Genomic DNA, 141013 nt, shown 5'->3' on the forward strand with positions numbered 1-141013 from the left:
AGAGAATTGCACTGTGAAAGTCCTTCAGGTCAGTCAAAACATATTTGTAGACTACTACTGCAAGTCTGCTCATTTTTATCAGGAAACATTGGTGCAGCAGCCGTATTTGGCTACTTGGGTTGAATTCCAATATTGCCTACGTTATTTGTAGGACACCGCCAACACATTTCTGGTTATGACACCACTTTTCACAATAACAGCCCATCCCATGCTTGCCTACTCAGAAGTAAGTAACTTTCATGGGACTAAGGTTGCAACCCCGTCGCCACTTTGTTGCACATAAGACACCTTTGAACTGACTTCTGTGAGGCGTAACATTTTGCTGGCATTCTCAGGTAAATGTGCACAGCATTGCAGCCTAAATAACACCGTCAACGAATTTGCACAGCACACCGTTCGGCTGATCAGTCACATGCAACTCGTCAATTCTGCGGAAGGTATCCCACACCATAATCGGGGGTCATGCTGCAGTTTGTTTTTTAATGTTTATTTCCTTTGGGAAGAAGCCCAGTGAAGCTTTCCTATCTGTGGTGTCCTCTAACTGTAACACTTTCCATGGATCTTGGGAGGGGGCTGTAGCTCTGTGATAGATCCCCTGCTCTGTATGCAGATATTCCCAGGTTTTTTATTTTTATTGTTTTTTATTTAGAAAATTTCTATGCCGCCCCATTCGCCGAAGCCTGGTTCACACCAGGGAGTCTTCAGATGGGTTTGGAAGGGCTTCTGCCTGGAACCCAGTTCCTGTAGGCTGCAGTGGGGGTGTTTGACTAAGAATGAGATAGAAATGCTTTGAGTGAGTGAGTGAATTAACATTGAGATAGAGGAAATCAGTATTATTCATGTATTTAGTCGATCTATCCACCACCTTTCTACCAAGAAAATGCCACCCAAGGTGGCACTTATACCCAGAAACCGAGTGATAGCCAATGAAACTGCTGTAACGTGGAGTCATGTACTCCCTGTATAATGCAGCTTGCTGTGATCTTACCAAGAAATAGGAAACTTGTCTAGCTAAACTAGATTGCCTTAACTTCCGATTGTTTCATGCTGTCTTCCCTGAACTAAGGCTGCCAGTCTGTCCAAGTGTGAGTCTGCCTGCCTGCCTTCACAAGAGACGAAGAAAAGCCAGTGAAAGTGGTAGGCCTTATAAGTGTCATCTTGTCAGAAAATTGTCTACAATTTATTACCTGCCAGAACTGTAAAATGTTCGCCTTCTGCTGATTCACTCAATTCTGTTGTCAGCTACTGCTCACTACTGAAAAGGTGTGCAAGAAGACTACAGAGCGATATGTGGCAGGAAAACATAAATTAAACACGATAGCTGGGCAAGCCTTCCTGAGCAATTACACGCTAAGACTGGTCTGTGGCAATGTCCTTTCTACATTATTATAGGCAAGAGAGGTGATGGTTTCATACTCTACTTCTCTCTACTACAGATACTTTAGTTATGCCTATTGGCTGGTTGACTGATTGATAGATTTGATTTATATGGTCACCCATCAGCTTGTATTTTCTGGGAGGCTTACAGCTCAAGCTAAGCAAAACAAAATGCTCACAATATATGAAATGACATCACTGAAAACCAAATAAAATGAAAAGAAATGTAACGTAAAGAAAAGAAATGTAAATGCAATGTAAAGAGTCTAACATTATTTTAAAAAAGAATAATTGGCACAGCAGCGGGGGCCTGTAGACTACAGCTGTCATTACCCCATCCAGTTTAGCAATGGCCAGGGATTGTAGAACTATAGCCCAAAATATCTGGAGGCAGCAAGGCTGCCTAGCTCGGAATTAGCATTTTGGATTAAATATGCCACCAGTGGCCCAAGCAGTGCTTAAAAGACTCGTGTGAACAAAACCCGACATCTGGCACTACAAAGGGCATAAAGGAGGTACCAGGAAAGCCTTCCTGGTGAGGCTGTTCCACAGCTGGGGTGCCACGACTGAGGAGTCTTTCTCTACAGTAGCCACCTGCCTGCTGCACTTGGCAGGGGCACATAAAGAAGGGCTTCTGAAGAGGGTGCTAATGTTCAGGTGGGCAGATGCGGCAGAGAGAGCCTTCAGGTAACCTGGGCCCAGTCCAGGCAGGGCTTTCTAGCAGCACTTCAGAGTGGGCCTGGAAATGGGCTGGGAGCCAGCACAGCTGGGAAGACATGGGCACAACCTGCCTGACACAAGCCACCTCTGCTGAGAATCTTGTGCTCCTGTTCTGAACCAACAGCCATTTCTGGGTCATTTAAAAAGGCAGCTTCACAGACGATACTTCGCAACAATCTACTCTGCAGGCTCATTTGTTTGATATCTTAATGCTCATATTACTATGGATTTTCACTGTGGGGTGAGCAGTACCTGCTGAATGAGAGGTTTGCCTGCAATCCACTAGCAGACGGCGCCAGATTGACGTGGTTTGTTGTCATCTTGGTTTCATTACGTTTAACCTCCATGAGTTTGTTTACGTTGTGCTTCATTTCTCCCAGATACTTTAAAGTGATGTGTGTCCAGACTGTGACTTAGGTCGTTGATTCACAGCCTAATGAATTTCCAGTCTAATTAATTTCCTATTCATTGTTCCTTAGAATGGCAGGTTGCTAGTTTGTCTGCCAAAATAGTTTAAGACAACCCATTGTGGGAAAGGAAGCAGCATCTGTTTTAATTTGCTTAGTTTCTTCCTTGAGTTGCAGTTTACCAGGCTGCAGTCCTGAAAGCTCTTATTTTGCAGTAAGCTTTCTGAAAGAGCAGAACTAGTTCTCCTACCCTTTCCCTCCCACTCCGGAAGAGAAATGCCTTTGCCATTCCGATAAGGGCCCTGGCACCCTGATGGGACACATGCTCTGCATGCTAAGGGCACCGGGCTCGGTTCCTGTCACCTCTGCATGGAAGAATGGCTAGTAGCAAGGCTGGGAGCAGCAGCCTTTGCCTCCCGATTTTGAGATCTGCTGTGACTTGCCACTGGCCACTGGCATCAGGATTTAGCTAATGGGCATTTTTGCATGTTGCGATGCCTGCCAAGTAGGGATGGATGGATCAGTCTGTTTTCAGTCCGTGGCAGTTTTGTATGTATTCATTCATGGATCGATTCCATTCTGTTTCTGCATCCATCTGCAGTTAAATGTTCTTTTTAGAAAAGAAGTGCAGATTTTTTTCATATATTACCCCAAAATGCACATTTTTAGCACACTCTGCTAAATTGTACTTTTTTGTATGCAACTGGAACTTGCATTTATCTAGACATCTTTTGATCTAAAGAGCCGGATCACAGAATTCAGAGAAATCTGAAAGCTAAAGGAGAACTGCATTCTGATCCCTACCTAAGTCCAGAATTGGGAACCTGAATCTAGCTTGGGCCTAGCTTTGCAGCAGCAGGGGTCCATGGCCAGGTCCCCTACATGCTTCTCTTCACGCCGGCACAGCATTAACTGATTGTATAACTGATGCTGCGGCTTGGCCATCAGTGAGACTGTTTCCTAGCTACTGCTGCTGTAGTTAACTCTGCCATGATTGTTTCAATATTAATGTGCCTGCATTACAGCAGGGAAAAAATTGCCTCAGCCAGGAACAGCAAGGAAGGAAATAACACTGGGAGCCGACCTGGAACAGGGCTGGTGAGTTATTGCTATTCCACTGATAAGAACACTCCTGTCTGTTGGAATCCATTAACTTAAGGTGCAATCTTATAATCTTTAGACAGAAAAGGACCTACAACTGGGATGGAATGGGAGTTGAAGGGAAAGGTTGTGTGTGTGTGTGTGTGTGTGTGTGTGTGTGTGTGAGAGAGAGAGAGAGAGAGAGAGAGAGAGAGAGAGAGAGAGAGAGAGAGAGAGAGAGAGAGAAGATGCATAGGATTCATCCTTAGAAGACTCATTTATGGGGAACTGTATGTTTAGTCATTCTGGAATATCTTAGCCATTTTATCTTCTTATGCAGCTCATCAAGTAACTAAAGAGTCAACTCAGTCAGATTTATGTTGTTCCTTATGCAGGATTCTGACAGAAAATAGCCATAATTAAGGCCATAATATTAAGGCCCAAAACAACAATATACCTAAGCCTTACTGTAACTTATTTTTCAGATATAGATGGATATAGGATTGTAGTATACATTTATTCAGACTGGATGACTATCATCCTACTGAGCAGCTTCAAAAGTTTGACTAGAGTAGATCCTTTGTGACTTATAAACCCATTAGATAGTCCTTAGAAATGTTAATTCCCCTGAACTTTTAGACATGGATGTTTAGCAATATTCCACCTATGTTTAGCAATATTCCACTCCCCATTCCTGAATATATGGGGAGAATATATTCCAAATGGATACTAACTTGTATACAAAAAACATGTTCTGGCTGTTCATAGCTGTGCTTTTTGTATAATCCATATGGAACATGTTTTGCTCATTCTTTTCATCATTAGGTTCTGATTATAAGCTTTTAATTGGTTGGCTCCCTCTGTGTGTGTGTGTGTGTGTGTGTGTGTGTGTGTGGTTTTTATTTTTGGTTTTGTTTTTGGTTTTTTGCAAAAAGGACTTTCAAATCATCATGAAATAATTTCAACAATATTCTAAAGTTGTGAGGTTGGATCCAGATACAGGCATGCGCCACAGTTGTGGTAGAAGCAGCAATATCTGCCCCCACTCCCTCACAGTAGCCCCTCCAACCCCCTAAAAATGCTGCACAAAGACCAGCCTTGCATGGTGAAGCACCTCATGGTTTGTTAACTGTGGGTCACATGTGATTGTCAAGGGGGAAAATGCATGCTGTCATCACCTGTTCTTTCACTTTTGCTTTCAGTTAACAACTCAGGAATACCCTGTTGCTGGGTCGTTTCTTGATAGAATCCCTGCACCTGGGCTGCTTAGAGAGTAAACAGTACAAGGATTACCCATGGTTTGTGACTGGGTTAATTCTGGGTTATTCAACCCAGAACTACATTGAGTTTCCAAGTTCAGTCATCATGAATTAACATCAATTGTCTCGCTCCCCCACCAGTTCCTGGGTTAAACAATCCAGGAGTTGGCTATGACAGATGAAGCAGGTCAGATGAAGCTGCGAAATGATGTGATCTATGATATGATGAAGAGAGAAGAAGGGAATCTCCAAATATCAGAAGAAGGCACCTTCCCTTCAGCTTCAGCTCCTAGAAGGTACAATGTGAATCCAACCACAGCCATTCAGTGGAGCAAAGCTCAGGCAACCAAGATTCAAAGTGGATGCCAGGAAGTACTTCCTGATGCTTAGGAGCCCTAGGGTATGGAATGGGCTTTCACGGGAGGTGGTCAAAGCCCCATCAGTGTTCAAGGATAGGCTGGAAAAGCACATGGTAGACATGTCATGAGCAGAGCCAGCTGGAGCCAGGGGTCAGACTAGATGGCCCAGGAGACCCCTTCAGACTCATTCTGTTTCTATGTTTCTATATTAGTGCACTACTTTTTTTGAAGGGAGGAGGAGGGTCCCAAATGATCTGGCTTTCTGAAGAGGCAAAAATGAAGGGCTGCAAGGCGAACGTCTTGAATTCATTGCCAAAATGTTTATTGGAGTTCCTGATTACATAGAATGCAGGTATGCTGTTTGCCTTCCAGTAAATGTCCTTCTGAATGTGGGAAGTTCAGGGACATGGGGTAGTGCAGATGGTGTGCCCCGTGACCTGGTACATGGTCTTGCACCATAACACCTGAATGCCTCTTTAAACATCACAGAATCCCACTGACAGCAACAGCACTTACATTAATTAGACTTAAGGTGACCTTCTCACTGTGCTTTTCTATGCAAGACTGTTAACTAGCTGTTAACCTAATACCTCTCTTTATGGTTTAATCACAGAACAGATTGGAGCACTGCAAGAAGAGCATTTCCTTTCTCGTTACCTAACTTCTAAGTGGCACTGTGGTATAGCAGAATAACACAAATGCACTCGAAAAAATGCCACGTTTTTCACTTTCAGAATTAAATGCCACACCCCCAGCTCTGAAGATCTCCACAAGTGCAGAACTGAAACTGCAGGCTCATGCCCAAAGAGCCCGCAAGCAACCATGAGCAGGCAATAATGAGTATAATTATGATGAATATCTTGCACAGAAAAAGCACACAATTACCATTAGCTGAACTGTGGCCTCAGTCTCTCATCTGAAAGGGTCTTCATCTGAAAAATGCAAATAATAATTAGTGCTTCACATGGTACAGAATGAGTTAGTCTCGTTGGTCATTAAAACTGTTCTGTAAAACAACAAGCGGCAGCAACACTTACCACAAAGGGTGGCGTGGCGTGGCGGGACCCTTCAGCATCCCCATTAAATGCCCCTCGTCATTCTAACTTGTGCTGCTCATTCTCCTTTCCTCTTGTTTTGTGCTGGTTGCCATAGTGACCAGCTACTGCACCGCTCTAGTCACTTTTGTAGACTGTCATCTTAATTATATTTTTCAAGCTTATTTTTGCCCCTTTGTGACTTTGTCATGACTGCTAGGCACCCAGCATGGTAACTGGTACACTTCCAATGAACTGAGTATATTCTAGCAGCATGACGTTCATTGACTTTAATGGGAATCTGAAGGCTGAACTGTTGCTTTGATATGTGCGGTAAATGTTAAAGTCTGTACCAACAATAACCCAGCAAGTCACCATGCTTGTTAAATATATTCTTCATAAGTAATCATTTCAACATTTACTCTTTGAAACTGCTGCAGTGATCCTTTTCAGTGCTGATCATGTAACATCTCTGCCAGGCAACGGAGAATGGTTGAAATCCAGGAAATAATCCTCCCGCTATTGTTCTGGAAATGGAGAAATTCTTAACATCTGGGACATACTGGAATGCCGGCTTTCAGTTTTTGTTTATTCATGCCTCGCTTCGCCTCAACTCGCCTCGCCTCTCCTCTCCCCTTCCCTTTTTAAGAGAGGTCCTCTTATTGTTTTAAAGTGATTTCTGGCTGCATACTATTGGCTGCCATGGATAGGGTTGCCCTAAATTGGAAACGACTTGATGGCACATAACAACAAAAATGACTCACTTGCATTCAAGGACACTCTTCCTGCTCGGTCTAATTATTTTTGCCTTGGCTCTGGGTTTAAGACTGGTGTACGAAGAGTGAGATCCACAGGGCCATTCTGGTTACTAGGGTGGCTGTGCCCTTATGCTTTGCCAAAAAGAGGGCTCAGGTATGCCTTTAAAAAGGCAGGTGCAAATTTCTATGCAAAGATGCAAGTTGAGATGGTACTTCTGTGATTTCCATAAAAATACTCTCCCTCTAGTAGGGAAGATGGTGACCAGACAAGCTGTAGGCCTACTCAATCTGCTATTTAGTAGCTGCTGTTGGGGGGCCAATTCAAGGCCTTGTTTGTGCTTCCTCTTGATGGCAGGCAAAGTCCTTTCCACAAGCTATTTAGCCCTTTTAGCTTCATTTTATTTTTTTAAATGTGTTAATGCATTTTGAGATCTTTGTGCCACTGCTGGCTTTTATCTTGGTTTCTACTGTGACTTTATTCAGTTTAAAGTTTTTTTATAATTTTTACTCTGTTATGCTATGGCTTTAAGTTTGGCTAATGCTCAGGACAGATATGTGATAAATAAATCAATACAAACTGGACATGAACTGGAGAACACTTTGAATAGGGAAGACTCTCAGAGTGAGGGCCTTGAGATGCGACTGCGCCCAGATCTGGGCTTTGCAGCCCTCTTCCCCCTGCTACTCTCACGACTTCCTGAGGGACCCTCCAAAGCTCTGCGGCTGCTGCCATCGTCATCATGCTCTTCAAAGCAGCCACCAAAGCCACGCAGATCACCTCTGCCCCCCACAGGGCTCCTCAGATCACAGCCCTGCATGTCAGGCGAGCCTGGAAATGCACAATTGTGCCAACTCCACTCAGCTTCTCTGGCACATCTCTCGACATTTGCTGTTTACAGTCACAACGGGCTGATCTCAGTTCAGCTTGTCAGAGTTACAGTCAAGTCACAGTACTTCGCCATTTGCATACATTTCTTGCCACACTGATAGAGCCAGGATGCTTGCCTGATGGAGGGTCCCTAGCAGGATCGAGCAAAAGGCACCAGGCAGCTATTCTGTTTCGCTTCCCTTAGCTGATTTTCCACATTAAGAAAAGAGGCAGAAGAAGCAGTGGGAAAACAGGGAGGACTACTGTGGAACATACTGTCATCCTGGACAGCATCTTACATTCTCTGAATGGGGGACGTGACCACATGATAGAAGCCTCTTCTGGAAGCACCCACAACTGCTTCCTTCTGAAATCTTAGCAGTGGGAACAAAGGGCAACCTTGTTATTTTGATTCTCCAACACCCACTGACTGCATAGAAAACTTGACCCAAGTTTAAAACCCAGATCCTATATTATTAGCAGCAAAAAAACTATGGAAGCAACTCTTTGACAATCCATCTGTCGTCATCTCTCATCAAGGGCAATTTTGGCCCATTTAACTCCTTTTTCTATTCTTTGCAGGAGGAGGACCGTCACATCAGCTGGGCCCTGATCCTTCTTCTTGGGGAATGCCAGGGACTGAATGAAGGGCCTTCCACATACCTGACCAAGATACCGCTATGTACCTCCCCTTGGAAGGCACTGGGCACCAGCCACCTATTCCATGCTGGTTCCTATATCCTTTTTTTATTAAAGTCAGACAACCCATCACATACTTCTAAGGCAAGTCGTCCACCATCACGTTCAGTTTGAACTGTAATGCTTCCTATCTTCAGAAGTTCCTATCTTTAAGCTCAGATGTATTGACCTGCCTTTGCTAACACATTCCTTAAACAAAAACCTTGCCTAAAGAAAGATAGATTGACAGAGGAGATTACGCAAGTGATACGGCATGTTACATTTAATGGAAAATTAAGGAAGAAAACCTTGAATTATATCATTGCAGGAGCTGTTGTTGCTGCTTCATAACAATTGAGAAATCACTTTCCACAGAGAGAAGGCTTCGCCAGACTCACTTCCAGAAGGGTGAAGTGACCTTGAGAACAACACCAAGCACATTGGTTGGTGTGATGGGATTTCAGTGGGGAAGCCCAGTGCGCCAGCAAATGTTGCTGCCGCCGCCATGCTAGAAGCTACGCCCGGTGCAACTCATGCATTTCTCTGCTGAAGCACACCCAGCATAATGCACATCAGTGGCAGTGTCACATTGGATACCATCCATTGATCTAAGGGAGAAAGTGTCCCAATGTTTCCTATCAGGTGAACTTGTGATGCTGGTACGGTTTTCTGTAAACATCCCTTTTGTATGACAAAAAGGAAAATGGTGGCCAGAAAATAAAAGAATGAAGATGATGAAGCAGTAAAATGAGCATATACTCACAAAGGGGAGCAAATCATTCCAGTGGGATTTTTACTTTTTATTTATTATTAATTTATTTGTTGGTGTGGAGGGAAGAGTTTAAAATATCTGTTCCTGAAAAGAAAATTAACTTGATAGCTCACTGAAGGGTGGCCTTCTCTCTCTCCAGTAAGAAATAGCTTCTGATACACTATAAAGTAGTGCAGATTTTGGCTGGGTCCAAGTGGACTCAATGCCAAATGAGACTTGTAGCTTAATCCTTTAACATCTTCTATTGCACTAGCAGCCAAAAATGCTGAGATCATTGAAATGGGATAAAATCCCCATCCCTCCCCCACTTTTTGTAAGTGGTCAGCACGATTAATCCCTTCATCCTGCAAGAAGGTAATGGGGCAAGCACTCAGAATGGTGGCCTGCAAGATGAAAAGAAACAACACATGTACCATGCATTTATTCAAATATAAATACAAATGTGCAGTGCATTTATTCAAACATTGTACATATAAATTGTAGTTCTTAGAATGCCAGTAGATTTCATTCCCAAGGAAAGATATTCATGGAATATAAATCTCACTCATTCTGAAGGGGCATGGAGGGCTCTGTGCTACAAAAGAGTAACAGAAGCTGCATTTGCACATCATAAATGGAAGCAGCTCCATTGGCTCTGCATGATTTCCAGAATGTTGCTGGCTAGTCATCCCCGGAGGCCATGCAAGGGCAGGACATGGAATACAGAGGGCAACTGATGCCAGAGGAGACCCTCGCTGTAGAGCAAAGCAGAATCCAAAGCTGGAGCAAAGCCACGGAACGGCTCCAGTAAGGAACAGTGCTGCTCTCTCCAAGCATCAGGTGGGAGAACTGAGTTGCTTCTTGGCTGGTGAAGGAAGGAAGGGCCATTTGGTACAGGGCATGGCAGAGCACTCTTTGCAGAAGGCAGTGAGGGACTGGCTTCCCAGTCCAAGGAAGATACATGTTTGAAATACATACTCTGAGCCTTGTAAGTGTATTCATTTACCCTGTTTTGAAAATCAAAGGCTGAACCCGATCAACAGGTAAGGCAGTAGAATAAGACATGATCCATAGATGTTGTGGCATAAAGCATTGGGCCATGCTTCCCAGAACTTCTCTGTAGGGCTGGCCCTACCATAGGCAGCTGCTTCTGCTTCTGCTGGTAGATGGTGGAGGACCCCTTGTGGGACCCAGAAGCCAGAGCTGGATGTGCCGCAGAGCCTACGCAGCCCAGAACATGGACGACGATGCCCAGCTGCAGCAGGGGGTGCTATCTTACCACTGGCCTCAAAGTCAGCTTCTGTTTGGAACTGGGCGACACCATCTAGTCCTTCACTTCAGGCATCAAATAGTCTTAGAGCAGCCTGCCTCTCTGCACTGCTCACCCAGCCTTTTACCCTCACCCCCCACTCACCTTTAGGCAGGACCAGCCATCCTGGGACAATGCTGCGTTGCTGCACTGTGCCTGCTTCATCCCGGCCATGGAGAGGCTGAGCAGACCCTGGAAGCCAGTGCAACGAGGCGGAGGCAGAGAAGGGCAGGGCTTCGAGGCACCTCGGTGAATCGGTCTTGTGGTTCCTCTACCCTGGGACAGGAGGACATGGGCTGCATCAGGAAGTGGTCAGTTGCCTCCAGAAACCCTCCTCTGAAAGGCAGGCTACTGGGACAAGTAGGAGGACACAGCTCGAGGGATGAGGAACTGCTTGAAGGGAAACAGTGGAAGAAGGTGAGGTGTCCTTTCACTGCAACACACCTCCCGTGTGCTGGTTTAGGCTTCTGCTACACCAGCCTGAGCCCCTCAGAGAAGAACTACCATGACAACAGAACGCAGCAGATAGCTCCACAGTGCATTCCCACCTTCCTGAGCTGAGTCACAGCCACCTTAGCTAAAACCTAAAACAGTTTGGTAAATTACACTCAAAAAGTCTGCAGCGTTTGCAGCAGCCAACCCAATTCCAGGCTGATTCCCCTGCAGAACGAATCCCACAATCGTGCCAGTGATTCAGGGTCCACCACATATCGATTTAACCTTCTGAAGGGAAACACTGGATCACAGATGTGTGCCGTGCATTGCGTGATGACTGGAACACCGAGGGATGACCTGAGTGCCTCAACGGGCGACTCCTGATGTGATGCCACAGAAGGAGCCATCCCATCATCCTAAACACAGAGCACTTCGGAAAAGTGCAAGCACTCATCTGCCAGTGTTCAAGAACACTGTCAAGTACACTTCAAGGGCAGGAGAATCAGCTCTCATGCATGAACAGGTGAGCCAGAGACTTGCCCATTGTTCTTGCACCTCCGGCAACGACACCTGCCCGCTCTTTTATAGGATACTGCGTCAGGTGCAGACTACCTTATTTGACCCTCTGCATGGCTCCATTTCAGCAGTGGGTGAAACGATCCTTTATAAATATACATTAGAGGGAAGTTGTGACTGGCTTAATTAGGCAATTCTTTTAAGAAGCTTGTGATATACTTGCATTAAAATCCTTACATAACCACACACTAATTATTATTAACAACACTGTGTTGATCTAAAAGGCAATTTGAATAAAGGGGGGGGAAGCATAATAAGAGACTGTGTGAGTCATATGAAATACGGATACAAACTTCACCATATGAAGTAGTTTCTGCACTGTATTGAGAACTCTTCTGTGAGGTTGAAACGAAATGGCAGGCCCCTGAAAGTGGCTGTGGCGCATGATGCCCATCGGGGTGCCAACATACAATTTTCTGTGTACATTCACAGGCACCAAAATACACTGCACTTGAGAAAGACGACCCTCCATCACCACCATTTAAAGCATTTTAAATCCTTGGCCTCCCGGGCAATCTTCATGAATAAACTTGGTGGGGGGATACATAACATTCATTCAAATATTAATGTCTGCTATTTGATAAAGGGCTGCTTTCAGATGTAGTTGTTTGATGGAGGATGCTGCAGAATTCACAAGTGCTGAATAACCTGAAGCTTGGTTAATGGCCTGTCTGCTGAATATAATCTTTTCATAGCTGTTGGCCTGATTGTACTGGGGAAACATGTTCCCTCAGATGAAAACAGATGCAAGGCCTAGCCCTTGGCATATTCTGAATCCTCACAGAAACACCGCGGTTTAAATGCAGCAAAGAATGTCACCTGTTGCTCCAGTTTAAGATTTAAGATTGTTTCCTGTTTGTTACCATTTCTGACTATGATTTAAAAATGTATCAGATGCTGGCTGGATTAGGCTCTGTAGAATGGACAGCTTTTTGAGTGTTCAAGGCACCTTGCGATCATTATTTCCATCATCCACTATAGCTCTGACGGTTGAGCCAGTATGATAAATAAATGACAAATTACTGTGTTGGGAATGGAGTGCTCAGGTTGATAATGGAGTGGCTTACTGAAGGCAACCTATCAACCAGATTCAGACATCCTCAATGGGGCATCCAGACCACATGATCTTCCCTAATCTCTCCCCTTGCCTCACATACTAATCCTGGCACAGCGATCCTGGTTTGTTTTAAAGCGGAGGTTCCCTAGTAGGAAGCCAGGGGCCCTCTGGAAAAAGCTGGGGTGAGCAGAAGTGTGAGGGGTAGGAGAGCAAGGAAGACGAGTGCAGCTCAGACTCATAAACTAAACCAGGCTACAGATTCAACAGCTAAGACTTGAACGCAGAACTACCAAGCTCACAGTTTTCCTTCTGAGCCACGATATGCCTTTATTAGGCTTACAGCATCTTTGCTTTCCTGTTAACTCTTTATTCAGCCAGTCAGACAAGCAGAAGGGAGTGAAATGAATGTGATATGAGAGAGCAAATGCAGGGTTACTTAATACCTTACAACTTTACATGAAAGCCACTGATAATGGTGAGGCCACTGTTTCCATCATGAGGAAAAGTATCTGTATTGCCCTCATGCATTTGCCAATCTTACCATGGAGGACATTTCTGCAGGAGCATCAGACGCCAGGAACATGCTGGGTGAGGACGGGAAATGCTGACACGCGCAAAAAGCATGATGAAAGACAAATGCATTGCCATGTGGGCTTCCACCATGTGGAAGCATCTTTATTGTAGTCCTCATGTGAGAGCAGGAAAGCATGTAGCTCACAGCAAGAATTAGGCGAGGAGTGATAACATGAAATGTAAGAGTTAGCTAATCAAAACCACTTCAGAGGAAAGAAATGGAATGCAATGATAATGCCGGGTAAAAAGAAGTGATTTCCCAGTAACAGCTTAGGATGGAGTTGGGGTAAGATGGAAACTGGGCAGGCGAACAAAAAACAGAGGAGACTCCATAGCTCTGGTGTGCATGCAGAATTCCTAGGTTGAATCCTTAGCATTGCCAGAAAGAAATAAGCTAATATGAATGTCCTCTTCCTGAGACATTGCCAGGAGCAGAACTGGGCCAGATGGGCCAAAGCTGGCCTGGATGAGAGGCAGGGACTGTTCCCATAATGAATAGGCCTGGGATTTCAAAGGCAGGCCCAAGGTGCCATCACTGTCTAGAACACATTGACAAGAGAATTCCATTGTTATCAAAATCCGGTTTCAATGCACTCCTGCATCTGCTGATACTGCTGCCCGAATATTCCTAACTTCTTCAGTACAGAAGATCCAGTGTGAGCAGTGGTTAGAGTGTTGCATTAAGACATGGGAGAGCCAGATTCCAGTCCCTGCTTGGCCATGAAGTTCATTGGATGACTTTGGAGCAGTCATTAACCTTACAGGGTTCTTGTGAAGATAAATTGAAGAAAAGGAGGATAGTATAAGCTGCCATGGGTTTTTCAAGAGGGGAAAAGTGGGATATAAATGTAATAGTAGTAGCAGTGGCAGTGATAATGAAATTTCTCAAAATTGGTTAGAATTTTTGGTTTGCGGGGAGGTTCAGAATCAAGCCATCCGTTGTTGCTGTGTAATCCCAAAATGCCAGGCTACTGTCACCTCTAATCAAAGCTTGTCCTTCATTGTGGCCACATGAACAGGGGCTTGACAGTGCTAATTGCCTGGCCTCCAGCAGGGTGCCCAAAGTGCACTGCAGAGGGCACATGGAGCCCTTCAGGTGGTTGTGTGTGCCCTCCATAACCTCCAGAGCTGCCAAAGGGGCTGCCTTCCCCGCCACACTCACGGCTTTGCTGCCACTAATGGTGCTATCAAGGTAGCGATCAGCATCGCTGGGGTGAATCCTCAAAGCTACGTGCTCCAACTGGTTTGTATTTGCTAGGCTTGTGTCTGCTAGGCTTTGAAGGTAATTAAAAGTCAACATATATACAGAGATGCTTCTTCGAAGCTGCATATTGCTTTGATGATGTTTGGGGACCATTTATTGAATATGGATTAATAAAAGGGAAAAGGTTTGAACTTTCATAAGATTTATTGCAATTTTGGAAGGGGAAGGGGACTTCCTGAAAGGATGAATGATTTAACGGCACCTAATGGTCCTGGTGGACTGCAGGTGGCGCAGTGGTTTAAACCGCTGTGCTGCTGGGCTGGTTGATTGAAAGGTCGCCGGTTTGAATCTGCACAATGGGGTGAGTTCCCATTGCTCCGTCCCAGCTCCTGCCAACCTTGCAGTTTGAAAGCATGCAAATGGAAGTAGATAAAGAGGTACCACTTCGGTGGGCAGGTAACAGCATTCCGTGCACTTCGGTGTTTAGTCATTGACCAGTCTTCATGTCAAGGGGAAACCTTTACCTTTACCTTTAATGGTCCTGGTGGTGGGTGCACTCTTTTTGTTATGGCTTATTGCAATTTGTTTTTTTTTTTTTTTGTTCAAATTGTTTAATTTTATGAAAGTTCTTTTTAAACCTGCATATTGCAAGTTATCATTGCTTAATGAATCTCTCCTAAGTATGAGCAATTCAGCTTACACTACCTTAGTTATAATTGTACTCATGCTCATACCTCTGCTAAGAGGAGAGTATAATTTATTACTGATTACTGGCTCAAAGCAAGAACTAGACTAGTCTGTCTGACACAAGACATGACTTCTGCATTCTAATTTTTTTCCCTTCCCTGGGAACACAGAAGAGGCCTCTTGAATGACTTCTTATTTTTCCAAGGAATTAAAAAAATAAAGACCTGTGTGGACTTCTATTTTCACACAAGCAAGAAAAAAAATACGTTACAATTACTATGGAAAGTTCTTCTACCTGTTTTCAGTTTGCATGCACTCACCTACATTTGCCAGATTGTGCATACTCGGAGAACATTGTGGGTAAACCGGCAGGATGAGACTGACTGCGAAGTGTGGCGTTGCTGGTGCAGGGCTCCGATGGGACGGCGCCTCACGATCTGGCTTGCAGCGGTGCATTGCCCCAGATGCTTTCCGCGGCCAGCCATGCCCAGCAATTCACAATGCTCCACCCCAGAACGATCATGCAAAACAGCCTTGCTGTTGTATTGTCCTTTACTTGCACAATACGCATGGTGCATTACAAATCTGTGTCATTGTTGCATTCCATAAAGTTGTCTCTGGCTCCTGGTTAACCCTATGAATAAGCCCTCCAGACTTCCTGCCCTTGACAGCCCTGCTTAGCATCTGTAAACTAAAGGCTGGAGCTTCCTTTATGGAATGGATCTATCTCATAGTTAGTCTTCCTCTTCTTCTGTCCTTGACCTTCCTGAGCATGACTGCCTTCTCCAAGGAGTCTTTCCTTCTCATGATGCACCTGAAGTAGAGAGAACTATGTGCATGATACTCAATGAAAGGAAAATGGCTGCTCTTACGCTAACATTGCGCCAAGATGGCCGAAAGATTATGAAAAAACACTGTTGAATAAAAGTGATGTAGCAGGTGAGACTGATATGTATGTATACAGTGGTGGATTTTGAAAGACAATAATAAAAGAAGTTTCTTTAGGGAAGAAAATAATTGGCCTCAGTGTTATGTGAAGGAGCACATAAATAGGTGGGTGAAGAAATGTTCTCTTTAATCAGAGAAATCAGCTAAGAGTAGCTAAAAAGGAAAGAAAGTGGGGCTTTCTGGAAGGGGAAGAGAAGTATAGCAGGGACCTTTGACTAGCATAGAAAATACAATCAAAGGCAGGCAGGCTAAAAAGAACATTTTGGAAAGGCAAAGACAAGGACTTGATTAATCTTTGGCTATACTTCTTCTGTTTGCCTAATGACTATAAGAACAATTGGACTTTATTCACAGACCAGAATTTCACTGCAAGCCTTAATGTATTCCAGTCCAATTGTACCTCGCTGCACTTTACCCATTTTGTACTTTTAATTGGCTCCTTGACTTAAAAGCTGCTGTTGGGGAAAATTAACCGTCATTACTGCATATTACACAAACTCAGGAATCTAGCAACATTGCATTTGGAAAGAGGCGGCTTTTACTTCTGCAGGCCAAGCCACTGATTCTTTTTTCAAAATGGTTTATGAGCAGAATGAACAAGTGACACGCAACAATTTGTAATTATTTTGGGCAGGTTGTTTTCATTTCATGCTAAGCAGCACATTTCTTTGCAAGCCTAGAGATGAATAGGAAGGATGGAGATTCTCACCAGGGACTAGTGTCCTAGTGTGATGTCCATGCCCCTGCACTCTCATAGGGGTCCTATCAATATGGTATCTCACCTCTGTACAGATGAGATAAAAACTTTATTGCGGTCAAATACCAGCTCCATTCAATAAATACATAGATTTTTAAAAAGAAGAAAATACATTAAAGATTGACTGTCTTAAAACCCCACTCAGACTAATAAATACTTCGACACAGTATCAGCCATCTTAAATTGGTGACATTTCCAGACTTTGTCCTTGTCCAACTAGGTAGGGCCACACTCACCTCTGTACTGTAGCAGAAGGCAGAGAGAGTCTTGCTGTGTGGGAGACTGCTCTCTCCCAAGGTGTGTGTGCACGCACACACACAGATGGGCTGTGCAAAACTCTGTGATTATTTGTCTGCACAGTTCCCCGATCCGTGTAATCAGCACCGCACTGCGGCACGATTCCTGGCCATCCTCTGCTTTGTACCTCAAGAAGAAACTGCTGCATCCTGCTGGGCCATCTGCTGCCCCCCACTTGCACCCAGGGCCGTGCCAGCACTGGCGCGAAGAACCGGGTTTCATTCTGTTCTCATTTCAGATCCAGTGCCTTCAGCTCATGAAGGCAACACTTGATCAACGGGAACGTGTCTTTCAGCATCCTGTTTTGTTGTACTCGAGTTTTAGGTTCACTTGTATTGATGTGGGTCTTACATTTCCAATAGCTGAATAAGTACTAAATAAGGAAAAACAGAACACTATAAATAGTGAACAGTATAAAACAGGTGACAATATAAGGACTGGGGACAAGGAAGATGTGGGTTCAGATGTTTGGGGCTCATGAAATAAGGCTATCAGTGACTACTAATCCTGCTAGCTATATGCTGCCTCCAGCTTTAGGGAGAAGATGTGGGGATCTTGTACAAGAGGGGGTGCTGCATTTGAGTCCTGCTTATACATTTCTTGTGGGCAGCTGGTTGACTGCTGGGTGAACAGAAAGCCTGACCAGATGGAAACTTGGACTAATCCAGCTTTCCTCTTCTTATACTCTGTAATGGGAAACAGTGTACACTAGTGTATGAGCTACTTACCCAAAGTTCAACGCCAAATGACCCCAATGCCCTCCTATGCTCACATCGAACCCACCGCATTCAAAATGAAATAGAGAAGGCATGTTTACTCATTCTTCCCCCCTGCTTCTTTGCTTTTCTTTGGATGCCCAGTCATGCTCAGTATGTTACTTAATAGCAATGTCCCAGATGCCACATCCTGTATACAGAAAGCATTAGAGAAAGTCAGCAACCACAACAAAGAAGGATCCTCTTGCCATATATGTTAATTTAGATGAGCACAGATTTTCAGACTTGGAAACATTTCTTTCAGGAAAAAAATGATTTCATCCAGAGATTCTAGAGAGAAATTCAACATACCTCAGTCTGGAAGGTAACATATAACATCTCACCTAGGTATTTAATATATTTCTCAAACATATCTTGCATCAGAGTGTAAATGGCTGAAGTCACCTTCCTAAGCATTCTTTCCATCAACGGTAGCCTTACACTTAGCACTTAACCAGCTGCAGAAATATTACAGACTTTCCCAAGATGGAGGCTGAATTGTCAAACTATGTTTCAAGCTTTTGCCTTGCCTCTTTTCCTTTTTTTGGTTAGCAACTTATTTGCACATGCATATATTGTGAAAGTCACTGCAAAGAAACTGCAACAGACAAGCCTTCTTATATGAGCCTCTTGCTCCATCTGTTCGCACAGCGTGCTGCTGTAACCACCCCATGCAACCGGCCTTTGTGCTGTCACACCTGCTCTCGCAGGACTGGGGCACTACATGCAAACAGGCCAGCTCAAGCAGGTTTTTGGTTCAGAGCCAATTTCTCATTCATTTTAGGCCAGCTCTTTCAGCGACTTCTCCAATAATGATGGTAACAAATGGAAGCCACGTGCAAGCACCTCTCCACTATTTAAAATGGTAACTATTCATATTCCATTGCATGCATTACAATTATATATCTGTGTACTACACACAGGTGCAGATGCAATGTTACGGTGGCTGGTGGTTGTTTCATGTTTCCTAAATAAAAAACTTTAAATAAAAAAAAAAGCTGTAGAAGACTAAGAATGTCAGGATATGGGCAGCTCCAGGGCTCCATCTGATGGCCTAGCAGGAGAATGACCCTGGGAGTTGCAGGATAGGTCCCATACTCTGCTGCAGCTGTCAGGAACTTCATGGAGACCACCTGGGAGCCCTGAGGAGGAGCTCTTTAAGAGCTATCTCTTCCCTCCAGCAGCTGCCTTAGCAACCCCATTCTCCAGTGTCTCAAACCCTTCTCTGCGTTTTGCATCTTGCCTATTGCCTTGCCAGTTCCGATCTCTGGTCTGCCCTGACTACACGTCTCCTTGCTCCACTGTCTCTTCCCAGTTCTGACCATGGATTAGGGCTCGGATTTGTTCCTGGCCTGGCTGCTGGATGCAGGAGTAGCTTCACCTTGGCTCCACTTGCCTGGGTCCTGCTGTGTCCGCCTCATACCCTGCTGTCAATGCCATGGACCCCTACAAAGAGGACAGTGGTGTGGTAGAGTATTACATATTACTGGCGTGTTGCTTGGATTTGCAAGTGCGAAGCGCACGATTGTCACCACTTCCTGTGGCAGCTGCTCCTGAGAAATTGCTCCCATATGGAGAACTGCAATTACTGCAAGAGGGCACACTACCCCAGGGCCCCAAGTGAAGCCGTCTGAGCTCTTAGAAGAGACTCCCATTGTGTTGGCAAGCCCTCCAGTGGGACAGGAACCAAAGGGCGGGAGCACCTAGATTCATTCTGGGACCCACAGCTTCTTCTGGGTGCTGGATGTCAACATACAGCAATTTGTTGCATGCTGATCAGATCAAATCCATGCACATACAGTAGTCTGTTCCAATGCATGGTTCACTCTTGCGAAATGGCAGCAAATATGCCATTTATTTTAAATGATCAATCTTTAATTAAAATGAAAGGAATTGACTTGGGAAAGGTGATGAAGAAGAACTGACTCCATTGTCAGCTCAGTTTCTGCCTGTGGTTTTCTGTTAGGATGCTCATGGCATGCACGTCCATCCTGGTATTCAGTTCATTTTTTCTAGCATTTATTTAAAACATTTATATACCACTCCACAGCTAAACAGACCCCACAGATTTATAAATTGCCTTTCCTCTGTGGTAATCAAGGTAGATAGCAATGGCTTAATAAAATATAGATATGTAGGAAAAGAAGAATGGACTTCTAAAATTAACTTAAAAGCAAATCAATAATCTCTAACCAGAGTTAGGAAATGGCTACAGATACATTTCACTCAAAAGCACCGGCTATGGAGGAAGCCCATGGAACCAAAGCACTCTTTTCTACCTGGTAAATGATCGTGTTACTAAGAAGCATAGCCATGATGGCTTTCTTACAGGCACAGTTTCCTTTTTGCATTCCCTTTAGTATCAGTCTCACATCTTTTCTAGTATCTCTTTTGTTCTGAGAAAGACTTCCTTGGTATGAGACTCACATAAGGTAAGAGCAAGAGGGTACCTACCCCCAGTGTGGGGCAAAGTGAAACTAGCAAAGACCAGAAAATAATCATTCTTCACTTCCTCCCACGGGAAGGAAGCAAAGTTCCCTGATCCAACTGACTTCTGCAAACAAAAGGAGCCCTTCCAACCAGATCTCACACTATCTGCCATGCATTTCAGGGCAGGGGAACTCTGACCAGGGTGCATCACAGGGCTTGGCCAGGTTCATATGAGAGGAAACAGTTCCGTAAATGGCATCTGCTTACAGCTTTAAAGGAAGAACTGGATCCTTGAACAATACTCGCAAGCCAAGGATATAAAAGCCCAGTCTGATATAGGCATTACGAACCAGAGCTGCAGAACCTCAGGCCAAGGCACCCAGTCTAGGTCCAGGGACCATATCCCCGTCTCCAGGCCCACCATCTTTTCAGCAAGCAACAACATAGTGTTTTCCTGGCTTTCCTGGCTTCACCCCCACCCCACCCCATCTAAAAGGTTCAAATGAGTGTGCTTAGGCCTCGTCACTGGCAGAAAGAGCTAAAACACTAACATATTTTGTTACTTTTGGTATTTTGGTCATGCCTGTTTCACTTTTGGCTGCACCCAGTGCTTGGATGCATACCTATGAAAGTTTCAACAGAATGGTGAAAGAGGGGCTGAAAGAGGTTTTGCAGCCCTGATTGTACCCTGTTACAAGCACAAGATTCAATTATTAAGAGCAGTGAGTTCTGCTATATGTATCAGCTTATGATTTTGATCAAGCCCAGCACACAGTATGTTGGACAGGGACAAGAAAAACCCAGGAAAGCTTGTCAGATGAGCTGCTGCAGTCACGGAACAGCTTTCAGAAACTTGCATTGTCTCCTAAACTTTGGGGAAGTTGTGAACTGTCATTCTTGTACAAAATGGAGAAGGCAACAGACCATCACATATATTAATAAGATGATGACAAAGTATGCTAAAAATAATTAATCAAGATCAATAATAATTTGAAGTGATGAATGAAAAACAAAATGGCAAAACGTAAGAGTAGAAAAGTAATCGGGATCTAACGCGCACTCTGCCTAGCAAAGCACTTACTTACTGGAACACTTAAATATTCTGGTCACCCTTCTGAACGCTAACCACGCGTCTTGTAATACAATTGTGTGAATCAGATCCCAGTGCTCAGGATGACATTAACAACAGGGCTATGTGTGTTCTCATAACTTTCCAACAGGTCTTTGTACTTCCTGTTTAGTGTGCCCAGATTAAATACAGCCATTTTCATTTGAATGCAGTCGTACTTGCTAATGCTAGTAATCTTTAGGAAAGAGCAGACAACAGTTTTGGTTTATTATCTGCTATTCATTTGCTAGAAAAGAGCAGCTTAAGACAGCACTCTTTTATTCTCACAACCATCCTGTGAGGTAGCTTAAACTGAGAAATTGTCTGGCCTGAGGTCATTCAATGAACTTCATAGCTGCATTTGAACATCTGGGTCCCCAAAGTCTATTACTGGAAGCACTATTACAGTGGCTCTTTTGTACTTTCAACGTACTGAAGCAACTGACAGATAAAAATGATATTATAAGATGTGGATACAGATAGTATTCCAAAGGGTTTAAAGCAACAACAGGAACCAAGAAGAATAATAGGCATTTTATTAAATAATGGAGAGAATTCAAATTTGGAAAACTTTTTCTAAAAAAAAACCCATTAAATTGAAATATTAACCAAGATTCATATGGTGCTTAATGCAAAAGTTTGGTTGGCTGGGTTGGGAAAATTCGGATAAATCCTGGTAGAAAAAGGTTGCTTATGTGTGCCTTTGTGTTATAAAATCAAACCTGTGCCTCTTTCTCAGAAAGCAGCAGAATCCCAAGTCAGGTTACTGTTTAGCATTGCTGTTCCTTTAAGAAGGTGGAATTCTTAGCTGGACTGAAAAGCTGCTAATACTATCAATAGGGAAATACCTGTGTCCAGACCACTGAGACCATTAATTTGTTTCTGAATGGACCCATTTAATCACCTAGTTCCACAGAGGCAAATGCCTGCACAGTGCAGTTGTCAAACCAGTTTTCCGGAATGGTTCCTCAATCAGACACATTTGCATGTTTAAGCAGACATGCAGGCTGACCTGAACTGTCAGGGATTTATTGTAAACAATCAGTAATATTTTCCATACTATTGTTACCAGTATTTCTGATCAGTTTAGAACATTATGTCATGCCTAGAGACATCAGGATGCTATTGTACTAGCATTATCTGGAAACCTAACACTCTGTATTCGTGCATGTGACTAGCAGGTTATAAACGTGTCTGTATACGGGTTATGATTTTGTAGTTGAGTTTACCTCTACCCAGGAATGAATTGTCATTAGTTACTGCAGGAACTGGGGCACTGATCAATAAAGCCACAGAGGTTCAACCGTTTTGATCTTCCCCATGAATCCAATTGTTCATTCCTTGCAAATTGAAATTCCAGATTCTGTCAGCTGAAATCACAAACCATGGGCAAAAGCCATATCCGGATAAGACACAATTCCTTAAGTGTCAATGCAAAAGAAAGCCCCACTGAATTCACTGGGACGTGTTCCCTGAATACATAGCAGGGTTGCAGACAGAGGATGCAATGCTAAGCACACACCGGCTGTGGTGTTCTTGGAACCGTAGGCCTCCTTTTTGTCTAAACATGCAATGGATTTCCTCAGTTAACTGCACATTCATTTTGGCCGGATCGTGTATTCTTTTCAGTAGAACTACAACAGCAGGTATTTCTAACAAGCAAAGAAATATCGACCACATCACATGCACAAAGGAGGTCTTCCGAACTGGCATTTTAGCTTGAAGGAAAATGAGCAATGTGCTCTTTTGACTTTTCCCCAAATGTGATATGCATTTAAATGTCATGCATTTAAGCAGAGTTCACGTTAAGAAGCAGTCCAGTTCAGCTGAAGCCTCAAACTCCAAGTATTTCACTTGGAGCCCTAAATCTGCCTCTCCATCCAGCTGTCTATGGGCAATAAAGGCACATGGGCCCAGAGGATCTCTGTTGCACCTGATCCCCTCGGATTAGCTCTCTGCCCACATGTGCTTCACTTCCTGCCTCTTGTTCCCGAATGTTTTTGCCTGAGGCTTTTTTTCTGAAATCAAATCCCTTCCCTGTCCATACAGCAATACAGGGAATAGTCCCTAGGTGACACGGCCCTTCACACAAACACAAACAACACAAACACACACACACACACACACACACACACAGAGAGAGAGAGAGAGAAAGAGAGAGAGAGAGAGAGATTAGCACATATGTAAATTAGTACATGCATATTTCTGGGTGTGATTTGGTTTTGTTCATTTGTTTAGGCAATATAGTCCTAAATCAGAGGGTACAGCGCTTGGTTCCTATTCATCTTTTACAGCCCACATTTCATAATGTGAAATTATCAATCAGAAGATTTTTAGAGTTCTTATAAATACAAGGACATGTTTACTTTTGAGACAAAGAAGTTCAGCAAGGCATTTTGCAAATGCAGAAAGCATCGTGTATGTTTGGGCCTGCTCCACTGAATTATAAGATGCAAATTAACAAACTAGGTCAGTTAGCTGTTTCAAGCATACATTATTAAGATTATTTTTAAAATAATGTATTATAGCTACTGAATAAAATACAAGATTATTTCCTCTGTCAAATAATTAAAAAATGATCGATATATTTTAAATCATAAATGCATTACAATATCAATGTTACATTTTTGTTTCTCATAATCAATCAATGGACAACAGCTAAGATTTTCCCTCATTTCTGTCTTCCTAGATTTTCTGGCTAATATCCCACAATAAACACAGATTCCCACAAAAATATAGTTGTTTTGCATAGAAATACTATAATTTGTACAGACAGTGGAAGCTTTTGTGAAGCTTCTTTTGAGTGATGCAAAATCTTATGTATATTTAATCCCTTCGTTTTAAAATTGTGGTGTTATGTGAGTACATACTTTTCAGTAATGAGAACAATTTATGTGATAATGTGTGCTTCTAGCCCATTATTTTTGTCAGAGTGTCTTATTTACAATTGGAAAGCAAAGGTGACTGGAAATAATTCTTTTCAGACTGGAACATTGTAAGATAGAGCTATTACTTCTCCCGGGAACTATACCCAGTCATATCTCTGGTCAAAAAAGTTTTGTAGAGGGCTTTCTTTGACAGTGCTCTACTAACTGTGAGAACTTTTTCCAGTTTGCATTCTCCTCATTCCTTCCCATATAGGCTGCACTTTTCCTGTGGATAATGTTTACCTAGTCAACTTGCATATCACTTTCTTCACGGAAGCTAGAGTGTTTGGAAACATTCTGTTACTGGGAGCCTGTCCAGCCTTTCCTCGCACTCCCCCACTGGAGTGTGGGAATAGAGCAGATTCAGATTCCAATGTGAAGAAGATGAAGGAACCAAGTGATGGTAATTACAGTGGAGAGGATGGGCCTACTGAACAAAGTCTGTTTTTCCCTTTATGTCCCTCTAAGAGCATGGAGGGGGAATATATGGATGTTAAAGTGTTTGTGAACATTCCATGACAGCCCAGTAGCTCTGCCAAGAAGAAAGACAAAGAATGCATTGAAAGCTTTGATAGCATGAGCTTGACTAATGAGGCATTCATCGTGCATTTGTGATTGGTATTTTGCAGGGGCCTTTAGACAATGTTGTCCAGGACCTTTTCAGGGTTTTCCAAGCATTTTCATGACTGCATGTCGCAATGGGGGAAGGGTGTACAGGGGTTGTTCTGGAACTTTGGGGAATAGTGTAATGAAATGCTGGTGTGGTTTCACAATTCCATTATACCAGTGTGTCACCTAGAAACATATATAAAGGAAGAGGAAGGAAAAAGCCAAGGGGAAAAAAGAATTTAATCTTATCTCTTCAGAGAATCTGGAAACCAAAGAAATTAACTGGTGAGTTAAAGGCCTCAGCTTGGAAAACTCTTATGATATTACAATATACAAACAGACACACACACACACACACACACAGAGAGAGAGAGAGAGAGAGAGAGAGAGAGAGAGAGAGAGATGGTATTTAACTCTTCATATCTTTATCGGTAAATACACTGGTAGGTTCACACGTAATGACCATCCATGACGGTAAAATACCATGATGGTTTGCCATTAAATGCCAAGAACACACAATGAGCCTGACAGACAATTGGCTCAGCTTGGTTGCTTTTTTCCTTCTCCTGCCTCTTTCCCTCTCCTTCCTGGCCATATCCTGGAGGACACTGCAGGGGGAATAAGGTTCCTCTCACTGACAGCCATGATTGCTAGACAATTTCAGCTTGCCACAGCTGTAAGCAAGTCCCTGCTGCACAGACAGGGATCACAACTCTCAAAGCAATGGGAAGGATGGGGCAACTGATCAGGTGCTCTCATCGCCTGCTTCGCAAGTCACTCCTTACACCCTTTGCCTGAGAAGCAGACTCCCAAACCGGCGACAGGGCATGGGCATCCGCTTCGTGGTGCTGCATCAAGGACAGGGCAGAGTTGCCAACCGGCTCCCAGCTTCTGTCCTGGCAGAAGCCAGGAGACAGGCAGAAGGAGGTCCTCCTGCTCATGCTCCTGAGGCCCTCTGGGAAAATGACCACCGTGCTCAATGGGGCGCCTCTCCCAACCGCAGTCTACCCTGACGAAGATCCAGGGCCTGCTTCCTACTGCCACCTCAAAGGGAGGTTCAGTTGGTGGCAACACAGAGCAGAGCCCGCTCAGTGGCAGCCCCTCTCCCCACCCACAGGGTGCCAACTCTGCTATCCTTTCAGCACCAGGTTAAGACAGTCCTCTGTGACAAACCATTTAATCAGCTCATAATGCTACATTAGGCTGCTATGTCAGCCATGAGAAAGGTCTTGTTGCTATTAGGTTGACATTTACATTTTGTAAGGAAATTATCATTTGTTTTTATTGTACTCCTTTTTTTTTTTTTTTTTGGATTTTATGTGCTGCTGTGAAGTGCCCAGAAAACTTGCTGTTGGGTGCTATAGAAATTAATTAAATAAGTAAGTTGTAGTAGGAATAAGTTGTGAAAAGGGACAACAAACTCTATCTGGAAAGGAGAAACTAAAAATCACTGATTCTTTTCAGCATAACATGCAGTATTTCATTATGCATTGATATAGACATTATGCCATTAATTGTTTTTCTTGACTATTTGAAATAATTAGTGTTGTCTTTGTTTTGTATTCTTGTTTGTGTCCTGTTAAAAAGCAATAAAAATAAATAAATTAAAAGCTTGATGACTTAACACACTAAAGTCCCTGGGCACCTCTTACTTGGTACACTGAATCATTGCCATGGGACACAGGTGATGCAAAAGAGAACATAATGTTTTATTTTGCTTTAAGAATGCATTAGATCAATATTTGAAGCCTAATGCATGAAAGTCACACAGTGCTGTTCTTCAAGAAAAAGAAAAAACGGAAGAGAAGCCCCACTGAATAAAAGAACACGGAACAAATCATTTGCAGATATCAATAGCAAAACAAATATTATGGACGGCTAAGGTAGATAATGCAACTTCAAATATTTTAATACATCAAGGTTTTGATAAAGAAAGGAGGGATGTTAGACAGACAATTGCTCAAGGTACTTGTTCATGCAGATATTAGTAAAATAGTATTTCTACAGAGACTGCACACATTAGCTCTGTAAAGCTTCAATATCTATATTGTACTGCACTTTTGAAAAGACTGACACAGCTCTTCGGAGCCAGAGTGATGGCTCAGGAACAGCTGGTTATTCTAGGAACAAAGCTGCTTGCCCTCCATAACGTTCTGTGAAGGAAGATGGTCCATTTGGCTAGAATTAAAGCTTGGACCCATCCCAGGACATACTGAACTCAGAGACAAGAAGGTGCAAGAAAGTGAACAAAATAGGCCACAAATAGGGAAGAAGGAACCTGAAGGAAGGGTAGGTATAGAGGAGAAGAAGGTTTGATTTAAAAAAACCCAGAAGAAACAAAGAACTGAAGAAAAAGGGTTAGCCAGAGAAGGAACTCTGAAGAAATGTCACAATGCTTAAAAAAGCAATCAGCTGTAGAGAGAGGTAGACATGAGTAAAAGGCAGATTGTTCAATAGAGCCAGTGTGGTGTAGTGGTTAAAAGTGTGAGATTGGGACTCAACATTCCAGGTGATCTGGGTTTTAGTCCCCACTCAGCCATGGAACCAACCGGGTTACTTTGGGGCAGTCACAGACTCAACCTAACCTACCTCACAGAGCTGCTGTTGTGGGGATATGACTGAGAGCGGGAGGAAGAGAGTTATGTAAGCTGCTTTGAGTTCATTGGGGAAGGGGGAAGGGGGATATAAATCTAATAAATAAATAATAGAAGAGTAAAAGGAAGTGGGACAAAGTAGGCAATAATCCTAAAAGCAGAGGTGTAGGAAAACTGAGAGTAACAGAGGCAAAGAGTTGAAGAAAGCTAGAACCAAGGAGAAAGTGTGGCAGGGCAAAACCATATGCTGGCCTAGAATAATTTCCCCCAACTAAGTGTTTTCCAGATGTTTGGGACCTCCATTCTCATCAGCCCCAGCCAGCCTGGCCAAATGTCCGAAATGCTGGGAGTTGTATTCCAAAAGATCTGGTGGGTACCAGGATGGGGAAGGCTATCCCAGAAAAAGAAAAGAACATGCATTATTGTGTGGAAGGAAGTGGGTAGAGAAAGGAATGAGCCAAGGTAGGTGGATCTTGACCCTCACAGAGGCATTTGGCCAATTATGTCAACAAATGTTGTGAGCAATGGAGGTGAGCAAAGAGACCCAAGAAATGTGGAAAAGAGGGAGGAGGGGCTGAATTTCACATATTTAGAACTGAGTGGATAATAATTGGCTACAGGTTTCCGGTTATCTGTTTTTAGCTTAGAGATGTGTTCATAAAAGTTGGACAGGAGTATGTATACACATCCTCTGAGGTGAGGTTGAGATGGTGTGGAGCTTGCAAATGTACTTGCTCAATATCAATTGAGGCACTTTTGCCTGAGAGTAGATCCCTGATATTTGTGGGATTAATTATTTCCAAGTAAAAATAAAAATAAAACCTTGTATTTGCATATCATAAACAAAATAATAGTATGAATAATTTGTAATCAGGAAAAATGAGGGGAGAGCTCGAAGGACTCAAAGAAGTTCTGAATCTTGAAAAGCCTGGTAGAATCACATTTTCTGGCAATTTTAGGGAAATTGGCTTCTTTTCTTTTTTGTACTCTGCCTCTAATGCCTTCATCAGGGAGTGTTTCTAAGAATAGCATTCCTTTTGCATGCAACATTAAAATTTAAAGGAATTGCTTAAATACTCTCTTGAAAAGCAGGTGAATAAGATCTGCACTTCATAATATGTCACAGTGGTACCAAAGGTGTGATTGAAAGACCTCCCATTTTATACAATTCTGTTTCATGGTACTTGTGACTTTTTTAAAAAAACCATCTTCTTCATCTATTTTGTCACATGTATCACTGCCCAGTAAAGCCTAAGAATTTTATTGCTAAGGGCAGTGATAATGGAATCTGCTCAGCGTGACTAATATAAATTGGTGGGGAAATGCTTTTAATCAGTTGAAATATGTTTCACATCCATTTTCTAAAAACAAAGCCCAATCTGATGTGCTTTGTCTTGATATACACCTGACTTCGGTAGTCGTTTGTCTTTGGTACTGCATTTACAACTAGAACAGCAGCATGATTTTGTTGGAAGATATAATCTGAGCTACGAGAAGCACTACTGCCACCTGGTAGGGCTCACCCCCGTCATGACACTGGAGGGAGCCCACAGTCACATAGCAGCATTAGTGCAGATACTGGATACCACCCACAGCCGCCTATTGGACAGAGCTTGGAATACGAAGAGTGGCAGGGCAGCTGATTTTTGCTGACTACATGTTAACCGTTCAAATAGAGCGGTGTTCACTTAAATCTATGCTTCAAGCTGCTGTCTTGTTTCCACTACCTATGTGCTTGCCTTTTATTGCCAAGTGCCACTGCAGCAGCAGGAGCTTGGACTCTCGCTATGTAAAAAGGCTATTTGTCGTCTTCTCCTCTTAACAGAAGTGAGCTTAAGGTAGATGTGGATCTTTGGGTGATTTGCAGGAAATTAACAAAGGCTTTGAGTCCCCAGTCAGCTGCAGCTGTAGCAGCAGCAAGAAAATGACTCTCTCCTTGCCCAAGTAATTATACTGTTTAAATGAAGAACACTTGGGGTAATATGGGATGGACTTTTTCAGAGCCAGGCTGCAGCAGTGGCTAAGAGTGCTGAACTGAGATGCAGGGGAGCTGGGTTCAAGTCCCCACTCAGCCATGACTCTCACTGGGTGGCTTTGGAGCAGTCATGGACTTTCAGCCTAGCATACCTCACAGGGTTGGTGTTGTGAGGATAACATGGAAAGCAAAACCCTGTAAGCCCTCTTGGGTTCCTTGTAAGAGGAAGAAAGTGGAATGTAAGCACAAGAACAAAATAATATAATTTAGGACCCTGAGGTTTATTATTCAGAAGCTTGGATACAGAATTCTTTTATTCTAAGTATTAAGAGCCTGACTCTGCTATCTTACATAGAACTCGAGGTCTTAATTTAAAAAAAAAAGACAGTGCAATTTTGAAGTCTGCTTACCCCATTTTAAAATGAATGCTAAGCTATATATCAGGGGTGGCCAAACTGAGGCTTGGGAGCCACATGAAGCTCTCTGAGTGTATTTTGCGGCTTGCTGCTCACTGTTGCAGTTGTCACAGGTACTCCCACGCCGCTCGCTGGCCCCTACCGCGGCCGCCCACCAAAGCCTGCTTGCTGCCCGCCACCTGTCGCCACTGCCTGCAGGCGCCCACCTGTGGCGCTCAAGCACCTGCCATTTACGGTTTGCTGTTCTTCCGTTGAGCAAGTCTGGCCACCCCTGCTCTATCTCATGCCATGGAAGAAGTGCAGTAGTAAGGCGCGTTCGAAAAGTACACTTTTGTCTTTGGCACAGCATGTAGAACTAGAACTGCAGTGTGGTTTTTTTGGAGGATGTTATTCAGCCTTCAGGAAGTGCTATTTCCATTTGGTAGATTAGTGCTGACCCTGGGGCAACGCTGGATACTGCCAACCTCCACCTACTGGATAGAAAAGTGTGTGTGTGAGAGAGAGAGAGAAAGAGAGAGAGATTCTGACAGATCTTTGCAAAATTCTTTATTGTTTAGATTATGTTGTTATGCTTTATTGGGTTACAGTGTTATTGTATTATTACTTTTAAACATTTTAAATGTCATACATTGCCTCAGGTGCCACTCAGGCAGAGAGGCAACGTATAACTTTTCTTCTTCTAGATATCTTATATACACAGAGAGCTTTTCTTTTCAAGCCCTGCAAAATGCTTTGCTCTTAGATTAGAAATGAAATGGAAGTGCCAGGTACCATGCCTCATATTTATCAGCCATTTTAACCAGAATTCAGCTAAGTGGAAAGCTGTAGCCTTATCTAGTATTCTGAAAAGTTGCCAGAGAAACATTTCATTATTCCCTGAGCATTCTGGTTCAACTCATCCATTTAGAATTGCAAATTGAGATCAAAGGAGCTTGTGTGTATTTGAACTGTATTTCTGTCATCATAATTATCAATGTAACAAGGCACCGACAGTTACAAATTCATTATAATCTATTACACAGTATGTACTGAAGACCAATTAATCAAAATGTTTATCTTTCATTAAAAAGATTGCACTGATTTCAATAAGCAAAAATAATATATTGGGTGAGATGAGAGCAATTTGCTCCCATAAGCTGTGTTCAGCAGTTCATTTCTAGAGTAACTGAACAGGGACATAAATGTTTACCATGGTCAGCATAAAACTGTCCCTTATTTGGGATTGTCTGGTTGTGTTGTGCATGCATCTCCATTCCCTCTCTCCCTCTTTGTGTAATCCTACTACTAAAGTACACCACTACTGAGAGCCAGTGTGGTGTAGTGGTTAAGAGCATGGGACTGGGACTGGGACTCAGACAATCTGGATTCTAGTCCCTGCTCAGCCATGGAGCCAACTGGGTGACTTTGGGCCAGTCACAGACTCTCAGCCCAACCCACCTCACAGGGTTGTTGTTGTGGGGATCAGATGGAGGAGGAGAATGATGTAAGCTGCCTTGAGCCCTTTGTAGGAAAAAGGCAGGATATAAATTGATAAATACATACATAAATAAAGGATGCTTCCTGAAGTCACTGGTTGGAGCTGATTATGAGTGGCTCATTTCCAGGCCTCTGGCAACTCTCTGATCAATCATTTTCCAGTTAAGATCGTAAGCCATTGCCTTGATTGAGGGTTCAGTATGCATTCTTCATACAGTCTACAGCACAACATAGAATCAGGCTGAAATTGTGGCACCCTCCATTACTGCCACTTCATGACACATTATAAATCATATTAGTGTATTAACACTTCCATTTCAGAAACACTATACTAGAACTTCATTTTAAAAAGTTCCCTGACTTTTCCAGTCAAAAAAGGACTATACATTATCCATGCAGATGTAATCTTATTCAAATTATTATTCAAACCCTTTTATTTCTTAAAAAAGGTTTTGTTATTATTCTCTAGGCTATTTGAATTTTTAAAAATACAGACATCTATATTGATGATTCTGATAGCACATAATTTTGCAAAGCTGAAGTGTTTCAGAACAATGACAAAAATGGCTCTTATAAGTGTATACTCAGACAATATGACACTCTACCCAGAGCTGAAAATTATTCACTCCCTATCCATCAAACAACCACTTCCTGGCCGAAATGAAAAGCAAACCATAAAACTTTTACTGCTGCAGCCCACATATGTGTATCCTTTTATTTAAAAGCTCTCTCACTTTGTCAGACAAATAAAACATAGGGTGTTGGAATAAATCACATTCCATTTTGAGAGTACAATTGCTTTATCCTCTAGCGAAAAACAGTACATGGTCAGAAGAAAACGGCACTGTGCACTTGCAAGGTCTTTGGGACAAATCTCATTTATAGATTTCACTAATTCACTAATCTTCATTTTAAAATGCCTACCAATGTAAATGTATTTGGATTGTGCTCTGCTATAGCATGATGATCTATGAAACAGTGGTGAGGTACAGGGTAGGGTCCACAGTTCCGTTCCCTGAGTGGCTGAAGGAGTGGTGAAGAAGTACGGTGCAATGGTTAGGGCAGACGGTGGGCAAACGCAAGCCCACAACCTAATTCCTGATCCTGCTCCATCCCAGTCCCAGTACGGCGCTCAGGGGTTTTCCGGAAGGCTATGCCTCTTTTTCACGGACATACTCCACCACCAGCCGTTTGGCCCTTTTTTCCCAGGGATCGGGCCCCTCCGTTCCGCCTCACCCCCACCCGGCTCTTGGCCCTTGCCATGACCGCGCCCAAGCAATTCTGATGCATTTAAAAGGGGTCCAACCCCTTGCAATTTATGTACCCTCATTCCGCTTTTGTGGACATTTCTCAAAAGAGTAAGAAAAGTCCTGATATTGTTGGAGGTGCACTGCGCCAGTCACCGACCTCGCTGGCCCGTTTCCCGAGCCAGGCTGCCGGCGCCCAAACTCGCCGCCCGCTCAAGCAGCAGATCCCGCCCGAGCTGCACTGCCCCCAAGAGGCCGGCAGGGGGCAGAGCCGCTGTCTGGGCAGGCGCGCGCCCAGGCGACGTCTGCTGCGCCGCTCTGAATGGAACCGCGAAGCCGGGAGGAGGGAATGGAGGGCCGCGAGCCTGCTGGCCCCGCGCCTGGCCCGGGCCGCCCCGCGCCTGGCCCGGGCCCTCCGTGCAGGGATCTTGCAGGTGAGCCAGCCTGGGGAGATGCCTGGTCTGTTTGAGCGGGCGGATGGGGCTCCACAGGCTGCTTCTGCGCCCTAAACCATCTGAAGGGACCGGGCCTCTAAATTTGCGGTATCTTAAAGCCGGGTGGCATCATTCCTTTGTGGTCGCAGAATTCATCTGCTCTTAGACTCTTCGTTTCTGCTGCCGCAACAAACTTGGCCACTTCTCTATTTATTCATTACATTTATATGCCACCTTTTCGCTGCAAGGCAGGCAAAGAGGCTTTCCTAATCTTCTTTTCCATTTTATCCTTACAACAGCCTTGTGAGGTAGGTTAGGTGGAGAGTTGTGACTGGCACAAAGCTTCCCAGTGTGGTTCATGGTTGAGAAGGGACTGGAATTACGATCTCTTGAGCTCCAGACCAACTTTTCAATCACTGCACCAGACTAGCTCTCCTCTCACCTTCTCAGTCACATGAGGTGAGGTACACTTATGGAGAGAATAGTTTATCTCAATAATCAGAAATAAATGAGTTGAAAGATTCAGTCTTCTATGGGATCTTTATATTGTGGGGGTTCTACACATCTCTTGCCAAAAGTGTTAGCAGTTTAAGTATTTCAAAGTTCTGTATAATAGTTCAATATAATACTGTGAGATAAGACTTTGTTGTTGTTGTTGTTAGTTGTGAAGTCGTGTCCAACCCATTGCGACCCCATAAGACTAACAATATATTAATATGTGTGTTCGATGTGCTGTCATGATGGTACAAATATGGATTCCAATCTAATGAATGCGCTCCCCAGAGAGGTCCGCCTGGCGCCATCGTTATTTGTTTCTCGGTGCCAGGCCAAGACCTTTTTATTTAAACGTCATTTTAATTGTTAATATTATTAATTGATTTTATATCTTTGGCCAGGACGTCTCCAATTATATTGTTTTTATATGGTTAATATGTAGTTATTTATTGTTGTGAGCCTCCCTGAGGCTTCTGCGAATGGGGCGGCATAGAAGCTTCCTAAATAAATACAAATACAAATCAAATATCCCAGAACAGGTTATGCATATAACTAATGGATGTCATGTACTGTTGAATGATTTACTTGCATGAGAAACGCAATGAAGCATAAGTAAAATAAGACTTTAAAAAAGATTCTGCAAGTCACAAGTCTGCCCATCCCTGTCCTAGGGAATGTTCAGAGCAGAATACTCCTTAAGGTTTAGATTCCTGAGATGCAACATCAAATTAACTGGTAGCATAACACCATAAAAAGCAGTGCACAAAGATTCCCCCAGTTAATTGAGCAACATTTTAAAAACTATGTTCAATGCAAGTATTTATAAACATTGCAAGCACTATGAGACACTCTTCCTTCTCTTATACACCGGAGTAATTGCTGACTGTAATGTTGAGCATGTGCTTTAAGCCTGGGGGCAGGATTTTTCTTTCAGAAATAGCCAAAATGAGCCGTGAACTGGGAACCTAATGTGGGGGTGGGGGGGGGTCATTTTTTCTTCTTTGCTATGTGTTTTACTGTATGGAGGGTATGAGTGCAGTTTGCACAGGGGGAAAGTTTTCATCAAAAAGCTGATGATGGAAATAAAAACAATAACTATATGTTGGGAAAATATATATTCATAATATGAGGCTGCTTTAAACAAATACTGATGTTGATATTGGCCCTACTTTGATGAGGATCATATTGGTGCATGTAGGGAAGATCCTTTTATTTTTCTAGAGTTCTAGTAGTACAGAGGGTTTTCTTGCTATTACAGCATTAAAGTCTGCTATTATTAGTGCAGCACAAAGGTACTGTAACAGTTCACTGACTTTGGATCCTTATAAGTTAAATACTCTCAAGAGATGAGAAAGAGACTGACTTTTCTAAAAGGGAAATGAGGCTTGAAGGTGATAAGTTTAATAGATTAAAAATCCAGGCACTGGATACATAACAGATAATCAGCTTTACAGACTTCTCATGCATTGTTACAAATCTTATCAGTTACAGCCTTGTAATTAATTGCTGAACTCCAATTACTGAACAACTGATCTTGTTCAGCCCCTGCTCTGGCTTGCCTCCCTTCCCTGATGCCTGGCACCGCTGCAGTCTCCCTTGATGCCAGACAGCGTTTGGATCTGGAGAAGTGGCACTATAGAACTGATTGCCTGTGCTTATCTTTCTCCCCTGCAGCTGAAAGCAAGAATTTCTGTCAGTAGTTGTCTTGGACCTGGGAACCCATTAGAACAGTAGCAATGATTGCCATGCAGTGGTGTGTCAGGCAGAATGCAAAGCTCTCTGGTCCACATTAAGGCAGAAGAAAAGAGCAATTGTTACACATAGTACCTTAGCAATTGCCCCTGCACTGATCTACACACTCCATTTGCCTTCCTTCCCCTGCAGACAGTAAAAGTCTATTAGCTAGCCATGGCTCCAGAAGACAGTATTGGCAGTAGAGGGAGCAGAGAAACAAACGGGGGAAAGTGCATTGGAGGACTGAGCTTCCTCCCACATGTTAATTGTCTGAAAGAGAAACATCAGTGTGTTTAACATTTATTCTCCCAACCTAAATATCATTTCGCTTAAGGGGTGTGTGTGTGTGTGTGTGTGTGTGTGCGCGCGCGCATGTGTGTGTGTGTGTGTGCTTGTTTGTTTTTGATAAGGCCTAACTTTTAAGTAAGCATGTTTAGGGTTATGGTCTTATTTTATCTCCCGCTTTATGATTCATTTGCAATTTCTAGATAGTGGCAGCCGTGCAAGGTTTCAGACTAGGAATTCCTATTCCCACTAAATATGTGTTTAGCTCAGAAAACATGCCCAGAATTACTCTCATACTGCATATTCCATGATGTTCCCAACTTATTCTTAGAGACAAAATGTTCACCCCATAGCATACTTACATTTTATTTATGCAGATTTTTTCACAATTGCTGAAGAGACCTAACAGAATTTTCTAATGTCGAAAGTTAATATGTCCAAATAAAAGAGGCATCCCTTTAATAAAATTTCCTACAAGCCAGTCTAAAATGCAAATGGCGTGTCCCACTTTTCTATCTCTTTCCCTGCCTACCTGCTTCTGCCTTTTCACACTCCTCCTTAATTCTCTCCCATCCCCTGCAGACATTTACCAGCTATAGAGACAGCAGGTAAAGGTTTCTAGGACAGGGAACTCTGGGCTAGCCTTCTCCAACCTGGTGCCCTCCTGATGTTTTAGCCTACAACTTCCAGCATGTCTGAAAATTGTTCATGCTGGCTGAGGCTGATTTGTGTTGAACTCTAATGCATCTGGGAGGGACCAGGTTGGGAAAGGTGTTGTAGGTGATAGTGAAAGCCTCTTGAGGTCAGAGCTGAAGACATCCATAGGGATGGGCAGGGATGTATGAGAAAATAGTTTTAGATCACATTTTCTCACAATTAGTTTGTACCTTCCAGACAGAACCTGGACAAAATCTGCTGTCAAAGACCATACATTTCCTACCCTGCAAGTGATTTGTTAACGCTCAGTACTTTGTTTGATAGCATGACAGCATTTGAAAAATGCCCAAGAAAAAATTGCATACGTTTGAATAATATGCACAAATAGGTTTTAATCAAAATAAAAAAGACAATGTACTTTTCAGTGATGCATACAGTTGATACATGCACACGGGAAAATATTTATGAGGAAATGCACATAAGGTTTTCATGTAGAAAGAAAGGAAAACCGTTCACTCTGGGGTTGCAAGCTTTGGAAGAGAACTTTGGCAAGCTTAGCTTTTACTGATTCACACATTCCTAGGAAGAGAATGTGTATTACAAATCCTCCCATGAAATGAAATGGGATGGAATATAAAGAGCTGAAAGTGGCTTAGAAGAGATGATGAACACTATCTTCCAGATTTGAAGTTTTCTTCCCGTCCCCTTCTTGTTCTTGACATAGAAATAAGCCCATGGATAAAGGTGCACATGTTTCTTCTCTCCCCTAAATATCTAGACACGCATACACTGAAATTGTGAAAAGCTGCTTTAGTTCAAATAACCAGATTGGCCTAGCATTGAGAAGAAGGGAATGGGGAAGTGCATGTTAATGAACTCAGTTCAAAGTTCTGGGTTTAGCCTTTAAAGCCTTAAATGGCTTGAGGCCAGGTTACCTAAAAGGTGGTCTCCTTGCTGTATACTGACCTGGAACTAAAATAACGTTGTTCACTGGCCTTTTTCCCCTGGTGCTTTCCCCAAGTGACGTGAGATGGCTGGCTTTCAAAGAGCGAACCTTCCCAGTGGTGGTTTCCAGATGGAATGTTCTTTTCTCAGAGAGGCTTATGTTCTGGTCTTTTTGTTCCGCAGCTTTGTAATCCTTCACTTTGTAAAAAAAAAAAAACCACTATCTTTGTATCTTTTAGGAACTGGTACTGCTATTGGTTTTAGTTTGCCTTTATTCTGTAGAAGATGATGATTGATTTTTATGTTGTGCTTTATGTTTTTGTATTTTATGGTTTCAGTTTATGTCGTGAACCATTCGGCTGTTAGGCTTTATAGAAATGGAATGAATGAATAGTTTTCTGTAGGTGTCACTTGATTGCTTCCTGATGCTGCCTCTGCTACTTGTAAAGTTAAAGGGAAGTTGCCAAGGCACAAAGCAGTTTGCCACTTGGGGCAGTTGTCACTTGCTTCAAGGTGCCAATTGGATGATTGGGTTCACTGTAAAACGAATGGAGCATCCAGTTCAGTTTGTGAACTGTACAGCCGTGAATGTCATGGTGTGCAACAGATGTCTTTTATCATGTTTCCATGTGGTTTTATGTGTGTATTCGTAGACATGTATTTACCAGCCGAGAGTAGGCAGCATTGATTTGTAACCATAAGCATTTCTAAGCAATAGAAAATAAAGCTTGTGTTTGAGGGGTTGGGATGGCAGCTATTATGCTCCATTCTGAAAATATTTTCTGATCTTTTAATTTTATTGCTCCTATATATTTGCTTCTGTAAAGTTCTTGAAACACCGATCAATCAGAGCCTAACAGAATATCTCTGTTGCTCCTTCCTCTGTGAGTTTACTGCTGGTTGTTGGTTAATATTAGAATTGTTGCTTGCAAAATTCATGGAAGTGGATTTGCATAAAAGGAGGTGGTAGGGGATAACATTTATGCCAAAGTGTTAAATCACGAAAACAGACGTGGTGGGGAATCTTTTCATTGTAAATACATATATAGAGTGTAATTTGTGTGTGGGGGAGAAAAAAGGTTCCTGAGTTTACTTGTTTTTTAGAGGCAAAAGGGCAGTAGAAGCTGTTTAATTTGCAGTGTTCTCTAGTTTCTAATCTCCGCTGCTTGTAGAGCTGCCTCACTGATGCCATTATTCATCATGGGCACGTTGCACTGTGCTAGGTATGCCGATTATGCCAATGCTATTAAAATGTTACTTAGCATTATTGTAACGACATGGCTCTACAGACCCATTTGAAAAATCTGCTCTATACTGTTGTATACTATATGCCATTTTAATTATAATTGATGGGTCAATTTCTCAGTAGCTGTTGTGTAGGATAGTAAGAGAGAATTAACTGCAATCCATTTGTCATCTTCATATGTTGCTTTAATTGGCAGGATGATTACAACAAATAAAATTTCAGGAAAGTATTATCACTGGAGTATTATTGGTCAGGTTTTCCATTGTTTACCACTCAGGGGCTCTTGGGATCATATTTTTCATTTGTATTCGCATAGGAAGATGACTACTTACTGATCCAGTAAGAATATCCATATCAGCTAGGCTGGTAGTGGGTCAGTTGTGGCCCTCCAAATGTTGTAGACCATTTGGATGTGCTGGCTAGGGCTGACCGGACTTGTAGGCCAAAACATCCAGAGGGCCACAATTTGCCAAATGCATTTAGGCAGCAACTAGATGATGCTGAAGTTTTGTGGCTGCTGCATGGAACAGTAGCTCTGTCATCTAGTAAAAGCAATATGATGTTGTTACATTATGAGTTTTACTCTTCCTACAAATGGTAACCAGTGAAGTGGAATGAGGATGGAGAACTTTACAGTCAGAAGTCACCACTGTAGCTTTGCTGTTGTTGTTAGTCCTGAAGTCGTGTCCAACCCATCGCGACCCCATGGACAACATTCCTCCAGGCCTTCCTGTCCTCCACCATCTCCCGGAATCTACCCAAGCTCACGCCGACTGCTTCAGTGACTCCATCTAGCCACCTCATCCTCTGCCGCCCCCTTCTTCTTTTGCCATCTATAGTTCCCAGCATTAGACTCTTCTCCAGGGAGTCCTTCCTTCTCATTAGGTGGCCAAAGTATTTGAGTTTCATCTTCAGTATCTGGCCTTCTAAAGAGCAGTCAGGGTTGATCTCCTCTAGGACTGACCGGTTTGATTGCCTTGCGGTTCAAGGGACTCGCAGGAGTCTCCTCCAGCACCATAATTCAAAGGCCTCAGTCTTTTTGCACTCAGCCTTCCTTATGGTCCAGCTTTCACAGCCATACATTGCAACTGGGAAAACCATAGCCTTGACTATACGTACTTTTGATGGCAGGGTGATGTCTCTGCTTTTTAGTATGCTGTCTAGATTTGCCATAGCTTTCCTCCCCAGGAGCAAGCGTCTTTTAATTTCTTGGCTGCAGTCCCTATCTGCAGTGATCTTGGAGCCCAGGAAAATAAAACCTGTCACTCCCTCCATTTCTTCCCCATCTATTTGCCAGGAAGTGAGAGGACCGGATGCCATGATCTTAGTTTTCTTAATGTTGAGTTTCAAGCCAACTTTTGCGCTCTCCTTTTTCACCCGCATCAAGAAGCTCTTTAGTTCCTCTTCACTTTCTGCCATTAGAGTGGAATCATCTGCATATCTGAGGTTGTTGATATTCCTCCCAGCAATCTTAATTCCAAGTGGTGATTTATCTAGCCCCGCCTTTCTCATGATGTGCTCTGCATATAAGTTAAATAGGCAGGGCGACAGTATACAGCCTTGCCGAACTCCTTTCTCAATTTTGAACCAATCAGTGGTTCCGTGTCCACTGTAGCTTACTAGATGTTAACAGAGGAAAGGAGATAATAGAAGAAGTGAAGGAGGTGGCTGCTGATTTGGTAGAAGCCACGTTTCCCATGTTACTGGGTGAAGGGGCTTCTATTATGCATTTGTGCTACATTCATGGCTTATGGGAGATGAGGGCCTCAGGGATGCTTCCCTGAGGCCAGCCTGCCTGCTAATAGTAAATGCCTGCCACCTGGGGTAGCAAGACTGCATCTGCCTGCCCAAACTGAGGCACTGACAATTCTGAAGGGGACAATGCCAAAATGGGCTACCCCTCTGTGGGAGCGTAGCTTTGGGAAGGATGCAAAGGCTGCCCTTCTTACATCAGTACCAATTTATGAGTCTTGGAGAGGGGGCTTCTGCCCCTGTTATGTGCAGGGGAGGGGACTATGGGGCCAAGTGGGGGGCCCTCATGGGGGTCAGTTACTGTAATGATAGGAAGAAGGAGACATGGTTTTGGGTGGAGGGCTAGCCATGTCAGGGCAATGCAGTCCAGGTTGTTAATGGCTCTACTAATGGCATTTTCCCTCTCACCCTGCCCCTGGCCATTTAAATGCCTGATTGGTGCACAATAAACCCTCCTTCACCCTTGATTTAATCTGGCATGTATAACCAGACCTGGCTGAGTGAACAGGGAGGAGTTAGCTTTCCCAGGTCAGCACATTGGCCTAGTTTTTATTTCTGGCCACCCAATTCCTAGTCTGCAGTGATTGCATCTCATGCTGGGCCAGCAGGACAGACCAGGGATTCTAGTTAGTGCAGAATCTGTGCTCTGGTAACTCTAAACTAGATTACTGCAATGCACTCTATGTGGGACTGCCCTTGAAGACTGTTCGGAAGCTGCAGTTTGTGCAGCATGATGTGGCCAGATTAATAATATGCACCAGGAAGTCTGGACATGTAACACCCACTGTGGCCCACTTGCATTGGCTGCTTGGCTGCTTCCAAGCCCAATGCAAGGTATTGATTTTAAACTACAAAGCTCCACATGGCTTGGGACCACAGTACCTGCTGGAATGCCTCTGATTGCAAGGGAGGCTCATTTGGTAGCAACAAGGAGAAAGGCCTTTTCAGTGGTGGTCTCCCAGTTTTGGAACAACCTTCCCACTGAGACCCACCTGGTACCCACTTTAGTATCTTTTTCATGCCATGATAAGATAGTCCTACCACAGTGTATGTAGTTAGTTTACTATTATTCTAAGATTTAGGTTAGCCATTTAAATAGGCTGTTTTAATTTGTATAAGCTATTGTAGCTTTTTACTTTGTTTTAAATTTAGCTTTTAAATTTTGTATGACAGTTTTTTATGTTTTTATAGTTGCTTGCATTTTATATTGTATTTTATGTGTTCTTGTAAACCACCCAAAATCTTGGGCTATTGGGTGGTGGTGCTGTTAGTCGCGAAGTCGTGTCCGACCCTTTGTGACCCCACGAACAACATTCCTCCAGGCCTTCCACCCTTTGTGACCCCACGGACAACATTCCTCCAGGCCTTCCTGTCCTCCACCATCCCCCGTGTTATAGAAATAAAATTAATAATAGGATTGCTGCCTTCAATTTGTAACCCTTCAATGTTTTCCTGTTGCTGCCTCTGTATTTTTTCTTACCACAAAAGTCCATTAAGGAGAAAAAAGGTAAGCATAGATAAAAAGTGCCTTTTGACTGGTAGCACCGGGAGTACTTTGCATCTGGAAGCACGCCTTATTTCAGCCTTACTGTCTGCCACTGACTTTCAGAAGAGAAGCATTTTTGCAACTATGTAACTAAATTTTGCTTTTTTTAAAAAGTAGCTGCAAACCACATGGTAACTATGAAAGAGGGAATTTCAATTGACAAATAAGCATGATGTCTCATTGTTATGACTAAATATTTGTGCATTCTTTTAAATGTACATTTAAATCTACGGAAAAATTGAAAATAATTGCAAAGTTCTTTTCAGATTATAATCACATCCTGAGTGTTTGCTTGCAGTCTTATTGTCATTTGAACAGTATTTTAACCTATTTTATTGCCATATGTTACTTGTCTTATCTTAAGCTGTATTATCTCTTATCTCATCTCTTATCTTACATGTTTGATCTCAATTCTAAGGTAAATCTTAATGAAATAACAGATTATGAAGAAAGTTATTATTATTATTATTATTATTATTATTATTATTATTAGAACATTTCTATGCCGCCCCTTGCCGAAGCCTCGGGGCAGCTTACAACACAATACAATACAATACAAAAATAACAATATAAAATTAAAATTAATAATATAAAATAAATAAAAAATATAAACGATATAAAAGAAGTTAGAAAAGTTATAAAATAAAAGAAAAGAAGTCGCCCTGGCCAGATAAATAAGTAAATACTGTTAACAATTAAAATGACGTTTAAATAAAAAGGTCTTCACCTGGCGCCGAAAAACAAATAACGACGGCGCCAGGCGGACCTCTCTGGGGAGCACATTCCATAGATTGGGTGCCACCGCAGAGAAAGCCCTCCTCTGAGTACCTACCCTCCTAATTTCTTTCACGGAGGGTTCCTGGAGAAGGGCCTCTCCTGCAGATCTCAAGGGGCGGTCGGGCATATATGGATGTATTTATTTAAACAAATACCTCTCCCCACACACTTCTAATTTGTTCTATTGAAATGCTGTGGTCCAGTTGTCCAACAAAGCCAAGCTCAGGGAACCAAGGTTCAATTTGGATGCCAGGAAGTATTTCCTGACAGTTAGGAACCAAGAGTATGGAATGGGCTTCTGGGGAGGTAGTTGAAGCCCCATCGGTGAAGGTGTTCAAGCATAGGCTGGACATGCACATGGTGGGCATGTCGTGAGCGGAGCTGGCTGTCAGACTAGATGGCCTGGGAGGCCCCTTCTGACTTGCTCTGTTTCTATGTTTCTATGAATTCTGGCATCATGCTGAATGCAGTAAGTACAAGAATGTTAATACTGTAAAATGGTTATATGCCATGTTTCACAGAGGACAGTGTTCTGTTTGAAGGACTGTCCTTGCTAATTCCTATTTAAAGATTTAAATGAAACTGTTTCTATTACCAGTTAGCATCTGAACAACAGAAAGAAGAATTTAACTATAGCTCACCATCTAACCCACCTACTAACCCAAAATAGTGAAGAATACCTTGCTGCATTAAGGCATCTCCTTTTCTAAATGTTAAACATTTCCTGGTGGGAAAGGATTGCCTATATGTGCCTTGCATTATAAAATCAAACCTGCAGTGTATGTGAACCCCTTTCTCAGAAAGCACCTAAATTCCAAGCCAGGTTACTCTTTAGCATTGCTGTTACCTTAAGAGATTGGAACTCTGGCAGCTACTACATTCACTTGTAAAGTTTACTGCATTTAGGCTTTTGTGCTGCTTATCTGGCCTGATAAATTCACATTCAAACTGATAGCCAAGACCAGCAATGACTCATGGTTGGTTATGTCAGTCTCCTGTAATCAAACCTTATTGTATTAAGTCCCCTCTGCAGATCTCACATTCTTGACTTCATTCCCTGTATTTTGTCATCATCTGCCCAGCTGCTGGGCACATGTGACTCAGAACCTATAAAACACTCAGTATGTGTTCTAAAAGCTTTTAGATGGTCTGGCTTCTACCCAGCAGCACTGTTGTAAGTATGCGTTCTCTGTAGAGGGCGCCTGTGTTAACTTTCAATAACCTGCTGAATTCAAGGTAAAAGGGGTCTTCCCCACCGAATTTGTTTATTCATTGTGGCTGCTATCAAGACACCCTGACACAGGCCATGAAAAATTACAGGTACTTTAGTAACCAACCAAATTGAAAACTCAAATAGCTCCGATTTCCCTTTCTAGAAAAAATATAAAGTATAAAAAGCCTCTTTCTATAAGGGCACTGAAAGGAAATTGAATTGGGAGGAAATGAAACCTTTGAAATTCACTAGATGTTGTTCCTCAAAATACCTTTCCTTGGTTATTGCTAGAGAGGCAATACATATTTTCCTTCCATTTGAACATTTAATGTCACGGGAAAATAGTGTTATTCTGGTTTATTGTTCCCAAAGAAAACAACTGCACCTAAAGGATATCTCAGATTTAGCAGACGTCAGCTAAATGTTCAGTTCAAATTGCAGAGTGCCATCTTGACTGACATACTTTCCTGCCCCTCACTCCAGCCTGCAGACCAGCAGCTATAATCATGTATAAAAATACTAATAAATTAAAAGAATTTTTTAAATAACATACCACTTTCCTGGGGTGAATAGCAGCTGCCCTAGGTAATTACCTAAATGGCAAACTGCTTTTCAGTGCTGATAGTCAAGTACTCAGGTACCACAGCAGCAAGCTGTATACTCAGCCATTCCATTTCTGAGTAGAGTAAAAATTCACACGTGTGCGTTTACTTGAAAACAGAATATCACTATCGTGTGGCAGTATGAGTTGTCTTGTTGTAGGGCAATAAGCAGGGCCCTACAACCGGATGTTGCAGTTCACCCCTGATGTCCACGTGTTAGAATCAGAGACTCATAGAAACAGAAGAAGCTGTTTAAGCCTTTAAGTCGAACCCACTGCTCAATGCTGGAATCCAGTTTAAAGCATACCTGACAGATAGCTGACTGGTCTTTGATGGTAACTTGTGACAGAGAGCCTGCCACCTCCCTGGGTGGTTGGTTCCATCTTCTGTCTGTTCAGACTGTGAGGATTTTTTTTTTTTGTCTTGTTTTGTTTTCCTGCCGCCTTTGTGTAACCTGAGCCTGTTATTTCATGTCCTACAGTTGCAGCCTCATTCTGTGGGACAACCATTTCAACATACTTGAAACTGCTGTGAATTCCACCCCTCACCCCACAGTCTTCTCAGGACTAAACATACTTGGGTCATTCAGTGTTTCCTTGTAGGACTAAGGGAGAACCTTTGGAACACCCCAGGAAGGATGCAGGGGCACAGAACATGGAAAGATGGGGAAGTGGAGGGGAAAGATTGACTGCCTGGTAAGAACGGGAATAGAGTGAAGTGGCTACAAAAGGGAGGAGGAAAGGAAGAGAGGCAAACATTAAAAAGAGTATGCAGAGAGAACCATTTCATTGTCTGATAGGTCATTTCCTGATTCAAGGTAACACTGAGAAGCTTTTTAAAATGTCTCACAAATGGAAATGAGAGCTGCTGATAGAAATCAATGGCGAGATTCAGTATTTGGATATAGCTGAGAATCTGATTAGGTAACAGTGCACACACGCACGTGCAAGCATGCGTGCACACACCCTGAAAAGTCATCATAAAATGGTAAAAAGCTTTTCATTATTCTTTAGGGGATTTTTTAATCCTGCTAATTTAAATTCCATAACAAGTTTACTGCATTGTTATGTTTCGGAAGAGGTTGTCCCTGGAGAGCGTGGTTTATGACAGTTGTGCAGTGTATTTCATTGTGTTATCCCCAGATTGCAGATTGAGGTGAGCATAGTATATAACAACCCTGCAGTATGCTGAACCATTATACCCTTTGTATAGGTTGGAGGGTAGTACTGACAGAGTAGCTGATGGTACTCCTGAAATGCAGTCCGGTGTTAGTGTATAGGACAAAGATTTAGATCCTCATCCCTCATCAAATCCCATCCTGTTTAACTTGCCCCTTCAGTTCTTCCTCCAACACATATCTTCCACTCCACCAACTTGCATGCAGAGTGGTCGTATTGAAGTGCTCACAACTATGGATGGTGTCTAAGTTCTTCTGCTAACAGAACTTCTTCCATAGATGAACCAGGAGAAGGACAATTCTCTTGGTCTGTGCAGGCTCCATGCACCCTCAAATTCTATTCTGGAAGATGGGGCAACCTTCCAAAATTTTAGGTTGCTGGTGGAGTAAACAAGGAGAAAATTGTGCAATGTCCTCCATTTTCACTTTGTTTTTAAAGAATGTACTTAAAGACAGATCTAAGTCAGAAAGGAGACTTCTGACTTCAGTTCTTACCTTTTTTTAAAAAAACCTGTCACATAGAAGTCTGTTGTCTGGACACCTTAGTTTGAGAATCAGATAAATAAGTTCAAAGAATGGCAACAAACACAATTTCTTCTTTTTGGCAGTATAATCTGGGTAGGGGTGAGGGCTTCTGTTACTGTTCTCGTTAAACTATTGAGAGCCAGAAATTCTTGCCAACCTAGGGCAAATCACCCTTCACACCCAGTTCCCCCACTGGTTTTGCACAAAAGTTTTAAATCATTACAGAAGTATACCTGTGGCATGATAGCCCTATGATTCTATTCAATCAGAAAATTACCAGGTGAAAATTTTGACAGAATTGAAGCAACTATTAACTATTTTGCAATTCTAACATGTTTACTGAGATATAAGACTCACTGAGTTCATTGGGACCTGCAAGAAAATTTGCATAAGATTACAACTTAAATGCTGTTTTAATGCTGCCCATAGAATCTGTACTTCTAAAATATTGAGAAATAGTTTGTTAAAACACCATTTCAGATGCATTGTCTTCTGGTTGCTTGGTTCCATAGCTCCCATCAAGGAGACTGCCATCTTTCTTCAATATGTAATGAAAAGACTATTTTCATTGTTTACCTTTTGGAGGTTAAGAAGGGTTGTGTTGTATGACATTAAGAGCTTTTCTGAATGATTGCCTTTTAGTAGAATAAATGTGCTGCATTTTCCCCCAGGATTGTTTTTCTGTTGTGTGAATATAGTATTTTCCCAGCAGCAGATGCTTAGCCTTTTCTGCAGTTAGTGTACCTATTGCCATTGCAATTGCTGTGCTCATGTGCTTGAATATTTCCTGTAAGTGCTGATGAGTGGCTTGACTCTTCCTCCCCCCCTCCCCAAAATACATACTATTTTGTGTTTTTTGAAAGTTGTGTATTCAGTTATTTGGAAGCTGGATATCTTACCCACTCATCTAGTAGTCTAGGAGCCTTTGTCAGAATACTTAGGTTGTAAGGTACTAAAGGTTTCACTGTCTGGAGATCATCTCTCAAACTGGCCATCTTCTGTGGGGCTGCAAATGCAGGAACGTCAACATCCCCAAACCCCTTTTCAGGGATAGCAATTCTATCATAAGATACATGCATAGAACAAGTAGCATCTGTTGAGTGTAATTCTGAACTATCCCATTTGACTTGGGTTCTCCAAAAGGACTGTTAATGACATCATGAAGTACGTAACTAAAACTGATCTGTTTGGTAGGTATCACCTTCCTGGATCTTTAAATATCTGATTTGACTGCTTCATGTTTAATCAACTCCAGATCAACGTGTTGGGGATGAAGGAGGCAGTTACTGGATTTTTTTCCAGGGTCATGGTGGCACTGACTGTTCCGGTGGGAACTATGAAGGCTGGGAGACGGGGACTGTGGCCGTGGTTGTGGAGGAGGAGGAAGAAGGTATCTCAAAGTCACCATTTCCAGGTGTTCAGTCAGTGCCTGGGATCCAACAGGGTTTGGAAGTGCAGGGGGGAGCCATGGGAGAGAAGCAAAATGTGCCAGGTTCAGTCCTTGATCCCATGATGCAGCTTAAGGAGAGAGGGGCTAACCAGTTAGAGGGCCTTTGTAGATCTAGGAGGCTAGCCTTTCTCCAGAGTGGCACATGCACTGGTGTAGATTCCACAGTTAAGGAAAAAGGGGTTCTCAGAAATAGTTTCTAGTTTGGGTTCAACAGACTGCTCCCTATGCATGTTCAGAGACTCTTGCTCTGTTGACTGTAGCTTGTACATTGGAAATAAAGCATTTAATGAAAAAGTACTGTCGTTTCAGAGGAAGAAGGAAGGAACCCAGTTCCCAACATTACCACTTATTATGGTGTGACTTTTTAAGTCTTGCCCTAATCAGCTGGAGGGGGAAAGGAGGTGGGTGAGAGACCTGCTCATGACATTAACATTCACATTATTTGAGGAATGTTGGCCACCGCCAAAGGAATGAAATTATCACCGCAGTTAATATCAGGAGATGATTGGGATAGAATATATCTGTCATCACTATGGATGGATACAGATGATCTCTGCTTTCAAAATGTTGTTATGGGAAACCTGAGAAAAAGAAACTGTTGACATTTTACCAGAGTCCTGCATAGTAAAAGGGGGGAAAGATAACTCACAGCTTCTGGTTTGGAACTAGAACTAGAACCATGCAGGAATAGAGCAAAGATGCTACCAGACAGAGGGCTCATGGCAGTTCCGGTCAGAGTATAGTGGGCAGCTGTTCTCCTTAATGGATTCATTGTGGAAAGAAAAGGATAGAAGAACAAGTGGGAAAACCTAGGAGGTTACAGATGATGGTATTTGAACCTCTGATACAATAATAAACAACGCAGGGTGATTTGCAGGAAAATCTCCATCTCGTATCACTCCAAAACTGGCAAGGAAAAAAGATCTGTGATTCCAGATAATTATGAAGTCTTCATTGTACTTGACATTGTGTGGATGATGTCATAGACATTTAAAACAGAGAAGAAGTTTGGGGATGCAGTTAAATGGCTGCTGTTCTATACTGGCTTTCCTGGAGGTGAAGTCTTAATGACTACCTGTGCTAAGGAGGCTTCACTGGAAAAAAAAAAAAAGCCTTAACCATAATGCTGACAATACACAATCTGTGTTTGCATCTTTTGCCAGTTAGGGATGGAAAGGGCTCAAAGTGACTGGAGAAAAATGATAATGTATTGAACTTACATCTGAAGAGACATTATAGGATTGTGCTGTTAGTTGCTGTAGTTGGTCATCACTTAAGGATTAAGCCGGGGTCCTGTTTCACCAAAGGCGCTGATAACAATACTGCCCCTAAAACCTTTTGGATCAAGACAGGCTTATATATGCCTGCAAGTTTCTTGTTGCATATTGTATAATACAATATAATAAATTGACAGTGTTTGCTTATTTTTAATTTCTGTCCTAAAAACTTTTGTTTAAAATGTTTGTGGGTAACTTCAACAAAATTTTGGGCACCACCTTGGAACCACTATCATAGAAACCTTATGTTAGAATTCTGTAGCCTTCCCTATGTTCTGCCAGTCTCCTGAAATACGCATTCAGACACGCCTTGCAAACGCTGACACAAGCGGTGATTTGTGCAAATTCACCCTTGTCCTAGGATACTAGGTTATTTCAGATGGTGAAGATTACCCCTTTTTCAGACCCCTGGTACATGGACTCAGTTCAAGCAGTGGATTCAACTATTGCTTGCCCCATGTCCTTAAATGCCACGTACATCATATCTAGGACCTTTCAGAAAAGCAAGGTAAAGTGGCAAATCTGTAAATTTAAGTTCAGCACTTAAATATGTTGAGTCCCCAGCCTCAGGCAGAATTGATTGTCATACCATGTCATTGGTTGCATTCTCCATATGACTCATGGTGACTTAACTCAGGCAGACTGAAGGAAAGGGGGTCCCTGAGGCACACCCCTGCAATCCCACATCTTTTCCACTATGTCTCAGAGTCACTGCCCAACCTCCCCAGGGAGATTTGCCTGGTGCCTTCATTCTATTTTTTTCTGCGTCAGGCAAAAACCTTTTTATTTTCCTGTCATTTTAACAATTAATTGGTTTTATCCTTGTTTTTATCATTATTTATTGGATGCATTGCGTTGAGTATTATTTTTTTTGCTTTTTGGTCTTTGTAAGCTGTCCAGAGACTTTTAGTAATGGGACGGCATAGAAAAACTTTAAATAAAAAATAAATAAATAAGACACAGTTTCCAAACTCTTTAGCAAGCAACCTTCCCACTGAATTTGATGGAACTTAATTTTCAGAGAAACTAGTAGCTTCTATACCTTAACGGAAATAGGGCATTCACTGTGGCACATGTTACTAGAGAGTCTTTTGATTTACACTATCCCTTTCAATGAGGACTGCAGGTGGCGCAGTGGTTTAAACCGCTGTGCTGCTGGGCTGGTTGATTGAAAGGTCACCGGTTCGAATCTGCACAACTGGGTGAGCTCCCGTTGCTCTGTCCCAGCTCCTGCCAACCTTGCAGTTCGGAAGCATGCAAATACAAGTAGATAAACAGGTACCACTTCGGTGGGCAGGTAACAGCATTCTGTGCACTTTGGTGTTTAGTCATGCCGGCCACATGACCACTGGAGACTGTCTGCGGACAAATGCTGGCTCCCTTGGCTAGGAAACGGAGATGAGCACCACCCCCTAGAGTCAAGCATGACTGGACTTAATGTCAAGGGGAAACCTTTACCTTTATCTTTATCCTTTCAAACTATCAGACTACATTTTGTGCTTGATACTATATTGTTGAGATTTCTAAATTTTTAATTCTTTTACATTTGGTTATTTTATATTTGGCTATGTGGCAAAGCTGTGGCTTTGCTAAGACTAGCAAAACTGTTCTCCTTTCAGAATATTACCTTTAAGTGTGTAAAATAATTTGACAGGGGAAAAACACTAAAGTTTTTTTTTTGTTTGTTTACTCTGGCAGAAATGAAAGATAGAGACGACATGACGTGGTACTTGAAAACATCACAGTTAGCACTGGCTTTAGCTATTATCCGTTCAAAGCCACCAGATAAAAGCAGCAAAGAATATGCAGAGCACCTGGCTAAAATAATTTCCAGACAAGATTCCAAGTGGAAATTGAGAGCTGAAGTGTTAGAAGCTGAAGTTCTTCATTTAAGGCAGCAGCTCCTTTTGAGTACATTTTTCCCAGGATTACGTGGAGAAAATAGTAAGTTTTAAGTTATTAATGTCAGTTTGGAATGAATTTGGGCTATCATGTATAGCTGCCATTGAATGAAAATTTCTCTTCCATAGATCTTGGCCACTTATATAGTATTCTTCTAACACATTATGCACTTTCAAGAAAGGCAAAAGGTATGTCTGTTGGGAAGCATATCTACTGGTGTGTTTTGAGATCCTGTTGCCTCTTTTCAGGAATATCCTTTCCTACCACATGAGGTTGGACTTGAGATTCAGGTCTGGTTTGTGTACAGTGTAACAGCCCATCATGAGTGACAAGTCACGATGGGCTGTTGTGATTGTCTCCAACAAGATGGCTTGTTTTGGGGGTTGTATATACAGTGGGTTGTCTTGTTGTCTGTGACTGATCCCATTGTGGCTATAGGGAAGTAGCTGGACATACACATTCGGGGCTGCATTTATATCCATCCAAAAAAAGTAAAAAATGATAGCCTTGTTAGAAGAAAAACTACTCTTTTAAACAGAATGGGATTTCAACAACTAGCTGTAGGAGGTCTGTGCCTTTGGTAAAGGCTATCTCACACCTTTTCACTTTCCTGAGCACTCAGAATTTTGGAAAAGGATGGAAAAACATGAAAAAACTGCCAAGGGTTAGGTCCAGATAAATGGCCTAGAATATCATGCCACAAAGGGAGTGATCAAATGGCCACTCTTGTTTTACAAAGATCATTTGTGGCTTTGGTTTCTTTTGACAGCTTGGCTTTTGATGGCTGCCTAAGAAAACTAAAGTGAAAAATAAACCACTTTGGCCAGTGCTCATGGAAGCTGCCTGTTGCATTTCGACAACAGACACACCTGAGGTCAGGGAAGGCTGCCTATTTGGATCTGAAAAAGTACGCACATGCAAGTCCAACTGAGAAAAGCAGCTTTACAAGGTATGAAAAAGTGACAGCTCTGCCCATATGTTGCTTGGACACTTCTAAAGAGCAGTCAGTAGCTGTCAAAATGTGGCCTTTCCCCATTTCATTGAACTGAAAAATGTGCATGTAAAGATGAACTTCTAGTACGTAATATTTCTAGAGGGTCTTTAACTGAGTAATGCAATCCAAACAATCATAGCTTGTGTGAAGTGCAATCTTATTTATTTATTTATTTATTTATTTATTTATTTATTTAAAACATTTCTATGCCACCCCCATCACAACAAAGCCTCGGGGCGGCTCACAAAAAATACATAAACAATAACAATATAACAATTTAAAAGAAGAAAAACATTTAAAACCCCCGGCGGTGCATTCTCGGCTAATTTAAAATCCTAATAAATACAATAATTTAGCAATTAAAATAAGTTTTAAATAAAAAGGTCTTTATTTGTTTTTTGGTGCCAGGCGGACCTCTCTGGGGAGCACATTCCATAGATGGGGTGCCACCGCAGAGAAAGCCCTCCTCCAGGTACTCACCCTCCTAATACCATTCACAGAGGGTTCCCGGAGAAGGGCATCCGTTGCTGATCTCAAGGGGCAGGAGGGCATATATGGGCGCAAGCGTTCCTTTAGATATCCAGGTCCCAAGCCATTTAGGGCTTTATAGGTCATAACCAACACCTTGAATTGGGCCTGGACTTCAATCGGGAGCCAGTGGAGCTGACGGAGAACTGGGGTTATATGAGAACAACGCCCAGTCCCCGTCAGCAACCTGGCAGCTCTATTCTGCACCAATTGAAGTATCCGGACCATCTTCAAGGGTAGCCCCACGTAGAGTGCATTACAGAAATCTAATCGGGAAGTTACCAGCACGTGTGTCACTGTCGCCAGGCAGTCGTTCTCCTGGAAGGGACGCAGCTGATGTGTCAGCCGAAGCTAAAGGAAGGCGCTCCTCACCACCGCAGTCACCTGAGTTTCTAGAGACAGCTCAGGGTCGAGGAGCACTCCCAAGCTGCGAACCCTGTCCCTCAGAGGGAGTGCAACCCCATTTAGGACAATCTTCTTTTCAAAGCATTCTGCCACCGTTTTTCTTCCCATCCATTGGGCTGTATCTTGAAAAATCCTTTTAGTTTGGAATTACTTTTGAGTTATTAATTCAGCTAGATCAAAGTAGAGGAAGAAGAATCTGCTCTTACATAATTTCCCTTTACTGTTTCTGCTGAAGATGGTAGCATTTCTTGAAATTTTCAGGTTTAGTATTAGGAATTCTTGTATTTGTGTAAGTGTTCAATATGATGTAAACTCCCCAAATTACTAAGTATAAAGCCTTCCTTCTATGATTCTCAGAGGATATTAATAAGAATAATAAGAGGGAGCAATAATGCGATTTGAGAGGGAACGCAGAACATAGTATCCTTCACAGGGAAGGCTGACCTCACAGGAAGGAAAGCAGAAGATGTGGAAGCAGAGGATGTGGGGTGGCCGCAGCAACAGTGCTTTTGCTGTTGGCAAGGAGGGGAAGAGAGAAAGGAGGGGACAGAGGTAGCCGAAGAGTGGTGGCAGCGATATCCCTATGCAGTGGTAGCAGTGGAGAGCTGAGAATTTATGGGAAGGCAACAGCAGGGGGAAGACGTGGAGGTTTACACCAATGACCACTGAGGGACACTGGCAGCATGCTGCTCACCCCTGTGTGGGACTTAACCCAGTTATTCCTTTTGGCATGACACACAAAGAAAAATGGCACCTAGTGTGCAGTACTTTAATGCGTACCAGCCATTTCTTGCGTGCACACGATATCCAATGCACTCTGTTCACATATCTGTTGTACCGAGTATTCTCACTCTTATTCCTCTGTACACACCTGCTAAAAAGAACTCTGTAAGACAAAGTATGTCATTTGTCTAAGACCAGACACACAGAAACTGAACTGAGATTTAAACACTGAATTTAAAAGCAAAAAGCACTTAAAAACTGGTCCCAAAGTTGCGGGAGGGAAGTAGGGGATAAGGGAAGTGGAACCTATATGTAACTACTAACAAAGAATAACCAACTTGATATAGAAGCAATCAACAGCAAGAATAAATCAGAAGTGTTAAGAATTGGATTTTTGAAAAGGACTTTTCAGACAGGATGTGATGGGAAAGGAAAGGATTTTGGGAAAGGATTGATTGGATTATTTATTTAGTTAGTTGTTTCCATTTCTATGCCACCCCATAGCCCAAAGTTTCTCTGGGCAGCTAACAAATGCTAAAGCAGCATTACATACATAGAATACAATAAAAACAATTAATAAACAGATAAAATAGATACAATAATAAACATATATAAAATATAACTACACACAACATAATATATACAGTGAGTAAATTGACCAAAATATAGTTAAAATAATTAATAAGTAACCAAATATAAAAGAATAAATTATTAAATTAAATTAAATAAACCAAAAGCTTGTTTAAATAAATTAGTTTTCACCTGGCACCAAAGGAAAGAAGAGTTATTGCCAGCCATATACAGTGGTACCTTGGCTTACGAACTGAATCCGTTCCAGGACTCCGGTCATGACCCAAATTAGTCTTGAGCCAAGTTAAATTTCCCCATAAGGTTTAATGTAAATAAGGTTAATCTGTTCTGTAACTATTTTTAATCAGAAAAATGTGAAGCAAAGTGACAAAGAACAACAAAGATGGTTGCCATCTCCCTGCCCACCCCCCGGTATGACCACGATCACGCCTGTCGTCGCTGCATGCTCCCATCATCCCGGTGCGCTGGGGGGGGGGGGGAGAGACAGGCGTGATTGTGCTGTGGGGGAGAGATGGCCAAGATCGCGGTTGCACTCGTGCAGGAAAGACTGGCGCAATCATGGGTGTGCTTGTGCAGGAAAGACGGGTGCAATCTGGGCCATCTCCCCCCCCCACCCGCAGCATGATCGTGGCCATCTCCCCACTCAGGGCAGGGGGGGAGGATGACCATGATCATGGTCACCACCCAATGCAGAGTTCACAAGCCAAGTCAAAATTTTTACGAAATCTTTTTCGCAACCCAATTTGGTCGTGAACTGAGGTGTTTGTGAGCCGAGGTACCACTGTATTCCTGAGGAGTGAATTCCAGAGTCTAGGAGCTACTGCCTAGAATGTGCTCCTCCTAGCCCTTTCCCCTTTGATCTCACTAGAGGAGGGTATTTGGAGAAGGAGTTCTGAAGAGGATCTAAGTGGAAGGGTAGGAATATATGGAGTGAGGCGCTCTCTCAGGTACCCTGGTCCCAAGCTGTTTAGGGCACGATATGTTTAGTGCATTACAATAGTCTAGGCAAGAGGTTATCAGTGCATGTGTCTCTGTAGCAAGTCTCCACTCATCCAAGTAGGAACATAGATGAGAAATCACGTGGACCTGACAGAAGGCACTTCTGGACACAAAGTCCACCTGATTAAGGAAAACAACTCGTTTAGTAATATATTTGATTGAGTACTAGTGAGAAAAACTCTGTTTAAAATGTTCCTGCTTAGAACAGAACTAACACAGAGCACAGAGCAGACTAGATGCAGTCTAGAGTCCTAGACTCATAAAGTTGGAGGGTCCCATTTTGGCCTTCAAGTCGAACTTCCTTCTTAATGCAGGAATCCATTTTAAAGAATCCCTGACCAATAGTTTTTCAGTCTTTGCTTGAATATCTCCCACGGAGTAGAATCCACTGCCTCCCTAGGCAGTTGCTTCCATTATCTGACTGCTTTGACCATTAGGATTTTTTCCCCTGCTGCTCAGCTGAAATTTTTCTCCCTTCAACATAAGACTGCTAAGTTGGATGAAGCCTAAAGATATATATTTTTTCAGCACTCCTCCCCCAAAGCACTTTGACTGGTAACTCCTGGTAAAATTATTCCTTCAGGTTACAAACGAGACCTGTTACTTACAAGCCTGCACCCATGCTACTTCCCATCTAGCATGTCCTTGTACAGAATGCTTGGGGGAAAACAGTGTACTTTTGCAAGAATATGGCCTGTGGGACCAGGCTGCTCAAAAGCTGCCTTCTCCTGTATGAACTTGCTCAGTTCTTAAGATCTTGGGAAGAGGCCCCTCTTTGGAGATGGCCACCTTTAGAGGCACGCTTGGTGGCAACATGAAAGAGGACCCTCCCTCTGGCTGTGGAGCTCCCTGCCCCCGGGAGATGCTGGGTTCCACCCCTCTCCACTCTCCTCTCACCAGTAGGCAACCTCTCCTTCGTGCAAGTAGGCCTTTGGTGTGTGGATGGGTGTGTTGAATTGTGTGATGCTTTCATGCTGCTGCTGGTATGTGTTTTTGATAGTTTTAAATAGTTTTATGATATTTAAATATATGTGCTTATTGTTGTCTTTATGAATGATTGTAAGCTGTCTCAAGTGCAGTTTCTGGTAGAAAGGTGTGGTACAAATCAGTCAAACAAATGGATACTTCATTTAGTGTTAGGAACTTGCACTTTTTTCGTCGCTTGATTGACATTTGCAAGCATAGTATTAACCCTTCTGCACTGATAAGGCCTTCCCAGTTCAGAGAGCGAGGGGCAGAATTGCTTGTGCAACATGCCTTTACATTTGATTTGCGGAGCAGGGAAAAGTGATTTTATCGGTGCTGTCTCAGTTCCCAGAAGTTGCCTTAGAGCAGCGTGAGCTTTGTCACCCCCTTCCTGCTTCTTTGATGGAATGGATGAAGCTTAAATGAAATGTGCAAGCGTACACTAATGTAGTGTTTATGCACACTATAACACTCTTTGTTTGAGAGAGGAAGAGTCTTGGTATAAACAACACACAGTTGGATAAATGCAATAACACTAATAGGCAGAAAGATGTTGAAATCAGATGCAGGCTATAAATTCACCAAGAATGCCAAGGTGTGGTTTAGCATGTAATAATAACAGACACTCATGACAAAAGAGGTGCATAGCCTGCAAGATTAAATCATTTTTAAAAACATGATTCAAAAGATGCTATTTTTAATTGAAGGCTTTTAGAAACAGATTGGTCTGGATTGGAATAAGGAAACATTTAGCACGCATATGGCCAAAACCCCCTAAAAAATAAAATAGCATACCAACATTACACTACAAACTCTTTCAGTGTTCCTGTTCCTAAAATAGTGAACTAGCAAAGAGTAATGGAAAACCTTAGTATCATTTTGATATATTATTTGCAGTGTAATTGGAGAAAGTGTTGGTAAATCTATTCCCTGGCAGGAAGTTAAATGTGGTTTGGTATTTTTGTTTAATGGCGCATTTGGTAGGAAATTGTTTGCATTTTAAAATCTGGGTCTCTCTGACTACATGAAAGACGTCCTGTTCTTCCAGAACAGTCTAGTTTTTCAAGTCTAATTGGAGTGTGGGTTGGCACATCTTAGATCTATATGAATGGTGCAATTGAATGTTGTGTTTGTATGTTTCTGCTCACTTAGCTTCGTCCTGCACATTTTACTGAAGGTCTGTCAATTTCCAACACCCAGCAGCTGGAGTGTGAGCCACAGAACAATGCATCCCTTGGTCCTCATATGCTGGTCCTCATACCAGGTCCCTCAACTGCTCATATGACTCTCTATAGCACCTCTTATTGTAACTTCACAACATCTTTCACAGGTAGCTTGTGCTAAGAGATGGTTCATAACCCAAAGTCACCTAGTGAGTTTCATGGCTGAGTGGGGATTTGAAACCAGACCTCCCAGTTCAAAGTCCATCACTCTGTCCATCACAATGGACTGGTTTTGTTCTTGTGTTTCAGGAACTCCAGATGCTGTAGGTGAGGCACTGCTGCCTTCTAATACTGAAGATTACTCAGGCCATTTTGAAGATTCTGGATGCGATGTCTCAAGCGACTACATAGCTGGTGTGCCGGAAACCGTACCTACTTTCAACTTCAGGGAATGTGGTTGCAGTAGTTCTATATCTGATGTTTCATCAAGTCGACTTCCACTGTTGACTTCTTCTTGTGTCAGCAAGAGGGACTCTGTAGTTTCTCACATGCAGTTCCTGCAACATTTCCTTGAACTAAAAAAACTGTCAGAGGCTGGCGGTTTGAGAACAGACTTTAAAAAACTTGGAAATGATTGCTCCACAATAACAGATTCTTTTTCTCAGTTGCTCGATGGCCTCGTTACTTCATACAGCCTTTCAGAATTGCCTTTTTCAGATGTTATGCATCAGGCAGTCTGTGTCATAACCAAGCTGTTAAGTGATGCAGATGTATCTAGTCAAATTCTGGGCAAGTGTTTTAAGAAACTGGAAGACTCTATGAAAAGACTTGTAGCAGTTGTGTTGAACAGCAGCAACCTCAACAGAGTAAGTAAAATGGCACCTACAACTTTAATATTTGTGACATTTCAACGTTCAGCTGAGTTTACTAGCATGATGATTGTTAGATTGCATGATGTTTGTTTGAAGGTGGAAGTATAATGCTGAGCATTTTGGGTTGCTGGAAATTCTGGGCACAAGGTTGCTTCTAGCCCTCTGCATGACATGGAGACACTGAGCATGCAAGGATGCTCAGTAGTCAGCTGCCAACATCATCTCTGTGGATTCTCCAGTCTGCTGCACTGTAGCTGGACTAAGTATATTCCAATGTATCAAACCATATCACACCAATGGATTTTTCTCTATTCCTGTGAGCCACGTGGGCTCACACTCCACATCATACAGCTTCATCTTAGACCATGCAGTGAGTCTTGCTGGAGCTAGGCTGTGGCCTGTGCAGCAACAAGAACATGAAACCCACTTCTACCTGCTACTCTAAACTTGAGTTATAATATTGGTCCAAAAATCAGCACTGATTTTGAGATTTTCAAATGGGGGTCATTTCCAGCTCTACCTAGAGATTGTTGTTCGCACCCACTTCCCCAGTGAGGCCATCCAGCCACCTCACCCTCTGCTGTCCCCTTCTCCTTTTGCCTTCATTTGTTCCCAGCATCAGGGCCTTCTCCAGTGAGTCCTTTTTTTCTCATTAGATGGCCAGAGTACTTGAGTTTCATCTTCAGTATCTGGCCTTCTAAAGAGCAGTCATGGTTGATCTCCTCTAAGACTGACTGGTTTGATCTCCTTGCAGTCCAAGGGACTCTCAGAAGTCTCACCACAATTCAAAACCCTCAGTTCTTCAGCACTCAGCCATCCTTTTGGTCCAACTCTCACAGCCATACATTACATCTGGGAAAACTGTAGCTTTGACTAAATGAACTTTTGTTGGCAGGGTGATATCTCTGCTTTTTAGTATGCTGAATAGATTTGCCAGAGCTTTCCTCCCCAGGAGCAAGCGTCTTTTAATTTCTTGGCTGCAGTCACCATCAGTGGTGATCTTGGAGGCCAAAAAAATAAAATCTGTCACTATTTCCATTTCTTCTCCATCTATTTGCCAGGAAGTGATGGGACCGGATGCCATGATCTTAGTTTTCTTGATGTTGAGTTTCAAGCCCATTTTTGTGCTCTCCTCTTCACCTGCATCAAGAGGCTCTTCAGTTCCTTTTCACTTTCTGCCATTAGAGTGGTATCATTTGCATATCTGAGGTTGTTGTTATTTTTCCTGGCAATCTTAATTCTGGCTTGTGGTTCATCTAGCCGGCCTTTCGCATGATGTACACTGCATACAAGTTAAATAGGCAGGGTGACAATATGTAGCCTTGCTGTACTTCTTTCCCAATTTTGAACCAATCAGTTGTTCCATGTCCAGTTTTAAACATTGCTTTTTGACTTTCTTGAAGAGATCTCTAGTCTTTCCTATTCTATTGTTTTCCTGTTTCTTTGCACTGTTCATTTAAGAAGGCCTTCTTGTCTCTTCTAGCTATTCTCTGGAATTCTGCATTTAGTTGGGGGTATCTTTCCCTTTCTCCCTTGCCTTTCACTTCTTTCCTCAGCTATTTGTAAAGCCTCCTCAGCCATTTTACTTCCTTGCATTTCTTTTTCTTTGGAATTGTTTTATTGTGCAATGTTGCGAATGTCCATCCACAGTTCTTCAGACACTCTATCAGATCTAATACCTTAAATCTATTTGTCACCTCCACTGAATATTCATAATATGATTTAGATTCATAAGGAATCTACCTAGAGATGCAGGGGGTTAAACCGAGGACCTTCTACATACAAATCACTTGTTCCATGGCTGGCGAGCAGCAGTGTTGTCATTCTGAGGGATGGACATGGTTGCTGTATCCCTTTCTGGGATGGGAATGTCAGTTTTCCAGACCTCAGTCCAGGGTTTGATGTGGGGAGATTTAGTCTGACTGTATAGGGGACTCCTGAATCCCATGTAAGCTGCCTTTTGGTCTCTGCGCATCTGCACTGAAATGGATCTGGCATACAATTTTTGATACCATAAAGGTTCTTATATAATAGAACAATGCCAGTATCATGACTCGAAGTTGCTAGTATCTCTGTTGTGATGCATAAACTATACAAGCCGCTTAATGAGCACGCTGGCAATCTTGATGCTCAACAAGAGTATTAGCATGAGTAATAGCATAGTCTCGAAAATGTTCAAAGACCGTATTATGCATGAGTGCTAAGATTAGACCATGTCAAACAAATTCAAATATGGCACAGGGCAGAAGAGCCAAGCTCTTCCATGTTAGATAAATTCAAGGGCTTGCAGTTAGTAATATACACACAGGTGGCTTTGGTTTTCAAGTTACTTAAGCATAGAATTTCAAGGAACTTTGCCATTTAAAAATATTTTTATCATTTAGAAGGATGTAGCAGCATGTAGTGGCAGTCTGTGAAACACTACAGAGTGTTGTACTCTTACTTAATAGGCTTTGATTACAGCATAACAAGAATTATTATTTTAGAAGTGTTCATTACCAGTTTTAATTTGCTTGCATTTTCACCAGACACCTGTGCTTGGTATTAACTGTTAACAGGTTTAAGAGTCGTGGCTTACATAGTGGTTGTGTTTCTGGGAAGCCAATTAAGTGGATGTCATGAAGAATATTTGAGAGAGAGAGAGATTTGTTAACCCAAATTAACCTTGACTTTGAGAATAAATATGGGCTTGGGTGCATAGGAGCTTTTTCTAATACCTGTAAGTCTAGCTTTTTAAAATTTTATTTTGCTGAACCTGTTTTCCCCAGCATACTGAAGATACAGGATTGGCAGGGAGTGGGCTGGAGGTAGGAAGGGAAGCTGAATGATTTGTCTATTTTGTATCCATTTTTCCCAGGGACATATTTTTAAATGGTTTTTTCCTTTAGTGTTTACATATAAAACTATTTCTTCAGGCTGTTTTGTGTTATTCCTGTCTGGAGTGATGTTTATGATTTTTAACAGAACTTACAAGGGGTTTTCCATATTGTGCCTCAGTTTGGAGGCCTAAAAGACTGTGGCAGAACAATCTGAGTCTTGTCTAGGCTATAAGTTTCAGTAAGAAGTCAATTACTAGCTGAGGAGGTTAGGCACATATATTGATTTTTATTGTTATTAGGAGGCACTTGACAGAACCACTCTAACCTACTGTTGCAAGATGATGACAAGAGACTAAACCCTTCACATAACTGACAAAGCCTCACAACAAAGACTTGTAGCTCATTATAAGAAATTATTTAGGGGCATATTCTCTATGGATGTTTATTCCTGGAATCAGCTTGTCCTTTTCACTTAACTCGACGACCAGCAAGGTTGTTTGTTAGCTATTCCTGAACAGAGCACAAGCCCACCTCTATCCCTCAAAGGAGGGAGCCTATATTGTGCCTATATTCCCTGTATGCCACCCAAAAGTTGTGTTTTGGCAGCTCGAGCAGATTATTTTAAGTAGGCAACACCAGACAAATGGCCTTCCCTTTTTCTAATCTGCTTCTCTCATCTGCTTTTTTTTTGGGGGGGGGATGGTGGTCCTATATGCTAGGAGGCTGATGAGGCTTTGGGAGGTGTGGAAGAATACACAGACTGGGTGAATCCATACCACTAGTATTCCTCCCGTGGATGGATACAGTTAAATTAAAATAAATCTTAAATGCTACTCTCTCAAATTATATGATATACTGCTTTGTTAAGATTTTCTTCATAATGGGTGCCATCTCAAGATGGCATACACTCGATTGCAGGGAAAGAAACCATTCTTCTCCATCATTTGTTAAGCCTAGGGACATTGTTGTTATTCTTATTTCTACTATTAGTAGTAGTTATTAAATTAACTAAATTATTATTAATAATCACTACTACTAATTATTAGTAGTAACCTTAATTAATTAATTAATTACAAGCATTTATATCCCATCCTTTCCGCTGAGCAGCTCAGGGCGGCTTACAACAATATAAAGTTACAATGTAAAAACATCAATTATTAAAACAATATTAAACAACACATAGTGAACTTAGGAAAAAAAGGGAGAAAAAGAATAGAAAATACAACTGTGGAATGAGGAAAAAGAAAAAAAATCTTAAAATATCTAAAACCCTTAATTATTAAAATGATGGTTGAATAAAAAGGTCTTTACCTGACTCCCCCACCAATCTTAAGGGGCGTGATGGCTTGTAGGGAAGGAGGCAGTCCTTCAGGTATTCTGAGCCTAAGCCATTTAGGGCTTTATAGGTTAATACCAGCACCTTGAATTGGGCCCAGACTTCAATTGGGAGCCAGTGTAGCTGATAAAGGACCAGTGTTATATGAGAATAACGACCGGTCCCTGTCAGCAACCTGGCAGCTCTATTTTGTACCAATTGACGTATCCAGACCATTTTCAAGGGCAGCCCCACGTAGAGCGGGTTACAGTAATCCAACCAGGAAGTTACCAGGGCATGAATCACCGTTATTAAGAATTAGGGTCAACTCAGTCAACTTACATGTGTGCTGTTCTTGATAACATAGCCTATGCTAATAAGAATCCACCATTCCATAGCATATTTTAAATGTTCAGACTACTGCTCCTATGGTTTCTCCATAATCCTGAACAGCCTTGCTGCCAGAAGGACTGAAGCTAATAGAATTGGGTCTTGCTTAAGACTGGCATTGAATTTGTGACTGCAGTCTTCTTACAGTGCAATCCCACACGTGTTCACTCCCCACTGAATTCAATAGGATGGGTTTGCAGCCTTATTGCTGTAGCAGCTCTTCAACTCAACTAAAGTCGAGGCTAGTTATTGGCTAAAATAAATGTTTATGTGTGCAATAATTGCAAACTGAGATTGTTATTACTCAATTATTTTATGAAGAGACCAGTAAATGCAAAATAAAATACATGGAAGGAGTGATCTTGCAAATAACCATATTTTATCAACTATGCAAAGTATTACAAATACCAGCTTGCAAAGAAGTTGATAAAAGAATTGTTATCTTTTCTTCCTAATTCATTTTTCCTGTTTTTGAAGCCAGAGCCAAAACTGGACCTCCCATGCAAAAGAGGTAGAGGCAGATTTCATATAACCTTAAGATTTGCAGATGCATACTACATAAGAGACTTGAGAAAAAAACTTAATAGGGAACCTTCAAACATCCCATAATAACCAGCTGCATACGATATTGACTGACTGAGAAAAAGAAAACTGGCAGCTGGTTGGGAGGGAAAATGTAACCGAGTGGTAGGAAAGCGAAGTGGGAGGAAGAAACATACAGATCTAGAAAGAGTTGAAAGTTCCCTCTAAGTGTCTGGTTAGATCATTTTCTTATTTTAGCATATGTCCCTGGAAATTTCCTATGAAATGGTATCTATTAAAATACATTGATAGAAAAATAAAAGATTATAAACTAGCTGGGATTGGGCACGGAGGTGTCTATCATTCTCCCTCCCTCTCCCCCCCCCCACCCTGGGAGGATCAAATGGAGGGTGTTTCACAAAAGAGGCAGTGGGGACTGAAAATCCATCTGGACTTCATATAATCCTTCAGGCTGAAGGAGGGTCTAGAACATTTTAATACAAATATTTTGTTGCAGGGCCCCCCTTCTCTGGCATTGATTCATGCTTTCATAATGGTGAAGTTTCTTGATAAGTGAGAACATCTTTCAGGCAATGTTGGACAGCTCCCATTCATTTCAGTGGGGACTGCAGTGCTCAGTGAGTTCTCACGCTGGTTTATTGGTTTGTTTATTTACACAGCACTAGTAATAAGTTCCCTGTGCAGATGTGGAATTGCTCAAAATAAATGTAATAAGTTGCCTTAGGTTGGGAAAACAGTTTTGGTGACTTCAGTTGACTTCTGTTTGCAAGGACTTCCCAACACAGTACAGATAATAGTTAAAATTAGATTAATGTGTCTGTCTGGTGCCTTTCAAGTTAAAGCCATTGAGCTTATTTTGCCTTAAATTAATTGAGTCCCCAGAGGTTTACAAATGTGACTAAGAAACTCAGGCACATTCTTTAAGAATATCATATCAAATGAAGGAACAACAGTTCAGGCTTTAAAACATTCCATATTTACTAGACTATTATTTAGAAACAGAGAGAGAACTTGACAAAGTATGTTAATGTCTACATACTGCTAATTGTATTAAATTCAAATGAGTTTCCTACCCATCTTCCTTCTTATTGGAGATACTGATATAACTCAAATAACAATCATTACCTTGAAGAACATTTGATCTACAATTTTACTGTAATAACGGAGAATACCCAATGTGTCTGGCCAGATGAGCAGAATTCATTTTAGGTTTGGCTTTTTTTCTATTGGAGTGATTTCTTCCACACCTTTCTCCACACACTGAAATTAATACATTGGTTTCCCAGGTCCTTGGTCTGAAAGTGGGCCAGACTGCCTGTGAAAGCTAAGCAGGTCAGGGTCCAGGAAATACCTCGAAGAGAGATATCCTGGGAACCCCATTACACAGGCTTGAGCTTCATGGTGGAAGAAAGGCAGGATATACATACAGTATAAGTGCAATAAAGGCCAGGGCATTCATATCATTGATGTATGTTCAATTAATACATTAGTTACACAACTCCAATTACTGTGTCTATTCTTGTTATATGAATATGAGGAAGGAGTATTTCACCTGAAGAAGCATCTCTCTGTAGTGTTTCGCCATGGAGTTTCCAACTCCCACTGCCCCCTGGGTAAATCTGCAACCAGAACTCTCCAGTCTCAACAACCAGGAACCAGACACACTGGTTTCAGCACGTGCCCATCAAAGTACTTGGGGAAAACAGAACTTTACTGAACAGAGTGCACACAATAGGAGTGGAAGATTTAAAAGGACAAACTCTCAACAACACATGCATACACACAAAAGGGAAGGAAGAAGGAAAGCAGCATAAGAATGCAAAGTTCAAATCCAAAACACAATTCCCAAGCACTTTGACCATCTTAGACTTAAAACAACAAAGCTATCTAACCTACCACTAATACCAGATGGAATACTTTGCAGGGCTTCCTCATGAAGAGCATAGCAGGGCACAGATGGACAGAGCCTCCAGTGGCAACTAGTTTCTCTCCAGTTTCTCTCCAGAGGGAGCAAATGCCAGCCTGAATGCTCTCCTCCAAGCAGTCATAGTCCTCAGTTCAGGGGAGGCATCTGCTGAGCATTCCCAGGTGGGTCCTATTGAGTTGATGACCCCCACCTCTCCTGTGCCCTAAAAATGTGAATTGGCCTGTCCTTGGATGTTTCTCCCTCTGTCCTGCCCAAGTGCCAAAATGGCCTAGAAATCACCACCTGTGCTCTGTGTACCCAAGTCTTGCTTTAACTCCTTCCTTACCCCTTGGGCCCCTCACCACTGCACCCTCCAATATGTTCCTGCCTAATTGTCAAGATAGTCTTTGCAGGATCTTTCCTGGGTGCCATCACAATGGTATGGTGAATGGCTAGCAGGGAAAGAGCCTTCTCTTCAGTGGTCCATCTGTGAAATTCTTCCCAGGCAGATGTACCTGGCACCATCATTGAATACATTGAGATGCCTGGTAAAGACCTTCTCTTTAGGCAGACATTCATTCTACAATCTGTTGCTTGGATATTGATTTTAGTACCTGCTCCCTAATGATTTTAGTGTTTTAGATATTTTTGTGTTTACTATTGCATTGTTGTTACTTTGCATTTGATTTTTGAAATTATAAAAAATAATAATTATAAAAATGATGATGATGATGATGCCTCCTCAAGGGCATTTGGCAGTTGAGTGGTATAAAAATCTAAGAACAAAATAACTTTTCTGCCCACGATCTTTACACAAATGAGTTCTTCAAAGTAACTATTAGCATTTCAAGGGAAATTCCCAGTGGTATCAGTGAGGCTTCCCTTAAAATGAAAATGGAAACTTTGGAGAGTGGATTTTTGTTGAGATAATGGCAGGGGAGAAAATTAAATTTTAGATTCCCATACAACTCTGCCCAAACCATGCAGTAAAGGCTTTATCATTTCAGCCTTCCTCTCATGGTTGTTACGCTTATAAAAGGAATAACTGGGGAACCATAAACACCAGCTTGATACCCTTGTAAGAAAGGTATACATATGGTGAAGAAAAATACAGGCCCAGGAACTTCATACCATCCACTCTTGAAAGGACTATCAAAGGCCTGAGAGGACTGTTGGCACAGCCTTCTCAGCTTCTCCAGAGCTACTTAAGATTTGTGTGCTCTGGGGAAAGAAGTGGCAATGAAACCCATCAACATCTGAAGAGACCTTCTATTAGCATGAGAGAGAATTATATTCTCTGGGTTTAGTGGTGGTGGGGAAATATTTGCTTATTTATTTCTGTATTTAAAAATTGTAAAGAACTTTGGATACCTTGGAAGAAAGACAGTATTGAAATGTATTTATTAAATAAATAACAATACAGGCCAGTGTGTTGCTTCAGATAGACTGCTGAAATTAATTGAGGGTAAAAGAAATTCATTAAGTGAATGGGACTGTACCTATCTACACAAACCTTTATAGCTGTTTCCAGGTGACAGAAGCACTTCTTAAATGCATAAACTGGAGAATCCTACTTAACATTTTCAGGCCTGAAACTCAGGAGTCCTCAAAGCTGCCAAGGTCAAGGGCTAGGTCATGAATTGATTTTATGTACTAGAACAGCTAATGGTTACTTGAAAGAGATGTGACAAGCCCAAAGTTGCTAAAAAAATCTTTTAATGGTTGGAGTGCTTTAATTGACAGGATAACATGTAGCTGATGTGAATTAACTTGCTATTTCTGATGTGAGTTGTCTTAATATGTGAGATCAGGCTTATTAAAGAGCCTCTTTTATGATCCGGGTTTTTCTACAGCCCTTGTTTCTTTGCTTTGAAATGAGGATGTTAAAGCTTTTACTTATGGCTATATCCCAAGGGCTTTTTGTTGGGTAACAATTAGTTAAAGAAAGCATTTCTATAGTATCCAATTAATACCCAATTAAAATAGATAATTTGCAGTAAATGCTTAAAAAAACCCCCTTCCTCTCTGGCTACAAAAAAGCACTCCAGATTAAAAAAGAAAATAAATCCATGCATTGCTTCTGTAAGGATTTACTTAAGTCAAGGTCTGGAGAATTGTTTCTGAAATGTGGGCAGCCATGGCCAGTGACATTATCTCTGCTATCTGTTAATGTTGGTGACACGTGAACTCTTTTACCCCACTGGCTAATAATTTGGAACTGTGATTGGCCAAAAGGAGCACATGCTTATTTCATTGCTAGTAATGATGTGTGAGGAATACAGTTTGGGGGAGGAATCCATCAGATTTCCTCAGCTGAGCTCCCCAGACTATGGTCCTCTCCTCTCTTCCCTAAGTCCAACCTGTGCTGAGTGGGTGTCTGGCAGGAAGCAAGCCCATGTTAGTCCACAAGGAAGCCAGCATATGCGATCGCCACCTGTGTACCTGCTGTGTCAGCAGAGTTCTCCTTGTGGGCTTTGCATACCTTCTGTGGAAGAATTGTGTACTTTGCACAAAGAGGGTGTCTGCTAGCATTTGCAAGCATTTGTGGACTTGATCTCAGCTAGGCTTGCTTCCTGGCCAGGGAATTTAGCAATAGATTAGCAATACAATAGAGGCAAAAAAGGTAAGAAAACAAGTAAAATATGTAAATAAGATAAGGAGAATGTGGAAAAATAGCACAATTATTATTAAATTATTTAGAGATAATTTAAGGGAGAGAATGCATAATTGGACTTATGCTAAACTGTGAAGTCCCCTTTAAAAAAAAAGAAAAAATTCAATTTGCATGATTATATAGAACATTTTTATAGACCTGTGAAAAGTAAAAACATGAGTAAAAACAAGAGTACTGGTACTCTTATGTTGCGTACTTCAGAAGACTTGACTTTGATTAATATTTTTCAATTTCAGATCACTCTTATCAAGAGTGGCCTCTTAATGTGTTCAGAGAAAATTAATTTTAAAATGAATTATTCATAAATAGCACACTTCTCTGGTGGCAAATATGACCAGAAATGTAATAATTTGTTTAAAACTACTTGTTTAGTAGTAAAGTTTAAAATAAACAACAACAAAAAAGGATAACCCCAGTAAAATTGATGTATTAGGTGCCCAGCTTTAGCTCAACTCTCATTTTTAATAGCATTCTTTGATTTGAACTAATTATTTTCTGAAGCTGGTAGGCTTTCTATGCATGAAATAATACCTTGTGTTGTGTTTGTTTGTTTGTTTACTGCTGGGATGGAAAACATGATCTCTAACAAGTAGTGTATAAGTGTAAAATTCCAGAGTTATCTGGGGGGTTCATTAAATCATGGATTTTAAGCATTTTTTGTTCTTGTTTTACAAAACACGCATACATATGGGCACATATTTTACTATATTAAGAATATTTTATACAAAGATAAAAATTAAGGGGCTTGGGAAAGTTGATTTACTGTCTTTTTTAAAGCTGCTATCAGATCAATCCCTGTTTATTTTTCCTTAAAGCAAAGAGAGGGAACATCTTTCAGACTAGGCACTGAATTAAATTTCAGAGAGGCTGCATTCTAGTGGTAGCTGGGGAAGTCAAAAGGGGTAGACCAAGAGTACTAGAAATACCAGTGCATTGTAGAGTGCATTTCTGACTGATAGAAGGTAGTTCAACCTTTTAGAATGGCAGGGAAATGCAGAAAAACAGGAGAAACTACCAACCAATTGGTGATTCAGGTGAAAGGGATAGAGCCAGGGAAAGACAGAGCCAGCAGGATACTGCCAGAGGGTTAGAGATTTGGCTCCTGAGCCTACAGTTCCCTAGCCCTGATCCAAAGTGTTAAGATATTACTCTTTCTCTTCAGATGGTTATTTCTCTGAAGTAGCCCTGTATATTATTTTGGTGAATAAGCGTGAGAAATATTCTGCAGTTTACACATTCTTTCATTTCAGCACTGGAAGCTTTCTTGCAAATTTTGCTATGCACCAGGGTTGGCCAGACTTGCTCAACAGGATAGCCACATAGGGTATCTACATGCAGCTACAGGTAGATACCGTATGAGCTACATGCGGTTGCCCATGGGCGGTGGCTGTGGGTGGCAAGTGGCAAGCAGGTGCCTGCAGGCAGTGGGGGTGGGCAGCGAGCAGCAAGTGGGTGCCCACAGGAGCCGACAGGCAGCAAGCTGCAAAATAAATGCAAAGAGCCGCATGTGGCTCCCAAGCCTGGGTGTGACCGCCCCTGCTATATACTGTTCTAGGCAGCAAATGCTTGGAAGCAGTGTTGCATTCCTCTCAGGTTTTATACAGACTAAGGAGCACTAGAAGTTCAGAAGTTGGCATTATTTGGCTTGTCTAACTGCAGTGTTAGGAAGCAAGGTAAGTCTGATAGCGCCATTTACACCAGTAATGTAGAATCTTTGAAGAATTAGGTTAAGGGATCCAGTAATCCTGGAGTTCTGTGTGCACCATTTGAAAGTTCCACTCAGTATTTTCCAGACAGATTCTGAATAGTGGGAGGAGCACTGATGTTATCTGATTTTACCTACTTTCTGTGAGGAGATGCTACAAGTATGTGAAGTTCTCCCAGGGTTTTCACTGAACTGCATGTTGCAGCCTTCATGGTAAGGAACCTTCCAGACAACTCACACAGGCTGATCAAGGGATTCTTCTGGGCAGGGAGGAATATAAAGGATTTCCTGTTCCAGCTCTACTTGGCTTGAGCAACATCATCTGCCTGAACTTTAGACTGTCTTGCATCGGTTCTTCACCCTGACTTGTTTTCTAACCTTTGCCCTCTGATCCTGATTGTGTTTCAGTCCCGCTTCTCAGTACTCTATAGACTGTTTTTCTCATCTCAGCCTGACACTTCTGTCAGATCTACAGCTTTACAACTTTAGGAACTAGAGAAAAATATTTTAATGATCTAGTTCTTTCTCATGCTATTTGATCCAAAGGCATCTTGTTCAACAAAGAGGCCACTTATAATTTAAACCCCTGAGTTGTAATCTTGGAATGGGTTGGAAGTTAATACTGTTTGCATTTAGTTCTAAATAATTAGTATGAATGCAGTGAATATATTGGTGGGGGGGTTGTTGATTGGAAAATACTCTCTCATCGGCTTAGTCTTGTAGGCAGACAGCCTACAATGCAAGTCTTCAAAATCTTGATTCATTCCCTCAAAACCATGTGATAAGCATAACTAGTGAAAAGAGTAGGTGCATGGCTCTTATTTCTGTTAGAGTGGTTAGTTAGGCATTATCATACTGGCTGGAGTTGTAGGGCATTTTCCTGTCTAAACATACATAGTACTGTTCCCTTAAATTCTTTAGCAGGAAAATAATGTTTAATGAAAGTTTTCAAATGCAAATATGCAATCCATTATTTAAAATATATAATTTAATTTTAGTAAACCTTGCTGTTATTGCATGTTTCTACATCCTGTTTCCTATCTGTCTTGATCTGCTTCAGCCCATAGCAATTTAGCAATTGTCTGTGCCTCATTATCTCCCTCCATGAAATAGAAGGGAGTTTAAGACCTTATCATTTGATTTTATTTAACTGATAACTTGCTTTATTAATTCCACAAGATTATGCCTTAGTGTCTAAATGAAATGGTTCCTTGAAATGATGAGTGGCAATCTAAAGAATTACCTTTCTCAAGTGTAGGGAAGGATATGCACAGTGATGTGAACAAGGAAGTCCTTTGCGTATATGACTTCTAGGGAAAAACAGACTGGAGATTCTCAGCCATTGTTGTTTCAAAACAGACCTTATTTTTAAAGATGATCTAGCTCAACCTATAAGTGGAGATAAAAATGTAACACCACTCTCAAATCTGTTTTAAAAATCAGTTGTTCTAATTGGCTATTGCTCTTTGGCTACTCATTAGTATTACACATTTGATCTAATTAAATTTGTATAGCCTTATAATGCCAGGTCAAAGTATTCACCCACTTTGACTCTGACATATATTAGTGTGCTACAACCTCAAATTTATTGGAAATGGGTTTTGTTGGCTTTGTTACCACCTGATATCCGCAATTGATGATTGATTGACTCTGTAAAGGTGCAAAGTATTTTTATTATGGCACAAATTTGAGGAAGCACTACCTAACTGCCACTTGTGATTTGCATAGGTACTTACTCATTGTGTGGTGAGATGCCTCAATGAGCTCCAGTGTAATCTGCCACCTCCAGAAGTTGCATACTGTATGCAGTTGAGTGGAGTCTACCTGTGTGCAAGTTCAGTGTTGTATATCTCTAATTAACCTGTTTATTGAATAGAATATCTAAACAAATATGCAGACCAAGGAGCTATCAAAGCAAGTCCCAGATAAAGTTGTGCAAAACCACCAATTAATTATTATTTTTATTAATAATAATAATCCCAAACAATGAACATCCACCAGAGTACTGTTAAATCAGTGATTATAAAATCGAAATAATATGTCTCAACCATGAATCTGCCTGTAGAAGGCCATCAATCAAAACCTGGAAGGCCTTAATTAGAGAAGTAACCAAGAAGCCAATGATAACTCTGGAATCTCAGGTGGTGTCTGTGGCAAAGAGTGCTTTCTTTCAGCTCAGGCTTGTCCATCAGATGAGCCCTTACCTGGACAGGCAAGCCCTAGCAATAGTTACTCACCTGCTGGTAACCTCCCCATTTTGACTATTGTAGCACATTTTACGTGCGATTGTCCTTGAAGACGGTCCAGACATTGCAGTTGGTACAAAATAGAGCTGCCAGATTGCTGATGGGTCCTTTTCATTCTAAAAATAACAACTGACCAAGGGAAAGCAAATAGTATCCCCAAGGGAAGTATCCCCAAGAACTGTTTCTCTCCTGGTTATTTGTTGTAGTTAGCGCCTTTCCCTTGTGTTTTTGTTTGTTTGTTTTGTTGCTGTTGTTGCTTTGAAAACCATGGCTGATTGTTTTTGCATTGGCAGAGGAAAAGCATAAGTGATAACGAGTTCCTCAAATGAACTGTGCTTGTTAGACATTTCTAAAGTATTCTTGTGCTTTTTGAAGAAAGAATAAAGGAATTTCTTTTTAGTGAAGAACAGGGAATCTTCGTACTGTTCTATAATTTGCCACAGATAGAATGGTTCACATCATTTTTCTCAACTGAATTAACTGGCATATCCAAGACCATATTCTCATGATCCACTCATTCCGCAGTACCTGCAATTTTCAGTCAGTTTATGCTGACTTCCAGGGCCATAGGTGCCATGTGTGCCCAGTTGCCTGCATAAATGCTAGTGACATCTGCCAGACACCCCACTAGCTGAGCAGTGTAAATGCCAAGCCATGCTTTGTAGTGTTGAGCTGCCACCAGTTACATAGAGAGTAGAAAAAGAGATGAAATCTGCAGACACTGCAAAATATGAATTCTCATCTTGAAGACTGTCATTCTCATTGATTTCTGCATGTACCTTTAGAAATACAGACCTCTGAAGAAAGTTCATATTAAATTAGTCAGGAATGTATAGGACTACTCATTGGAGTAAAACTACATATTTTTTCAACACCGTCTCTTTATTCCACTGGACATTTTGGAAGTACTCCAGTATTGTTTAATTCGGCATTTGCACAACCATTTGCTAAAACTGGTGTCAGCTGGAAATTGGAAGGCTATACATATGATTGGATGGAACACCATGAATTGTGCCTACACAGTTTATAACCAGGACAGCCCAGCATGATAGTCCATTAACTACAAATTTGTTGTTGTTGTTAGTTGTGAAGTCATGCCCGACTCATGACATCCGACCCATGGACAACATTCCTCCAGGCATTCCTGTCCTCCACCATCTCCCGGAGTCCACTTAAGTGCACACCTACTTTCTTCAATTTAAGCCTAAATTTTATTTTTATTTATTTATTTAAGATATTTATATGCCGTCCTGTCGCAAAAGCCGTCCTAAATTTTGCAACAAGAAGTTCATGATCTGAGCCACAGTCAGCTCCTGGTCTTGTTTTTACTGACTGTGTAGAACTTCTCCATCTTTGGCTGCAGAGCACATAGTCCGTCTGATTTCTGTGTTGACCGTCTAGTGAATTCCATGTTTAGAGTCGTCTCTTGGGTTGTTGGAAAAGAGTGTTTGCTATGACCATCGTATTCTCTTGACAAAATTCTACCAGCCTGTGCCCTGCTTCATTTTGTACTCCAAGGCCAAACTTGCCTGTTATTCCGGTTTGGAATATTTTGGCTTCCTACTTTAGCATTCCAATTCCCCATGATGATAAGGACATCATTTTTTGGTGTTAATTCTAGAAGGTGTTGTAGGCCTTCATAGAACCAGTCAACTTCAGTCTCTTCAGCATCAGAGGTTGGGACATAGACTTGGATTACTATGATGTTTGGATTACTGTGATGTTGAATTGTTTGCCTTGGATTCGAACTGAGATCATTCTGTCATTTTGGAGATTGTATCCCAGTACTGCTTTTCCTACTCTTTTATTGACTATGAAGGCTACTCCATTTCTTCTGAGGGATTCTTGCCCGCTGCAGTATACCTGATGGTCATCTGAATTAAATTCACCCATTCCTGTCCATTTTAGTTCGCTGATTCCGAAGATGTGAATGTTCAGTCTTGTCATTTCATGTTTGACCACATCCAGCTTGTAAGATTCATGGATCTTACATTCCAGGTTCCTATGGAGTATAGATCTTTACAGCATCGGACTCTCCTTTCACCACCAGATACATCTGCAACGGAGTGTCCTTTCGGCTTTGACCCAGTCACTTCATTCTTTCCGGCGCTACTAGTACTAGCCCTCTGTTCTTCCCCAGTAGCATATTGGACACCTTCCAACCTGAGGGGCTCATCTTCCGGCATCATATCTTTTTGCCTTTTGGTACTGTCCATGGGGTTTTCATGGCAAAGATACTGGAGTGGGTTGCCATTTCCTTCTCCAGTGGATCGTGTTTTCTCTGCCATGACCTGTCCATCTTGGGTGACCCTGCACGGCATAGCTCATAGCTTCATTTCGCTACACAAACCCCTTTGCCACAACAAGGCAGTGATCCATGAAGGGGCAACCACAGATTACAGCCTGCCAAGTTCCCAACACACTTCTATCCTGTAAGAGCTGCCAAGGACTAAAAAGAATGAAGCAGGAGGTTGAGAGGACCATGTATCAGGAAGGCTACAGAACATTATGATGGCTTCAGTTTGGCTCAGTGAGTTTCAAGTTGCATAGGTCTGAGTATGAAAAAGAGACTTTCAAGAGTTTTACAAAATAGAACAGATCACCTCCATTTTTTTCCAAATGGAATCCTGTATCAAAAAGATACTTTGAACATTTAGTTTCTGCTGTTATCTCTGACATTGGATATAGTAGAATCAGTTTTGTTCTGAACATGGTAACTTTCTGAGCATTTCTTTTTTTAAAAAGTGCTCAAGGGATTGAATTTAAATTAACATAATCAATCCAGATAAGCTTAGGAGAGTTAGTGAAGTGCTATTCTGCATGGAAGAATATATGCAGCTGTCCATTGCTCCTTGCTGGTTAGTTACTGCTATAAAAGAGGTGATGTATTGTTGACTTGGGGCTGTTCCCCTCCTTTGTCTTTCTTGCTTATCTGAGCATATCTCTCAAATTCTGTTCATGCCTCATTTCATCCTTTGACTATTAACTTTGATATTTTCTCCTCCTACCTCTTTGAACTCTTTCATGATCTGTTTCATCTGTTAGTTTTAAGTACTGCTCAAAGGATTTGCTTGTGGAAATTCTATTATGACTTACTGTTACAACATTTAGCTTCTCTACCTGGAACATTATCAGATGCTTGTCTTTGTGGAGATCTATAATACTATCACTTGTATTTTTAAAGACAATGAATCAACTATATAAAGGTTGGCTTTGCCTGAAGCTTATATGTTCTACTTATGCATTGACAGAAACATAAAGTTATACTTAAAATGCTTCAAATGTCAAAGCTGTGTGTATAATTTTTGGCCACATCTGTGCTGGTTTGCAGCAGTATTAAAAGGAGCTAGAAAGTGTGGTTGTGCAGAAAGTTGTGCAAAACCCAAGATACTTACAGGGCTTTCCATTAAGAGAAGATGAAAGGTAAGGGCAGTTCCCTCTGTCTTCTCTTACTTTGGCCTGTATTTGAAATTCAGAATATGTTTGCATCACCTTCTGATGGTCAGAACAGAGATTGCTCTAAAGTTGTACAGGTATATCTCATTTTATAGTACCTTACTCTATTGTGTTTCGCAGATATAGCTCTCTGCCATCCCTCTCAGATGGCTGTCCACTTGTCTCTTGAATGTCTCCAGCATGGGAGAGTCTACAAACTCCCTATGTGATTGTTCCATTTCCATACTGCTCTAACATTCAGAATCTTAGTGTAACTTGAGCCCATTATTCCATGTACTGTACTCTGGGATGATTGAGAAGAGATCCTTTCTTCTTGGTGACAACCTTTCAAGTACTTGTAGAGGGTTATCCTATCTTCCCTCAAGTCTTCTCTTCCTGAAGTTAAATATGTCCAGTTCTTTCAATCTCTCCTCATAGGGCTTTGTTTCCAGTCCCTGGATCATTCTTGTTGCCTTCCTTTGAACCCTTTCCAGCTTGTCTGTGTCCTTCTAGAAAGGCACACAGTACTCCAGATGAGTCCTAACCAGTGCTAAGTAAAAGGGAACAAGTACTTCATGGGATTTGGAAGTAATACTTCTATTGATGCAGCCTAAGGCAGCATTTACCTTTTTTGCAGCCACATCACATTGCTGACACATATCCAGTTTGTGATCTACAACAATTCCAAGATCCTTCTCACTTGCAGTGTTGTGGGGCCAGGTATTCCCTGTCTTGTATCAGTGCATTCTAGGTGCAGAACTTGGCATTTGTCCCTATTGAATTTCATTCTGTTGTCTTCAGCCCAGTGCTCCAACCTATCAAGATCACCCTGGATCTTCTTTCTGCCTTTCTTTCCAGGGCATTGGCTATCTCACCCAGTTTTGTGTCATCTGCAAATTTGATGTTAGGCATGGGCCTGCTGAGAAGAGCCACACAGAATAGGGTTACTGGTCTCTTGCTCTGACCCAGACCATGGAGGTGGTGAGGAGGAGGAGGAAATGGTGCTCCCTGGCTGGCAAGCCAACAGGTGTTAGCAATAATGAAGAAGAGGCTGAAAAGCAATATCAGCTGGTGGCAGTGGGGGTGCGAAGGTGGTAGAGTTACTGAGGAAGGAGGCACACTGAGGGAGCCTTGCCCAGGTACCCTCAGTGACCTGAAACTGGCACTGTAAGGGAGCTTCCAGTGTCCCATGTTCCAGATTCTCCTCCATTCCCAAACTTCCTTCCTGCTTTCCCTCTCAATCACTCTTATGCACCACCACCTCTCCCCTCCCCTCCTTTGTCTACACCAGATAGAAAGACCCCATTAGTGTTTTACAAACTCCCTTTGCATCATCCTCTCTCTCCACCTCAAGAAAGGGCGTTAAGTGCTGGCATCTCAGCTTCCCTGTCTCTTCAGTTCTCCTTTCCACTCAGGTGAGCAGCTAGTTAAAGTAAACTACAGTAGTACTTTCCTACTGTGATAAAAGTGCTGATGATACAGTTTCCTTGGGGCATCAGACTCAATGTTCCTCATCCTTGAAATGATAGTATTAATTGGCCTCTTAGTTGCCTGTGATTAGGTACTTATTTGTGCTGCTCTTGGTGATGTTAGACTTTCTGGTGTGCATAATCCAGATATAAATTTGTAGTTGAATTTTTACTTTTAAAAATATTCTTTTTTTACAGCAAAATGTGCATACTCCCAATAAACATGCTTAGGATTAGGGCAGGAGAAGCGAACCCCATTTTATTCATGGGAGTTATGATAGCATTATGATTTAAATGAGTTTAAAATGTAAACAATACATGCTGGAGGTATTTATTTTCTCCTTTTTAAAAATTAGAGTTGGTAACTGTGAGCCCTTTTGCCTTTGCTCTAACATAATCAGAAATCTAGAATCATTTTTAAATGATAGAAGGTGGTTGCAGGCTGGGAGAAGAGAAAAAAAGAATGTTTCATAATTGAAGTAATATGCATTGCTGTCTAAAGCCCCCCAACCTGCCCATAAGACCGCATATGTCCAAGATCTAAAATATATTTTCACAGGTGCACCAGATCCTTGCATTACTTTGGAAATTAAAAATCTTTCTCCTTTCATAATCGGGCTAGGAAATTATTTGTCTAGTAACATAGAAGCAGAGTGAGTCAGAAGGGATCTCCCGGGCCATCTAGTCTGACTCCCAGCTCTAGCCGGCTCCACTCACGACATGCCCACCATGTGCATGTCCAGCCTATCCTTGAACACCCTCACCAATGGGGCTTCAACCACCACCCGTGGAAGCCCATTAAGATTGTTCATATATTTGCATCTATCTGCATGGGATAAACTGGCAAGTTAGAAAGGGAAATGGGTTAGGGGTTTTCCCCCCAGCAACTAGAACAATAAGATTTATTTATTTTATGTATAGCTTTTATATACTGTTCAACAGCCATACATGGCTCCCAGAACATTTTACAAAAAAGACAAGGAGGGGGGTGCAAAGTACATTTTTATCTGTGAACCACAGTTATTTGGCTACTTTCCTCATAATACTGTACCCACTTTAACAGGAACTATATAAGAGAATGCTCCTAGAGCAGGGGTCCTCACACTTTTTCAACATGGGACCAGTTGAAAGGCGCAGGCGATGGGCGTGGGCCAGGCCGGGACAGGAGGTGTGCAGGCGCGGGGTGAGGCGGGGAAGGGGCAGGGGCAGGGGCAGGCACACGCGGAGATCCTTTTCTCGGAGCGAGTCCGAAATGATCTCTGCACGAGCAAGCCGCCGTTTTGCCGTGTGTGCGCGCATGGTGAGTCCAAAGCCTCTTTGGCAGGCTGGATGAATAGGCATGGCGGGCCATATCCGGCCCGTGGGCCGTCGTTTGAGGACCCATTCATCAGGTCACTCGAACTGGGGCTCTTCTCAGGAATTAAGCAGTGCTACCGTTCAGATTCAAAAAGCGGGGAAGGTTTGCACTTCATGCTGCTTGAACCGTGTTCATTTTTAAAGGCACGGTGAGGGATAAAAGGTGCTCTTGGCAACAATGCCAAAATAAACCAAAGACCTGGAACTGTGTGGCCAAGCTGCTTCTGCCTTTCAGAGAGTTTCCCATCTCTGTTTCACACGGGTGGGGCAAGGAGCATGTGAAGCACCTTTCACTCACTAAGAAGATGGAGTCATCCTCGGGACAGTGCCGTCCCCCTCCCTATGGCTGCAGAATGTCCTGCTTCGTTCCCCACATTGAGACTTGGGCAGCTTTCACACAACATGGGGGCAGGCAGGCCTGAAGGCATCTTTCCTGAAGGCAGCCGGGCCCTCCTGGAGAAAGAGGCAAGGTTGCCTTAAGAGGCAGGGTATCTAGTATTGCCTGCAAGCTTACAGAGAAGGCCAGGCCTTCCTGAATTAGTAGCATGCCTTCCACGCCAATTGGTAGCGTACCTAAGTTGGTCACATATTAGGTGAGTCTTCTTTCCACTGTAGTATTCCATGCATTTGCTGTCAGCAGACTAATCTGAAGGCCAGGTGTTCCTGAACATGACAAGCTGTGCTTGGCTGGCACTCAGCACTTGCTTAAGTTTAGACAAGTTGTGGTGATCATATAGGAAGGGTTGGAGAACTGGGGGAAGCGTTTGAAAGGGACGAACACTGCTCACTGCATTCCTGTCACCTGCATGGTGAATCCAGGCCAGGCTGCTTTGGGAAGGTTTGCATGTACAGTGGTACCTTGGCTCACGAACTTAATACATTCCACGACGCTGATTGTGAGCCAAATTAGTTGTAACCCAAGTCAGATTTCCCCATAAGATTAAATGTAAATAAGGTTAATCTGTTCTGGCCCCTCCGAATGTGGTTGTGAGCCAAGTCAAGGTTCAGTGTAAATAAGGTTAATCCGATCAGAAAAATCTGAAACAAAGTGACAAAGAACAACAAAGCAACAAAGTACTGTACAGTACAGTGGAGAACACTAACCTAGGTCAGGGGGAGGTTATTGTTTTGAGGGAGAGTCCCCCTCTATAAGGACATTGGGGAGATCTCTTTCAGGGGTTTCCTCTCTTCTTTGTCTCTTAGCTGCAGGGTCAATTTTGGTGAAAATCTGTCTGTAGTCACGTATTTTTTCCTGCGCTGCATAACCCTCCGGAAATGAGAGACCACATTATTGTTCATAAGATTCAACGCTCTGTTCATTACAGTTATGTTGGGGTGGTGCTTCTGAAAGAAATCCTGGCATTCATGCCATTTTTCCACAATGGATTGCATCACATGACTGCTAACCTCCTCCCTGTCTTCCTCAGCGGAATCCTCCTCAGCAAGTGCCTTCTGCTGCTCGCTCTGGAGTTCAGCAAGTTCTTCTGTCACCAGCTCCTCTATGTCTCCCCTGCACGAACGCAACTGCAATCGTGGCCATCTCCCCACTGGAGGGGGGGGGGTGTGAATGACCGCAATGTGGAGTTTGTGACCCAAGTCAAAATTTTCATGAAATTTTTGTTCGTGACCCGATTTGGTTGTGAACCAAGGCGTTCATGAGCTGAGGCACCACTGTATACCATTTTAAAAATACCACTCTTGCCACTGTTCTGCTGTGCAGAATTGGGACCAGCTGCAAGACAAGAGGAGTTTCAGTGGCTGCTGCTAAGCTCCTTTATGGTGATAGTGACTACGTCTCTTTTGAAAGAGGAGTCTACTGTAGGGAAAGTGGCACCCATCCATCAGGTCAGGGGTCCTCAAACTTTTTCAACAGGGGGCCAGTTGAAAGGTGCCAGCGATGGGCGCTGGCCGGACCAGGGGGTGCCTGGGCATGCGCGTGCTGCGCAAGGCAGGGGTGGGTGCGCACAGAGATCGTTTTGGACTCGCTCAGAGAAAACAATCTCCTTGAGAGCAAGCTGCCTCTGGGCATGCACGGCGACAAGCCGGCTTGCTCGCAAGGAGTTCCTTTTCTCTGAGCGAGTCCAAAACGATCTCCACATGAGCAAGCCACTGCTTCGCCATGCGCATGTGTGTGTGCGCGGCGAGTCTAAAACTTCTATGGCGGGCCGGACAAATGGGCATGGTGGGCCGGACCTGGCCCGCGGGCCGTAGTTTGAGGACCCATGTCCTAGAGAATTATGTGAGTAGGTCTTATGTCTCATTGGGGAGTATTTTAACAAAGCATCTTTCAAATGTTGCTTTCTTTTTTATATAGTGCATATAAAATCGTAATTCAAAGCACAAAAAGTGACAGGTTAGTTTGCAACACTACAATTACAGCACTATAATATCTTTTTTAAAATAAAATGTTGTGAACTGTATTACTTTTTAACACTTCTTAATATTGTGAACTGCTTTGCAGACTTAAGGGCACAGTTCTTTACATATCTAGACAGAATAAAGGCCTGCAATTCCCATCATGGCATAACTTTGTGCCTTTAATAGCTTCATCAAGGAAATACCAATGAATGCAAGTAGCTACTTAGGTCAGGGGTGGGGACCATTTTTATCATATAGCTGAGTTGTCTCTGGGATGGAATGTCATGCATCCCATGCCAGTTGTAGCTGGGGCCACTGCGAACATTTGGCCCATCTCTCTTTTTTCACATGCACAGTGTACAGACAGATACATTAACATGCATGGAACCACCACATTCCCATCCCTGCCATCCTAACTTATTCCATGCAGAAGAGTGCTACATTTTCTTTCCTCAGCACTGAAACAGACTCCTTTTCCCAGTAAGTGAGCAGGGAAAGGTCTTATATTACCTGTGGTAAGATTTTTGCCTGCCGCAGGGCAGAGGTTCAGAGAAAAAGCCTGGCAAACCAGGTGGGCTGCATCTGTATTATATGCCAGAGGTTTTCAATGGTTGCATAAAAACTGAGTGATGACAACAGATGCAGGAAATCTTTCATATAAACTTCCTCTATTAAAATAATTATTAGTCTCTAGAACACACCCTAAATTGTGCATCTGTCATTTGTCTATGCAAGAACACTAAAGCTGCCTAATGGATCATCCACTGTACCTACAGGACCTACATTTACCAGCGGTCACCCATGAACAATACTCTTCAAGCATTAACTAAAAAGGACAATCAAAACAGAATGGGCCATTAATAGTGGGAGTAATTCAGAAGCACTGGGAAAGTAGCTCCATTTAAATGGATGGATATAATACAGTTTAAGTTTTAAAAATCTGGGAAGTAATGAAATCACAACCTGTAGAACTGGAAGTCAATAGCAACATTTGCACTTCCAGGGTTTAAACAAGGATCATAGATGACACGAATGCTTTAAAATGTTTTTGATCTTGCCCTGGAGAGGCCAGCAGGCATGTCTCATTTGACCTTTTGACTTCATATGCTTGAACCATAATTCCCCATCCTGAATCAAACATAACTTTTGAAACGAGATTTCAAAAGCAGCTTCCGTGTTAGCACAAAGCCACAAAGTGTGTGGTTTTTTAGAAGTCAAATGCCTGAATGTGCAAATGGAATTAGTTAAAGGTTCCCTAGATTGTGTCTGTGTTATCTATAATTAAAAACTACCTATTCATGTATCATAGTAGGTTCGTGTACTGTATTGGCTCAGAGAGGCAAGGAGCCCCACCCATGATTATTGGCCATGGGAAGGGGTGGAGTTGAGGCTGAATCTCAGTTGGTAGTTTGGAAATTTATTTTCCTGTATCTCTACCTATTGTCCTGATCTTGTGAGTTTTGCTAGAGCCATTCAGAAGCAGAAGCATTCTTATGCTCATCATTGAGTTTCTAGCCCAGGCCCTTCTCTAAAACAGAGAAAAAAGGGGCTTTTTGTTTTGAAAGATATAAAGCCTTGTGCATCCCTATGTAACATGCTTTGCAAGAACTCCTAGTCCCAGATTTCATTGTGCTGATGCAAAATGAAGAGATGATGGTCGGAAGGACAAAGCACTATAAGAATCAGGCACAGTGGGAGCTAGTGGTGCTGACCGAATTTTCAGACCCAGTGTAGAAACTAGGCCCGCTTCTCTCAAAATAGAAAATTCCAAGGTAGAATTCAAACTCCGAATCTGAGTTGGAAGAAATGCTGGGACCAGAGTGGTTGGCTGAACTGGAAAGGCCAGCAAGGAGCTTGGGAGATAAGCCAAGTGATAGTTGAGAACCGGACTGTTTCTGCTTGATGGGGAGACATTGTGGACAGGGGTGGTCAAAGGGGCAGGAGTGCAACTTAACCCACTGATTCAGTGCCAGATCATGACAACAGTTCAATGACGTGATGTCCAACATTTATGCTCTCTGGTCCACAAGCAATGTGAACTTCCCTAAGGGGGGAACCAACTCCATTTGGTGGGGAAGGAAGATGACTGGTTCAAGATGGAATCAACATCTAGCTTGTGCAGAATCAACATCTGCAATTAGAGGGCATATTAACTTGAGAGATGCCTCTTCCTAATAACCTTTATATTGTTCCCTTTGAACTACAAAGCCAGTCCTGGCTGGCCAGTTTTAACATAATAGAAGAGTGTAGTTGAAAGTCTCTAGTCTTGAATTACTGGGAAATCAAAGGGCAAAGCTTGGGGAAGAGAGAGATGGTGCACAACACCCAAAATACAATATAATTCAGGTAACATCTGGTTCACAATTATCCTACAGATCTTTTTGAGATATTTTCTTGAGAAATTGTTTACCTGGAAAACAGCTCTTCAGATCTTTACATTTAACAGTCCTGCTGAAGATTGGCAATGTAAAGAACAATGAACATGATAGCTACCCAATTCAGAGACCACAGATGCACTGAATGAGGTCTACATTAAGCCTCTACCTTAGATAGTTTTACTGATAATCTGTTTTGAAATTCAAGGTAGTGTGGGTTGGAGGCTAGAGATAGACTTTAGGTAGAAAGGGCAATGTGAAGTTCATTCTAATTACAGTGTAGAATCCCATGGAACAGTAGATCAGGCATGGGCCACATTCTAGTCTATTCAGATAAAATGCTCCAGCATCCCGAGGTTAGCCTTGGAATTAATTAGCTCTATATTTATCAGTATTATCTATCTTATTTTAAGATGGCCATTGTATTTTTCAGCCATACATTTGTATACAAGTGGACAAAAAAGTGGCTGTTTTCCATAGCAGAAGCCAAGAATCTTTTGTAATGTGTCATTGTCAGATCGATCATTAACAGATTAAATGAATGTTTACATGGAGACTTGTGTGGGTCCCTTGGAAGGGCTATATTAAACACACTTTCTTCCATTGCCTCTGTTATTCCAGGAGTCCACAATTAAGTGCTGTAAGCTTTGTGTTACAGCACTGAGGACTAGTGAGCATCTAGATTTACAACTCTGTAAATCCACCTCCCCTTCTGTCTTTAAACCATGAGTGTGTTCCTCTCTTTTCTTTAGCAGAACTGGCCTTTCAGGTGCCATCACTTCACAGATCTCCTTCAATAGATTTTGTCTATCTTAGGGAAATGATTATCTAGATTAGACAGACAGTGGGACCAGACAGTGCAAAAGAGAGGCCAAGCTGGTGTTTTGATGACCATTCAGGACCCCAGTGAAGGAAGGCCTGGATGGTGTGGCACTCTTCCTGTGTCTTTGGCAGTGATTGTGTTTCTGCCTTCATGGAAGCAACATTCACCAGCTGGTCTTCTCTTAACTTTTCTCCTTTCCACCACCTTCTCCTTCATTCTCATTTCTAGGTTTTTATAGAAGCAACTTGGTGAGTACCAGCTGTTGCTACTACAGCTACACTTTTCTCCCAGAAATGTCATGTGCTCCCCTTATTAGCTCTAGCTGTCTAAACTCAGGCCTAGCTGCTTGCTGCTTTTCTGCCTGAGAATTTTTGATAAGAGAATGACTGGATCAGGTAAAGCTCTTAGTGGCACTGGCTATAGCTGCCTGATCATGCAGGAGAAATAAGCCACCATTGCTTATTTCCCCACCGTACATGCTGTTTGCATTTGCACTGGCATGGCTGTCCCTCTCATGCAGATCTAGCAAGGGTGCTTGTGGCTTGACAAGCTATCCAGAATCAGTGGAGTGGCCTGCCAACCATGGCAGTAAGCCATACTTGCCAAGTTTACAAGCCATGCTGGACAGGTTAATTATGCAGATCCCCTTGGCATATGTGGTAGGGGAAATAAGCCATCATGTTTTATTTCCCTGCTGTGACTGTGCAAACTTGGCCACTGAAGTTTTGCAGAACAGCTGGAAGGTCTTGACAGAGCTACAAGACTCTGTTCCACTGAGAAAAGTTTACTTACTTACCTAAAATCAAGGTATAAGATTGTGCCAGCACTGTGGGTTTCAATTAAAATCATCAAAAGATTGTTTAATTATGTGTGTACACATTGCAGCATGTTTCTTGCACAGCTATGAAAACACTGTGCTGGGCACTGGGGGGAAATATATGATTGGAGCAGGAACTAAGTCTTACTATGTGTGCCAGCGTCGAGACCCTATTGCCAGAATGTATAGCCACTTCTGGTTCTGCAGCAGTGGACTGAGCCATGACGCTGACTGGCTTCCAACAGCATCTGAAACACTTTAGCCTTTCATTGGTTAATTGTTAGGACACTTGATAATTGAAAACTAGTTTTTAATTCTTTCAAAAGGCACTCCCTTTGCTTCATAACATACAGAAAACTTTGCCCTCTTCAGAGGTGGGGTTTCATATAGCCCGTCTTCTGTTTGAAGAAGTGTCTGTTCCCATATGAAGCTGACTGACTGTTCTTTGGGGTAGTCCAGGATATGTTCCAGGTGTCCCCGCTTTCTGAGGTAAGGCAGATGGTAGTGCCGTTTAGTAAAACTTTCTCCTGGATTGCAGTTTAATTTGAATTGGAGATATGTGTGTTTGTCATCACAACAAACTAACCATTTTTGTTTGCTTTAATTGTTAAATTCATTTTTTCAATGCATATTTACTTTCCAAGCCAACTTGTAGATTTCTTTTCAATGGCAGAATATGCATCCCTGAAATAAATATACTAGATCAGTGGTGGTAAACCTGTGGCACATGTGCCACAGTGGGCACGCAGAGCCCTCTCTGTCGGCACACAAGCCAAGTCACCCCAGCATCACCCCAGCAACTGAGCATCAGATAACAGTGCACATAGGGGCCATGCGCATGCTCGGAAAGGAGTAGAGGTGCCAGGCGATGACGTCACAAGCCATGACTCATTAGCTGCTACTCGTCTGAGGTTTGCCATGGCCAGTCAGTGCGCTGCCAAGTATGTAAGTGTGTGTGTGTATTAGCTTGGACTAGCTGTGAGTTGTTTTCTCTAAACTAAAACCTCACTTTTCAGGTTTTATTGTAGTGTTGGCACTTTGTGATAAATAAGTGGATTTTGGGTTGCAGTTTGGGCACTTGGTCTCTAAAAGGTTCACCATCACTGGGTTAGGGTTAGAAAAAGGAGGTGTCCTGACATGATTTTGATGGTTGGAATGTGTTTAGAATGGGCAGAAGTGATGAGCTGTGCAGAAAAAGCTACTCAGGGAAGGCTTTTCCAAAATCGCTTTCTTTTCAATGGTATTTTATCTCTATATTAGGGTTAGGCGATTGCACCAGGGTCAGGCATATAAGCCAAGGCACCCCAGTATCACCTCAGCAGCCAAACATCGCATAACAGCGAATACAGGGGCCATTCACATGCTCGGAAAGGATTAGAGGTGCCAGGTGATAACATCATGAGCCATGACTCATTAGCCACTACTTGTCCGAGCTTTCTCCTGGCCAGTCAGTGCACTGCCAAGGAGATATATATATATATATATATATATATTAGCGTGGACTGGCTGTGAGGTGTTTTTTCTAAACTTAAAACCTCAGTTTTCAGGTTTTATTGTAGTGTTGGCACTTTGCGATAAATAAGTGGGTTTTGGGTTGCAGTTTGGGCACTCGGTCTCTAAAAGGTTCGCCATCACTGTACTAGATGAAACAAAGTGAGATGATAGATAGCAAACCATTTCAAGCATGCATCAAAAAACAAATGGTTTCCCATATTGGAATCCATGTCATAGGCTTTAACACCCTAATGGAATATTTCTTCTTATCTGGAAGTGTGCCAGGATGGGAGCTTGAGTTTTGCTGATAGACAGAGACAATTCTTGAATGGATGCAAAGCCCACTATTTTCTAGTGGGTTCTGGGCTGAGCTGGGAAAGGAATACAGTACAGTGCCTTCTGGATCTGCCTAGGAAGCCTGCCTTCAAGTCTGTTCCAAAAGATGGACCTCATCCAAAATGTGCTTCTCTCATGAAATTGGTTCGGTGCCAGTCCTATGAGCAGGATGTTTCTGTGGAGAGTTGATTGTAGAAGGGGTAAAGTTGAGAGGGGAGTGCGAATGTGTGGGCGGGCAGCTCTAAATACAGCCAGGTGACTATACATCAATGTGGTAAGGTGCAAAACCAGTTCATATTAAGCCTTCTGTTCCCTGACATTTCTGTTAGATACCAGTATAAACATTAAACTTAACATGGCATTCATGGACAATTACATTGGTGAAGTTTAATTGAGCACAAGCTGTTCCAAAACGGCTTCGTTGAAATGAGAAAGACCTGCTCCAGTAAGTTGAGCTGCAATTCGAAAGGCACTTTGTAGTGAATAAATCCCATCAAACTTGAATGTACTTACTTCTGAGTAAACATGCCTGAGATTGCACTGTAAGTGACCTGTACCGTGATATCATACAACTATATCACACTTCAAGAATAGCTCTGTATTGGGCTTGCTTGTTCAATCCCTTCCAATCTTTTAAGTGTTCCAAATATAACATCCAAGTATAACAACACATTTTAACTTCTTTGCAGTTATTTTTTTTAATGGGGTGAAGCTGACTGATACTTTTACTCAGTTTCAGATGCAGGATTCTATATCTCATGCCCTTGTTTTGCTTGGGGGATGCAGCATACTAAGGAACTTCGCAATATCCCTGCTTTTCAGAGAAGTCAGTCAATTTGCCGATGAGCTGCAGCATGCTAATGAGGTACTGTTGTGTTTCTGATCTTATTTTATCATAAAGATTTAAATGTTACAAATTTCACCCTGACTTTAGAGAATTATCATTTTAATGTTTAAAAATTGCATGTACCCATACAGAAATGCCTTCCATGATGAATTTCACTTATAATTAAAGCACCAGTTTTCAAAATATATTTGAAAATATAAAGCCCCCAAACTCCCCTCTCAACCTTAGCTCAATATTCAGACTGAAAGAAGTACTTTATGGCTCACCTTGCCAGCCCTGACACTCCAGAACATACTCCTTTCTTCCCATTACCTTCTGAAAGTTGATAGGCATTGCAGGTGTTTTTCCTCTTCCTTCCTGCTGTAACAGCCTTTGGTAGAATTGCATCCCTCAGGAGTCACTGGACTTTATGCTCTACATGCCGTTAATCAATTCACCAAAGGGTTGGAGATGCGTTGAGTCCTACCTCTCTGTGTGATTTGAACCTCCAGCTCTATCAGGTTTTCAAAGGTAAAGGCAAGAGAGGAGATAGGGATTATTTTAAAATGTGCTGCTTCCCCTCTCCAGGTAAAATCAGATAATTATCAAGTCAACCCAAGACATTTTTATCCCTGTAATTCATACCTCAGAGCTTCCGTCCCAGACCTTTCTACACAGATTTACCCTAACCATCAAATACCTGCCCCATGATTATTGATCACCAGCTCATACCTGGGAAGTTGTGTTCACCCAAATGCTGTGTACATACATTGCAGTGCACAGGGCATGGTCTAGACTGAATACTTTGTTTCTGATGACATCCACATTCAAGTGACTGAATTCCTTTGTACCAGATTTGAATGTGGCAGGAAAACTTAACACTGCAAAAATCATTGTGTCAGTATAACCCTATTTAATTAGACTTGGCAAAGTTAGGGAAACACTACTTGGTGTTTAGGGTGCTTTTTATTCCATTTGCATTTTCGCTGTTCCATTTCCATTTTATAACATGTATTCCATTATTTTCTATGTAGACCTTAGAATGGTTGGGGTGGGGAGATTCATATATATTAGTGTGCTATAGATCTTGCTGTTGTTTGCTATTGTTTACCTAGCATTTACATTTTAAACACAGCTTCTTGCTGTATTAACTCGGTAATCCTTAAAACCTTATAAGGTAGACTAGTATTTTTCCCTCCAAAAATATTAGAGTTGGGAATTTAGAATGCAATTCTGTACACATTTATTGGGAGGTATGCCACATTGAATGGATTGCTACTGTGATCCACCCCCCCCCCCACCTGCTTGCTTGGCTCCCCTTTCTCTGCAGACCAGTTGATGAAGCAGTGGGAGGGGCATGGCCACCTTCAAGCTGGCCTCATCCTGTCTGGATTGCCACTTTGGGCAGTTTCACTGGGCTGACGAAGGGGGGAAATGTGTGGGCAAAGCTGCTCAGATGAAAGAAACAGCTGGGCTCACCTGCACTACATTCTTCACAGTGTAAGCTATGGATCTTGTTCTAAATCAGGGGGCATGTAACTTTCAGGGTGCAAGCTGTCCCAACCTCTACCCCATAATCGGTAAAAATATATTTTTAAAAAAAATTCCAGGAGAAAATAGGGCCTGTAGTGGCTACAGAGCATCAAAAGAATCAAAATTAGTTTGTTTGCATGCTAATGTTGATGCTTTTTGTGTTCTTCGGCCACATCAGAGAATCCGAGGGTCACTGTGGATGCCATTTTAAAATTATCCTTCTGGTGCCATTAGAAGTGAGATCTAGCTTGTGGGTGGGCTAGTGGGTTCTGCTAGGGCGACTATTGCCTACCCCTATCAAGATAATGGACAGAGGCTTGGAGGTTAATGCACCAGGTATTCAGAAAATGCACTTGTGCAGAGACTGGTTAAGCTCCAGATTAGTGGAAGGGTGGCTCACTGATGTCTTTCTCTGGATGTCTATACTTCAGTGGTGTGTAAAATTGTAAAGAAAAGCTATCTCTCAGCTTCCTAAATGTAGTCAAATTGCATAATGTTCTGTTTGAGTATCATACTGAGAAGCGAGGTTTAAAAATGGATGTTTCAAATAGGACTGTTTGAGAGAGGGACCAGTGGGGAAGCATTTCAGTTTTATTGGGTATTCCATCTGTGACCTTATAATCTCTTGAGTAGAACCATTTCTAAGAGCTGTTGCAGCAAAAGAACCAGAATTAGCAAATTGAATTGGGATGTCAGGGCATGAATTTGAGTATGGATAGTTCTCTCAGTGCAAAAGGAAATAATTTTTCATTTGGTAGGCTATTGCTTGAACAAAACATTTAGCACTCTAATAATTGTGGTGTGTATGTAAGCATTTCTATTAGTTCCCATCTTGTTAACTTGGTTTATTCAGTACACCTTAATCAGTAGGTATATTATATGCCTAGGGCACTTACCATAGGAAATAAATGGAATGACATGAAATCATCTCATTCCCCAATGTGATTTACCACTTCTTTCGTGTACTATACAAAATTTACTATTAGCATCAATGGGAAATATACATTAAGTGGAATTACTGTGTACTGCAGCAACTCTAGCTTGGATTCAGGAAGGGTCATGCTGAATGCCTCTTCATAACAAGTTGTGGGTCTGTCTTACCTAAAAGTGGTGTTTAAAGACCTTTAAAAATATTTTTCCCTGAAACCCACTGTGTTGGATACTTTCTTGCATTTCATATTTCATAATAATTCATTCATGAGCAAGGAGCTGGACCATGTAGTGACTTTTCAGCTACAGGGATTTCCAGATGATGTGGATTATGTTTGTAACCTGCCCAGAGAGTCATGTGGCTAATGTGGCAGGCTAAAAAATTAATAGAAACAAACAAACTAGAACTATTTCAGTCTTGCTTCAGACTTGGTTATGGGGCAGAGCTTGCTTTTGCTCCCTTTGAGGGCAATCTGTGCTGTGAAATGGATTGGGGCACTGTGTTCCTGTTGGTTCTGCTGGACCTCTCAGCAGCTTTTAGTACCATTGAGCACTGTATCCTTTTGTGATGACAGTTAAACTAAGTTCTTGCCAACAGAAAATCATTCTGTTTCATCTGCATGGCAATGCAATAAACTCTTGTCTTAGTTTCATGTGAAAATCCAAACCTTGAGTGAACTTCTGCAATCTAGTTGGCATGTAAGAACAAATGCAACCTGTGTGGTGCATGGGTTATCAGTCTGAGATGGGGCCGAGAAGCCTAGTTATACAATGGCTCCAAGCCTTCTTGGAGGCAAGGTCTCCAAAGGTGGGGGATTCCTGTTCAATATGAGGTTGTTGACTTCTACAGATGGCAAGAAATAATGTGGCATGCCAGTGAGCATAAGGAAGGATGATAAATGCTTCTGCAAACTCCCCATGGCTTTATGGAATCCTAGCAAAGAAAGAGATTAGAAACTTTCCTATGCAGTCAAGAAGCAGGTATTGGCTGCTTTTTTGCTTTCTTGTGTGGCAAAATTGAGGATGAGACTTTAAAAACCTTCAAGTGTGTTCTCTTCAACAGAAGAAGCAACAAAATGGATTTCATAAGGAGAAGGCATCTCTGTATTAACAAACTCTGTGGAAGTATTAATTGTTAAGAATGCAAGTTTCCACTCGCAGGGGAATGCTCATTAGGGCTTTTTTGACATGTGCCCTTGAAACATGCCCCCTCTGTCACTTAGAAGAGTCACCTGTGCATCTCAACAATAGCATGATGATCCCATTGACTGCAATAAAAGGCGAGAGGCATGGCTGTATTGCACTTTGAATCTCTTCAATCCTCTTTACATTCCAGAGGAGAAATGAAAAGCCACCAACTCTTTGGGAAGCATCATTTAAGTGAAAGCTGCTTCTGTGAAGGAAAACACTTGCAGGAGAACCGCAGTTAGTGGATGGTTGAATATGAGCCACCACCATCTCCACTCCATGCCGTAAAGCAACACACCATACTAGACCAGGGTTCCAACAGGAAATGAAGTCTGTAACTAAACTGTTCAGATCAGGCATGGAAGATGAGTCAGCAGGACCTCATTCAAGCATCCAAGACCAGGTACCAAAAAAATGGTCTAATCTCATTCGCTAAGCACAAATTGGAGTAACTCTGGAATTGTAAGGGTATTTGGAGCTGGTGGACAAGAACAAGGCAAGGCAAAATGGCACTGAACTAAAGACAAGCAGTGAGAGATGACAAGTGCATAGGAAGATTGTAGATTTCGGGCCCTTAACATCTGACAGCTGGAATGGATCACTTGCCACCCCATTGAAACTGACAAAAAAATGTTTGACCTTTCTGTGTTTACTGAATGTCTATTGCTTCCTCATATTTGATTTTATTTCACTGTGGGGAGCCTATATACCAATAAGCAAAGCAAAGGATTATCTAGAATATTAGTCTTTTGGTTGTTTCTATATATTTTGACTTGCACTATAGGGACTATTCCTTTGCACTCGATTTGTAATTGCTAGTCATAGTCTCTTTTCATAAGTGCACACCTGTGGCAAAATGCTCACAAAGGTCATCTTCTTCCCTTCCTCACTTTTTCCAAGGTATGCTAGCATCACTGCATGCAGAGTTCACATGGTGAGAAGAGCAGGAGACGACAAATTCACTCTGCCAGCACAGCCCTGTTGGATCTGTCTTGGCTGAGAGTAATAGCGCAGCTGACCAAATACATACATTCAAATGACATGGCTACACTTGCTTCTTAGACTCCTCTTTCAACAGAAAGTGCCTGTTCAGTTTTCGAGGCAAAACTTTCCCAATCGACTTTTCAAATCTTTGATATGTCATTGAGAAGTTTTTACATCATTGTGTGTGGACTAAAATAGCTCATACATTGTTTTAGATAGGGCAGTATCAAACACTTCAATTTTACTAATGCAAATTAGATTGTGCATAAGGGATTCTTAACATCAAACCATTAGCATTCACTTGCCTCACAGGTTTTCTAGGAAATCAAGCTAATGCTATTGGCATTGAGGAATGTGTAAGCTGGATACTGCCACAGTCTCTTTTGATAATTCAGCATGGTCAAGATACTGGAATTTTAATTCTTTGCCATGAACTAGAACTACAAAACAACAGTAGCTTCTGCTTTGATGCTACATGGTGAGCCCATGCATGTTTCACTCATCCATTTTGCAGCATCTGCTGCAAACGGGACACTGTTCCCTCTGTTCACAGTGTGGTGCAAAGTGTGATCTCTTTTTATCAGCAGCCTGCAGACAAAGCAGTCCCCCAAATGCCAGGTTGTATGGTGGTGCTCTTTCCCTTAGTCAGGAAGAGGCAAAGAGTTGCATTCCACTGATGCAAAGAATAAATGAAACAACTATGAAGCTATCAAGAAGACCACAATTTGCACATAAAGAAAGAGAACAATGGTGAATTGTTAGCTACTGAAGGCCCATCTGAATTCAGTAGGCTTCACTAGCAATATTCAAATTTTCAGTGTTCAAATATTCAGTGTTCAAATTTTGTATTTGAGGGCTGGACTACACCTTACATTATTTGATGATACACCCCTGTAATATCCTGTGCCAATTTTCCTGTGACTTAAAGCATGTTGAAGATTGACTTTCCTGTCTAGCACCAGCTATCCTGTTAAAGGAATTGGCAAAGAAGTTTGCGATATAATAGGGAAGACCCTTGAAACCTTTAATGAAAAGGCAGGATGGGATGGAAAGTGGCCCAGCCAATAGAAGAATGCACTGATATGCCACAAACAACCCCATATAAATCTGTATGCATATAAGTTTGGACTCTGATGACCTTCCCTTAAAATAATTAGTTCCAGCTCTGTGTTGTTAATCAACTATCATCAAGAAATGAGAGCTGTGTCTCTTATAAATTTAACTCATTTCATACATTAGTTCAGGGGATCATTTTCTTCTTTCTTAATCTTGGTTGGTTATGGATAATTAAGGTACACCTGTTTGTCTCTTGCTTGTTCATTGACATTGCAGCTTAATTATACCACATACCTGTTTCTTCACAAAAGCAAATTATCTCGGAACAATATGGTTCACCCCCTTTTTCCTGCTCATTTGTTTTAGAGCTTTTCCTGTAAGTCAAAATGCTACAATACCATCTTGCAGAAAAAAGCAAATTGAAGTGTATTCCATTTATAATGTGTGGTCACTCTGGGCACCTGCTTACAGCAGACAAACTGGTAATCATTTTGCATGGATAAGGGCATCCAAAGCAGTTGCTTTTACTGTTTCCCTCTTATTTGGAGTAAAAGCTGTTTTTACCAGTGCATTTGCTGTAAGTGGAAGGAATTCAGCTGCATTAGGAGAGAATATCTCTTAACAGTTCCTGATTCTGTGAGACAGAGCTTTTACAATCCAGCTCCTAAATGCATTATCCATTTATAGTTTGTAACATCGTGGATATAAATTAATGGAACCCAAGGAAAAGTCTTTATTTTCTATACAAATTGTTTTTTACATTCTATAAAAATAGATATTCCTTAGTATTATGGCAGCTGTTTTAAGTAGCAACAGTGCACTTTCAGCATACACTTAATCACCCAAGAAAAAATAAGCTAGAACGTTATAACCTGAGCCTATCAATTTTGTAGTCAATAAAGTGGTAGCCATCAATTAATCCAAGTCTTTCTTGTCACTGATAAACCTGCACCTGGGTTATTTAATTTTAGAATGTTGGTGTTGAATCACATTATGGAATATTTATATACTCTGTTCCCCTCACACAAACGATAGCTCTGCTCATAGAAAATTAAGATTCCAACAAAGCCTTCTGCCTGACCATATTAATGTTTTAAGTGCAGGAATCTTCTGTTTGTTAGAAGAACATCCCCCTGCAGTGTGAAGTTCTGTAGCAAAGTCACTTGTTTGCCAACTCTGCAAATAAGGACCAACTGACTACCAAATTTTGTTTGTTTTCTGGAGCCCTGAGTCGGCTGAGTCATTTGATCAAAACTAGCCACTACAATTATCACATGTATTAAAACTTTGTTGCATTTGCCTGCTGCATCTTGCTTCTGAAAATTATTTGAAAAGGTCATTAACTTGGAAATTATTGTTTGACATCATAATTGCATCCAAACATCTATGATTTTGAGTCTACCGGAAAGAGCAGGTCATTTTCAGATTGAGGTGGTTCTTTTTGGAGTTTTCCTTCTGCTAGTCCATCTGTGGGAGGATAGCAATCTACTGTCATAGGGAATATAGCCACCATCAATATTATTATCTAAGAAATGCAAAGGAACTAGCAATTCCATATACTTCTCATGCTTTCCAAATACTGTGTATACTGGCAAACAAGTATCAAAGTGGAACAGTGTAGTCCCGTAGATGCTGAAGAGTATTAATTTTCTTCTCCCCTGAAGAAGAAGCTGTAGAACAGTCCTTTTTTTCCCTTTCCAGCGTTAGTTTTCATTTTACATCATAAAGATGATCATCTGAAAAGGATTTCACACAGAATTGTCTCACAACAGAACATTTCCTGTGATTCAAGTAAGTGAGCTCAAGTATGCGTTGATCTTCTGAAAGTAAAGCAAGGCAACATGTGGTAACAGTGCTATCATCCAGTGGTTCATTTTGCTGGGTCAGAAAACAAAGGAGGTGAAAACTTCAGTTTTATAATGTAGTGTAACCTTTTATATTCTCTATAAAAGCAAGTTTTATTGGTAGTCTTTGATGCTGTTAAAGTCATCCCTGGAGAACGAAAAATGTTAGGTTTTATGCTTGAGAGTTTAGTTATGCTTCTTGAATTGTCCTCCATTTTACTCACTGGGTTGTCCTTGAAGCATTGGGATGGAAGGCAAAGCTTAACAGGTAGGAAGTAAGAAAATGAAATTTAGGATGAAATCAGGGAAAGGTTGGAAGGACAAGTGAAGCGAACAAGGTTTCATGAATTTCAGGAGGGGGAGGGGGAGTTTTATATTTTAATACCTATTGCACTTGTTCCTGGCCTTGAAAGAGTTGCTTTTTTTCTCTTGTGTTTTGCCTACATGCTTCGCTGCCTGGGTTCGGAAAATTCTGAGGATCAAGAGGGTCCTGTCAGGGAGGAAGGGACCATTGCCAGCATGTGCCATGAGTGCAATATAGCATTGGAGAGACAACAGAGTTGGAGTACAAGGACAGGCAATCTGGGACCCTACAGATGTCTTTGACTACAGCTTCCAGAATCCCTATTAATTACATAGGCTGGTGCTTATGAGAGTTGTAGTCCAAAACATCTGGAAGCCCCAGATTGCCTACTCTGGGATAGACCACTCAACCAAAATTTTGAATTCAATGTTCACTTGCTATCCTTAACTGTTTTCTGCATCTCTTTAAGCCATTCTCATCTCAACTGTTTTTCTTTTCATAGTGCAATTCTGTGGACTAGAAAATATTTGTTTAATTAATAATGAAAGTCATGTACTCCAAAGAGAGGCACTTCTGAGTTACAAGAAGTTTGTAGGTTTTTAATTGCTTTCTGTCCTAGACAAGCTGCTCACTGTTAATAAACTTGGACCACAGTGGGGCCAGAGGGGGCTTCATTCCATTCCTAAAACACCTGGGATTGAGAACTCATCTCTCTTTGCAGCCCTTTAAAAGGGTGGGTCTGATGCAATTACCTCCTAAGTCTGGGTGCCCATCTTTCTCTCTTAGAATTATGAATGAAAGTGCTTCATCGGGAGATGCTACAGATAACTGTATTGTTCATTAAAAAATAAATTATTTTAAAATATTTTTAAAGTAGTGTATATAGAAGAGTAGTATACAAATAGTCTATTACTGCTTTTAATATGAATGGCAATCTCTTGCAAGACTGTACTTGTATACATAGTAGATACACCATTGAACTCTTATGTTCCCACTCTTTTTTTCTTTCAAGTAACTCAAGGTGGCTTATGTAATTCACCTGCTCCTCTCACTCCTTTCTTCACAAGAACAGCCCTATGGTTATGTTGGGCTGAGTGGATGTGCCTGGCCTGAGCTCTATGGCTGAACATGGACCAGATCACTTGAGTTCCAGTCCAGCACTCTTAACCACAACATCATACTGGCTTTCTATGGCCTTTCATTTCAGTAGCATAGTTAGGATTGTTTCTTACTGTGCCATGTGACCTTGTTACCTGACCGGCTTTGGATTCAATTGTAATTAGCCAAATGGAGTTTCAAACACTGATTATTTGTATAGCCTAGGCATCCTTTGACCATGAATAATCAAGCTCATGTAGCTTTGACAAGCAGGTCTTCAAGCAACTCCTGCATATCTGGGAAAATACTTTTCATTTTTCCATGTGTGGTTTACTCTTGTGTATTTACTTATAAGAGGAAATGTGTGGTTTAGTCTTACAAACTCACATAGGGCAGACTCAGTATCTGTGTTCTGGATTTTTCTCTCTTGGGTAGGACCAGAAAGATATTGCTGCTTTACTGGTAGTCAGAGAGGAAGATGGATGCAGTGGGACATTTGGTAATCTGAGAATCAGTTCCTAACTTTATTTCCATCAGAGAAAGTGCCTCCTCTTCAATTTGTTATACCCTACCCATTTTTTATACCCCAAACATCTGCTTGTGCTGCACTGGGGACATTGAGAATGGTGTGGGGTATGGCACAGGGAACTTCTAATAGGGGCATTGGTGGTGAGAATTGCATTATATGAATAATGAAGTAGCTTAGGATCCAAGTGAAGTTGGAATTTATTTGTTTATGATTTATTTGTGGGTGTATAAGAGTGTGCAGTACTGTATGTTTGAAGCCCATGTCACAGTCTTGCTTCTTCCACAACCCCTATTTTCCTGACTAAAGATGAAAGGATGACCTAAAGTGAGATTTGAAAAGAATACATACATACATACATACATACATACATACATATATATAAAATATTCTATTGGCTGTACGTTGCCTACATCTGTACAAAAGGATGAAAGAACAGTTTTACTGCTGGCTTTGATTAGGTTTTCAGTAAAAGTAATACACTTTTAGGATTGCAGTGATAAATAACAGAAATACCTTTTTTAAAACTATCTACTTCTACGTAAATTGGAAATTCCAAACCACAATTAACTTTGTCAGACAATTTTCAGAAGTTATTTAAAATGAATTCCCAATGGCAAATTGCAATATTGAATTTACTGGTAATTATTTGTGCAGCCCCAAAATGCAAGTTTAGTGCTTTTAATTAATCACCTTTTGGATTCTTTCACTTCTACAGTAGATTAATCATTCTAAAATATTAGAATAGATGTGTTACAGGACAAAGTGCTGATGTTGCAAAACCTCCCCACATCTAACTTTGTTAATAAGTATTAAATTTTATCATTTCAACTGATGAGTTTGCCTTAGAAATATACCATTTTAATGAAAAACTCTATAATTATCTGCTTCAAGCCATAGTATTTTATAGCAAGCATCCAAATTATTACAAGAGCAATTTTTGTATGATTCTAGTTTTGGTACTAAAAACATGGATGCAGGATCATGTAAATGAAAATCAAATTATATCACTTCTTTTTGTCTCTTCACTGTGGATATTGTTCACCAGGTGCACCTTCCCAGTAAATCCCAGGGAAGTAAGTGGAAGCATAGTTAATCAATGCATTTGAACAGCTAAACCACAGTTTGATGTGGTTTTGCAAGGTATGGTCTGTGGTATGTCTCACTGAGCAAACATGATAGGTTTTATCTTTGGTTTAAGAGGCCAAGTCTGCGGTCTGTACACACGCACTTAGCTGGAAGGAAGTCCATTGAACTCAGTGAGGTATTGCTGGGTAGACATACATAGGATTGCACTACGAACGCATTATTGCATGAAGCAGGTTAAATTTTGAAAACCAATGGCTGGACAGTTTAAAAAGCAAAAGTGAAGTGTCTCCAGTAATGTGGAATCTTAAAATGTGCCTTTTAATAAGAAACTTCTGGCGTTCACTACCAAATAAGTAATCTATTTATTGCCGTCCAGTCTTTTACTCCACTATGATTTTCTATATTTTCCCCAATATCACTCCTTTAACAAAAGTTATTACTTGCCTAGCAAGTTTCTCACTGGCAAATAGAGGGCTATCTTCTGTGACATCTCTGGCCACTTGGGGACAAACTTCCATATTCCAGTGGGAAGCACACTCACTGTCCAGGCCAGGAAAGAATCGGGGCGTCAAGAGTTGTCAAGCTGTTAGGGTGGTGATCCAAGTTGTTGCTGCTGCTGCAGCTGCTGCAGCATTACATTTCTGTACCACCCATAGCTGAAGCTCTCTGAGTGGTTCACTACATTTAAGTCACCCATCCAGATTTCAAGCAGGTCAGACCCTTACCTTCCAAGATTAGGCAGAATCAGGCACTTCAGGCTATATGGAAGTAAATGGGGGTGACTGAAGAATAACTAGAGCCCTCAAATATTATTTTCAAGGTGATACCCAGGGCAGTGGAGGCCAGGAAACTTGAACTCGAAAGGAATCATTATTACCTCTTGAAAAAGCATTAAAGAGGATCATTATCTGTATCATATGTCCACAAGTATGCAAAAGCTGAATTAGAAAATGCAAGAAATTTTTTTTTTGGAGCTGAAGAATGCAGTCACATACATTCCTGATATACTTTTCCCATAATGAATAACTCCCTTGTCTCCTTTGCTAAGTTTCAGTATATTATTACTTAATGAAAATCACACTTTCTAGTAGCATTTCATGTCCTCCTTCATTACCTTTTAAAAGTATACCTTACAGATAAATACCTTGAGGCTTTTAAAAGTCTGTATTCAAATGGTCCAGTAACGCTGTACAATGTGAAGTTAATGTCCGAGATTATTTCTTTAAAATTGGTCCCTCACTTAACTCCTAGTGGGGTGGGGTGAAGGTGGAAGGAGACTTAGGCATCCTGGAAGCTCAGCTGAAAATTATCCAGCTTCTAGGCGGAAGAAATAGGTCATGACTATAGAACAAAGTATCTGTAATCCATATGAGGAATTAGTAGGTTTGTTTCAATATCTATTAGTCATTTGTTTTAATATCTATCAATGTGGCGGTTTAACAAAAACTATTGTCAGTGTCCAACTTCTCTTAATTTAGATGAACAGTCTTTACGTAGCAGTGCTTTGTTGTAGTCTAGCAATTTTACAGTATAAATCCATGTATTCTTGTAAATAGTTTGCTCTTTTCATTTTTTTAAGTGATGGGGCAAAGGAAATAGGTTTTCAATTTAGCACAGTACTGCATTTTATCAGCATTTTGCAAGTGAGATGGGACGTGCAGTTTCCTAAACACAGTGACCCAGTTTGTATATAACATAAAGCCTTAGTTTTGCACTATATGAACAAGCTTAAACTTGTTATATGAGACCTTCAGGGATGAGTTCAAGGGATTGTGCTCACAGTCAATTTGCTGATATGGATAATGAAGTTCTCTGGAAGAGGGTTAGAGGTAGAGAAAAACTCCCATTGAAGAGACTCACTTTTCAGGTGTTTCTGGGAATGCCTGCACTTCACACATTTCAATTAACAACAATTCTCTCAGCAGATTCTGCTCACCTATATTGCAGTATTTGCTGAGAGAAGCCCATAAGCCCCTCACTGTGGGTGCAATAACATGTGGAAGTTCTGGATTGAGAAGGAGTTTGCACTTTCCATAACAATTTCATTGGCTTCCTATGGTGGGAAAAAAGAGTTTCCTGCACGGCTATAATAGCAAACTATGAGACATGTTAGCATAACTCAAATTATGGTCCATTTGGAATTTTTGTTTGCTGTTGTCTATGCGTTTGTTTCGCCACTCACTTTTATTTTATTTTATTTTTTATTCTTGAGCTGAAGTTTGTTTCTGATGTGAAATGTGGTAATTTTCATTTCTTCACAAACCTTGTGCCAATACAATCTCATTACATGGAAAATATTTAGGTGAGTAATTATGTTCTGATGAGATAATGCTCTGTTTCTGAGGCACTATTGCACATCATATGCTTCTCGTTACCCAGCATTTCCTTTTGTGTTCATTGTCAGCTACCATTCAGCAAGTGCTTGAATAGCACTTAGAAGCTGGGCAACTGTATCACCAGGTGGAAGTGGCTTGCAACAGGAGAACCGAGATTGGGTCCTACCTTTTCATGAGTACTGGAACCCTGTGTGCTAGGCTTTAGCCAAACAATTATTTGTAGAACTTTAACCAGCTTTCTTTTGGCAGTTATATTTGAGAACGGGCAGGAAGGAAAGGCCTATTTAATACCTTCTTGTTTAGTGGACTGATTCTTTGCAGAGATCTTATGCGTGCTCTTAACATTTGGCCAAAACAAAATTCTAGGAGTAAAGCTGCTTTTTCTTCAGTATCCTGAGCCTGTAATTCAGATTGTTGTTTCAAATATATATATTTAATTGTGCTCAGCAAATGGAAAAATTATGTTAAATTGTATGAGCTGTGTTTAACTTTATCACTGCCTCTGTCATTTGATTTCTAATTATAACAAGTGAACAGTGACTGGCAATGTCAACGTGTAATATAAAACAGAATCTAACAATTTGCATATTTCATCATTTAGGTATTTTTGCTTTATAATTTCTATGTTTAATTATGGAAAAAATTGAATAACTAATAAAGGCTGAAACAACTAAGTCTTGTGGCACCTAACACATTTGTGAACACAGTCCATTTCAACAGATCCTTAAAGTAACTTCAATTTTATTATCTTAAGTATCATCAACACATAAGAAATAGATTCATTTCCTACAAAAGTCACTGGAGTCAGGTGATCAGCATAGTTTATTCAAAGACAAACTGTGTGAGGAGAACTGTAGGAAATTGTTCTTTGCATTGCTTAGATGCCTCTTGTGAATTTTGCATGCTGAAATGTACCATTCTTAATCCTGTGTTAAAGTAGTAGCTCCAGGTCTTGAATTAATTGCACTAGAACAGTGCCATGGTTTTTACATGACATTAGAGTATGTTGCACTTTGAACACAATTTTCCTAACTAGCTAGTAAAATGAGAAAAGCATTAAGCCACTTATCTTTAAGGAAAGGTAAGGGAAACTTTAATCTTGAAACTGTGTATCCTTATAGTTAGACCTATGAAGCTCAGTGAAGTATTTCTGAATAAAAGACTAAAGGTTTAATGAAGCTGACCCTTGGTGCACCCTGTGTTGTTACTGTAAAAGAAGTAAATGTATGTAGTTATTTTATTTTGAGAATTAGAAGACTAGCAATGAACTATTTAACAGAGAAGTAGAAAAAGAAGGGGTTTATCTTCTGTCACAAATCAGATCTGTTCATGTTTGAAATTAATTAGTAAACATACTTTCAGTTTCAAAAAGTAATAGCTACCATATTTCATTTGACGTACTACTTCTACATTTTTGAGCTATTCTACTGGGTACAACTGCCTAAATGTCTGTATCTCCAAGGGCTTGCAATCCATTTTTAAAATTTTCCATATATCTCAGATTTGGACTGCCTGTCATTTCATTTAGACTCTTAATATTCTGCTCAGAATTTGATTCTCCATGCTCACAAGGTTTATTCCCTGGAGAGTTCTGCCCTGCCTACTGTCTGCATAAACTAAATGAGAAAGCAGCACAGCTTGATTTAATTGACATCAAGTTAAAATTTTCCACCTTGCCCTTTGGGCTTCTGGCTGTTAGGTTTTTGGCATGGTTTTTTTTTAAAGATTTCTCGTAGTGATGTTTGAAATAGCTATCCGTCCCTCTGAGGAATGGATTTGCTGTCTGTGGCAAGGATGTAGATGTTTCAAATCAAACAGATGTTTCACATTCTATCAAAAGCCTAACCAAAAGATAAAGGTAGCACTGGCAAGAACTTTTTACTAGGCCTTGGGCAGCATCTGCTATTCACATGGCAGCAGGACCCTCCACTAGCAAAATTGGAAGTGAGTGCTTCCCAGAGCAACCAGAAAGATGGCAGAATGATCGTTTCCAGAACAGGTCACTAGAGCTAGCAGAGGGAGCTTTGCTGACCTGCTCCATTAAAGAAACTACTGTGTTACGCTAAGGAGGGCTAGTGTTCTGTTGTGTTTACAGTGGGTTCTGCTGGCACAACACAAGCAGTGCAGGTGCAGCAGCAGTACTGGATGCTGCCCTCAATGAAATATATTCACGTGCAGGTGCCAAGTTCTTAGCGTCAGGACAGGGGGAAAGCACAAACCCGCCTCCCCTACTGCATGGAGGAAGAAAGCAGGGAAATCTGTTGTTCAGTGGGGCCAGCGTTTCAGTCAGACAACTGTTGTACCCAAGAGCTGTTCAAGAAACTGCTTTCAACTGGGTTCATTTCAACTTGCACAAAAGGTGGTGAAGTATAATTGTTCATTCTCCTCTGACCCCAAATCCTCATTGTCCAGCTATGAATTGCTCTCTCCCTTTTGCACAGAATAATAGCATGTACAAAAGCAAGCATGACCTGGTTCCAGCTTATTATATAGAGAGATAGAAAAGACACTGTATCTTCTGCACAAGAAAATGGATGGTCTCGCCACTAGTTCCGCAGCAACTGTATTACAGAACATGGGGAAATCCAGTAGCCCCCCCCCTTTGTTTTCAATTATGCTTTAAAGAAGATTTTATTTAAGAAGCTATTTTATGATGTCTCTTTATCTTGGATATGCTGACCTGATTTAAGAAGATATTTTGGCTGTGCTGTTTTACTCTGCACTGCTGCTCCTATTGATATGTATTTTTCTATTTGGTGTCTTTGTTTTTTACATTATTGTAAGCTGTCCTGTAATGAATCATTCAAAAAGGCAGGGTATAGATATATAAAAGAGTATGTAATCAGCAACCAACAATTCTTTTAGTAGGCATATATCCCATGACTACTCCCATTTTATTTTACAGCATGATAAAGTTTTCTGCATATAATTTTTTCAGGGCATTAGTAGGAACAATCATTTTCAATGTGATGATCACTGGCAAGGGGTCTGCAGATTGCAGCCTGACTTTCTACTTAACCTTCATAGTCAAGTGTCCCCAAAATGTTTTGAATCACAGCTGCCATGTTTTCTGGCCATTGGACATGATTTCTTCCACTTAGGAGAGCTGCAGAAAGTCCACAACTTCTGGAATGCCCCAGATTTGGCGGAGGCAGGTCTAGCAGCAAGCTGTGAAGGCCAATACTATCACAGTTTCACTGACCCTTATTTCTAAGCAAGAACACTGAGAATTACACCATATAAAAGAGCCAGTGTGGCATAGAGTTTAAGAGTTCTGGGCAGGGCTGGTCACACTCTCTCATCCTAACCTACCTCACAGGGTTGCTAGTATGACGACAAAATGTAGCTATGTAAACCTTGGGTTCCTTGAGGAGGAAGAAATATACAAAGTAAATAATAATACAAAATAAGTAGGAAGTAATGATAATATTAGCCTTCCCGAAGTAGAGGCTTTGAAATACAGTTCCCAGCATTGCTGAAAATTGCGCATACTGCATGGGCTCATGGAAGTCAAAATGCAAACATTCTGGAAGGCACCTGGATGGAGTTACTATAGAAGGAAATGCTACTGGTGTAAAAGACTTTACAGTGCGTTCTATATAGCTTTCCACAGAAGGAAATCACACTTTCAGTGGGGCTTATTCCTTCATTCTGTGGCCTGTCCTGTGGAAAGGCTCTACCTTAAATAAACTTAATGGGTGGGAAAAAGCTTCTTCCCTAGCTAACTTTAATTTGAGGGGCAAGTTGTGCAGCAATCAGCTTCATATTTCAATTTTGTGACATGAAATATAGTGCATAATCGGTTTTGAGGCTCTATATCAAAACACCTTAATAATAATAAACTTCCAAGTGTGACAGACCATTACATTATTTTTAAGGTAATTCAATATATTTATTTAAAAATGATTTATGAAATGAAGATTTCATCTACTATCCTCCACTTTTCACCATCATAAAAAACAGAAAGATTAGTCTATAAATTCTTAGTCAATTGATAATAGCAGAATAAATTTGATTTTTTTCCTGCTTAGTTATGCCTTTGTAAATGAAATTTTAGCCACTTGGATTAGTTGTGTTTTAAAGACATCTTAAAAGTCTAAATTAATGAAACTGCAATTTTCAGTTCTTGTTCATATTACTCCTAATGCACTTATGAATAACTCATTAGAAAATAAGTTCATTCTTTTTTGTGCCCAGCTTGCAAAATTATATATTAAAAGATAAATTCAGATGAAATTACATATGTGTAACTTGGCCTCAATATATGTATATGTTGATTATCCTTATGTTTCACTTAATATCTTTTTTAAACGCCAGGCTTTATAGTCAGCAACAAAGTGCTAGGAGTGTGTTCATAAAATTTGCCAGTTGTGAGTGCGTCTTGCCAGTTAACCTACTATTGTCACTGTGAAATGGTTAGGTGCAGCTGATCATTAAAGTGGATCCTGGAGGCCAATATAACTGGTGACGCAGAGGATGGCTCAACAGAGGCAGGGCCATCTTTCAGATCCCCAGCTACCAGCAGCCTATATCACAGAATGAAGAGGCTGAGATGCATAACGTGTCAAATCATGAGTACAGCAGGGCAGAATTCACACTCAGATCCACATTCTCCTTTTCCAGGAACAGCTCCTATCATATGAAAAAAATCAAATGACTTTAAACCCATGGCTGCAAAACAGGGCGGGAAATCCCAAGAGTATATGAAAAAGGAAACTAATTCCACTCTCAGAACCACAGGAAAGAAGAATAGGCTTTGGACTCCAGCAGTCACTCATTGCAAGAGTGGACATACATGGCCTGACTGGCATATCAGTGTGTCCATCAAGAACTGATATGCCAGTTGGACTGCTTCCTCCAAAACATCCTTCTCCTTCCGTAGCCAGCCTTCCATACTCAATTAGCTTGAATAAAGCTAATTCACTGTGTTCCTCCCCATACCCATTTTATAAGAGTAATGTGAACAAGACTTTGTTGATCCCATTTTATAGATCTAATTGAAGGCCACAAGACAATTATCCTTGTCTAAGGAATGATCCAATCCCTATTGAAATTAGGAGTGCCTATTTTATTTTACTGTTTAACACAAAAGTCAAAATATTGAGATTTCTGGAAGCCGTCTAATTTTCTTAATGAAGCATATGAGGAAAGCATTGGAAAACACACCAGAAAGGCCCAACTTGAAATTTCATTATTAGTGAAGAGAGCAGGAAAAGGATGCAGTACAATACACAAGCTGACAGCTTGTAAGGAGCACCAAATTTTAAACCCTCAAATAACGCCACAGTATACTCCCAGTGTTAAAAGCAACAACTTTTGGAGTTAACCAAGAGAACTGTCTTGGTTAATGGGTGGTATATAAATCAAATAAATACACTAAAAACTTGGCAGCATTTTTTAAAGCTTCTGTCCTTACACCTACACTAACCTGGTTTTGCCAGTAGTCCTCCCAGAGATTGTCCTTTCTTTGTTGTCATCCTGCAATACAACACATCAGAAAGAATATAGACTGTATTCTAAACATAGACATGCACCATAACAGGCTAAGCTGCAACTGAGTTTAAAAAAAAACTACCACAGATGTTAAGGTGTTCCTATTCATCAGCTCTTCAGCAGATCCCTGGAAAAACCCTGGAAATTGGCTTTATGTCCTTCTGAAGCAATTATCTTACTGGGTTTTACACATGATGATGACAGCATACTACAAAAATCACATCATATTTCTGTTCACATCTAACAGCATACTACAAAAATCCAGCATAGGATTCTCACCTCAAAAATGCAAAGAATTATATTACTTGCTGGCAAGCGTGGCCAGCAATTTTGAGAACATCCAAGCAAAATCCACCCCTTTCCATATTTTAATGATAATGTTACCTTCAGAGTCTCAAAAATATTTTAAAGGGACAAATAGAGCTACTGCAGCCATGTGCCCACACTGGCACCTTTCCACCTTGATCGATTTTGGATCAGGGTCGAACACATTGGCTGCCACATGGCACAAAGCCTACACCTTTCAATTTAACAAAGCCTGAAAGCCATTGTACTCTATACTCATGTGCAAGTGGAGAAAACGCTGCTCCAAGACCAGGAGTCCATTCCTGACATGCACAGCAGCACCCAGCAAAATTGCCAAGGTTTACAGCAACAGAACTTAAAAGAACACGCCATGACTCCCCAACAATCAAGGAAAGTGAGGAGTAAGGCAGCAAAGCAGCAAAGTTCAATGCCTACTTACTCCTACTGATGCCTGGCCATGCCTGGTTCAGTACATTATGTTGCTGCTGTTCTTTGTATGCTTATTCTTCTAGCCCCTTTGTATCCCTTGCAGCATACCGTATCATATCAACTGCCACCTAGGAAAAACAATAGAAAGGATACATATGCTTGTATCTGAATGTGTCATGTGAATGCTGCTATTTTTTGCCCAGCTCTTCTCTTATTGCTGATTTTGTCACCTAATGAAATGCCAATGTATTGTCAGAATATTGCTGTACAGAGGAGAAAAAGCACCATTATATTACAGAATCAGCAGAGGCTCAAATGTACATGCAAGAACGTTGATGCTTCATGGGCAGGGACTATACTTTCGCCAACATTGGGGGATAATGTGGAGCAAACAATGCCAGTGTTAATTAACATCACTGGAACTTCAGCATGCGAGTTCGCAACACCACAGCAATTGAAGTAACCAGAAATATTAGAAAAAATGGTTACACGTTTTATACCTTTAGAGGTGGAGGCATCTTGATATATTCTTACTTGTCTGCCAAGTAACTTGACTAAAGTGAATGAGAATTATGAGTAAAAATGTCCTGAGAATTATGTTATGTTTTCATTACGTTATCACTTAAAACTCTTAGTTGTATGTCTTACTATGTATTTCTAAAAAAACCCATTAACCCTGCAACTGCCTCTGGGTATTTTCCAGGAGGTATATTCATGGCATGCTCCTCCTGAACAATGGACACTCTGCTATGCTATGATTCTGTAACTCAAAAGATATGCAGAGGCAGCTTGCTTTCAGTTCTCAAAACATGACTCAACGGAAACATGACTCAACGCCCGACTGAGGTCCTTACAGATTGAGGCAACACTCATAAAAGTAGTGGCATTTCTTTAATTATTTAATTATTTCTTTAGAGGACTTCTATGCCGCCCCATTCGCTGAAGCCTCGGGGCAGCTCACATTCATAAATAAATAACATAATATAAAACAATATAATTTAGCAGTATAACAGTAAAATTTAAGTCGCCCTGGCGAAAGAATAAAATAAATAATATTAACAATTAAAATGACGTTTGAATAAAAAGGTCTTCGCCTGGCGCCGAAAAACAAATAACGACGGCACCAGTCGGACCTCTCTGGGGAGTGCATTCCATAGATTGGGCACCACCGCAGAGGAAGCCCTCCTCCGGGTGCTCACCCTCCTAATTCCCTTCACGGAGGGTTTCTGGGCAAGGTGTTGGAGCGGGTGGTGGCAGGACAACTCCAAGCACTCTTGGATGAAACTGATTATCTGTTCTTGCTTGTCCTCCTGCACCTTGCTTTTATTTTTCTTGTCTTAGGACTGGTTCATACAAGGAAGCCTTCCCAAGTACATGGAGAAATCCATGCAAGATGGCCCCTGTAAGTGTACGTGTTAGCTATTAAGCCCACTGTTGCATGAATGGACTTCCTGTGGTTACTTGCTTTTCTCCTTCTTGCAGCCCCCTGTATATGCAAACTACTCTGCTACAGAGATTCCACAACTCTGTGGGGAGATCTGGGGATTTGTAAGCGGGAGGGAAATCAGTGTCCCCCATTAGTTTCCATTGCACAAGTTTACAACCAGCATCGGATCCCAACCCTATTTATTCTACTGGTTTTGTTTACAGTTATTTCAGCTGCATTAGCCAATAATATTTTACAGTAATGTGTGGCAATGACAAACAGAAATTGAAGGATAATTTAGTAGGTATTTTCTCTTGTTTAATCCTTCCTCTGCAGCATGCAAAGAATCTACCTTAACTTACTGCTTTATGAAAAGGCAGATTAGGAAACTGACTGTAGAAATAAAGTGTCCATAATCAATGAGCAAATGCAGCATGAAACATTCAGTTTGCCAAGATTCTTGCTTGGTGTTATGACCTGGCAGGAGTTAGGGAAGGCCACACTAATAACAATCTCTCTGAAGCAAAGATAGTACATATTGATGCAACAAAATAAAAATAATGATCATTTTTTCAAGACTGCAAGTTTCCTTTTGCTTTTAATATGATAGATATTTGTATTATATCACATTTTTATTAGGGCTCGCCCATAGCATTTATCAGTTTAAAACATCAGTGTTCTCTGTTTTTTGTTTTTGATATTTGTTTTTTGAATTTTACCACACAATACAGCAGAGGCAAACTTTACACATATATTGTAAGTTGTTCTGATATTTCTTTGAATTGAAGAGGTTATTAAGAAAATGTTCCACCAAAGAGTCTCATTTGTATACCTAGAATTGGCAAGTGTGAAAACGTTTTAGGTTGAATCCAAAGGTTCTGTCCCATGAATGAAACTGCTTCTTGTATCTAGAGTTTCTTATAAGTAGGTATTATCCTTTACAGTCCAATGCCATTTATTCCTCTGTTTCTGCATAGATATATAATCCCACTGAGTTCAAACAGAATCCATTCACAGCTGTGTATAGGGTAGAAGCCTGAATTCTTTATTCTTATTAATACATTGCATTTATCTCCTGCCCTTTTTCCTCTTAAGAGGAGCCCAAGGTGGCTTGCATAGTTTTCCTCCACCCCACTGTTTTCCCCTCAACAACAATCCTGTGAAATAGGTTAAGCTGGAATTCTGTGACTGGCCCAAATTACCAGTGAGCCTCAAAGCTGAATGAGGACTAGATCTTGGAACTCCAAAGTCCGCATCATATCTAACCACCATATCTTTCTGGCATGTACAATACCTTAAGTTACCAAAGGATTCTTTTTCCCTATATTTTCTTCCACGTTTATCTTGTAGGAGAAGCCATTTGCACAAGTGAAGTACAAAATGAAAATGCTATCTAGATTCCTATATATATGGAGTAACCCTCAAATCATTGTTCTGAGTTGGCAGCTGATGCTAGCAGCTCCTTCCTCGTATGTACTCTTAAGCTCTTCGAGAAACTGGAAAGTCAAAACATATGTTGAATTTTCCTGTTTCTTGGCAAGAACTTCATGTGGGGCTTTTTTCTCCACAGTTAACTGTTAAACTAGAGACAGTTCATTTTTAGTAAATTTAGTAGCAATCTATCTTTGGTGATGGAAGATCACCAATACAAAGAATATGAAGTGACAGGTGAATGGTCTTCTCCTCTTATTAGCTAAACTTGGGAGTGCTTAAACTTAAGGATATCTTAATATAGGAGTCACTGTTCGAGTGAGAGACAACAAGGCAAGATTGTTTGTATTTTTTTCTTCTGAATGATTTGTTCTTATAAATATACCTCCTGTGATTAAATCAAAATTCAATCAAAGGAGATGAATGAAGTGTTTTCAATTGCTCTGAGAGTTGCTTTAGCATTGCAGGTAAGCCCATGAGCCATTCCATCATGGTTCTGTCTCAGCTTAGCCTTACACTCATTGAAGAGCCTTAGCAAGTCACAGTCTTTCAGCACATGACATTTGCCCTTCACTGTCCAGTCTTCATGCATTTTTTCTGATGTGCTTTATTTCTTCTATTTGCACAGACCGCATTTCATGCTACTTGAGACATTTTTCTATTACTTCACCATGCAGCAAGTTATAGTTCTCAGGGCAATTTTTACTTGGCTTCTTGTTCAGCTAGGGGAAGGCAGTCAGCTAAAATGCTCCTGAAATTTTTTATCTAGCCTTTGGCTTTTGCCTGGGTGGTCAGGCTTTGATTTTCTGGATACAAAAATCTCAGCGACCAGGTCTTGCTCACCTATTCAGTGGGTATTTCTCGCTGTCAGAAGTGGGCATCATGCTGCATGTTTCTCTGGAAATACCACATTTAATACCATTTTGCTTTCATATCTTTTGAACTGTTTTACTGATTTTGTGGGTGTCACTTGCTTGTTTAGTTTTTCAAGGGCTTGTAACTGTAAGAAATACTAATATTGCTGACTTTGTTGTTTTATTATGATTTTATCTTGTGTGTTCTAATATTTTTTCTTAACTTTGTTAACCACCAAGAGAACCTTGGCTGTTGGGCAGTATAAAAATAAAATGATTGAATGAATGAATGAATGAATGAATGGGAAATGGAACCATAATGTCTGCCTGATACTGTATTGATTTCTAAGTTCTATGTCACAGACATCCTAAGACAAAGATCTTTGTTTCATGTTGCAAAAAGTTGCTGTTTGTAAATTGGTTTTTGCTTGTCAATGAAGTATCCCATCGTATGTCTCATGAAGAATAAATATAGTGGAAAAAAGAAGAAATCTGTTGAGTTAAAAACTGAAGCATGAAAAAGATTCAAATGCAGTTTAAATTGTCAGCCTGCAGGCAAGGTTAGCATTATGTTCTACATTGCCCAAGGGCTTGGTTTCAGGTTCTTAGGGGGAAAATCATCATCATAATAGGAAAAGACATCAAGCCAGAAGCCAACATTCATTTTTGAATCATATTGGACACAAATCAATATACATGGGCATTCATATATGTCACCTGTTTTAACAGGTCTAGTTTTAATAAAATTAATTTTACTAGTTTAAACTGTTTTGCCTATTGGAATGTATGCTGTATTTTATTATCCCCAATTTCTACAATAACGATAATAATATAGATCAATTAACAAAAATCCTTTCTATTTGACATCTTGTGTGAAGGGTTAACGCAGTGCAGCACAATTACAGCTCTTAAGGGCCATACCTTTAACAGAAGTTATTTGGACAATAGGCATATGGTATAATACCCAACATTGTGACTAGTTCTAGTTTCACCTCTACCTTGGAGCTGCGTGGCTGTGAGTGGTGGCATACTGGATCCCACTCCCGGGTTTGTCACTTTACTGGAACAGGGACCTAAAGCCTACATCTGGCTCTGCATTATGGACAACACCTGGTCCTACAATATGAGCCAAGTGTTGCCTGTAAGCAACCCTTATGGTGGGTAGAAAGTATTGTGGTAAGCAGAAAGTATTATGGAGAGCTTGGCTATCCAAACATAAATGCTACATGTTTTCACATTATTTGACAAAAAGTATTTTAATAAGCAAGCACAAACAAATAGCAGAATGTTAATTGGCTTGGGACCTGGTTATCTAAAGGATCGCTTGCGTCCATATATGCCACCCCGCCCCCTGAGATCGGTGGAGGAGGCCCTTCTCCAGGAGCCCTCTGTGAGGGATATTATGAGGTTGAGTACCCGGAGGAGGGCCTTCTCTGCGGTGGCGCCCCACCCATGGAATGCACTCCCCAGAGAGGTCCGCCTGGCGCCGTCGTTATTTGTTTTTCAGCGCCAGGCCAAGACCTTTTTATTTAAATGTTATTTTGATTGTTATTCTGTGTTTTATTAAATGGTTTTATATTATTGCTGAGAACTCCAAATTTTTAATATTGTTCTATGCTTTGTTTATTTGTTTTCCTTGTGAGCCACCCCAAGGCTTTGGTGATGGGTGCAGCATAGAAATGTTATAAATAAATAAATAAATAAATATTAGTAGTTTCTTACCTTTGGATTAAAAAAAATGGTCAGAAAACCTATTGATATTTTAAATGAAGGGAAAGCATTCAAAAAATTCTTTCAAAGTTCACCCAGAATGTCACTATGAATTAACCGTTAGGGCTAATTCAAGCATTACATTTGAAACTTGAGGAAGCAAGATTACGTTCCCTGTCATTGCTACTGGCCTTTAAGAAGGGGGCCCTAGGGAAAGAAGAATGGAATTTTGAAGAGAAAAGCATCCAACAGAGAAAAGGAGAATTAAATTGACTTTCCTCTGTAGCTTCCTGAGTCTGCTTTTGATTTTTAAAAATATTGAGGGATGGATGCTTGTGATTCAGGGTTGCAAGTAAGTGATTATGCACACTTTTGTTGTAGGGTTTGAAGTTTCATTCAATATAATATGTAATGTTGGCTAAATATCCTTCAGGAAGAAAATAAGGACTCTTTTGCTATTATTAAGGAGTACTTGAGGAGGTGTCAAAGCCTTGTGCAAATCCCAGGAAAATGAAATGGGCTTAAGCAGAGTACTTTAAAGAGCTCTGTGGAAAGCTATGCTTGTATATATAGCAATATGAAATAACGGCTAGATTTATCCTGAATGGATTCAGCTTCCTCGGAATAACCAGTAGTTATTAATGGCAATCCCTGCTGCTCCTGGCCTGAGGCGAATGTAATAGCTTGGTAATAAAGGCTTTGTCCAGATAAAACTTGCCAAGTTTTTTAGAAGCAGAATTTGAATCTGTGTGATGCAACCCATCAAATTTGAAACAGCCCACAACTCCAAACACAAGTATGTACCTGTGTTCAAAAGCAAATCAAATGAAAAGGTTACCTTATTTGTGCTGATGGGATTCTTGTTTAGCTTCTCTTCAGTTGCCTTGAGTGCTGCATCAACCTATTATTCTTGGACAGAAAAGGAAACTAGAAGGAATATGTTGATCTCAAGAAGCAGAAGCTACCACCAGTTTCTATTTCAACATGGCGTCAGGTCTTTGATATTCACTACAGGGTGTTCAGGTGTGGTGATGGCTTGACTCAGCAGAGGAAACTTGAGTCAATAAAGCCTTAGTTGAAAGCTGCATCAAAATCTGGAAGGAGATGCCCTTATTAATGACACCTTTGTACCCAAACTTCTATTGGCTCATCTTGAAGGAATTTTAAAGACTGGATGCAGAAGGGAAGTGGCAGCGATCCAATATCAATATCAGGCATAGAGCAAAACCATTCTCTAAATCATTCCCATTTTGGCCCAACAGCTACATGTGATGCTGTCTTGGGAGGCAGGAATTGTACATACACTCCTTCATGTGCACTTGCATGCATGTCCCAGTGTTCTCCTTTCTTTTCCTTTTATTATAGAAGGAGATTGGCAAGTTTTGCAAAAGTTTTGTGAAAACACCGCAGCAGCTCTGGGGCAGCCAGAGAGCAATCAGGAACACCTGCAGGTGTCCTGACCAGTGGGATGCTGCATTTAAGGTTGTGCACCCCTATGTCATGCCCCTGCTGAAGAGTTGTCTTCTTAGGAGAGGTCCTAACTTCCCCTGAGGATGAACCAGAAGCAAGGCTTCAGGTTTACCCTAAGAAAGGAGTCTGGGCCCTAGGAAAGCCCTTCCACAAGGTGGCTTCAAGTCTGATCAGAAGACAATGCAATTGCCCACCCTCCCCTTCCAGTTGTTGATGAAGTTTTTAACTACAGTTTTTCTTTGCTCAAGTCTCCTGCTGGGTCAAGAAATCACCCCAATTGAACACTATGTATTAAGTATCAAAGGCCTGCAGCCATGTTGAAGTAGAAAATGAAGTGCCTGCCTGCACCAAAAAATGAAAGCATGGGTTTTCTCACAGGCAGAGTGCCAGGTTGCAGTCTAAATCCCTAAAGAGCTGCAACTGGGGGCTTCGTTGGGCCCCAGGCTGCTTCCATTTAAGAAACTCACAAGCATACTAGTGAGTTGCTGGAAAACAGCATCTCTTCTGGCTACCAAATCCACACACCTTCTTTCTGTGTGTCTGCAACCGTTGCTCTGGCCCAATTTTCGTGTGTGACCTTGGGCTTCCTTGGACTGTACTGTGCTGAACCCTGAATGGAAAGTGTACTTCTAATTCTTGCTGGCTTCATTCCTGAACTGCCCGGCCATTCTTCTGCCTCTCTCCTAAAACTCAGCTATGGTGATCAAACAACCTTGGGACTATCTTCAACGAACTGTTCTTACCGCCAGCTTATTTCCATTAGCAATTCAGTCGGTTGGTTGGTTTCTCAGCTGGACCATTATTTTGTAATTCAGGCCAGATCAGAACTGGACACCTTGTTCAGAATTTCAAATTATGCCATTTGGATGCAAAAGTTTCCAAGAATATGGAACTGTGCCAGAAGAGACAAACACCCTAGGGATTTTGGCACTGCTTGTATCAAAAACCTAGAAGTACTACTTCAAGGAAAACAGTTCCATTTTTTATATATCTCTTGCCTAATGTAGCAGAAAATCAGGCACCAGAGCAATCCTAGCTTAAAACAATTTGCCATGCAGAAGGGTAGGTGCCTGAAAATACCTCTGTAATATAGACATGCTGTCTAAAAACCACCAGATCACTCCAAGATAAGATTTTAAAAAATAATTTTATTAAAAATTTGGCAGGAAATGTTTGCTGTTGGGGTATGTTTCTGTAACTGCTCTTTTTGGAGGTAGATTACTTAAAGTTAATAGAGTAGTAAAGAAAATGAGACATGGTGTTCTATTCTTTTATTTCTTCATAGGTTAAAGGGAAAGTGGGAAGAAGTGGAGCTCACTAACAGAATAAAACTTCAGGGATTTGAACTTGTGACCCTTCAGATGTTTTGGTCTACGCCTCTCATCAGTCCTTACCAGCATTGCCAGTATTGAAGAGAGTTGTAGTCCAAAACATCGGTAGGGCCAGCAATTGACCAACATGACTGCTGTTCTTTTGTTCACACTCTACAACAGAACTCTACAACTCTTAACCTTTTTGGACATTTGCGCACATTTAGGCATTTGAGAGACTACTGGGGTGATCCTCACAAAATGCCTAATCAGTGAACTGGCACCTACTAGTCATGTATACAGATCCACGGTTGCACCTTATTCAATGAAAGTATTTGTTTCATGCATATTGTATACTTCAATGTCTCTTTAGAAAAGGATTATCTAATAAGTCCGATGTTACACAAATAAATACTATTGTACTTAAATTAGGTGATTCTTGAATGCCCAGCTATAAATCCAATAGTCCATTTACAAAAGAATTGAACATTTCTAGCAGGACCCCAAGAGTGCCTTTTTGTATATCTCTGTTCAAAAGTTAGAATGGTTGAGTTCATTCAGACTTTAGGGAAGTGCTTATAAGTTCATAACTTTAATAAGTTAAGGCTAGGTTCCGGGTCATTTTCATGCTGTAAATTCTGTTTTCAGAAAACCAGAACCCCTTCTCCTTCCCTTCCTTGAATTCCCTACCATCTATCTAAAATCTTTATTCAGTCATGTAAAATCTACTTTAGTAAAAATAAGAAGTCAGCATGTTTCATATTATTTATTTAAATCATTTTTATGCCTTATTTATTACAAGAGTTAGCCACAGCAAGGGTAAGGCATCCTATTCAAACACAAATGTAAATATCCAAAGTATTTGCTTCATGAGGATACAGTTAAGAGTGCACTGAAGGAAAAACAGATATTTTAAAATGTGGGCTGAAAAGATTGCTGGTATTATTTATTAAGGTAAGTAAGATTCTCATGGATTACGCATTTTCTTTTTTCTGCAGTTGTGTGGTGCAAAATCATTTTCATCAGCTTGTTATGCTAAAAGAATATACAATTACTTGCCTACTGTGAACCAGTGTCCCTTTTTGAAAACATGAATGCATCCTATGTGCAAAATGAGTTTTCCAAGGGCTGGTCCGTCTATACATATTTGTCACTTGATGACTGTGCAGCAGCACTGCATGCTAACTTTGATCTGTGAATGAGCCATCCTAGATCCAGCACCACAGATGGAACTTGTTATCACCCCCTGCATGATGCTTACCTGTGTTGTTTGCTCACATGTTCAGTTGTGAGCCATCAGGTACTGGATAATGAGAAATCAAATAATGTGTGAATTTGCATCAGGTTTCTTCCTTTCTTCTGTGTTTCTGGACTTAACTGTATTTTAACATGGATAATGCACTTACCTGATTTTTTTCCTTCTTCCTAGATCCAAGCCAAGTACCATATACAATATGAAAATATATTCTTTCTATGTAGAGTTTTGGAACAGCTTCTTAAAACGGGGTTAGAAGAGGAAAATGCTGCCAGTTCAGGTTGTGATGAAGAACAGAAGCAGTTTCTGCAGAAAATTGATCAAGCTATTTTTCACCTCTCCGATGAATTCCCTTTGTTCTGTATTTATCTATGGCGACTAGGTACACTTCTAAACAAATCACAAATAGAAACATGTGAAAGAAACTGGCCCCCTTTATAGAAATTTGTTATCAAACCATGAAAGAAGCAAACTGTGAGTGACCATTGTTCACAAGTGAAAGGAGGAATATTGTCACAAGAAGCATGAAATTCAGTAGCAGCTGTAATGGATGCAATTTCTTCTTTTGGTTTGCATGGGTATGTGTTCGGTCATTTTGCAGTGATAATTGTCAAGGGTTTGTTGGTGTGGCGGGAATTTGAGTAATCTTGTTTTTAATACAGTACTTGGATTAAGCAAAATTAGCTCTGTTATTAAAAATTAAAATATTCATTAAAAAGGACAGTGCAGTGTGGAGCTCAAAATTAAGAGCTTAATTATGAACATTTTAAAAAGTGTGATCTGGCAAAAAAAATAAACATTCGGTTTGTTTTAATCCATTGAATAGTCATCTTAATTGGAAGCAATTATTTGAGGGGGCAATTTTTCCTCCCACTAGCATCAACATCCTTAGGTGTACATAGCATTTTTCAGGGAAGAGTCTTGAAATAGTTCACTACTGAGGGTACTCAGCATGTTACGTACCACCCTTCTAGTACAATGGCTAGGCACCTCCAGAGCTTAGAGGAGCGTGCATTGCCCTTGGAAGGAAGTTTCCAATATTGGAGGATTCCACATATCTAGGGCTCTGCCAGGCTGCTTCTGGAAGGTCAGGAGGAACAATCGAGGCAAGTTTTACTTTTGCATTATCCTTTAACAAAATTTCCTCTAGACAGGCCTGTGTGCCTCTCTAGTGATAATGTATGGCCAGGGATTTGGCTGAAGCTGGATTGGCCAAAAGATTTCTCCTATCCCAGCCTCTCCTCTTCCCATTCTACCCATAAGAATCTCTCCTCCTTTTCCTCCAAGACTGTGTTTTTGACTTTAGAAAGCAGCCACTGCAGTTCTTTTCACTGTGGCCAAAGGGGAGGAAGATCAGAATTTAAAATCATAGCATGTCTACAGTCTCAGGTGAAGATCGCCTAACAATCCAGTGTACCCGAGGATGCTTTTGCAGAAACCATAGGATTGCTCCCTCAGAAATCAGGAGTAACAGTCTTGAGTGAAGACTGCATTAGTCCAGATGAATGGGATGTATAGGTTTGCAGACATATAACTGTTGTTCAACGGATTGACAGGCCTATAAACAGCTTTCTAGTTTTATGTTACAATTATTTCCTTTTGCTGTGTATTCTAAAAAGTGTTGAATACAAATACTTTAACTCATACATATTATAAAATCATGGATACATAAATATTAGTACCAAAATAATATTGAATCATTCCAAGTAATAATCAGAGAGTAGGGCAGAAAGAGAAACTGAATAAATATGGCTATACTGCTGTTCCTTTTCAAACTTAATTACTAGATAAGGTATTGTTGTCCAGATCATCTGCTGGTGAGCAAAAGAGAAAAAAATGAATTCAAAGTAAATTTATTTTTCTATAACGTATTCTGTTCTTGAAAAAGTCTTTCAGGGTGCTACAGTAATAGTGCATAATAAGTTATGTTTTCCATATAGAGGCAATCTGTCCACCTTTACATGCAAATTCCAGTCATCAATGTGTTGGGGTTTGTTTGTTTTTCAAAATAGACCTTTGGAGAATGTTGACACACACATACAAACACAGAGAGACACTTGAAAAGCATAAAACATAAGGATATTAGAAGTTCAAGTAGCAGCACTGGATCAAAAAAAAAGAAGAGTTTACCCTTTCTTGCCCTAGCAGTAAATATGTTGGTGCAGCCACACCTTTGAATGGCCTACATATAGCTAATGAATGGAAAACCTTTGCTAGTCCTGACAGCTTCTGTAACCAATAGAAGCAAATCTTGTCTCTTGCCACAATCATATGGAAATGCTGCTTGTTTGTGGCAATGACTACTATCTCTTCTACACCTTACAGCCAAACTTGCAGTACAAGAACCAGAAACTGAGATGACTCAGAAGAATTGTGGATAAGGCATTGTTCTGTGAGTGGCTACGTTCAGGATTCCTTGAACATGCTCACTTCTGATACAAAGGCACAACACTATTAATGCAATAAAAGATTGCGCAAACCATTCGTTCAGTCGTTTGTTTGAATTTCAGGTGCAGAGACCCTTTTCCAGCCTGGGGGTTTGTACCCTTTGCATCCACCGAAGTCTTGATCTTCATTAGACCACTTCATTGAACCCCCTGCTAGTTCTTAGAGTAACATTTTTATCCTGTCTTTCCTATGTGGCCCAACTCTTTTATCTCATGGGGTCGTTTAGACCTGAGGAATAACAAATGGCCCAAGATTTCTAAGTAAGCTTTGTGTTTAAGTGGGAAAATGAACATGGATCTTCCTGGTCAGAGTCTAGCACTATAGGAACTTGGTGTATTGGTCAGCTCTTACAATGAAAATTCACCAGCAAAGAAGGGACAAATGAACAGATTCTGTAATAAATTGGAGATAAATAATTGATTTAAGTTTGCAGTCTTTTTCTAAAAAGTATTCATCAAATTCTTTTTTCCCCACAATGTAAGCCTATATCCGAAAAGATAAGCCCACCCAGTTTAAAAACGTTAATGTCAGTGGGTAGTCCTGGATCACATGACCAACTGCTAGAGAACCTCCCAGCTTCTTCCTGCCTGGGATCACCTGGTTGTGGCGTTGTCCTTTCTTTCAAGCCACAGATATCCACAGACAGATCAGAGGGGTCTCCATTTCTACATAAAGTCAGCTGACCAAGGTGGCTGCAGTGGGTAACAGCCAAAGGGCTTTGACCATTTAAATCCTCCCACACACATCGCTGTCCTGATGATCATGGCAATTGAGTTGACCTGTAGGACAGAAGGCCGAATAGAAGAATAGGTGCCAGCCGAGAAGTGAACGGTGTCAGAATGAATGACAACTGGGGAATGTCAGTTAAGAAGTTACAGTTCAAAGAGGCAGAAGAGTTAATGGGATCAGAGAGAGGGAGGCATAGGTAAAAAGTGGTGGTTAGGAATGGGGGAGAAAGTTACTCGGATCACATTTCAGTGTGAACCTGTGTACTTCAAATTTCCATAAGCAATACATGAAACAAAAGGCAATTATTTTCAAACTTTTCTGAATTTAAATGCATGGAATCAGAGAATGTTTACAAAATTACATATATGAGGGAAGGAATGCACACAAAACATGTATTTGTGGAAGTAGCATACAGTATGATTGTGTTTTCATATTATTTGTTTGCAAAAATGTGCATAGTGGGCAAAATTGACACACACATGCACGTAAAATGCATGTGAACTTTCTTGATAATTTAAAGAAAATGGCAAACTAACGCAGAAATGAACAACATGGATTTAAGATTGTGAAATGGGGAAATAAAAATTGACCCATTCATCCATCCGCACTGGCTGTTGAAAAGGAAAGCCCGTAATGTTTGATTAAGAAATCAAGTAACACTGTAGCTTCTCTATTCTTTCTCAAATGTCTCCTTACCCTCAACCTTAGGTCCCATAAATAAATACATATTTATTGATTCAAATGTTTTCTGCCCTTGGTGAATTCTAGAAATAACATTTCTCACTCATCAATGCTACCTTTGATATACACAGTCAAGCATGCAGGCAGAGTCCTGCGGTTCTGTGTAATTCAGTAGGTGGTGACAGGGCTTTATTTGGATTATGATAATGGAAAATGAGTCAGTGAAAAGGTATGCTGATTTTTACTAGGATGGAATGAGAGAAATTTATCTGGCTTGTTTAGGTGGCAATTCACCTTGTTAGTTCTGGATTTTACATTCTTACTGATAATACACTTCATTGAATCCCCCTTTCCTAATAATTGCTTCCATTTAATGTTTATTTTTACTTAACTATTTTTGATAATTAAACTTAGTAAATGACAACATAATTAACACAGAAGGAGGGGTGTTTATTACCTAGCCAAGTCAATGACTTTTTTCAGATAGCTCTTGAGTTTTTATAGGTAAAGAAGTTAATTAGCCAAATTTCTTTCACAGAATTAGGATGGGTTACTTCTGACCTATTTTGTCAGTACATAGCCATGATCTAAAACCATTTCTCCCTTATAATGAGAGGGTTGCCTGTACTGTGAGTGGGAAAGCCAGTTAAAATTATAACTTCAAGGACTGCATGCCAAGCCAAATTTAACCTACCAGCCTGCCAGATGCTTCTCAGTAAAGATAATGCAGGAATTAAATGAAGTTGTTAAAACCATAATGATTTTCAGCATTTGTAAGCCATGGTCAGGTGAGGCATAGAAGTGGAAAGGAATAAATAAATAATAAATAAAAGTTGATAGTGCTTAGTAGTAATTACAAGTGACATGTTCTGTCCAGTTCCAGTTTGCCTTCTTTAAAATATTTAAAAGTTTTAGAGAAGTGACAAAATATTAGAGTGTTTCCTTACTCATTCAGGGTTCCAGTCAGCCATGTCCTCCTCCAAGATATCCCCCTTAAGCTGCAAGCATCATAACAGAGGTAGCACAGAGCCAGTATGGCTATCAATCACTGGAGGCCACCATCATTTCCCTTGGCTGCAAATTCCATAGTTTATATGCTGTATAGAGATAAAAAGAGATAGTTCCTTTTATTTGTTCTAGACCTGCCACCGATCAGCTTCATATCAGGGTTCAAACATAAAGGAGGGTGAGAAAAAAATTCTCCCTCTCCACTACACCATGAATTATTTTAACCACTATCATGTCTCCTCTTGCCTTTTTATAATCTTAGCAGTCCTAATTGTTGCAGCTGCTCCAGGCCACTGATTATTTTAATTGCCCTCCTTTGTACTTTTTCCAACTCAGTAATGGCTTTTTTCAGATAGGGTGATCAGAATTGATCACAATATTCCATGTGCAGTAAGTAAGGGCAGTAAGATTCTGGCAGTTCTATTTTCTAGCATGGAATTTGCTTTTTTCACAGCAGTTGTCCACTAGGCCAGCATTTTCATCAAACTGTCCACCACTAACCCAAGATTCCTTTTTGCTCAGTCACTACTAGAACCCAGAACCCTTGAACCAGCACTCTAACCACTACACCACACTGACTTGCACTAACAAGCCACAATCCTAGGTGTAGGCAGAAAATGGGCCTACAATTCTAAGCATGCCCTGTTCATTCACAGACCCTGTCTTGGTCTAAACATGCACAGGATTCTGCCCTTACAAGGTTAATGGATTTTGGTCCCAAGATAGCTGCTGGACTCCAACCTAAGGGAAACTCCTTAATCCCAAACTTTAAACATTAAATTGAGAAAATGCTCTGTAAAAACTAATTTAAAAATACAGGATTTACCAAGCCTGTGTATCATGAAGATTCACATTTAGAAAGAACCCTGAATCTGATGGCACAGCAAAGATCAGAGGCAAAGAAGCTAAGGGAAAAACAGGAACAGGAAGGCTCAGTGGAGACTGGCGAGGGCCTTTCAGCCCAGCCACCCAATGTTTGTTTGTTTATATTTATACACATAGGCCACCTATAACCATCAAGTCCTTTATAGGGTTAAAAACAGAATATATACTGCTCCCCCTCCCTCCCTCTCTCTATATATATATTAAAAATATATATATGGAGCTCCAGCAGGTGCAGGGAATGTGTGTCAGGGAACACTAGTGCCCAGAAATCCCATCTAGACTGCAGGGCTTTGGTTGTAAGCACATTTTGTAATTTATAAAATTACTGGCGGCCATATGAATGCTTTTCCAAATACATACCATTTTGCTACTTTAATATTTATTTTATTATATTTTAATCGGCCCAATAATTAATGTTCTCTGGGTAGATTACAAACAGTTGAAAGATAGATTCTGTACAAAACAGATAAAATATATGATACAATATAAAAATTTAAAAGAATAACATACAGTTCAGAAGAGACAAAAACATGTTCCACATTCCTCTGGGAGTGTCCTTGGAGGAGAGCCTTCGGTTGATGGTTCCCACTGTGTGGAAGCCCCTGCCCCTTAATGTCGGGCAGGCACCAGTGTTATTTTGCATTTGGTGCCTGCTGAAGACTTATTTATTTAAATGAATTCCTTGATTGACCAGCTACAGTTTTAGATAACATAAACTGCTTTTTAATTCTTAATTCTTTCATTTTCTTTTTGTGGTTCACTTAGTAACCACAAAATCTTATACATAGTGGTCTATAAGCAACATCTCCACTTTCCTTTTTCTTTCCTTCCTTTCTCCTCCCCAACCAATGGATTCTATAAAAATCAGCATTTTAAATAGCCAGAGGTGAAACGTCTGAAGTCTAATCCTGATGATTTTGTTTTGACACTTGTAATTCTTTGTTGAAAATAAGAAGGGAAATCTTCTTAAACAAATTTACACCATAGTGTAAGAGTCACTTAAGACCAAAATTGCAGCAAAGAGCATAAAGAAGTATATGCCAGTCAAGTACATCACAGTAAATATTTTTGACACTTCTTATTTACTCCCTTACAACATTTCAATAAAGTAGACACTACAAGTATTCTGAGATGTCAGTGCCTCATCATGCATAGTTGATTTTTTTTACCATTCGTTTTTTTGAAAACAGGAATAAAAGTTAGTCTCTTGTGGTGCTCTTTATGACTCTATTTAACATCCCTGCACCACTGCAGTGAATTATTCTATACCTCTGTTTGCAGGTATCAAGACAAGATTGACACAGCCACTGGTGATTATCAAATGATAAAAAGCTTCATCCCAATGAGAAAGCTTCATTCAGTGAAATACTACTTTCTTATGCCTCCAGGACCATTCAGGCATGCCAGAAGAATCTGAAGGAGTACAGCCCGTCCCAAACCCCTGTGATTCACTTGGTCATATGGCTCAGATCTACACTGAGGCATTCAAGGAGCAAGGAACATCTGTCTGTCGCAGAGTGAGAGCTTCAGAGTACATGCAGGACCTCCAATGGAAAATGCAGCTGCCAGACAGACAGCCGTCCAGCCTCTGTTTAAATGCCTCACTCCAGTGCATTCCACTGCCAAAGAGTTCTTACCATTAGGAAGTTTCTCCTAATGTTTAGCCTAAATCTGTTTCCCTTCAGTTTCCACCCACTGCTACAAGAACTGCCCTCTAAAGCAACAGAACAAGTGCCATCCATCTACATCATGACAGCCCTTCAGATACTTTGCATATCACCCTAGCTTTCAAGCAGTTCCTTGCTTTGGTTTGCAAGCCATCAAACTGTTACCCATGATTTAAGGAGGGCTGTAGCTCAATGACACAGCACCTGCTTTGCGGGCAAAAAGGCCTTGGTTCAGCCCCTGGCATCTCCAGGTAGGGCTAGAAAGATTCCTCTCTGAACTCTTGGAGAACCAGTGCAGCCGGGCAGTTTGAGCAGCACTGGTCTCGATGGGCCAATGCTCTGACTCAGCATAAGGCAGCACATCTGTTCCTGTGTACTGACATGGCCAAGAAGTAAACTCCCGCAAGATAGCCTCCGACAGACTGAAATTCACATCAGGGCACCTCTGCTTCAACACACTTCTGTCAGGAGCTGAATGCAACCTGGACAAGCCACTCTGCACCTCTTTCCATTTGCAGTGAGGAAGGAGAAGAGCACTGGCATGCCTTGTGGTGCTGCTTTAACTGCCCTGGCAAGAGGATGTATGGGAAGCACTTTTTCTCATCACCAGGCTGAGGAGAGCGGCTGCAAAGCATGACCGAAATGCCAAGCAGTATTAGCCATCCCACCAATACAGGTTCAGGCTTCTCTGTGCTTCTATTTTATCTTCTCATGAGCTTTCCTTAGCAAGTTTTCCATCTGGATGGTCTGCTACATGTATCATGCGGGATTTTTTTTGAGGATATGCAATTCAAATATGGTAGTAAGTCTTCAGCTTTACAGGTCAGACAAGCCAGAACCAGGAATGGCTCATCAAAGAGAGAGATGCCTGACATATCCCTGAAGCTCTTTTGAATCGTTGATAAGGACCACTGGTCTTGTCCTTACCTCACCCCTGATACTTCTCACTTGTCCTGGAAAGAAATGTGGAAAGAAGGAAGAGGGCTGAAAACACCAAGGGAAACTAATTGGGGTCGGGGTTGGGGGCTTCCCAGGTTTTACAGAATTACAGAACCCAAATCCATCTGTTTTGACCCAGAGCGAAATGTCCTAAATGCCCAGTGTATTCAGCAGTGGGTTCTGTTTTGCCCCACTCAGAGCTACACAGTCACTAGCTTTAAAAATGGCTGTTGAGGCAAACATGATGCTTTGGCGAACAGTCTGTTGCTGAGTGTTTGGCAAAGCCCTTGAGCTTTCGTGAGTACTTGGAGGCAAAGCTCACGAAAACCAGCCATTTCTCAACAGAACAGTTTGCGCATCCCTAGTTCACCTTGGCTAAGTCGTGATCTTCAGCCTGATCTAACCTCACAGGTTCTTGTGAGGTTAAAAGGAGGGGAGGGAGGCATGTACATCACCGGAAGCTTCTTAAAGAAAAAATGAGATAAAATATGTTATAGAAAATACATTTTAAACATTTAATATGTTTAACTCTTTGTGGCTGTCAGGATGACACAATATGGATCTCTGGATGGACAAATAAATTAATGAATATTATCAGTATTTGCAGCCTAGTCCTTCTATTACCATTCTATGTGGCAATGCTCCTTTAGCACTGACCACACAGAACTGAAATAGAGACATGAATGAGCAGAATTGTTCTTCTTGTTGTTATTGTCAACATGTCTTTGCTGCCCAATTGCCAAAGCTGTGTGGGCAGTTTACATAAGTTACCTGACCTATCCGAAGCTTGCCCCTGTGCAATGGTGTATCGTCAGAACCACACAGATCTCAAAATGTGAACACAATGTTCTTGATGGTGGGAGGAGATAGGTAAGGAGGGAGAGTTGTTATGCCTTGGCTGTTCTTGGTTGAATTACTCCAATTCATTGTACATGGAACTACTTATGCAAATGTTCCAGAAACTTCCTTTTGTCCAAAAGGCTTAGGTTATGGATAAGCAGTATCTTTGTGGACAAATAGTGCCTCATCATCTGTGCATGCTTCCAGTCCCTTTTGAGGCCCAATCCAAAGTGATGGTGTCTACCTCCAGGGAGAGGGTCTTCTGTTTATGAAATGCCCTTCTCACCAAGTTCTGCTTGACACCCAGCCTATAGCAGAAGATGTATTGTAATTTTATGCCATGCGCCAATCAATATTACTGTTCCTTGCTACTTATTGAGTCCTCTGCCCTGCTTTTCATATCGCGTAACCTGCCCAGAGAACTCTACTTATTGGGCAGTCTAAAAACATAATGCATAAACAAAAACGAATCCTCTGGAGAGTCTTCATACATTATGACAGGCCTGGAGGCTCTTTTTCAGCAATAAGGGATGTATCAACTGTTACACTGATTGTGGCAGCTGTTAAATTGAATAATGATTAGTAAGTAATGAGGTCAGTTTGAATAATGTGACAGCAAGGTGCTTTCAGCAAAAAATGAAGGCAAGAGTTACATGCAGCTTGATTCATTCCCGAGAAAGTATCTCAATTAGTTTAACAAACCATTTCATCAGCAGCATATGATGGGGGTGGGGGGGCAGGTGTCTTTAAAAGCCTTTGTATTCATAGTTTCTTCAACCTCTTCCTCACCTGAATGTTTTCAGAACTTTCGTAAGACTGGCAAGAGACACATGTTTGACATACACAAACAACACTCCTCCACCACACTAATAAAACATTCTAAAAAGCAAATTTATTTTTATTTAGTACATTTCTAATCCACCCAACAACTAATCTTCTCTGGGCAGATGACATTCAATTAAAAACTAAAATGCAATTTTAAAACAAAGTTAAAATATAAAATAGAATAAATATTTAAGAATAAAATGCAGTTATCAATAATGAACACCACAGGAATATTTAAACAGCTAAAATAACTTAAAAATATGACTCTATAACACCTCAGAAAAAGAAAAGTCTTTACCTGGTGGGAAAAAACTCCTCTTGGGGGAGTTTATTCCCCTTAGTGAGGTGCTTGCCCCAAGTGACCCCCCCCCCATTGCCACCTGCCTGGTTTGTTTTGAAAGGGCACCAGGAGGAGATCCAAGCAGATATGTGTGAGAGGAGAGCTGGTTCCAAGACATTTGGGGCTTAAAAGTCAACAGCAACACTTTGAATTGGGCTCAGAAGAGACCAGAAGCTATTGCACACTAACAAAGCACTGGCTTCTCCTGCTCAGATTAGGTGGTACTCCTAATTAGTAACCTGGCAGCAGTAACTGGCATTTCTGCACCATCTCCAGAGGTAGACCTATGAACATTGTACATTGGATTATCCTTGCTCCAGTGGGATACCAGCCCATGGGAAATGGTTGCCAGGCTATCTCTGTGCAGATAAGGGCACACCTGGTCATGGAAGTCACCTGGACCTCAAATGACTGTGATGAATCCAGCAGCAGCCCCCAAGTTTTCAAGGGGTGTGCAACCCATTCCAGGTTGAACACTACTGAACTGGTCAGACAAACCAACTGCTAATAGTATGCCCTCCTTGTCTGAACTGAGCTTCAGCTTGTGGGGTCTCATCCAGTCCATCACTGTGCACAAGCTTCAGTTCAGGAGACTGACTGTCTCACCTGGGTTTGATGAAAAGGAAAGACAGAGTGAGGCGTCATCAGCACATAGATAGCATTGTAGTTGACATCTCCAGGTAACCTTCCCTATTGATTTCATGTAAATGTTAAATAGCATGGGGATTAAAACTGAGCTGTATGAAATCCTCATATAATTGCCAAGGAATGGGACAGTAATCCCTGTGCACTACCTTCTGGAAGTAATCATCCCAGAAGAGATGGAACCATTCTAAAACTGTGCCTGCAGCTCCGAATCCATAGAGCTGCTCTAGAAGGATGATGGTATTGAGAATCCCTAAGTGGTTGAGAGGAACCACCATGCTTGCACTCCTCCATCTCTGTTTCTTGGCAAAGATCATCCTACAGGGCAACCAAGGCAGTTTCGGTCCCAAAAGAGGCCATATCTTACAATATCTTCTTGTGCTGTATTATTAAAATAGTCCTGATCCAGTGATCCTTGTGTATAAGAGCACCCCAGAAGCTCAGAGTCACTTGCAACTTTGATGATGACCTTCCAAACTACCAGAAAGAGAATGGCATGCCTAGAATCAGGCTCCTCACCCAAATTCTGGTTAGTCATGTCAGGACGGAGAGTGCTGAAAATGGCCAGTTCGTGGTGTGTGTGTGAGTGTCACTGAGGGGACTCTTGGACATGCAGGCATCTTGAGCGGCGCTTGCAAAGGGATCCCGGATGTGGAGCCTAAAGTGTTGTGTGGCTTTTTAAAAATCCCTTTATAAATGTAGGTATCTGGTTTTGTCTGAAATCCATACAATTATCGAGCAATTATATATAGGCGTCAGCAAAACAGGACCAAATAGCCAAATGTATTTGACAAAGGAATCTATCCCACCCATTAATATTTTAGAAGCATTGTAAGGTGCTTAGTCCATTGTATTATAGGAGCAGAGTGTTTATCCTTCCAATTTTGTAATATCAGTCCTTCAGCTGACCAAAGAACACAAAGAATACATTTCCTTCCCATTTGTTAATTTCTATGGATCAGGAATTACTTTAAGAGAGGGAGAGCATCAGAAAATATTAAAAACTTTTCCAGTATTTATAAAATAAGTCCTTCCCTAAACGAAGCAAACAGACACTGGCAAAATACATGTATGAAAGAAACATTAACTGTACTACAGTAGCAGCCATTACCTGCATTAGACAATCCCTTATTAAAGAGACATTTTGATGCCTGTTAGACATGAAACAAGCTTTTTTCCCTGCATAAAACAGCCTAAGATCCATAGACATGACAAGCAGCTGCCAAAGTGGTAATCCACTGATTTGGCATTTTGTAGTGGTTCCCACAACAGTTTTTCACATTCCCAAATGTGGCCAAGAGTACAAAAAGGTTGGGGACTTTTGCTCTATGCAGACTCAGATGTTCCCCTTTACAATACTCCTTCATATACGCTGCCTCCTGTTTCTGCTCATGGATAGGGAGATTAACTTTGGTATGCAACTTAAGATGTATTTCCCATTTCCAGTTTTGATGGTGCTGAACAAATTGTCCCGGAAACTATTTCAGTAAATTCAGGCAGCAGACAGAAGCCAATGCATGCAGGTTTGATTTGTGAATGTCATTTCTTTTGAATTGATGATAATTTATATGTCAGTCACATAACACATTAGATAGGGATTGGCTGCCCTCTATTATGTTAATTCTAATAGGTTAAGAAGGACAAAAGGTTTAGCGGAAAATAGTCCGAGTAGGCAGCAGAAGGCTCCACTTTTCCTCCAGAGATATGAGACTCAGCTTCACTGTTTTTCAGAAGAAACTTTTCCTGAGTTACTCATACAGAGAAAAGCACCTTGAAGTTCAACCTCAGAATGGACAAAAAGTCAAAACTGCATATATTGAAAAAGCTAAGAAAATAAAAGCTGGCATCTGAAAGGCAAGCACGCTCAACTGCAATCCACACATGCATCGTCCCAGCCCCCTCAGAAGTTATTTCTGTACATGTTCAGAGACATCAAATGTTGCAAGAGTATGTCTGTTTGCTCTGGCAGAAGAGCTACAAGTTAGACTAGGACTCTCGGATAGGATTTCATTCCATTATATTAGATATATGTGCCCTGTTTCCTTTCACTGTCCTGCTTTATACTTGAATGAATTGGACTGAGTTGGACTATCGGGCTGTGTCTGATTCCACTGTACACCTGCCAGGGCTGGTTTATTTCCTCCACGCTGCATGGATTGTGCATGTTACATTTTGCTGAGTAAGTAACAGAAGGGGCGGGACAAGTGGGCTAATGATATCTTGGTTAGAAGAGCCTGGGAGCTTAGCTAGGTGGCTTCTTACTCCACCTAAAACACCCCAAGAGCTGAAGGGGTCCTGCTCACCTCTGCTTGGGTTAACTATAATCACTGATAGCTAAGAAGGGGAGATCTGGAGATGCTTGGTGCATCCAGTAAGCTACCATGATGGTGCTGGAGCAGCTGCTCACTCCCCATGCCCATGCTATAATTTACTATAATTGGGGAAGGTTCCTTAGCAAGTCTCCTGAGGATTCTGACATGTGCTTAAAGGCCAGGACACAAGGCAGCTCTCTGGCTGCACGTGGATTCGCTGCCTAGAAAGCAGCTGGCAGTGGCTATCACGGCAAGTGGAGGGAAAGAGCTGGTGTCCTAGGAAGTGAATGAAAACATCTTTTCCCAATCTTGTTCCCACCAGATGTTTTCAACTCTCACCCTACCCTGCCAGCACCGATGGCTGGGAATGCTGCAAATTATTGTCAAAAACATCTGGAGGGGGATTGGGTTGGGAAAAGGTACTATACTGACCTTGTTAACATTTACTAATATAATTTGGACTGTCTTGTCTCCTGTCGTCTTCTCTCTTCTCAAATTTCTGTTCTAATGCTTGTAGTCTTTACTTCTAAACGTGCATTTTTCTATGACTAAGCTGTTTTGCTTGCATATCACTAAGTAAGAGCAAGTCCACTTCTGCATATTTTACCTGGTTTTTACTTTACATAGTAGGTTTTTGGACCCGAAAATTATTCTCTGTTGAATCATCAAAGCCTAAATTGGGGGTCTCCTGCTGTAGATTAACTTAAAATAAATCCCCCTCCAGGTTGAAAGCACCTGACTGAGAGTTGGTTCAATTCAGCATTGCCTTCTGCAAATTGGATTTATTGTCTCAATTCTCTACTTAACTTTTGCATAATAAAGAAATAAATCATGCTGATTAAATTGCTAGGCAATAAAAGGAGGTTTTAATAGATGTGAGGAAGTAATTTGGTCTCTTTGGTAATTAATTAATTGCTCATAGAGCAGCTATTCTGGTTTGCTAGCTGCTAACATCTGTGCACAAGTAAAACCACCTTCTCTGCTTTATAATAGCGGGTGATTGCATGCTTTACTCTCACTTGGTGACAGCAGAGCCTGCTTGGCTCACTGATTGAGGATAAGGATCTGAGAGCTCAGCCACAATGCATGTAACAGATGCGCTACTACGAACCCCACAACACTGTCAATGAAAGGGTTTGGTGATCGGATCGGATCGTTACAGTTCTCTGCCACCAGGAAGCTTCTTGCTTTCACTCCAGGTGGCCCAATCCTTATGGAGGTTTCTGAGGCATGGGCCAGAGCTGTCATTGCCCATTTCGAAACAGAAGGCTGCAGGAGTGCAAGACAACCAAGCCTTATTTGCTAGTCTAAATCTCAGATGTGTGGTCAGTGGATCCTGCACATGTCCCGGATCAATCCTTAATCATGTGTTTACTTTTCCAACTTTCCATTGAAAAGGCTTGGGTAGGACTAATCCATTCTCAGAGTCTTGGACTCTTTTTTTGGGGGGGGGGGGCTGTCAAAGAGGGCCAATATGCATCTGATCTTAGCGCTCTTCAAAATCCTACAAAATCCACAGAAAAACCATGGAAATACTGTCTCTGTGTTCATTTGTGTATGCATTTGAATTGCCTCCATGTGCATACCATTTTGCATATATGGGAAATTAATCACTGCATACTGGGAAAGTAAAAGTTGTGCTTAATACAGTTGTCTATTTTAATCAAACATCACATATTCTTTTTCTGTTCTTTCTGCTTTTCTGAACAAGTTAACAGCAACGTAAAGCAATTGTGTTGCCTGCAGGAAAATCCAGGCTGTGGCTGACTTTATGTCATGTCACTGAAGGAATTGCTGCTAAATTTTAGGAAGTGTGAAAAAGAAAGAATGCCTCAAAAGTTTGAAGGTATGCAAATTAGTACTGGAAAAGCCGGCCTACTAAGGATATCTGTGCAGAATTTACTTCCCTCGTTCAGCCTTCACTCTGGAGAAATATGTTGATTCTCTAAGGATCCATAGTGTGCTGAAAAGTGTTTATTTGTAGAAGCCAACACTCATCAATCACAAGCAATTTGCTGGTGAGGAAAACATCCAGACCCTCAGCCAGTATAAATCAGCATTGCTGGGAAAGAATAATTGATGTGTTGATGTGGCTGGATCTAAAAGGCACAGCAACTGGTATCTTTTGTGTGGCAACATGGGATAATGTTGGGGAAGCTTTATTTTAAAATTTTTACCCCACTGGCATGGCTCAGTAAGGCCTCAGGGCAGCTAACAGCACAGAAAACAATAAAAGCATTCAAAGCAAATGTCCATCTAAATTATACTGATAAATAACAGGATATGAAAATATATGAGAGGAGTAGGAAGGTTAAAAAATGTGAGGATTAAAAGACAGAAACCAGCTGTTAATGCACAAGACTTTGCCACCAGCACCAGGCCTGCAGCAAGGACACTTAAAAACAAACAAAAATAAATCTGAACTTCCTAGAAATAATTAAGCCTGATTGCCAAATCAATATAGGGATAGGGTTATCACATAGGAATCTGCAATAAAAAACATAAATTTGCATATGTTAGATACAACTGATAAATAATCATAATATAAAAAACAATATAACTGAGCTTACCATAATGGAGACTCGTGGTGAGCAGATGACCCGCCTGCTGTCCAGGTGCCCACTGGTGGCGGGCAACAGTTTTCACCGTGAAGACCAAGGGTTAAGCAGCTGCCTCTCTCGGAGCGGCTTCTCTTCACAAACCTACAGGTTCTCTAGCTGTTTTTCTTTCTTTTTAAAATTGCTGTTGTATGCATTTTCTCTATAATGTCCAGTTGGATTTAAGAGGTTACAAGCTTGGAAATACGTTGCATAAGGCATGTAACTTGGAAGGTGTTCACTTAACCTTGCAGCAGCAGCAGCAGCATTTATTGTCAGAATCAATATTTGCAACCTCTGTTTAAAAATACCAGGGAGCGAGGCTGGAAAAGACTGTGGCATAAGGTCTCAGTGAGCCTCCTCCAACATCATCCCCTCCAGAGGCTAGACAACAGTTCCCGTCCTCCCTACGGATTCTGGCAGCAGGTCAAAGAGAACCAAGTTGCCTAACTGGTTAGAGAAAGAGCAGGCAAGATGCGGGTCCTGCCACCATTTGCACATCATCAGCTCCCACAAACGGCTTCAGGTGGCCAACAGAAGTGTGTGCTTCTTGGTATAGAGTGCTTATGACACAAAGCAATTTGCTAACTGATTGATTCTGTTCTAGCCATGCAAACAATTCCCTTTTGCCATGTGTGTAACATTTGGGAAGCTGCCTTCTACTTAAGTGGATGATCCAAGCCTGGCATGGGCATCCTTGAGCAGCTGCTGGAACCCCAGCACCAATATTAGCCCCTTACCCCGCTTTCTTTTATTTCTTTCTTTTTGGGGTGTCCAGGACTTCAAACAGTACCAGACAGTTACATCAAGCTACCATTTGCATTTCCTGTGATTTCTCCAACACAGCATCACTCACATCAGAGGCCATCCCACAGTGCTCCCTGACACAGCAAGCATTGTGGGAAGTAAAATGGTGGTTAGAGACAACCTGCCTCTGAACTGCTTGGAGGGCTTTCATGGCTGCCCACTGCTGCCTTCTTTGGCCTCGGGTAAATTGACCAGTCTCCATGAATGGAGAGGGGCCCCAGAAAGGCCTCTCCAAATATGCAGCTTGCTCTGTGATTGTTGATCAATCTATCCCAGTTTTCCATGCACCAGCTGGCAGCAGCTCTTCAGGAAATGAGGGAGGAAGATCAACGGAGCTGCATCTGGGACATTTTGTACCAGAACCACATAATTACTTCTCAACTGGGCTGTTCCTCCAGCCCAAAATGAGCATTGGGTGTACCTTTTTACAGCTAACATTACAGCTCTGATGGCTCCACCATGCATCGGTTATGTCCACAATAAAATCACCTCATGGAATTGCCATATGCTGGATTTTACCTTGCCATTCCATCAACCACCTACTCCAGAATGGGAATATATTTCATCTTTCTTGGTCCTATTTTTGAAATCAGTTCTCACATAATTGGTTTGTGGACTGCTACCTAAAACTATTTTAACCATGCTCTGCTGGCTCATCTGAAGTTCCCTCTGGGGCAGTGAACTGTGCAGACTCTGTGAACCCAAAGCTCCTTAGACTGTTTAATATTCTGAGGTTTGTTTCATAGTCTGCTGTAAGAATATAAATAGTATTTTCCTGGTTTTATCCACAAGCGCACAACCTTCATGGTTCATCAGGTTCTGATGCTCCACAACTTTCTCCAAGGAACCAAGCAGAGTTCCAAAAAGGTGTGTTTGTGTTTACTTTGATTTGGAAGGAAGTTGGTGGGAGAAAGCATTCTCCCAGTGAGCACTGGGGGAAAATCTGTCTGTTCAAGCCATCTATCTCATTGCCACCCAAATCAGTGCATGGCACATCTGAAGCAATTAGCGACGATTCCATGTTGGAGGTGTCATGTATGCTGCTTTCATTGTGAAACGTTTCCCAGCTTAACAAGACAACATTGATTGCAGAATGGTTAACTTCATCAAATATGCTCAAAAATCCTCTCTATATTAAGACCATGCTTTTGGTTCCCATAGTGGCGTGATCTCTGCAGAGTTCCAGGTTTGTGCAAAAGAGATGTTTGGGAGAGAGAGAGTTTTAGTTTGGGGCAGGGAAATGGCAAACAGAGTAAGGGTCAAATCCTTTCACTATCCTTTCTGCTGCTGCTTTGTGATTTCTGATGGGCCCCATTAAAGTACAGTTTCCTGTTTGAAAAAGTCAGTGAGGTTACACTGCTTTTCTTTGTTGTGCAATTTTTGCCTAAAACTGCCAAAAAGCAAAAGAAAGAATCTGCATGCGAAATACAGCCTAGCAAGCTTACCAGGATAACTACATCCAAAGGCAGTAGACATCTGGACTTCTTCCATAGCAGTGAGGAAGATTGAAGTACTCATTGGCCCTATCCAATGGGCAAGATCTGCATTTTCAGCTAATGTGGACACGCATCTTCAAGTTCACCAGGTGCCCCATAAAACTTTAAGCCTGGTGAACATCTATGCCTAGGTTTAGCCACAGGAATAAAGCAATGCTCACTCACTGAAGCCAAAGGCAAAACACCCATATATTCATAGACAAAACTGTAAATTTGTCTCCTTAAAAGCTAACATGTTTTTTCCAGCATGCATCTACCTCTAGGTGTCAAAATAAATTTGTGAAAGAAGCAATCCTGTACTTGCCTGGGAGTAAGTCCCTTTGACCCAGTACTTAACTGCTGACATGTGTGACATTGCACTGAGTCCTTTAAAGAGCCACAAAACTCTGTTTTTGTTTCAAATCCTACAATAATTCCTGCCTCAACCATTTTATTGAAATGACTTTGGAATGCACCCTATTTTCTCTTGCAGACGCCGCTTCAGGTTTCATATCAACAAAACTAGAGTCAATATGTTTCTGCTTCTTTAAAGGGTTTTACATGTTCTGATGTCAGTGCCTTGGCTAGATGGATGGACAGTCTTTAAAATTTAGGCAACTGTTATGTCTTGCTTGGCCTCCAATCACTTTTCAAATCAACTCCAAGCTGCTTATCCACCAGATGCAGAGCAATGCCAACTGTTTTCCTTTCTCAGCCAACTGCATTACGAAGGAGAATTGTGCCCAGCTACAGTCGCCTCAACCAGCAGTATCCTTCACTGTCTTTATCACCCCATTCTGATCTGCATGCCATCTCCCCCATGCCTTTAACAACAGCCTAGCTGACCTCAGAAAGAAGAGGACTTTACCCATTCCTCCACAGAAACACAATTTATTCTCCCTAAACTCCCAGCAGGAGCATGGTTTTGAAACTGTAGAATTCTGATACTGATATGACATTGAAAATGTTCCAGACATAAATAGGATGTTGCTGGTATCAGTTTCCTGTTAAGAAAAAAATGCAAATCAAGTTGCAGAGTTACAGTGACATTGACCATGTAACCAAATACATGTCTGCTTAGGTATAAGTCTCAGTGAGTGCTATGTGGCTTCCTTCCAGCAAAGAGTGTACTGGATTGTAACTTACAGAGGCATGCAAGGATGTTGGAACACACTAATGCTCACTCATTTGAAGTGAAACTATAGGTACAATGGTTGTAGAATATGGGACATTTTCCCAGTGGTAGATCCTGTAAACACAAACTTTGGCTTTTATGTTGTCATGTTATCAATCTCAGTAAAATACAGTTTTGCTATTCGAGATGAAAGGTGTATCTGGCTCTTTCTATGTTTTAAAGCGGCCTCGAAGCAAGCACCATCTGACCCAACGATTTGGGCCAGCCTTCCCCAGCCTGGTTCTTGCCAGATGGACTGAATTCTAATGCCCATCTTTCTCTAACCAGCATGGCCAATCACATCTGCAGCGCACCAGATTGGGGAAGACTGCCTTATGGTACAGTGCTGTGTTAAGTCCAGGCAGAAAAAGGGCCCACAGAACTCTGGGGCATGCTGAGAGCTGTAGGCCTTTTTTCCACCTAAACTTGCATAGGATTATGCTCTTAGTCTCTTCTGGAATGGAAATGGCCTCTCAGGGTTGATAAAGCATAGCTTCTAGCAATCCAAGCTGCTTCTAGGCATGGCTAAGACAACAGGAAATTGCATCCTTTCCTTTGCACTCTGTTAACAGTTAATAGCATATGGGAAAGGATATCAAAATGAGAAGGGGGGCATTGTTCAACGTGAGCCAAGTTAGAGGAGAGATGAATTGCAATTCAGTTCAGCATCAATGTTCAGTCAAGGAAACATGAATTAAGTTTAAAAAGGTAAAAAGCAGTTGCAGCACGCACACCTGTCCCGTGCCCAACATCTGGACAGCAAGGGCTAGGAAGAAAAAGTTTAACCTCCACCTACCCACTCACCCCCATCCCAGGTGACCAGAAATATTAAAGTAAGTTCAGAGGATCAGATAAAGAAAAGGTAAGTGACATTTCAATAGTCATTCAAAAGTAATCAATAGCTTAGACTTGGGATTCCAAGGTTTGCATGTCTTCAGAGCAATTTTTCCAACAAAATCCTTTGCCATATCACCAGTTTGAGAATGTGCCTCACTTTCTGATGCATCCTGCCATGCAGCACCAGGAAATGGGAGACTGATTGTTGGGAATCATGTGTCCAAAGATCTAGGACCCAAAGCTGACTACACAGTGCTTTGGAAGACAAAGTGTCTGAGCTGATGCACCTTTTCCATATTTAAGATGGCTGCAACAGTGCTACTTAGTGTAAATAGATTCCCAGTTCTTACCTAACTTACCAAAGACAAGAGTTGCTATGCTAGAGTTGTGGCCAGACTGCCTAGCTGTGTGCAAGGTAGGTATGGCCAGAAGAGGGGCCCAGCACCAATGCATGACATCATCATTCACAAAAACTATGCAGAAATAAAAGAGGCGGTTTGTAAATTCTAAGGACATAGTGCGAAAACTCTGAGGAGGAAAGCTTGCCTCAGCTGTGAAGTTCTAATATGACTTTAGAGGCATGGAACTGCTACTGCATATTTTAACCCTATTACTCACAGGAAGTCCAAGAGTATGGCTCAGCAGGACACAGGGTGCCTCATTCCCTCACTCATGGATCATACACCTAAGAGGGAGAAGAAACTTTGGTGGAAATGAACACTGATATTATTGGAGTGGCGCAGGAAGGAAACACTTCCATCCCAGTTGCTTCCATGCTGGAAGCTCTGTGTGGCTTGATCAACTCCCTTCCTCTAGAGCAGCAGTGGGCAACCTGTGACTTACTGGCTTTGCTGGCTAGGGTTGATGGGAGTTGTAGGCCAAAGCATCTGGAGGTTCACAAGAAACTACCAGGTTTTCAGAAATTCAGGAGCCGTGACTAGAGCATGAGAAATTATTGGAGCTGGGAGAGGACCTGGCAAGTCAAGGTGTGAAACCTGGTTGGGTAGAGAGGAGCTAAGTTATTATTTAAATTCAGTGAAAAGTATGATCCAGATCCATCACCTGTCCCCGTAATTATTTTCCTTCCAAAGTGCTACTTGGTCACCAGGAGTGAAAATCTGGATTATTGAATGGAGCAGGAGAAACATTCAGCAAACCAGGGGAGAGACTTCAACTGCTTTGGAAAAGTGAATGGGTCTTTACAGAGGCAGCCCATTGGTCAATCTAGCTCCCTGCTGCCTGCACTGACTGACAGGTGGTTCTGGCTTGCTGGTTCTGGCAGCAAGTTGTACGTCTCCCAGATTGGAGAATGATGCTCTGAGCTATTACTTGAGTGTAGTAGCTTGCAAGGTCAGGTCATAAAAAGATATGCATTTTAGAATATAGGTACAATAGCTCCCCACTGTGCAGTGTGTTCTACCTTTCTTTGAATTAATGCATAAGCTACAGGTAGCCTGGGCTATGTTGATAGGACTTTCATCAGCTCAGAGCATTTTCTGCAAAGGGACAATGCCTGTGCTATGCAGTGGCATGAATCATCAGAAGGGCATAATGAGTTTTAGTTAACGCTGTCATGATGATGGCCACGTTAATGAAACAGAAGAGGCCCTGAACATCCAGAAATCATTAGCGGAGACAATGCCTCTGGTAACATCTGAGCTTTTCTCTATATACACTGACCAGAGAATATGTTCAGCTGAAATCAGCAGGGCCTGCATCTGAGTAGACCTGCTAAAGATTGCACTGGAAATGCCTTGTGAAGAAAAGCTCACTGTTCCAGAGGGGTCAATATCATTGCCTGTGTATCACGGTGAGTAATTGTCAAGGTCCCCAACTGTGTCAAGATGCACCTGGGCGGACGGTTTGTCAAGCTCACCTTCATGTGACTGGTGCCCTAATCCTAAGCATGGTGATGTCCTGTAGGTTATACATAGCCATCTCTGGTTTGGTGGCCAGCTGGGGTCTATGCAGATTAGGGGTTGCCCATCCCCTGCAGACCCCCAACCTAGGGCTTCTGGGCTGCATTCTGCCTGGTACTGTAGTGTATCAGATGCATGACAATAATTTAAGTTGTAGTAGCTATTTCAGCCCATTTGTTCTATTTGTATAAAGGTAAAGGTAAAGGCTTCCCCTTGACATTAAGTCCAGTCATGCCTGACTCTAGGGGGCGGTGCTCATCTCCGTTTCCTGGCCGAGGGAGCCAGTGCTTGTCCGCAGACAGTCTCCGTGGTCATGTGGCCGGCATGAATAAACACCGAAGTGCACGGAACACTGTTACCTGCCCACCGAAGTGGTACCCTTTTATCTACTCGCATTTGTATGCTTTCAAACTGCAAGGTTGGCAGGAGCTGGGATGGAGCAACGGGAACTCACCCCGTTGTGCAGATTCGAACCAGTGACCTTCCGATCAACCAGCCCAGCAGCTCAACAGTTTAAACCACTGCGCCACCTGCATCCCTCTCTATTTGTATAGATGCCCCTTAAGTTTTGTGGAAATGCAAGCTTAAAAGTACAACAGAAACCAATAACTTTGAAAAGCTAAAGCACAATTGAGGCCCAGCAACCTGTTTGTGGGAAGTGGAGAAAGGTCAGTCTTACACTGCTAGCCATCCAGTGAAGTCCACTCAAAGCAGCCATTTCAAGGCACCAGTGCCTTCATCAGTTTATATCAAGGCAGATAACTCTTCCGCGGAGGAGATTCAGTGTGTGCCAAGGTCAGTTGATGTCCTTCCCTGCAGCATCCCTTCCCTTTCCTTTTGAGCAACAGCTGTGCACAGGGACCTCATGCTCCATCTCTCAGTGGGGACTATCACAACAGCCTCTCTCACAGCAGCTTGGCGTGCGGGGTCGGTTTATTTGGTGAAGGCAGCACCAACTCTGTGAAGGAATGTTGAACCTCAGGCCAAAAGCACCTGTCCAGGGTCCCAAACCAGGCCTCTGGGGTTCTCCCAACTGCCATGCCCTCTCTCCCCCAACTAATGTTTTCTGGGTGGTCTTCTCACTTTTAACCCATTCTAAATTGAAATGGGTTCTTGAAATGCCTCTGTTGAGGCCTGGTTACTGGTACCAAGAGCTTTAAGTTAAATCACAGTTGACTACTTGTGGTGTCTTGGGCACCACAACAAAATAATGACAGTGGGAGGTGTGGCTAGTCACAAAGGACTAGTGACTTGCCCAAATGACCACACAGAAGGCATGATGGGGTGGAGCCTCAACAATCACAGTGTAGTAACCTCTTCTCTGCCTTTTCTTCCGAGGCTGGGCATGCTGTGGAGGGAAGCCCTGGTCTTCAGTCACCCACTGTGACTTCCATGGAATGGCCTTGAGCTCCATTATGTGGTCCAGAAGCATTCGTGGGAAATGAAGGAAGCAGCAGCTGGAGCTCCCCCCCCCCCCCCCGCCTGAAGAGTGATCCCAGTTGCCTGTAAGAAAATGGGTTAATTGAAACAAAAACAAAAACGGGGTAGGAAAGGGCACGTTGGGCACCAGAAAAGAGGATTGAAAGCGTGATGGTGCCCATGGTCATCACTTTGTAAGATAGATCCTGAAAACAGACATGGGTTTTTTTCCCACAAAAACAAAGCTGAGAGTCTTGCGTTTGGCCAACAGCAGAGTTGTGCCACAATTTATCTTTTCTACAGGAATATTACCTGGATCTTTTACTGCTCCCCCATAATTTTTCCTGCGCTAACAGAACTCCTGCAGAATTTTTCTTATGCAAAGCACCTAACCAAAAGCCTGATTTGTAAGAATACATGGTTTTTGGTATCACAGAAAATGAAATATGGAAACATTAAAGTAGACCCCAGATGATTCGCTTTTTTGGCAAATGTAAGAAATATGCTGAAAATAATCAGAAATGTAGCTGTATTTTAAAACTGCAGACAGATTCTGTCTACTAGATCATATTAAAATGTTCAGACTTTTAACATTAATTGCCAGTGGGATTTAACTGTGTTTTATATCTTTAATAAAGCAAGACAGATCTGCCTACATGTTATATTTTAGGTTTTTTTTCCATGGGTACTTTGCCTATCTAATACTTTTATGCCAGGAAGTATTCTGAAGAAGCAACAAAGTTGGCTACAACATGAAGAGGAGCATATTTATTCTACTGAACCTAGCAGATGGCACCAAAGTATAATGGCTCTCCTATGCAGTCCAGTTGGCTGTGCAAATTGATACACAAAACTCTTCCATAATATAGAAATGACATAAATACTGAAAGGAAGCCTTGCTCTGTCCCTGGCTCCAGCCGAGTCCCTTGCTGCCAACTACAGTCCCTCTTTCTTGCCTAGACACAAGGCAGTCTGGGACTGGAGGTTACAAGGAACCAGATCGCGAAGGAAGAACAAATCTCAAATAGTAGGTTCCAGTCGGACTGCACAAACACATCCTCACTCTTCTGGAGAACAGCCTGGGCCAGTAATGCCATTCAAAATGTTCTGCTCTTGATACTGCTTCAGGCCCTAACATGATGCACAGCTGCTTGGGCAAATGCACTTGGACAAATGCAAGTTCAGTTGGATTCTTCTCTTTCGGAGCCTAGTTTCTGCATCATTTACACTAATGACATGTTACAGCTGGATCCTGCCCATTGGATCAAAGGCTTTCATGCTTCCTCTTGCTCCCAAATGATAAGATATTACCGCTGTTAGCCACATCCTTAACACATGTGTCATCCAGACAGTATGTATGCAGCATGGCATCCCAGCTGTGCTGAGTTCCCTCATAACACTCCCTGAGCTCCTTAGAGCCGGATGGCTGTCAGTGGCAGAATAGTGGCCTAAGCCCCAGATCTGTCTAGCACCAACCAGTTCTACACAACTGGCAACCAGTGCTTCCCACACAGAATGACAGGGTTGGAAGGAACCGTGAAAGTGACTTAGTCCCATCCACTGTCCGGAGCAGGATAAGTCAAAGGTGAGTCCTTTCTCCTTTCTCACCTTATACATCTCCCACAAAGGTTTCTGTTAGTTCTGTAATCCCAAAACAATCCTGTGGAGTGGGTTGCCATTCCCTCACAGAACAAAATGAACAACACAGCTGGGGCAAGGGAATACCTCAAATACTTTTTGAGTTTACAGCACAGGAAGGAGTCAAACTTTGGATTTCATAGGTTACTGACCAGCACTGTTTAACAATATGCAAGCTTAGTAAAGGTATTCCACCTATAAAGACTGAGGTTTGGAAGGAGTAGTGCCCCATATTGTTGCAGTGTGAGTTTGCCATTTTTCTCTTTCTAAACTCTGCTTTGTAACCCTGATCTCCATCACACCCCCACCCTCAGGGTGGAAGTGGCCTTGAGGAAGGGGCCTTAGACCTCGGAGAGGAACAAACTCAGGGCAAGGCATGCGGGATTAATCAAGAACGCATCACCGTTGACTTTTTATTCTTAAATATTCTTTAAAGCATA

The 141013-nt window shown here is 41.5% G+C and overlaps 1 protein-coding gene across 1 annotated transcript; it reads left to right on the top strand.

The window, feature by feature from the left end:
- The first annotated feature begins 32742 nt into the window (after positions 1-32742).
- Positions 32743-115829, top strand: MEI4 (meiotic double-stranded break formation protein 4). Its single transcript, XM_044421451.1, has 6 exons — positions 32743-33130; positions 47315-47449; positions 50485-50730; positions 57367-57923; positions 86724-86855; positions 115563-115829. Exons 1-6 carry the CDS (start codon positions 32743-32745, stop codon positions 115827-115829), a joined length of 1725 nt encoding a protein of 574 aa, XP_044277386.1.
- The last annotated feature ends 25184 nt before the right edge of the window (positions 115830-141013 follow it).

Source organism: Varanus komodoensis, unplaced genomic scaffold (genome assembly GCF_004798865.1).
Source record: "Varanus komodoensis strain SLA01 unplaced genomic scaffold, ASM479886v1 scaffold12, whole genome shotgun sequence".
NCBI lineage: Eukaryota > Metazoa > Chordata > Lepidosauria > Squamata > Varanidae > Varanus > Varanus komodoensis.

Bases quoted from the DNA above. Each gene is read 5' to 3' on its own strand.
- MEI4 (XM_044421451.1), top strand. From the start codon at position 32,743: ATGTACCCTCATTCCGCTTTTGTGGACATTTCTCAAAAGAGTAAGAAA. The intron at 33,131-47,314 runs GTCTGTTTGAGC...AATCAACTCCAG, and splicing joins CCAGCCTGGGGAGATGCCTG to ATCAACGTGTTGGGGATGAA. The intron at 86,856-115,562 runs GTACTGTTGTGT...CCTTCTTCCTAG, and splicing joins AGCTGCAGCATGCTAATGAG to ATCCAAGCCAAGTACCATAT.